This window comes from Amblyomma mixtum, chromosome 2 (assembly GCF_055824585.1).
Source record: "Amblyomma mixtum isolate Tamu chromosome 2, ASM5582458v1, whole genome shotgun sequence".
NCBI classification, from domain to species: domain Eukaryota; kingdom Metazoa; phylum Arthropoda; class Arachnida; order Ixodida; family Ixodidae; genus Amblyomma; species Amblyomma mixtum.
This window is the reverse complement of record NC_143013.1, coordinates 12,516,212-12,660,390: the sequence shown is the minus strand read 5'-3', so window position 1 is coordinate 12,660,390 and position 144,179 is coordinate 12,516,212. Positions and strand designations below refer to the sequence as shown.

Genomic DNA, 144,179 nt, shown 5'->3' with positions numbered 1-144,179 from the left:
CATTCCAGCTTCCATTTTTTTGTTTATGCCATGACATAGAAGTTTTAACTGAAACTTCTGAAAAGGAACCTGAAGAAAGGTGCTGATTGGTTGGCCAGCAGTGACGTCTCTAGTGACGTCACCAGAGCGGAGCAATTCATTGGCTGTAGGGTCGCGACATCACAGACCAAAAGTGACGTCACAAGACCGGAGAATGTGCATTGACCGTAGGGAAGATACCGGTGATGAAGTCACCTGAGCAGGCTCGTCTTTGTGAAGCCTTCACTTGCCAACCGTGGCAGCTAGGTTATCAGGTGGTGGTCGGGAAGGGCAATCTGGTTCTCACAAGCCCATCTGTAGCTGTGTCACTGCGCCGGCAGTAGTATGAAGACCCGCCGCCGGCCTTTCAGTGTCACCGATTTCGCTTAGTTTCTTAGTCGGAATTGGAATAGAATAAGAATAGGAATAGTCTGTTGAGTGAAAGACAATGTACTCAGAATTAGAATAGAATAAGAAGTGGAATAGACTGGCGAGTGAAAAAAAGAATTCTATTGCATTTCCTCAGCATCAATTCCATTTGATCGCCCATAAATTTTTTGTATTGCTACAACACGCCACTCCCGCTATAAAACCCGGAAGGAACGCCAGAGAGTGGCATCCCATTATAACTGAACGACAGGTAATTAAGGGCCAAAACACTAGATGGCTTGTACGAGACGCCACACTTTCTTGAGGCCAAATTGACCTCAAGAAATAGCCATATCGAAGCGGACCCTCCGATCGGCTATGGTCGAAGAGCTGTGACCCATATGCGCAATGACATAAGCCGAACATCGTTATAACGACACGGTTTATAACGAAATAATGAATATAACGAAGGAATCATACTAGGGGTGTGCGAATATTCGAAATTTTCGAATATATTTCGAATACTATATTTTTAGTATTCGTATTCGATTCGAAATCCAAGTATTCGTGTTCTTTCGAATATTAGAACCGACGCGAATATTCGTATCTAGCCGAATATTCATTGTGAGCACCGGCGTTCATTTCGGTCCGCAATCCCTATCGACCGAGACATAACAACATGGCGGCGCCCAGAGCAATGCGCATGGATGAAGGAAAATTTTTCCTTAGAATTTTTCCTTCCTCCAAGGGCCATGCCGTAGCTGACTGCGATGCTGAGCTTTTTTGCGGCTACACCTGCGAAGCTGCTATAGTCAGAGCTGTGCACGAAGTATCTTGCAATACGTGCTAGGTCAGTGCCAAGTGAGAGGGCATTTTCTGTGGCTGGAGGCGTCGTTCCAGCTAGAAGGGACTGCTTCTGCCTGACCATCATGTGGAGCAGCGGGTTTTCCTTCACGACAAACTTTTATGTTCATCCCAGCAACGCGCTTTTGTGCTGATGGCAAGGTAGCCTTAATCAATGCTGTGTACTAGCCATCCTTTCTGATATTTCCACTCTTCTAAGAATAATGTTCGAGACTTTGATACTTTTTGTGCAGCCACACATACCTTTTGTGTTCATTTAATCATCGATAGTTGAACTGTGATGTTCTTGGGTGCTCAAATAACTGTTTTGTAGTGGTTAAATGCGTCTTTCCTTGATAATTCGATATTCGATTCGATATTCGGAATCGAGTATTCGTATTCGATTCGTATTCGAAAAATTTGATATTCGCACACCCCTAAATCATACCCTACAATTCTGCACAAAAGCATTGTTGAACAAGAACCAGCTTATGAACGCAATTTTTATATATATTATAAGACTTCACTATAACAATCAATATCTACGCAGATATCCCGTCGGCAGGCTACTTCTTTTTTTCTATTAACGTTTTTGCTATCGTCAAAAGCGTTCCTCATTGGACTTCTGTGGCAGTCCTAAGTGCTCTATGCGAGCGATAGAAACACTGTAAAATAAAGATTTTGTTACACATCCAAAGCCTGTACCATTACCTTCAATATTTCCATAACTGTACCTTACAATTTCTCAATATTCAAAATTTTTGTCCGAGAATGCTGGACATGGACGATTCCCCTTGGAAGCTTTGTCAACACGGGCTATAACGAGTAATCGCCGGGCGCCTTCAGCTGTTCGAAATATAAGCAAGTGTATGTATATATATATCGGGAGCTTCAAGAAGACGCGTAATACGAGACGCGAAACGTGCGACGCTGCAGGACGGCAGCGTTCATGGAGATACCTGTGCGCAGCCCCGCAGGTCTTGCTGGAGCGAGGCCTTCCGGATAAATTAAGGGGCGGCCTGTTCGCTGGAGGATGGCGACGCAGAGAGGAAAACACAAGTTGCTGGGACCCGGAGGAGCGTAAATCACGCGAGGAGCCTTCGGGCCCGGCACGGAGCGCAAAAAAGCGCTAATTGTTCGCCGCTCAAGCGGCAATTCATTAGCGAAACACCGTGTGGTACGCAGGATAAGGGAGGAAGAAAAATGGAGAGAGGCAAGGTAACGGTGAGGAACGTTCATCTTGAAAATCGAACTCAATTCGGCCTCTTGCACGCTCGAACAGCGCGAGCGCGCGGATCTCACAGTTTCGGCGCTTAACGCTAACGAACGAAGCTCGCGGATGCGTGCTGAGCCTGAGCTGAAAAGCTTGATAAACTTAACTGAAGAAAGAGCAAAGGCAGTTTTTCTACGGAAATCGAAATTCTGATTGAGATTGTTGAGCAGTATGGATAATTTACTGGAACACAACATTCCGTAACTTCTAGGTTCAGCGCACAAGGGACGATGGTTTGGTTTGGTTTATGGGGTTTAACGTCCCAAAGCGACTAAGGCTATGAGAGACACCGTAGTAGAGATCTCCGGCAATTTCGACCACCTGGGGTTCTTTAACGTGCACTGAATCGCACAGTACACGGGCCTCTAGAATTTCTCCTCCAAAGAAATTCAACCTCCGCGGCCGGGATCGAACCCGCGTCTTTCGGGTCAGCAGCCGAGCACCATAACCACTGATCCACCGCGGCGAGAACACAGAGAAGAAGCGACAAGTGTCCTCGTCCTTTGTGCGCTGTTAAGTCCTGCCATGCACAAATTAGCTCAACTCTCCGTACTTCTACTTCTAGGTTCATCGAGGAGTTTTAAAGCTAGCCCACTTACGTCATATAAAAGCTCTACCATATTTCTAACCCCTCTAACTGATTATTTCAATGTCAACAAAGGACTTATAGAGATACTCGAAGCACGGTACAAAGCATCACGATGACTACGATTACACTCGATGAATTTCTGGAAAGCTTGATGTACACGTCTGTGCCGCATAGTCGTCTGAGTTTACAGGCGTTCACGACAGTGAGGTGCTTCCACTAGTCTCAACAAGGCGAGCAAGCGGACTTTTACAAAAACATGTACGCTGGCCCAAACATTCTAGCTGCTCTTAAGAGCCATTATCGGCGCCGTTTAGCCTAGGTAAGAGTGTTAGAGATTGCGGCAGATTTGCAAGTCAAAGAAGTTTCGTCGCTTTGCCAATGATGCGGCATCAAATGTGTTATCCGCGACTACGCTGTCTGCACCGTTATGCAGTTACGTTCTCCCATCGCTCCGGCAACGGGCCGACCTCAAACACACCGCCACGTGCAGCTGCAGAGTCAAGTGCTGCGATAACAAACCTGACCGTCCTCAAGTCGCTTATCGCAAACACCAATGCAGCAGCTTTTCTGTCGCTAGGAAAGGATAAAACGAAGAGGAAAGGAAGAGCGCGAGAAAGAAAGAGGGGAAAAAGGAAGGAAGCCATGAAAGAATGAATGAAAGAAAGAACAAGCTAACAGCGCTGGAAAATGTCGATGTCAGTACAGTGGAGCAATCTCGGACGACTTCTTTCTAGGCTGTATAGGTGCTAAAAATGCTCAGAATTGAAACGTTCAACGGAGTCCGACAGGTGTATTACGACGTCTTCGTGACGGATACCTTGTCGTTGCTGGTATTCATTCGCTGCGGACTGAGGGGTCGTTACAGAGTGCATAAATGCAGCCCTATTTTTTGTTATTGATGAACTAAACTGATATATAAGCTCATGACGCGGCTATAGTTTTGGGGTAGGCGGCTCTATCTTGCCATTTTCCCAGAGTTCGTCAATCTGGCTTCAACGCATTGCTTGAGCTCAGAACCGATGAGCTGCAGGTCAACGCAACCCGGCTTCGATGTGTGAAGCACATATGTGCGGCGCTCCTCCCTCTAAATCTCCAGTTCCCTTTCTTGTTTTCTAGTTGTGGGTCCCCTCTCCCTCTACTGATCTTTCTTGGCTCCAGAGTCGGGCTCACACGCGGACCAAACAAAACCCCCTTTATGTATGTTTCTCTGAAATATTATCATCTATATCATGACACCGTTTATCGTCTTTTTTGAGCGTCGCCACTATATTGTAACTACGTGGTAGGCTCTAGAACGCAATAAAGCACAAATCCACAATACAATACAATAGGGTATAATATAATATAATATAATATAATATAATATAATATAATATAATATAATATAATATAATATAATATAATATAATATAATATAATATAATAAACACAAACCCAGCGCGACAACATAATACAGTGCACATCATTCCGAATGTTTTATAGAGCCCAATTAACGTATTTATGGAAAACACTTCCTCGTAAGGTGTTTTACTAGTTTATAAAATGATAAGGCCACAAGTAGAAAACTAGAATTATGTGGGACTTCAGACCTCCTCTTCCATTCACTACAATCTCCATGGCTCTCTCTCTAACTCGCGACCGTATGAGGCTGCCTGGTTTCGGCTCTCGCAAGTGTTGTTACTTGGCTTTCAAACTGTCCCCCATTCAGCATAGAATAGAAAACGCTTGCAAAATGCAGCTGGCTATAGAGCGCGATATTAATTTGAAGTGTGAAGTTTATTTTTCTTCAGTCCCAGAAAGAGGAAGCCGAGACGAAATTCCAATTGGCCTGACGAGGTCCCGGCATCCAATATCGGTATACACAACAGATGTGAAAAGTGATTAGAAAGATACCTCATCCGGGAACTTTTCCCGACTCCCTTATATCATCCCCCGTCCTATATCTACGATTTAGCATCTCACCATTCAGGCATTTTTGTTACCCTCTCCCATCAAAAAAAAAAAAAAATCATTGGTCGAAGCCGGGCAAAATCCTTTTGCAACACATTGAATATTTGTCGCCCTCGATATAACTTGGAATGCGTCCGGAGTGGACCGGCTGCGGATTCCGCTTTATAGTAAAATGGTGCGTCTTTATACAGATCACCCAAGTTGCAAGAAAATTGCGCATACATTGTTCTTCGCATCAACGGAGAAGCGCACAAATTTCCAGCAGCGCTGGATCGGCAGTGGTTCAAGAAGTGAACTCCGGTCGCAGCTCTGAATTGTGTTGCAGCCACGGTGTAAGAGTACCGTGGTTGCAGCTCATATTGAGCGCGATGCAGCTGACGCGAAGGAGCTCTTTTTTATAGGTGAGACGGAAGCAAGATGAAGAACTAGAAACTGACACTGCGTAAACAGCAGCTGCAATAAATCTTTGAAAGAAAGAGGGAGCGCATAAAGAACAGGCAGGTAAGTCACCCGGCCCTAAAGGCGCGGTTATACTCCGACGTGGCGCGCGCGCGGGCGAGAGCCGGTTGTGGTCGGATACGTCAGATCGGCGACGGTACGCCAGGCTCAGTTCGGGAGCTCTACACTCAAGCCGCTCCGACGCGAGGCAGCGCATGCGCAGAACGTTCTTCGTTTGAAAACCGGCTGGGAGAGGAGGCGAGTGGCGAAGGGGGTAGAAGGGAGGAGTTGCGTGGGAGGCGCGCGCGGTGCATTCTGGGTGGGCGGCTTCGGCGCGTTCTCGGCGCGGCCCGCGCGAAATGCAGCCGGTTGCATTCCGCGCCGGGCGCGGTCAGACCGCGCCGGAAGCCGCCGAACACGCCGGCGATCGGGCGCCGCTGGAGTATAGAGGGTCGCGTTTCGCCGACGTGACGTCGCCGTGCCGCGCGCGCACGCGCGCGCGCGCTACGTCGGAGTATAACCGCGCCTTAACTGAGGTGTGTCATCGCGAAGGGAAAAATGGACAAAAAGACAAAAAGAGGAGGGAAAGGATGGAATGAATACAAGAAGTGTTGACAAGGCAGGACTGAAGCGGAGCGCGAGACAACGCCGTTTCTGTACTCTGAACCGATCGTGGTGTTGGGTGCCGCACACTTCGGACACACACTACAAGAGGTACCTTTGAACTGCAGCGGAGATCGCGTAAATATGATTATCAGGAATAGCGTGTGTTGGGGTGGTCCGGTGAAAATGCCGCCAATATTGAAATCCTAAGTAATCTAGGGAACAAAGGTACTGGAAGAGAAAAAGATGGTTCCTTGAAATGGGTGGCGGCAAGAAAAAACTCGCCCCCCCCCCCCCCCCTCTTAGGTTTTTTTTTCTTTTGTTCCTTTATCTTTCCTTCGGGATCACCGAATATGCAGAGCACCGGAAAGAAAGGGAAAACTTGAGGCCCTGCATACGGGAGCGTGCCGTCTTTAATCTCGGTGATTGATCAGTGCTCCGAGTACAGTGGGTACCAATTCATCCCGGCGCCGGCGTCATCTGCGGACAAGGTGCGCTCATATCTTTGCCTGAGCACGTACTTGGAACGCACTGCCTCAGCAAACACGTGAAGCTCGGCCTCGACAGCTGCATCGACAACTTGAGAAAAAGAGCACGTCCTGTGTATTTTTCACGGTCCAGTTCCCAGGAGAGATACCCCTCGTTTTCCCTTCCTTACTTGCACACCTACCGTGGTCTCCCCCTGTCCTGACCATGTTCCCTGCGCACGTATCAAGCAGCCATATCGATCCTTCAATCCAAGCACGCATGAACTAGAGTCCGCTAGTCGGTTGACTGATGGTCCGAGACTTACGAGAGATCATGCGTCGAACGGCGACATGATGTGCGCTCAGCTGAACGAGAGACTCGTCGTCATCCTGATGTAGATACATGGTGGTACGTTGTACTTGCATCGGCACATGGACAGGCGAAAGAAAAGCGACTCATCAGACCTTTGTTGGACATGCAATCTAGAGAAGAAAAACAAAACAGTTAATGCGCGCCCAGCTTTCTTGGACGTCAACAACCAGCGCCGTCTGTCGGCCGTCAGTAGCGAACACCGGGTAACTACGGGTTGCGAGCACCAAATAAATTATCTAACTTGTAGTTATAGAAGATTAGAAAGAGCCGAGAGATTCCGCTCGAACATATCATTTCATCGCTGCAAAATCTTACCTATGAGGTTCTAAATAAATAAATAAATACACCAACTATATCAGACAGCAATATAAAAGTAATGGGATGTACCAAAAATTCAGAATTCCCATGCGGCACGCGGTGGCAGCCGTGAAAATTAGAAAGGTTTGTCCAGATCTCCTGGGCTTGTTTGACTAAACGAAACTTAAGTCAGTTTCACGGGACGAAAAAAGGGATACCACATGACAGGCGCTCGTGTCGGGTTCTTTTCTTCGTCCCTTTAAACTGCGCTTTGCTTTTATAGTTTAAAATGCACCATTCAACCTGACAACCCACGGTTCTTAACTTTATTTTTATCGTGTTGGTCTTACCTCTGGCGGGACAGGAGACGTTCAAATGTTCTGAAGGTGAGCACAGAAGATGACCTACCATTCAAAAGAGCTTGGAAAGAAACGGCAGCGCATTGGTTGGGTTTATACGGAGCACGGTCGAGTCCAGCATCCCGTCATGACCAGGATCTGAACACAAGAACCGTATGTTGATTTCTCTACTATTCTGTAAGGGATACGCTGCAACCAAAGGCAAATAATGATTTATAAACCAGTAGCACAATGACGTTCTGAACTGTCGCCCCTGCTCAAGGGTAGTTTGAAGAAACGCTGTAGCGCTGAATGCAGCCGACAACAGTGGATAAAATTCAGAGCGCTGTGTCCGAAAACCTTATCGCCATGTGCAGGTTAGAGGATAGATACATGCACGGCTGGATGCTTTCAGAGGCTCCCTTTTGAAAGTGATGGTTTAAAGGCGCCACCATGGATCAGTATTCTGAATTTTTTTTACAACCCTAACTGGTATGCTGTCCTCTAAATTATGCTTGTTTCGTTATAAATTTTAATTATTCAGGTAGTAACTTATACGGTTTATACTGTCACTTTACGTTTCATCCCTGCTCCCGAGTCACCAATCCTGCAACTATCTTTCCTGCTGAAATGTGACAGAAGCCAACAGCCACAGAAACCAAGGGGCACAGGGGATTTTTTTAATTAATCTATTTTGTGGTGTTGATCAATTTAGAATATTACTGAATATGTCATCGCTTAAAGCTTCTAATCAATCAGCTTTAAGCGATGACATATTCAGTAATATTCTAAATTGATCAACACCACAAAATAGATTAATTAATAAAAAAAAAATCCCCTGTGCCCCTTGGTTTCTGTGGCTGTTGGCTTCTGTCATATTTACAACGAGCCCCTCATTCCCCTTCCTTGTTTGCTTTCCTGCTGAAAGCGCATCTTGCGCTACACACACGCCAACTGGGAACGCTAGAGTGTCCCTTAGCAAGCATTTTTAAATGCGACGACACCCTATTCATTGAACTAGCTGCAGCATGCACAGATGCGTCCCCCCACCCATACAGTGTAGTAGGAACAGCAGCAGCCAGTTCGGCCGCGCGTGTTCACCCCGTGCGCCCCCCCGTCGACGGGTCTTCCTCGGGCGGTCGTCGTTCGTGTCTGGGCGCAATCGATGCGAGGCTCCTTTAATTGTCGGGTCCGCCGCGACGCCAGCCGGGGCCGCTGCAGTGCCGGTCGGGGGGGAAAACATCAAAGGAGCCAGCCAGCAGCAGCAGCCACGGCGAGAACGCAAAGGGTGTACTACTATAGTGGAAGTGAGGGAGAGAGTGCGAAGGAAGATGAGAGGGAGGAAGAGAGAGAGGAGGGCGGTCGAAGAAAACAGAAAGAGGAGGCGAACCGCTCGTTAATTTCGCCGGACGCGATTTATTATCGCGCTCGCGATCTCGCCAAAGGGTTTGCCTGTCTCGCGCTCGGGCCCTGGGCGGTGGCGGCGGTTTTTTGTACGCGCTGCAGGCACGCGAGGCTCCGGAGGAAAAGTCGTGGGCGGCACGACACGCTTCACGCACACGCCGCTGGGGCCTGCACACGCACGCAGCGGCGGCGAGGCGATGGCCCGTCGCTGCGCCGGGCTTGGGCGCCGCGTCGCGCTGGGCGCTCGCTGTGCGTGCGTGCGTGCGTGCGTGAGGAGCTTCGCTGGCGAGCCGCGCGGGCCTTGTATCGCTGCGGCGGGCAGAGGGAGCGCTGGCTGGCTGTACGCAGTTCGTGTGACCTTATCTCGCCCCTGGCGTTGGTTTGGACGTTCAACTATATGACCGAGAGGCGCTATCTTTGTTTTCTTGTGAGACACGTATTTTTGGTGGGGATGGCGCTTTTGTTATTTCAGGAGAGGAATTCTCTCAGGGATGGGTCAGGAAACAGATTTGGCGCCGTGTCCGTTACAAAGAAACAAAGTGAACGGCACCCGCTGTAGGTGTCAGTGGTTCGGAAATGGCAGCTCACCGCATTTGAAAACAAATGGCGCTTGGGGTACGTGGCAGATGATTGATTAGAGAGGTGGTTAGTACAGCTGAATGGAGCCTTCTCGAGTAGGCCTCTGTTCCCTGCAACTTTAGCTTCGTATGCGGCGCCTATTAGATACATGTATACCGGTGAATGAACAATTCAGCATTAAAAGCGGACAGTGTGCTGACCTGCCTTCGTGGCATCTTCATGAGAAACCAAGGCAATAGCGTAGAAAGGTATTCGTGTCATGCGTAATTTTTAAATTCTACGTCGGTTTCACGGCTGTGACGGTTGCCGAAGGATTCGAGTTTCGATTCTGCGTTAAGATCGACCTTCTTCCGGCTTATTTTCGCATTTACTTCGGAGATGTTTGCTTTGGTTTAGCTTAGTAGGTTACGCTGATTACTAACCCTTGGGGACCGCCCTTATCCGCGGTGAGGAGATCGAGGTCCTGACTCGTCCCTCCAGATGCGAGGAGTAAACACTGAATGACTTTTGCACGCCATTGCTCAAGCGTTCCAAGATGCTTTCTCTGATCCGGAAGAAGTTTGAGTAGGCCTGGAGATTAAAACGAAAGGGGTTCACTTAGCGTGTCCGCAAAATTTCCCTTTTCGAGTTATATCGGCCTAGTAATCAGTCCCTTAAATTTATGCTTGAGAGCGCTGCACTCTTCTGCGATCTAGAGTTACCGTTTAGTACCAGGGTTGCGTGTTTGTACGCCGTATTGCTCTCCCAAGCATCCAAGTTACGAAGGAAAGCCGCAACTTTTGCATGCAGGAAGCGGAGTGCTTGGTGGAGCGGTTAGAACGAGTGCAGGCTCAATCTGCTCTGCCAAACTTACTTTATTCTAAGCATATTTCTGTTGCACTGAATGACACAGCTTGCTAGTAATGCATCAGCTGTGCCAAGGCCTATCTCAATTGGTAACGAAAATACTCGCCATGTTGTGCATGGGTGGCGCCATCTGTTGTAAACACCGCAAATCACAAGCGTCTTCTTTTCAACAATCGGCGAACACTTGTGATAAAATTGCGTGTTATTGATTAGAAAAAATTGTTTTCACTTAACACGTGCACCTAGGGCAAGGAAAAAAATGCCGCACAGCACGAGAACAGCAGGTGTACGAAAGGACTGGCAGCAACGGTCTAGTGCTTGATGATGCAAAGGACTTGGCCTCTCCGTAATGCATGGATGCTTTGAAACTAGGTGATCGCGTTTAGCCAATAGAGGCGCAGAGGCACATGGAAGACAAACGAGCAACTCTAGGTATTATACAGTAACTCTACTGCGATCCGGCGGCCCGAAAAAGAAAAAAAACAAACAGAGTCGCATTTTCATCCATGGCGACACTCTGCAGTTAAACCTAGTTATATCAAGGTTAACACAGACCTCAAGAATTCCTCGCTAGCCTGTAAGTAATGTTATAAAGACTATTATTGGCATGGAGTACGATCTTTCTGCTATGATCATTGCAGACTTATTTTTTATTTGCGATACCCTCAGGGTCAGTAAAGGCGTTAAATTATACGAGGACACTCTTGAGTTGTCAATTTTCTTAAAAAAATTACAATTTTTTTTAAAGAATTATGACTATCTCATAATTCGCGGAGCTGACGAAAGGCCATACTGCGCATGCGCGAGGAGAAGTGACGTCACACGGCGCACAGCTGGCGCGCCGCCGCCGCTGCGCGGGTGACTCAGAAGTGCCGCCGCCGCGCTCGCCAGTTGCACATACGCAATAGCGGCGCATAGCTAGCGTGCCGGGGCCGCCGCCGCTGCCGCGCGCTCTCCATCGCCTCTCTCTCTCTCCTCGTTGCTTTCGCAATCCTCCAGGTTTAACCAGAGCTAAACCACTGCCCATTTTTCAGTTTATTCCATTACTTCATGTCTCACTTGTGAAAATATTCCTACAGAAACATACTCTCAAGGGGGTGCGTGGCTCCCGGAGGTCTAGACTCATATGGCCTAACAAAGGTTGGCGTAATTTTATGGGCATGAAAGCAATAAATCCGGCCCGCAGAGTCTTTCATGGCACTCGGCACTCAAGATAGCTAAAGACATATGGCTCAAAACGAAATACAAGCGCGGCATTCTTTGTAGCAACTACGAAACTGTAAAACTTCAAGCGTTACAACCGTCGGCAAGTGGCGCCGCAGGGCCAGACACAGGCAGACTGCCTCGAGCCCGGATGTGGGGTCTATCACGGGTGTTTGCTACAGGCGACTGCGATCTGCGTTGCATGCCTGTGGCACAAAGGCCCGCTAACGAGGCACTTCTCAAAGGACGGATAAAAAATACAAGCTGTCGTGGTTTAGTGACTTACACCTGTCTCCCAGAAACAGTCGAGCCATAAACGCGTCTGGCGCCAGCAGCGAGAGTAATTTTGTGTCACCCTGCAGACCTCATCCAGCTCACGGCAAAGCGTGAAAGCCTTTTAGACAACTGAACTCATCGGTATATAATGAACTTACGTAACCCTGCTAGCAACGGTGCTAACAGTTTATGAATGGCGTAGATAGTTACTAACATACTGGAAAGAATTTTGGCCGCTTGGCTTACTGTTTACTCTCTGTTCGGAAGATCAAACCGAGCCGACTGCACCGGAGGCGGCATCTACCGGCAGAATATAGAACTCAAATTTCAAGAAAATTTTTTCTTTATCCTGCAGTTACGCCTGTCTAGTGATGCAAAACTATCGATAGTACTATCGATACTATCGATAGTTGAGTCACTATCGAACTATCGATGGTAAAAAAGACTATCGATAGTACAATCGGTAGTTAGTACTTTCGATAGTAGTATCGATAGTACTATCGATAGTACTTTCGATAGTTCTATGATAGTACTACAGATAGCTGCATCTGTACTACTTGTTATATATAGTACTATCGATTCTATAAAGTCAACCACGAGTACCCACTGCACCCTAAACTTGGTTTCCCGAGTGTGTGGTATGGAGCTGATGGTATGAGCACGGCCGCTCAATAGTGCGCCTCCATTGAGCGGCCGTGGTATGAGTAGCTCACAGGACCCGCTCGTTTTCGCGGCCTACGCGTCACCGAGCTCTGCAGACGTTCCCTACGAAAAGTTGCTGGGTAAAATGTTAGCGTGCGAATGTTCTAGTTGCGAAGCGTGTGTGCGAAAAGCATTTCTGCAGCGGTTACGTCAGCGAGACTACGTCTGCAGTGCACGATAGTGTCGTGTAAGCCAGCACAACTTTTGCTCTTTGTTCTTTCATCCGATGCAGTCCCAGCTATTTTTCCGAACTGTTCCAGTGCTTGTTCTTTCATCGGACGCAGTTTCAGGTATTTTTTCGAAGTGTTAAAGAACCACAGCTGGTCGAAATTTACCCGGAGACCTCCACTACGGCATCCTGAGTCTCTTTGGGACGTTGACAACGTGAAACCAATCAGATATTGCAAATGTTTTGGGTATATCGCTGGTCAACAAATGCATAGTATCAATATTGTTACTATAATTAGTCTTACCATCGACAGTTTCACTATCGATAGTCTTGCTATCGATAATAATACTATCGATTCTACTATCGATTGTATTACTATCGATAGAAAAGTCGATAGTATTACTATCGATGGTAGACTATCGATAATACCATCGATAGTAGCACAATCGATAGTTTTTTTTACACTATCGATATTTTCAAAAAAAAAAAAACTATCGATACTATCGATAGTCAATTTTCCGATAGTTTTGCATCACTGCTGTCGTCCCCACTCCAAGAGAGTATACTATCCAAATAAATAATCATATCTACACATATACAAGACACGTTGGTTGACTTCTTCTCATCTGTCTCCGCTTAAACCTTTTCCCACCCTCTACCTTTCATTATGCTCTTTCTTCGCACTGAAAAACGAAGGGGCGTAATTTTCATCTTCGGTGCATTAACAGAGCGGAGCGTTTCTCAAGAAATGTTCGGAAAGACAGCACTCAGACGCGCTCTGTACATAAGGGCCCTCAGAAGCACGAGGACAGGGTCCTCAAGCAAAAATACTGTAGAGCGACACGATAGCGGAAGATTATTCAGAAGGGGAATAATAATAAAAAAAGAAACACGAGATGGAGGAAAGAACAGAATTAAACCTCCACACCGGGAAAACACGGGACGCAGTTCCGATGATTTCTCTCGGCGGACGGACGGATGGGCGGACAATTGCCACGAAGTGCGGGGCAGGAGTGGGAGAGCGGGGGAAAAAAGGAATAGAAGGGGAGGAATGGCGACAAAGGCCGTCATTCCGTCGCTTGGGAGCGCTGCTGCTGCTGCTGCTGCTGCTGCAACGTCTCCGTTATATGCGCGGGAGCACAAGCCTTCGGTGCGCCTGAATACGACGGTGTTCGAAAAGGAACCGTGGGAGCCGCGAATGGCGACCAGAGTATAAGCTCACGCCTTTCCCTTCCCTCCCCTTTTCCTCACTACCCCCCGCTCCTCCGTTTCCCTCTCCCTTTAATTTTCAGCCGTCTTAATTAAAAAGCCGGCGATGGGCGAAGAGAAAAGCCCGCGAGAGGAGGGAGAGAGTGAGTCTATATGCACTCGTTACATACACACAACTCCCGCACGCGCATGCGCACTAGATGGCGCCACGTGCCATGTCCCTCTAGAGCCCGCAGATTCATTATAACCGTCGGGAATTTATCGAGAGCAAGAGAGAATAGGAGGAAAAAAAAGAGCTGTTGCGTTTGTTCTGAGATCCATTTGCTGCGAAGGATATACAGGGTGGTGCCCACACGTGTGCTCTGCCCGCTATTGGGCAGTGGATGTGCGTTAGTGCGTTTGTGCTCGATCGAGTGTAGAAGAGCGTTTCTGCCGCAACGCTGACTGAAGCGCGCTTAGACGGCCGCCGCTACACTATTGCCGCCGCCGTGGGCAGAAGCAAATGCCGAATAATAAAGACGGCCGACAGGAAGCGCTGATTGGAGAGAGCACGGCGGGATGCTCATCATCAACGTCATCGACATTCGTAGCGCTGCTTATGTACGCTTTGGGCAAAACGAGCGCGAGCAGCAGCCGCACGAGGAGTTTTTCCATATCCTTAATGAGCGACGGCCCCAAATTTAGCAGATTTCGCTCTACGGGCGGTTTCGGATGCGCGTGCTCTTGTTGTGCCATGTGCAGAGTTTTTTGTTTCCCCTTTTTAGGCGAAAAATTAAATAACGGTTGGACGGATTTTGTCAGAAACAGTGCGTTTTCACCGGATTGTATAATCGGGAAACAATGCCAGTTCGGGCTTTTCCAGCAAGGTGGAAGATTTCGCTGCTTTTGAGTGTTTTCGCTGCCTTGGCTACTTTGAAAACCGCGTTGCCAATGAGCTCGATTCACCACCTTATTGACCCCGTTATGCTCATCGAATCTAGTCTGATGCACACTATAAAGTGTGGGTTTTGATTTATGCTGGTAGATGTATACGAAATGCTCACAATACTACACAAACCACTTTTCTCACACATTTTTACAAAGCGAAATTATACTGCCAGGCTTCAGAGATTCAGGGGACATGCTGGAATGTAACTTACACAAAACTTAACCCGTAACGGCAATGCAGCCTGGAATTTCTCTGCGCACTGCGCAGCACTGACAGATGATGCGTTTTGCTATTGATTTATTCTACACGCCGCAGTGTTCAAGCTCAGCTTTATCGTTCTTAGAGACATTCAGAAATAATCTCAAGTCAATCGTTTATATTAAGCAGTATTAATATATTTTCATTAACTTGACAACTTTTCTGCATTCCTGTAATCTGGGATCACTAGTGACGAAATACTCAAAGTTACGGACTGAACACGCGTCGAAGCAAGCACATAGCAGAAAGGAGGAACTGCTGGGGCTACTTGCCGGCGGTAATTACGTTCTCCGCGAAGTTGCAGTATCGCACGCACAAAGATTTGGTGCGGTGGCGTTTATAGTGAGTGAACTCCCGCAGAGTGCGCAGCAGCTATCAGTTAAATAAACCCGGATCGGCCGTGAAACCTATGAATTTTTCTGACGGGTGGGTTGGTACCCGGCTTTCCCATTGCTGTACTAGGCTTGCCCTGCCTGGTAAGTATATTGAAAAGCGAACGGCTCAGGCATGGGAAAGACTTGTCCTAAGACGTTAATGATATCTGAGTCCTCGCAAGAGGCGGCTTGCTTTATTGGGTCTACATACACCGCGTGTTTCAAATTATTCAATGCGGATTTCTCTTCTAAAAGTTACGAAAGATTCGCCGGTGCAGCATATGTGGACTTTACGGCAAGTAGGGCGTTATTTATTTGATAGAGTGAAAATAAAACATATTAAATTAGTGGTAGTTAGGTAATCAACATTTTAAGTATTGGTTTTATGGCCCAAGGTTATAAAGCGAAGTTAAAAGCCGTAAACAGCAAAAGTGATTCCGTTTTTTAAAAATTTCCTAATCGGCAACGCGGTGCGAGATATAGAATGTGAAACGGATGTCTTGGAACGCTCTGTAAAGGGACCCTGAGAATTAATAGAAGTTGGCCCGTTTCGATAGGGTACTGCGTTCTGATGACAAATAAAAAAATAGCGCCAAAAAAAGAGTATTTATTAGTTTTAATGTACCTACAAACAGAATACAGGTGACGCCGAGACTGGCTGACTTCGCAACTAAAATCGGAGATTTCGGAGGCTACGCTACACGGCCATTTAGTTCAAAACAGTGGCAACCTGATTTTTTTTTTTTTCGGTAAGGACTTCATGAGTAAGTCCACTGGAAGGATATATTTAAACCAAATTTTGCCAATAAATGCATGTCTTGCTATCGTTCAAAAGTGACACACCAAGAAGGAGACAGATAATCAATTTTTACTGTGAGCAATAATTGGGTGGAGTTGACACCGGTGTCGTTCAATCCCTTTAAGCTGGCTTTCCTAAGTTGCTGCAAGTGGTGTCGTCACGGAAAAAGCATCAGCATCTTCTACGTCATAAAACACATGAGAAGCATCAAACATTTAAATGACGCTGGTTGACTAACGTGGGACGTGGGAAAGCCAGCCCAACCAGTTTTAAAAAGCGTGTTTATCACGTTCGGTACCCGAATCTGCAACGAAGATTCCGTAATTTTAGAAAATGATCTTTTTCTGGATTTGACGACCTTCAACTTGGCAATATTTCCTTGATAGCGAAAGCAATAAAAAGTATAAGTTTATTAGTTAACTACAGTAAATAATCGTATTTTAGCTGCACTTTATCATGTGAATAATGTCAGCGTTGCTGCACACTTTACGTGTACAGGCCACCTTTTAGTATCCTTCACAATTCTTCAAAGAAAAGTCTGTATCAAATAATTTGAAACACCCAATACCGTACTCTGTACAACAGGTTGATGATTCAAATGACCTTGATTGATGCCTGAATTTCTCTTTATTTTTAAAAAAACGGAGCCGTGTCTATAACGGACTACAGGAACAGTTTCGCACAGACTAAGCAATGTCACTACCGGCCTATAGGTTACTCATTAACGTTCACGGATAACCGCAAAAGCACGCAATCAACGAAACTGCCCTATTGATCTCTCCTGACATCCAAGCATCCTCCGGGCACACAACTTCTCGGCAACTCCACGTGGGAGCGACATGCAGAGGCTCCTCAAAAGTTAGCCGGATCGCCATCGCACCCCTCTTTCCACTTCACTTGCTCCACAAGACAACCATCAGGGAGTTGTGAGCACGGTTACGTCTGGCTGAAAAAGCGCCGGTGCACTTTGCCAACAACATCATGCAGCGGCGCCGAGTGCCTGCTGCACCTGCGGGGTGCGAGAAGAGGGGGGGGCTAAAACAGAGGGAGGCTGGTTGGCAGCAGCCACACTCTGTCCTCTACCCCCCCCCCCCCCCCCCCCCCCCCCCCCCCTTCCTTCCCCGGACGCTGATCGGCTCCGGCGCCGCCCCGCTCCGACGCTTGACATTGATGAATGGTGGCCGGGAGGGGAAAGCGCCGCGAGTAGCTGGCACGCGGGGACCGCCGCCGGCAGGGAAGCGGTCCGCGTTGGCTCTCCCGGGATTCCCCTGGATCCTTCCGCTCCAGGGGACAGCTCCTGCCTCCCCCTCTTCTTTGCCCGATAGCTGCCTGCCAGTCTGTCTCCCGACCCCCTCCCCCTCCCCTCAGCCAGCCCTCCCTGCTCCTCTCTGCACCTTGCTGCGAGTTATGGTCGCAAACTAGTGCATATGGCACGCGGCAGCAGCTCGCTAGCTTCCCGGGCTTCTCTGACCTATTCCCGGCTTCGATCCCGGCACCCATCCGAACCGTCTATCGGTGGGACGGACAGGCAAGGAACAGAGGCCCAGCGTGGGCACTGCGAACTTGGTCGTATGACGCAGAACAACGGAATGACGGGTTCGTTTCCGAAGGTCCGCTGCTTCGAATAAGCGCACCGAGAAGCAATGGACAGAGATGCGGACTGAGCATATGCGATTCTTCAGTAAGCAACTGCAGTTTGTGTTTACGCGCACTGACGCGCAAATCTTCCTCGATAGGTGTGCAGTGGTTTCACAGACAATGTGATGGAACGAAATTTCTCAATTGTGCCTCTTTCATATATTTTATCGGTTTATCGGTTTATTGGGGTTTAACGTCCCGAAGCAACTCACGACATGAGGGACGCCGTAGTGAACGGCTCCGGAAAGTTCGACCACCTGGGGTTCTTTTACCGTTCACTGACATCGCACAGCACACGGGCCTCTAGAATTTCGCCTTCATCGAAATTCAGCCGCCGCGACCGGGATCGAACCCGCGTCTTTCGGGTCACCAGCCGAGCGCCGTAACTGAGCCACTGCGGCGGTGCCAAATATTTTATTCATTCATCTTTAGGGAAATCAGTGATATCACCTGCTTATCGCCTCTCAAGCCGTATTAATCACCATAAGGCCGTCTACGCCCCCACCGCAGGAACTACCGCTCATTCTCGATCTTTTTTCGTCACGTCATCCCGAGACTGGAATGATCTACCACAGGACGCCGTGCATCATATCAACGCCACCAATTTTAATAACGCTATCAAGACCATTGCTGTTTAACTGCCATGTCAATCCCTCATGTAATGCACCATGCATGGGCCTTTGAGGTATATAAAAAAAATGTTTGCTTGACGTAAGTTCCTATTAATTTCAAGACTCCGGAGACTAGGACGTTTTAGTGTGGATGCGAAACCCGCAAAAACAATAAAAAATAAATCTGATCGCTGACTACCTAACTGCGTGCTGCCGAACAATTTCTGTTGGCCGCTTTTGGGTAGTTTCTCCCTTCGTTGCGAACGCGTAACTCTTCTGGATCTCAATGAATACACACCTACATATACATATCAGATGTTTCAGGGAAGGTGATCACTAATTTTTAAAAACAGGGGCCTTGAGGTAAAGGGCAGCTTTTTCACTACTTCCGACAGGCGCGTGATTGCAATTAGAGATTTGTGGCCGGCTGTTAGCAATAGCCACATCAGTTTTTAGAATTTCGAAAACGCGATTACCCTCGGCCCTGCGGCTCGGCAAAATTTGGCTATTTTGACAAGTTACGTGCACTGGAAGGGTTCCTTTGCATGCATGCTTTTCGAAAGCGCATGAATTTTCGCACGATGTAGCCATGTTTTGTCGAGCCACAGCGTTTTCCAAATTCCATTAACTGACACGGCTGTTACTTCTAATTGCTAATTTATAATTGCTATCAGGTGCCTATCGGCAATAGTTGAAAAGTTAACTATTGGAATTTAGTTAATCACTCAAGTAGTTAAGATGATTCACCTGCTTTTTGACGTGCGCCAACACTGGCATTATTACGTCGCAAAAAGCTTCTCTTTACCTCAACAACACTATATTTAAAAATTAGTGATCATCTTTCCTTGTATATAGGCCTGGTATATACAAGCATCGAGCAACAATGTGCCCCGGTTTAGGGCTCTGGGACGCCACGTGTTCGCGCACCACCGTCAACTGGTCATATAAACCGAAAAAAAAAAAAGGAAGCCGTGTTGGGACCGTTAGGGGTGCTTGGCAGTAAAGCACGTACACTACAAGGACCACGGAACGAAGGTTGCTGTCGCACACTTATCATGTCTTTTCAATCTCCTCTCCTAATGAAGGGCTCTTCCGGGCGCTTTCGGCGGTCGCTCGATCTTTTCCTTGTTAACCAAATAGAAAGGACACACGCGCAGGGGAACCGACTACTCTGAGCCGATTACTCATTCTGATATAGTACGGTCTACCTGCGGGAACCCAAGTACTAACTGACTACTAACTACTAAGTACTAACCACTAAGTACTACTAAGTACTACTAAGTACTAACTACTAAGTACTAACTACTAAGTACTAACTACATGGGAGTGAAAAGGGAGTAAGTTATCCTCCTAAGGCCCGTCTATGGAAATTTGTCCAGTATATTGGACATTAGTTATTAAGCCAGTACTCCTACACCAAAGCATTCATCTTCATGAAACCCGGTTGTCCAATACAGTGGACAACTGGTGGCGCCATCTGTAAGTCGTTTTTGAAATTAAATTCTTTACTTTACCGCCAAAACACTTCGACAATGGCAACGTTCAGCGACGCGGCGTTCTATGCCACCTGCCGAGAACTAAGTATTGTTTCCGCCATTTTTGCAATTATCAGGGCGTAAATTTGGTCTTATATGAACAAAAATAGACTAGGAAACAAGCAGATATCAGAATTTTAACTCTACACGCCTTCACTTTTCTCTGCTTTTAATTTGATTTCGCGTGTCCAATACGTTGGACGCTGAGATTCAACGCGGTTATTTTGACCATGCTTTTGAGATGGCATTGGTTATAACTGTAAACAAATACTCCTGATATTTAACGGCTCGGGACGAAATCATGTCTTTTTTTTTTTTTCTAGTTGGCAGGCCTCGCGTTTAGGATGAGACTGCCGAACAGTTTTGCGAAGAATTGCACAAGGCAAGAATTCTGCCAATGGCCTATCGGATAGCGACGATGACACTATTGTCGATCCGAACTTCAGTGTAATACTTGAGGATAAATGCACGGACGAAATCGGCGATGACGACAGCCCCTCAATGGTGACCTCCAAATTTATGTGGGCCACCCCCGAAATTTGGCCCACCGGGCCTTCAAAGCTTCTCTTCATCCGAATTTCACCAAAATAGGTGTCCAACCTAATTTGAGTACGGCGAACTCAATGATGATCTAAAAAATTAGGTGGGGCCACCCCCGAAATTTGGCCCATTGAACCCCCGAAATTTGACTTCGGCCGAATTTGCCAAAAATTACTTTCCAACCTGAGTATGGCCAACTCGATGGTGACCTCCAAATTTAGGTGGGCCACTCCCAAAATTTGGCTTCGAACAAATATGATAAAAATTGTTGTCCAGCCTACTTTGAGTACGGCCAACTCAATGGTGACCTCCATACTTAGTCGCGCAAGTTTCACAGCTATATCTCAAGTAATTTGTGGCATGCCCACTGGGTGCAAAAAAAAAAAAACTGCTAAAGTCCTGGTGTCCAATATACTGGACATCGTGCAGAGCTGAAACTATCAGTGCTGTTGAAAAAATATCTCTCACTTTTCACCTTTGTATTCCTACAAGCTTTATTCTGAAAGCCTACATAACATGTATGAACTCAAATGCATAGCGGGTCTCAGGAGGCTAGAGGAGAGCTCACTTTCGATATTGTTCGCATTTACACCGACTCCCCTGCCGCCCTTATTAAGGCTGTCCGGCGCACATTCCAAGTTACACAGTCCATTCACCAACTTTGCACAAAATACCCCTGTCCTGTGCGTATACACTGGATTTGCGGCCATGCCCAGGATCCCCATAATATTCATGTGGATGAAATGACACACCTTGACACATCAGACAACCCGCCACCTTCCCCTCTTCCCCCAGATCCATTCCTGTCCCATATGTTTCCGAGAAACACGCTTTGCGTCAGCGAACACGCGCTCTAATTCCTCCGTGTTCGTACCCTCTCCCCCGGAGTCTCACTCGGGAGGAGGAGGTATCTGTGCGCCGGATTCGGGCAGGAGCGGCTCTGACTCCTTCTGTGCGTCATCGGTGGCGTGACAAACGCTCAGAAAATATGTGAATATGACATGCTGACGGCGCGAAGCTCGGGTAGTAATTCAGGTTGCTACGCAACGGCACAAGATCTAAAAAACGTACGTACGTACGATGACATGATTCTTGGTCGGTGTTGGTGAGCGTATGGGTGTTTTCGCACTAATAATAAAATAAAGTTTATTGGCAGTTCGGCAGAATTTCGCGCAGTTATCTTCGAGGTTGTGACGAACTAGCCTATCTGCATTTAGCCTAAAATGCTACGCAGAACTTTGACACCATGTCACCAGTTTTCTTATGAACTAATTAAGATGATGACAAAACTACTCATCTTCTGGAGCCATGGATCTAACGGGCGTACAGCTTAAGGTGATGGCGCATTTTTTTTTTAAAGTGATTGATTCTCAGCGGGGGAAGTAGAATAGACTCTAAGCTGTGTAGAACCACTCCAACCGCTATTATTTGCTAGCTAACGTACTTAATCACCTTCAGCTGTAGGGAATGTCCCTGTGTACTTTGTACAAGCCTTATGTGTTTCTTGGTTTGACCCAGTTTTCTCGCAAGTATGTACCTTTGAAGCCATCTAACGTCATCCAGACCATATAGGTACGGGGATCGTGAAACCGTGTGACATCAAGCTGGCGTTCAGTGCACTGTGCGTTCCCGTATGGAGAGGGTAAGTACTGCTTCCAATAGAAGAGGGTATACGTACCGCTCTCAATAGGAAACTGCACGTGTCAAGCTCTGCTTTCGGGAACTCGTCTACTCACAAGCGCGATCGACGAACCGTTCTCGGTCGCGTTATAACTCTGCGAGCGAGCGGGACTGTTCCTAGCAATCAGCGTCCACCCGCTGACGACATAATGACGGCGCACTGTGGACCAGAACGAGGAAAGTGAGTTCCCCGAGCTGCCGCGTTTTCCGCGCACTGTAGTTCAAGATCTCAACTCTACAGCGACGTTTCAGCGTCCCCACGCGTGGACAGCTAGCGACGCGTATTCAGCAGGAATATGCATTCAGTAATTAATGTCAAGGTATAGAGAGCACCAGTGACAACTCGGAATGTTTGAAGAATGCCAGGGTACCCGCGCTGATTGATGTCGCGGGACTGCAAGCGCTCTGGTGCAGAAATATTTTTTGAGCACAAAAAAAAAAAGGAATTTGAAAATGACACGTGGGCCAGGCCATGAACATAAGAAACAAATAGAAACACAAGCAGCAAAAAGCTGTGCCGAGATATACATCGACCTAGAAATTCGCGTTGAAGGTAGGACGTGTGCAAGAAGTTCACTGTCATTTGATGCTATTAAGCCAATATTTGCTCATTAGCGTCCTCACGTGCGCAAGCGTATGGCCACAGAAACAGAAAAAGTCTGCGCAGCTTCCTCAGAAACTTCGCAGTTGAAAAAAAATTCATCCTTGGCCCGGGCCATATAGATGCGTTCAGGTGGATGTTAACGAGTAATAACCTCTTTGAGATAGTCTACGTCTTGGAGTTTCTCTAGATACATTGTGTCTCTCATATCATCTACGAAAGCTTGCTAATCGCCAACCTTTCAACGCTTATCACTGCAGCAGCGATCACATACTCCGAGGTAAAAAAACTGAAGGGGACACTTAAGATCCGCCGTAACTATAAGACGCGAGAGCCTTAACGGGTTAATGCCCATATATGCGGAATTAGTCAATCTCTAACTAACATTCACAGATCGCTGGGAGTCGTTTTCATACCACTCCTTGCGCAGTGGTGCAGCGGATGCGCCACTGCCCCAGAAGGTGGCTGTTGCAGACGAAGCCACAGGTGGGGCCATACCCATGTTGCTCTTCCCGAATAGCCTCTCGCGTCCAGTCATTAATTAAGTGCAACTAGCGACGACGGGCAGGTTCTGATGACGTCACGAGGTCACGTGACCTAGATTAGGGTGGGCCAGCTGCGTTGTCTGTCACAACGCCGCCGCCGGCGACGACGTCAGATTTTCAGTGAGAACGGAAGCCTTAAAAGGGCTCTGAAACACCTTCCGAGGATAGTACATAAACTAGCTCAATGACTACATTCTCTCGTCATGAGTGACGAAGCCAAATAATACATTTCTACACGCAGCAGAGAAGCCACAATCGCTCGCGAGAGTTGGCGACTCCTTAAAGTCCTGATATATTTGTCGATGCTAGAAGCGTGTCCCACCAGGCATCGGATCCAGGAGCACCGCCGCAATGCCGAAGGAGGAAGGAAACGTGGGCCGGAGACGGGGAGTAGGGGAAGTGAAGGAAAAAACTGTATTCACATATTTACATTATTTACATAGAGCGGGACTGAGAATGGCTCTCAGTGGAAGGGCAACGTCTTCGTCAACCGTAGTCGACTGGAGCTAGCAGGCTTCTCGGCCACACTCACGGCCGAGTTAAATATCGTCCGGTTTCCCCAGATCCCTGGCTGGGGAATAATGGTCGACGAGCACTGTCCAATCCGATGGACCGAAGGGGACGTTCTTGTCACCACCCACGGCTGGGCAGGTGCGAGCTTTTCCACTCTCCCACAGCTGGGCCGATGAGAGGGGGAGAATGCTGACTCATCCAGCACTGCGGGAAAGGAATCTCCCGAAGTCCTCCAGCAGGGGAATGAACTTGCCTCCCCGCCGATTGCCCAGAACGCGAGTCGGGGACACAGAATTCTTCAATTATCCGCCAGCGTGACCGGCGCCGCCAGGTCGCCTCCGCATTCACGGTGGTTGCTCGGACAATAGCTCCTGGGCCTCGCCTGCCTTCGTCGCCGCTGCACTCTGCTCAAGGAATTTCGCTGGGATTACTGCTGACAATGGCCTTTGACATTCTTGCTACACTAATCCGCTGAGGCTCGGAGGGGCATTCCAAACATCCCACTTCCCATGGTCGTCGCGGGGTTGTCGACCTTGGTGATTGTTCACGGTAGCTGTTTGATCGGGCCACGTGGTCCGAAGTACGGCTACAACAGCAGGCCTCGATGAATGTTCACGATAGCGGCTTGATCGGGCCCACGTGGTCCGAATTACGGTTACAACAGCAGGCCTCGATGAATGTTCACGGTAGCGGCTTGATCGGGCCCACGTGGTCCGAAGTACGGTTACAACAGCACGTCCGCCTCCCGAAGAGGTCTCGTAGTGGTTGCAGCCAACGCTGCTGCGCGCAGAGACCTGGAGTTGTGTCCGTTCGGCTTTTGGTCACAGCTGGGCCCAAAGGTTCTTCCTGCTTCGTTGACAGCTGTAACGAGCTCAACCAGCAAGGTACACAGCCCAACCAGCAGAAAGCGCCAAACCGACTTTAAGAACTGCCAAGCTGTTTTCGGTCGACAAAGTCTGTTTAGAAAAAATGAGCTGTCGCGTGAAATTTACGTCCTCCTCCGAAAGTTTCCAAGTTTGACCAAACCAGAATACACAGAGCTTGATTAGTCAAAAGGGAAAAATTTTCTAAAATTTTGGGGAGGTGCCGTAGCACGGTGTATGTCACAGAAAGCCACCGCCCGTGAGAGCACAAAGGGAAGGTGGAGCTGCTGAACACACATACAAACAGACAAAAATGATTCTCGCTAAAGCAAAAGAACAATACAAATTTGCATAGCGGAATAACGTCTGGGGAGTCATGAAAGGGCATTACACGGGAAAGCTTCGGCTGAGGCCATCAGCGTTTCCATTACCTCGCACTTTACTGCAACGCATGTAAACTGAGTCCCGCAATGCCAAGCTCCAAAATTTCACTCTCATTTCGCATAGGAGAGTGTAATGAACAAAAGACAAAAACAAGCATTAAACTCAATATGAGATTATGCGTCATATCCGCCCCTTGCGCGGCCGTGGTCCGACAGCTGCTTTAGCAGATAAGACATTACATAATGCTAGGAATTTCAGCTTGCATTTCTGTACAGGAGAGTTAAATGAACAAAAGAAACAAGCATTCAACTCAAGACGGGATTATTCCTTGAATCCGTCTGCAAACGGCGTTGCGATCAGAGGAATTTACTGCTTCCTATTCTTCAGCCGCCCCCTGCGCGGCCGCGGTCCGATAGCTGCTCTAGCAGGTGCAACAGGACACAAGGCTAGGAATTTCAGCTTGGGACCCTTAACTGTTCCTCGTCCAAGTCTCGCGGTTCTGAAGTTTGGCTGACGCTCAGAAAGCAGAATGCGAGAAGGGAACGAACGGGTGCGAATGCCTTGCCAGCGTATCCGTCTCTCTCGGATTGGGTTCGCGCGTTGCGTCCCCTTAGCTTGTGTTCCCTTCAAGCGGCGCGTGCGAACTCTTGAGCGCTGAGGTGCCAAATTGGGGCGGGTAACCGGTTGTCCGGTTTTCTGTGCAGCAGTCAACATGAGGCGCACTTTCCCCTTCATTAACATTCCCCGTTTGGCCACCTCTATACGCCGCCGCTCTGTGGAAACCCTCGCTGTTGGTTTGCGGGGCGCGTCACTAGCCATCGCGGAACCGTCACAGGTTAAGTCGTCGGCGTTCGCCTCATTGTCAGTTTGTGATCCAGCCTGCTCTGGCTCACTACCGTTAGAGTTTATAAGGCTTACAGGGCCACGTTTGCCCTCTTCACCCGCGTGCTCTGCTGGCTCTGCGAATTCTGGAGCCTTCGAACTGGTAAGGACCTGCGCAGCATTATTTCCAAAACAAAGGCCTTTTTCTTTGGGCAGCATATCCAAGCGATTTGATAAAATCGAGGGATACTGCATAGGCAGGTTTTGGGAGACGGATGCCTTGGTCAGACGCAGCTCGAGCGGGCTCTCGTTCGCGACGCGGGCAGTAAGTTGGTCGTATTGGATACCTTTCCTATCCTTATACTGGCGGTACAGCAGGCCAGAACGGAGCTGGAAAGGTATGTTCTTCCGTGACACACCTATGTCACTTTGGTGACTCAAGTAATGTAGAGTCTGGTCTTTCTCTTGCTCAGCGGTGAACGTTTCTCTGTCCACACGAAGGAGTTCGAGAAAGCCATCTGAGTGGGGCAACATTTGATTCGTTTTCAGTTTCTCACCTAGCCCCAGCTCATCACTTGCGCCTGCTTCGGAAGACTCACTATAGCCTGCACTACTGTCGGTACTCTTTACCCCTGTGCTACCAGTGAGTAAGTCCTGGGCTGGCTCGTCATTAGGTAGCGCGGAGCCGTCACAGCTTAAATCGCCGGCGTTCGTCTCATCGTCTGTTGGTAACAAAGCCTGCTCTAGCTCATCACCGTGAGAATTTACAGGCTTCGGGCTTACAGGTTGAGGTTTGCCCTCTTCAACCACGTGCTCTGCTGGCGCCGTGACCTCACGAGCCTTCGAAATGGTGAGGACCTGCTCAGCGTTATCTCCAAAACAAAGGCCTTTTTCTTGGGGCAGCATATCCAAGCGATTAGAGAAAATCGAGGGATGCTGCTTAGGCAGGTTTTGGGAGACGGCTGCACCGGTCAGACGCACCTCGAGCGGGCTCTCGATCGCGACGCTGGCAATGGGCAAAGACACGCTGGTTTCAGTGGAGCATAACTCATTTTCGGGTGTTTGGTCGCGAGCGGCTGTCGTTCCCTGATCGTTGAGCTGATCATTGTTTCGAGGCAGCGCTGAGGCGCATTCCTCGCTTACAATAGAACTTGCAGTTGCCACTTTCAGCGCGAGACTGCTTTCTGGAGGACTACCTTTTTGCGCTGCGCCTACGCCTATCTGGGTTGCAAGGAAAATCTGCGCGGCATCGCGCTTTTCATCTAACGCCGCGCTCTGGCTTGGAGCGCCACAGTCGCTGTCAGGTGGCAGACAACGACGCTCTGTGCCGCAGATTATCACATCAATTTCCCGACTGCCACTGTTCTTCTGAGCAACTACATTGTGCGTAGCTGACCAAGCGAGGCTCTTTGGCTGGTCACTGACGCACTGACGGGAGCGCGGCCCGCTGCTATCACTTCGGCTTTTAGACTCGGTCTGTACGCGAATTCCGAAGTATCGGAAGAGGGCACTTTTGGCTTTGTCGTAGTTTCTGGCATCCTCATCGGACAGTCGCGCTAATACGGCGCTGACATCGCAAGGAAGGATGGCCAGCAACATCATTGACCATTCGCCCTGATCTAGTTCCTCCTCCGCACATACCTGTTCAAAATTCGCGAGGAACGTTCTGAAGCTCTCGCCTCTCTGAAAAGTCCGCAACCGATCTCGGGCCCTTCGCTGTCTGAGAAACTGAGTAGTACGTATGAGCTCCTGCTGTTCTCGTTTTCGTAGTTCCTCGAGCTCAGCGAGTCTATTACGGCATTGCTCCTGCCATTCTTTTTCAACCCTGTCGGCCTCCTTTTTAGCGGCTTCCTTGCGGTAAAGGCGTTCTTTTTCAATCCTGTCGGCCTCCTCCTTGCGTTCCCTTTCAACCCTGTCGGCCTCCTCCTTAGCGTTCCTGATTCCCTCCTGAATGACTTCCCAGGTCTCCAAAATTTTGTCTCCCTCCTCCTTAGCACCACATTCCTTAATAGCCTCAATAAGCTGCGGCTTTCTGTGACTCTTCCTGGCCTCAATACCCAGCTTTTCACACAGCAACATCAACTCTGGCTTCTTTAGCTTGCTCAAATCCATGGCAATTCCCGAACGAGGACTTTCAAAAAATAAGCTGCTACGTGAAATGCTTAAGCGAGCACGTGCAGAAAAACAATCTACAGGTAGTGATAAATTTCCAGAGTTATCAAGCCTGGCAGATTCTTAAAGAAAGTCAAGCGCTCACCACTGCCGAAGCCAGGACCAAGCGTGGAAGATCCCGCCGCTGCCAACCAGTTGATATATTTGTCGATGCTAGAAGCGTGTCCCACCAGGCATCGGATCCAGGATCACCGCCGCATTGCCGAAGGAGGAAGGAAACGTGGGCCGGAGACGGGGAGTAGGGGAAGTCAAGGAAAAACTGTATTCACATATTTACATTATTTACATAGAGCGGGACTGAGAATGGCTCTCAGTGGAAGGGAAACGTCTTCGTCAACCGTAGTCGACTGGAGCTAGCAGGCTTCTCTCGGCCACACTCACGGCCGAGTTAAATATCGTCCGGTTTCCCCAGATCCCTGGCTGGGGAAAAATGGTCGACGAGCACGGTCCAATCGGATGGACCGAAGGGGACCTTCTTGTTACCGCCCACGGCTGGGCAGGTGCGAGCTTGTCCACTCTGTCGCAGCTGGGCCGATGAGAGGGGGAGAATGCTGACTCATCCAGCACTGCGGGAAAGGAATCTCCCGAAGTCCTCCAGCAGGGGAATGAACTTGCCTCCCCGCCGATTGCCCAGAACGCGAGTCGGGGACACAGAATTCTTCAATTATCCGCCAGCGTGACCGGCGCCGCCAGGTCGCCTCCGCATTCACGGTGGTTGCTCGGACAATAGCTCCTGGGCCTCGCCTGCCTTTGTCGCCGCTGCACTCTGCTCAAGGAATTTCGCTGGGATTACTGCTGACAATGGCCTTTGACATTCTTGCTACACTAATCCGCTGAGGCTCGGAGGGGCATTCCAAACATCCCACTTCCCATGGTCGTCGCGGGGTTGTCGACCTTGGTGATTGTTCACGGTAGCTGTTTGATCGGGCCACGTGGTCCGAAGTACGGCTACAACAGCAGGCCTCGATGAATGTTCACGATAGCGGCTTGATCGGGCCCACGTGGTCCGAATTACGGTTACAACAGCAGGCCTCGATGAATGTTCACGGTAGCGGCTTGATCGGGCCCACGTGGTCCGAAGTACGGTTACAACAGTCCGGAGACTTCTTCATGGCCGAACCCTCCTCCGTAACACGCTCCTGCGTAATTCTGTTCACAGGTGGCTATTGGTAAGATTCTTTCAGGCGTCACACAGCTACCACGGCCGTGGCCAGGCAGCAGCGTCGCTCTGGCAGGTCGGGAAGCTCCCCCCCCCCCCCCCCCCCCCCCGGGGAATCCCCGCACACGTCGGCGGTGGAGCAAGCGGAGGACCGCCGACATTTGAGCGGGAAAAAAGTGACGACAGGAGGAGGAAAGGCGCAAAAAGGCACTGAAATTCAAATTTTCACTACAGATAACTCAGCGTCTACAAAACGCATTAAAAAATTTTAGCTGGAGGATATTTGTGAATCATTGTCCTTTAACACCCCAGGAATACCGCATCTTTATTGAAAGTTCCTTTCAGAGCTCCTTTAATTTGCAAAATCCTCGTCAGTTGGTTTCCAGCTTCAGTGATTATACCCTTTTCCAGTAGTTTTCTTTAGTAGCTGTCGCCAGGCGCCCGTTGGAATCCTATCCTTCTGCAGAAACACCCGAGTGCACAGGCATCCTTTGCAGAGATTTAAAAAGTCAAGCTGATTTAGTCGTGGCGAAGAGGTAGCACCTGCGGCTTTTTCTTCGGCCCCAGTCTCTAAATGGCGAACATGGAACTGGAATTTGCCAGCCTCTCCATCCAGATTCATGGCCGAGTGCGTTCCCTACTCACACAGCTATTCCCAGCGTCCGCGTGACGAAACTCTTGGCGTGTGCTGGTGCAGGTATGCGAGTCGTTATATCCGCTCCGACCCCTCCGTACAGCGACGTCAGGTCGGTAATAAATAACAGCGGACAGGGTAGGTAGGGAAAGTCGCAACGTGCCACGCACGACGAACGCGAGCTGGACGGCGACGAGCGGCGGCCCGCATTTCTGCGCGCGAAGCCAAGCCAAAGTGAGCCGAAGCCAAAGCAGCTGCTGGCTCGATGGCTCTCTCTGCATGCGGGCTGACACTGCTTTTCCATTAGGCAACGCGGCGTCCCGAGTTTCCCAACGGGCTGCGAGAGCGGCATGATGTCTCTCTTTTTTCAGCTGCCTTCGACCTCACTCCCTTCTCTTTCGGCGTCAATTAGCACCGTGCCTGTTGAAGAAAAACCAACACTTTGGATCCGGTCGCCGAATCGACGACTGCTGCTGCTGCTGCCGCCGCTGCTTGGCTTTAGTAGTTAGGCTTCGCCTCAGCACTGAAGTGCACTGCGGAGAAAGCTCTCAGCTCTCGTACGTCCAAGAACAAGAAGTGGAAAAAAAGAAGCTTTGCCGGATAATAAGCATAAAATTTTCAGAGATCCCATGTCTAAGGTCTTTGTACCGTATTTGCAGACCTTGTGCAGGTTGCACTGTTAGCTTTTTTCGTGTTGGCCGAAAAATAAGCTGGTCTAAAAATCACAGAGGAGGCAACTTCCTAAAATGTTGTGCCAGTCAGCCGCCGTTGTTGCAACGCGACTTGTAGGTCAAAGTTATATTTTTTTGGCTTTCATCGTCAGTAAATTTGGCTGCGATAGTCATTACAGTTGTAAAGTCGGAGTCAGTCTGACCCCCAGATGTTATAGAGGCAACACTAGGTAAATGTTTATTGCTGCGGCACGCACACCTTCTGGTAGCCTATACGAAGTCCTGTGCGGAAATATCGATAATAAAATTGGACTTACAATTTCCTTAAGATCTCATTACGATACTCAAAATTCCGCTGGACATTCACGGCACTAAAGATTAGAAAAAATCTTAAGAGGATATAAGTGCAAAGATCATGCTAGTTTTCAACGAGAATAAGAGGCCACATTTGTCAACCTACACAGGTGTGACATCGAGAGTACTGAACGCGTGGGGTGCAGAACAAGCAAATGTTGAAGGTAATTACGCATAACAGTTTTTTAGGCACCTATCTTGGAACTCCACCAAGGACTGGTCATACGCATGTATTCAAATACAACTACCAGTCACTTATTTAAAATGTTTACGTAATGGACTATTAAAGTTCAGGCTTCTCCTCAGAGCAACGGACAAGTGCGGTGAAACTCGGTGCTCACTTGCTGAGGGTAAATTTTCAAATTTCCTTTGTCTTCGCTCGTACCCTTCCGTGCGTCGTCAAATGCCGCCAAACAGCCCTCCGCGAGTTTGCCTTCGGTGGTGCTGGTATTCTTCCTCAAAGAAAGTGTTTCTGTTTTAGTAATGTAAGGACAGTGAAGATGACGTCATCATTGTCACCCCCCCCCCCCCTCCTTGGCGTTGTGCGCTGGGGAGGAGCCTGAAAGCGTTTTAATAAGTGATTACGTCACTTTTTCAAATCCTAGACCGAAAAAGGCCTTCCCTTCTGGCGAATAAGTAGTCTACCGAACAGCAGTTAATATTACAAAGAACTCAATAATAGTACAGGGTATGCAAACTACCGGGCGTTCATTTTTTGTTTTTGCTCTCTCCATACCCGCAAGGAAGACAGCAAGTCCAGCTCAGTTTCCCATACATGCCTGTGTTCCCGCGCTCAGCTTCACAGCGACGGGCTACACGATTCTATATGGCACAAAAACAAGTCTCTTTTTCCGAGGAGGCACGTGTTCAGCCCGCTCCAGGCGACAGATCCGAGTCGGGTCGTGGAAAGGGGAAAGAAACACGCGACCGGAACGATTCGAATCCCAAGAACCCGCTGCCGGGACGTGTCTCGATTAATGAGTTCTCAGGGGGAAAAGTTCCTTAAAAGCGAATACGTGTTCCCTCGCGCGGCGCCTTGGCGCACTTTTTCTCCGTTCGCACGCGCGCAAGCCCTTCAAATGAACGAAGGAGCAGTGAAAAACAACACAAATGCAGAAATAGCAAGGAGTGCCAAGATGACGGCAATGTCTTTTGTCTCGGTGTGATTTCCGAGCCCCGAGAGAGAGCGGAACCGCGCGCAGGCCCGAAACTCCGAACTTCTCAGTGCGAGTAGAGAGGCAGACGTGGGGAGAAGACCTCGGTGGAACGGCCCAGCAAATGTCTATGCGGGCATCAAAGGGAAGAGACAAAAGCCGGCATTAAACAAGGGCTTTTTCTCGTATTTCTAACTTGCGGCGACACCTGCATACTTTTCTCTAACTATGGCGGAGAAGGCGTCACTACAAGAGCTCCTGGTTCTTGAGGACTCCAGCTGTGATGCTCAAAAAAGGCCAGCATTAAACTGGTTCACCTTCATAAGGGCTCGGTGTCATCATCATCATCAGCGCACTACAGCCACTACCATCTTTCACCATCACCCCAATAATAATCATCTCGAACCAGGTTGTTGCCAGCGAACATCCCCTAATCTTATCTCCTTGCATGACTCCATGCTCTCTCTGGCGCCGTTTCCTTTGACTAGGAATAAGCTCTGTTTCCTTACAGCAGACAGTTCCTTATCTGTGCACTGCATTATAAGTCGGGCCCGAGTACATTCCGCCCTCGTAATGTCCGCTAGCATTGCATTAGAAAGTTATAGCATAGCGTGATCTGCTACCGTGATGCGCATCCGCGCGCCGCCAGTGCGCACGTGCTGAATGGTGCCGACGCGGCAGGCGAGCGCGCAGCTCACTGACCGCTACCGCCATCTGGCGCCCTTAGGGCGATCTGCGCATGCACGGTGACGCCCCGCGGAAGGTGTTCACGATAGCAGTTTACGCTATGCTAAAACTCTCGTGCGCCAATCCACGCTGCTATCATTTGTCTCTCTACTTCGCACCTATTATTACCTTTTCATAGCTCGTCTCTTCTCTTAATGCCTCAAAATTTAGGCCCCTTTGCTCGGTGCTTTCAGGGATACCGAAAAGCTGTTGTTCTTAATTCCAGAGTGCCCTCCAAGTGCACTTTAACCCTTTCGAATTCTCCTGCTAACTTTTCTCACGTGGTCTGAATCTGACGCCACTTACGTGGCCGAGTTAGATTGACTCCCTCAATGCATCCAGTGTACCTCTGCTTATGTTATCTTTGGTTTCCTTCTCATACTGGTACTTTTTTTAAGGTCAATTTTTAAACCTGTCATTGCATTATACATTTAGAGATCCTCAAACACGCGCTGCAATTCAACCTGTTACGTACTTAAAATGACAATGTCCCCAGCAAGCCGGAGATCCTGAGGCGTTCTCTAACGACTTGTATTCCTAATTGTTACCGATCGCATTCACTCAACAACTCTCACAAATATGCAGCGAATAGCAGCGGAAAGAAATGGCGTCTGCCTGGCTTCCACCCTTTAACGGGCATTGTAATGCTCCTTATTTGGAGCACTACACGGTATGCTGGCAGTCCATTTAGATACCATTGTATTATGTGGGACCAGTGGAGCTCTATCCCATCTACCTCTGCATCTCGCAGAACGGCGAAACGTGCGGGAGTTAGAAACAAAGGTTTTCTTGAAGAATATGACGTGTGTTTATGCTGTCATTGTGAACGGACCTATAATAACTGAGAACTGTACGCGCACGGGTATCTCCATTGCTTACTTTTGTTCGTGCGTTCGCACACCAGCGAGATATCACAAACAGCCCACCTCTGAATGATCAATCACTTGGGATAATTCAAGCCCTTTGTGAGGGCTGACTGGCTCAGATAGCCCTTTGTTGACAGCTTTGTTGACAAGACAACAAAGGAAGAAGGAGGAGTTCCGAAGGTCTCACGCAGAGCTCTTTAGCGCCTCTTCCGTTTGTTTTTTCTTCCCTTGGTGCACTGTATTGCCTACAGTCATCTCACACTAAATGCGGTCGATTCTAACAATATATATCGGACGCGCGCGCTTGTTTTCTGCAAATAAATGAGAATTGTCGGTTGCCGCTGTTTTCTAAGTCAATATCTCGGATCATCTGGTCAACAGCCTTGGTTAAAACTTGGCTAAAACTTCTTGGAGTTCGCGAACAGTGTGGAGGCTTTTCTCACTTACTTATATAAGGTCGTGAGTTCGAATCGAGGCTTATGTGGCCGCATTACGCTGGAGTAACACGCAAAAACTCTTATGTGTTGTGGTGTCTTATTCACCACATTCAGCTTCAAGCGTTAAAATCCGCACCACACCACACCGCACCACACCGCACCACACCGCACCACACCGCACCACACCACACCACACCACACCACACCACACCACACCACACCACACCACACCACACCACACCACACCACACCACACCACACCACACCACACCACACCACACCACACCACACCACACCACACCACACCACACCACACCACACCACACCACACCACACCACACCACACCACACCGCACCGCACCACACCACACCACACCACACCACACCACACCACACCAAACCACACCACACCACACCACACCACACCACACCACACCACACCACACCGCACCGCACCGCACCGCACCGCACCGCACCGCACCGCGCCGCACCGCACCTCGAATTTCTCCTCCAAAGAAATTCAGCCGCCACGGTTCGATCCCGGCCGCGGCGGCTGAATTTTTTTGGAGGAGAAATTCGAGGCCCGTGTACTGTGCGATGTCAGTGCACGTTAAAGAACCCCAGGTGGTCGAAATTTCCGGAGCCCTCCACTACGGCGTCTCTCATAGCCTTAGTCGCTTTGGGACGTTAAACCCCATAAACCATAAACCACACCACACCACATCGTACCATACCATACCATACCATACCATACCATACCATACCATACCATACCATACCATACCATACCATACCATACCATACCATACCATACCATACCATTCCATACCATGCAATGCTATGCCATGCAACGCTATGCCACACCACGGCACAACACACTACACTACACAATTCCGTATACCGTGCCAGATTATTGTAGAAGTGAAAAAACTGTCTCGTGTCAGTAGATTCAAGCCCCATATTACCGGTTTAACAAACAACTCTGATTTTAAATCGGCACACAGAACTGCTACCTCCCCTCGTGTCACACGTACTCGCGAAATCTGAAGCAGTACCCGTCAGACGGCGCAGTGAAACACGCCGTACATCGTCGCAAAGATGTCAGTACGTTCTTTCACATTCAATAATGACAAAAAATAAGACGCCGCCAGCCATGTTGCGCCAACGGCGACGGTAGACAGTCGCTGGAGCGGAGGCACTGCAGGTGCAGTCCGCAGCCAAGGGAGTTCGATCGACCAAAAAGAAAATTCCGACGGAGCCGCACGCTCGCATGCATATGTAGCAATCAATGTGCAGCAGCAGCCCGTCGCCCGCACTACGGAGGAGGTAAAAAGATGGGACACAGAGGACGAGAGGGCGACGGGTAAGAAGAGACGGGGGAGAGAGGAAGTGAGGGGGAGGAGCGAATTAATGGCGACCGGGGAATTAGTGGATCCTGGCGCGCTCGCGCGCTCTCTCGCTGCAAGCCCCAAGAGCCACGGCGGCGGCGGGCTCGTATTTGCGCGGCCCAAAATTTATAAAGTGCGTTTCATTTCGTAATGAACGAAGCAGTCTGCAGCAGAATAGCGGAGGCGGCGGTCGCGGCGGCAGCAGCAGCAAAGCGCGTGGGATGTGCAGCTAATGCACTAATGGACGCGCCCGGACCAGGTGCCCGAGTCAGCCCTCGGCTCAGCTGCCAGCTATGGCCGATGGCAGTGGCGCCGAGACGAAAACAAGAGCACTGTCCTCCTCCCCACCCTTCCCTCCCCCTTCTTTGCTTTAGACGCCCCGGCTGAGAGACCTGCAACATCGGCGGATGGATGCATGGTGGCTCTCGCTTATCTGGCCGCCGCGCGCGCGTGGACAAGAGGCAAAATGAAAGGAGATATCATCTGGGGAGTCTGGCGGCGGCGCAGTGCGCGGGATTTTTATTTCTATACAGCTTGTGTTGCAAGTGACCTCGTGTGTTGCCTCGAGAAACGAACACGTGCCGCGCATGTGATGCACCTGTCTCTCCAGGGACGTGCTTTTGCTCATGGTGTCAGCGGCAAGCTGGTGCGTGGAAGGTGTTCTAGAGAACTTGTTTCTACAGAAGGGTAGACATCTAGAGGAGTAGGGTCTGTTTCATTTTGATGCTCAAAACAGCGCAGGGATCGAAAGACAATTGCGTACTGATTTCAGATTAAAGGCTGAAGATAAGTAGCTTATCTTCAGCATATCTATAGACATTCGTGCGCCTTTAAAGCACGGTACAGTCACGTACAAGTTGCGTACATTTCCTGTCCCTGCCTGCCTTGGGCCTTCCTGGGTGCGGTTTCCTGGGTGTTTACATTGTTTACATCTGTCTAAAGGGCTTGACACTCATTCTCATACACAGAAAACGATTCAATGCGCGCAATGTTATGTATTAAACTGTTTCAGTAATAGAAAAGCATATGTAGTTAATTATTTAGTTTAGAGAGATAATCATACACAAAATTTAGTTTCGGTTTCATTTAACAGTGATCAAATTAACAATGGGATGCTCTGTAAGTCCCGTTTAAATTGCTCGCAAAATAAAGATACTACTGATCTCTATTTGGCTCTTAGTGCACAAAAACTACAAGGCCAGGTTTGGGGGCTATGGTAATGGGGCGGTTGAAATTTCGTCAGAGGAGGAGGGAGGCAAGCAGGGTCTCCAAGGAGATGTGATGCTACGAGGGGGAAGTGGTGTTAGTGGGGGGGGGGGGGGGGGGAGGGGGGTTACACCCTCCCTACTAAGCTTAGCGGTCAAGAAGTTTCTGCTGAACGTAGCCGGTAACTTTTACCAAAATAAATTTCCGCGATATTACTGCATAAATCTCTCTGCATTCCATAAAAGAAAACGTAAAACTTCTTCATAATCGTCCGCTATCTTCAACAGCCACCAGAACCACTCTTTCACATGAAGATTCCCGGCCACTGGCCGCGGCGATCGTCGGCGACGAAGGCCTCCCAGGCACTGCTCCGCTTCTTGAGAACTTCTGGCCTGCACGATAGGCTGTGAATTTACCGAAGGCTTGCTGACTTTGCACACTGACTTAATTTAATTTTCCTGCTATTCTCTTTTCTCCTTCATCATTTTATCCCCTCACTTACTTCCCCCGTGCAGGGCAGCAGACCGGTTTATGCTTCTGGTTTACCTCCCTGCCTTTCCTCTTCCTCCCCCTCGTCCTTTCACATAGCGTGTAATGTGTAAAGTTGGCTCGCAATCCTGAAGGCATTTCGTTCGCATATGTGGAACTTGAGTCTGCTCGTCGATCTGTGTTCCTCCTGCCTTCTGCTGTGCTCCGCTTCCTTCTGCTTGTCTGTCATCACTTGCGCTGCACTCGCGCTGTTTTATGCATCAATATGACTGAACGCCTCTTCTAACTGGCCGCAATAGTGATCAAGCGACTGCGGGAAGAACGAGGTCTTGGCTTCGTGCCAGCAACACAACAGCCGCATTTGAGTGGAGTAGAAACGCGATGGCTCAGTGGTTGTGGGGCTTAGCTGCTGACCCGAAAGGCACGGGTTCGATCCCGGTCCCGGCGGCCGCATTTTGGTGGAAGCGAAATGCCAGAGGCCAGGGTACTGTGCGATGTCAGTGAACGTTCGAGAACACCATGTGGTCGAAATTATCCGGAGCCCTCCACTACGGCGTCCCTCATAGCCTGAGTTGCTTTGGGACGTTAAACCCCATAAGCCAATCAAAAAATCACCGCGTGCTGAAATCTGGGCATCACTTAAAACCCTGCATGTAGTTAAACAATTCGAAGCCCTCCGTCAAACAGCGCGCCCCTCGTGCCATGCAGATACTAATTATTAAATTTCTCTCGAAATATTAACACGTGGATAAAGGCAGGCCTACGCGACAGAGAGTCCGGAAACGCAGCAAAACGATATCTTGAGTGAACTGACAGCATGCAGCAGCTCGAGATAACAGGAACGAGGATGGCAACTCAGCTAGTCGACGCTTGAATAAACGCGAAATGACGCAGTCCTTGTCACGGCAGTATAAGCTACTGGCTGCCTAGGTCGAGCAACTACAGGTGGGGACACGTGTGACAAGATAAGGGGATTGTGAAGTGCGCTATGCTGTAGGTTTCCACTGCCACCCATAGTCAGGAACGCTTGCTGGATGACACAGAGCAAGGGGCTGGTGTTGTTGCTTGTCCCACTTAGATCATCGTTTCTTTTCGTGGAAGAGAAGCAGTAAGATCACGTGTCCAGGGATAAAAACTGCTGCCCACCGCTGAGCCTTCGACAGCCACCGCTTGAAGGTCTGGGTATATGCTTGCAGAAGCTGACCTGCAAAGTCCCTATAGACCTCGCTTGGCGCTTCGTTAGTGCGTTGGTGATGGTTGGTCGGTTTGGTTGTTTTATGGGGTTTAATGTCCCAAAGCGACTCAGGCTATGAGGGACGCCGTAGTGAAGGGCTCCGGAAATTTCGACCACCTGGGGTTCTTTAACGTGCACTGACATCGCACAGTACACGGGCCCCTAGAATTTCGCCTCCATCGAAATTCGACCGCCGCTGCCCGGATCGAACCTGCGTCTTTCGGGTCAGCAGCCGAGCACCATAACCACTCAGCCGGCGGCATTAGTGCGTTGATGAACATTTAGTTCACGAGCGAAGTGTTCTTGAGAAGTGTGTTCTTATATCCTACCCGTAATTTCTGACGTAAATGGGAGAAAGGGACTGCATTCCGCCATTGTGGTTTTTAAGTATGTCAGCGATGGCGTAATCAGGAGAACAAGAGCTTTTCGTGACTGGTGATCTGCGACGTCTTTTATACAGATACCCTGCTAAATACCCTCATGGATGAATTTTCAGTCGTACTTGTATTGTGATTGAAGCCGTCTGCTTGGCTGTCCTTGTTAAAATAGCCTTATCTTATTGCGTGACCTTAGCGGTTGAGACTGCGATGTCGTGTCAAGGTCACAAAATACAATACGGTTAGTCAACACGTCGCACACCACAGTATACCGCGCGAACGCTGACGCAGGGGCCACTGCTCTTATCTATTTTTTAGCTCCCGGAAAAAAAAAAAACAGTGATAAAGGCAAGTGATTGCAATAGAAAGATATAGCAGTTACCTATATTCAGCAGATTATACAACAACAACAAAAAAAATTCACTTTAGTGTGCCTTGGTTTCCTTTTGCATTATGCAGGTGTAGCATATTGAATGTTCCTACCCGATTTGCTGCCAGCCAACTTCCCGAAGCTTCTCATGACTAGGGTGAAGCCACGAGTCCAGACGGATGCCTCGAGCAAAATGCACCTAAGGGCTCTCAATAAATAACGTTTTCAATTCAATTTCCAGCACTGAATTTTGAAACACTTCATCACCTCTAGAGCGTGTACAGCTAACTCCCACATGAAAGGGAGCACGTTATCCACATTCAGGCAATAATTACTTATAAGTCTGGCTGAAAAATCATTGTGTTTACTTTGGTCTAAATAGTTTTACTCTGAACGGACAATGCTCACGAAAGATTTTTAACTTCAATGTAGAAGCAACAACATAATTCGTTCTTTTTTGTTTAAACTGGCTATTCCTTTTCATCTTGGAGCTGCATGTACTATCGTGATAAAAAGTGAGAGATCTCCCACTCCATGTTCCGACCCGTGCCACTCACTCTGAACCGATACATACAAATTGATCATTATTCAAAACTACTGGAACAACAAGCTTTCTTCATCTGAAGCTGTAGTTGTGTGAAGGGCTTGTCTTTGACGATATACAGGATGCTTCACCTAAGAATTGAGAATTTTTTTTAAAAATAGGCTTTTTAAATTAGAAGAGCGTCTTTTTAGGCATAGCATTGTCGACGGTTTAGTACACCAGAATACAGCTAAGAAGTGCTAACTAGCAGGCTGGTTAACTAATGTTGAATAGTAAACTTTTAACTATTACTGTAAACGAATGTAAGATATAAGTAAGATACGGATATTAATATCCATATCAGTTGTTAGAATTTCGAAAACGCGGTTACCTTCGGCGCTGTGGCCAAAATATTTTGGCTATTTCAACGAGTTACGTAACCTGGAGGTTGTTTTGCCTGCAAGTTTCTCAAAAGCGCATGAATGATTTCGGCAAGATGTAGCCAATACTTGTTGGGCAACAGCGCCGGGGATGACCGCGTTTTCGGAATTCTAAAAACTGATATGGATATAATTTACGGTGGTGTACACGACCCAATAATCAAGGAACCTAGCAGTACAGTTAAAGGTTAGCTATTCAATATTAGTTAATCAGCTTGCTAGTTAGCACTTCTTAGCTGTATTCTGGTGCACTTACTATACACCGTTGACATTGTTTAAACACATTGTTTGTTTAAACACATTGTTTGTTTAAACACATTGTTTAAACGGCGTAAACCCATGGTACTTTGTTTTCAAATGTGTGCCTGGTTTGCAGCCGTAAGGAAATCGATCAAGAGTTTGTAATGCGACTTGAACAACTTAAGCTTAGTCAGAGGATACATAGCACCTTCGTTTTCCTCGAAGTCAGGCAGGAATTTAGCAAATAGCCACTGTGACGTGTTTGTAGCCTACACAGAATCGAAGCCGAAGCCAGAAAAAGGTATCTACTTCGAATTGAAAACTTCTCGATTTGTTGAAAAATCAATGGTTTGTTTGTCAAGCGAAAGCCTTAAACGAGAGCTGGAGCCCCTCTAAGCAGCCGCATCGAACACATTCCCATTAACAAAACGCAGTGTATGGCGTTGGAGAAAATTTCTGGCCGCCGTATGCATTGCGACTGCCAAGCAGCGGCCAGTGTTGTCCGCTCCTTTGTGATACAGAAAAAAAAAAAATTTGGTGTTATTATCACACAGTGGATGGACGACCAATAAGGTTGAAACTCCTTCCTGTTCCTTGCAGCGTAGAAATGAAACTGCGGGAAGGGTTCACTCCATGCATAATAAAATGCCAAGCTCGGGTTATGCTATATTTCACGTCGTAGTGCACGCAGTTGTAAGAAGGACCATTTGCCACCTCTCTCTTCCTCTCCCATTCTTTCTTCTTGATACACCTGCATCACTTAAGCGTTTGAATATAAATTCAGGGCTTGACAAAGCCATTTATTATCTGAGACAAACATTATCTGAAACATCGTTAGCCTAACGATGTCACTGGTAAGTGAATCTTAGGTGAAAAAGAAGAAAATATATTATAATGAACAACTGCCCCTAACAAGACCTTTTGTCATTAGAATCTGCGCTGTTTAGCACGGAAAGAAACAAACATTTTGGTCAAAAAGTGAGGTGTCTGTTTCGAACTTATCTCACCGTTATAGCAAGCGTGCAAACTTCATCTCAAAGTGATACAGCTTAGAATTTCCCGCGCTGAACCCGTCTATGCGGTCAGTGAAAGGGCTTATCACATATGCCGTGGCGCCATCCCAAGGAAGTTTTTCCAAGCGCTATGCGAAATTATTGTTCGTAGTGCCATCTATACGCGGAAAGGGCCACTAAAGGACCCACAAGGCTGCGGTGAGGAGTTTTGCGGTATGCCATGCTGGGAGCGGACGTACTTTCACGCGCACATTTTTAAGGAAGGGACAGTATACTTTTAAGTGCCGTTTGTTTTCGATTTTTTAGCGCTACTGAAGCTTGCCATCTAAACTATTCGATCCGGCTGTAATGATGCAAAGCATTCTGAAAAACTTTTCTATGAGTGGATGCCCTTTTTATGTACCCCCTTGCTGGAAACAACGCTAACTGAGCATGGTCGACAGCGGTGGGATGCCGAGAAAAATTAAGGAACGTAAAAAAAACGTGGCGCCATGAGTCGCATCATGTGTTTTAAATATATGTGCACTTTCAGCATTAATGCATGTTAAAACTCAGATGTACCTCGCGTTAAGAAGAAAACACAGCATAAGATTATTTAGTTAACACCTGTATATAGTGGTCTTGGTTTGGTTTATGGGGTTTAACGTCCCAAAGCGACTCAGGCTATGAAAGACGCCATAGTGAAGGGCTCCGGAAATTTCGATCGGTTCTTTAGCGTGCACCGATATCGCACGGGCCTCTAGAATTTCGCCTGCATCGAAATTTATACAGCCTTAATACCGAAGTATCAGTGTTAAATGTGGCTTACATTCCAGCTTCATGTTGCTTTATGCGGTTTCTTGTGCTCAATTAAAAATGCAATTCCTTGTATAGCCAGTAATAATATGCTTGAATTTTGCCGGTATCAGGTGACATCGCTTCATTACTACCATAATGTGAACTCGTGCGCCAATGTCAACATGAACAAAAAATAAAATAAATAGGCATTGATTTATGCAGCCTTATTAAAGCCTGTATCATGAAATAAACTCAAACGTTTCTAAAAAAAAAGCACTTCCTTAAATAAAGATGGGTAAAGCTTAAAATCTTAGGTATGTTTTCGCAACCCTGAGTTGCTGGTAGAACTTGTACACCTGATTCCATTTAACGAGTGTAGTGATGATTGCATTGCTAAAGAAAAGGAAAAACACATTTGTTCTCAGATTTGTTCTGTTTGTACATGAGCACCAATCCTGCGCAAAAATTTTGAAAATTGAAAAATTGTAAGATACTATTATTGAAATACTGAAGGAAATGGTCTATTCTTCTGATATGTAGGAAAATTTTTCTTTTAAATAGTTTCCATCAAACGCATCGAACAGTTAAGACTGCCATACAAATCTCATGGGGAACTCTTTTGAATAGAGCAAAAACGCTAATAGAAAAAAATGCAAGACTGCCGTCGGGTGATCTACGGATATATTGATTGTTAGAGTGAAATCTCACATTATATGAAAAAAATGCGTTCATAAACGGTTTTCCGCTCAAAAAGGCTTTCTGTCCAGAACCGTTGGGTATGAAAAAGATATTGAAGCAGTCAAAGAGTAGAAATATGTCAGATTTATCATCTCTTCTCATTTGAAGTGGGAGATACATGCACAATATTTATCGTCAAAACACTTTCCGCGCTTTTTTTTCCTGAAGCCATCGATTGCGGTTGTCTCTCCCGACAGCAAAATGCTCGCATACTGATCTCTTGTCCGTTCTGTATTTGAGTACAACTTCTGTGTTGTGTCCGTACTCACAGCAATGCATAAATAAGTTGGAAAGCGTTCAGCGGAAAACATCCAGGTTTATTTTTAACAAATATTATCGTAATGAGTCGGAAAACGATCCCTTAAACAAACAAAGTCTCTTCACTGTTAGTAAACGCGCCCGGACCTCGCTCCTCAAGTTCGTCTTTCTCCTCATAAACGGTGCACTAAATATAGATTCCGGGCTTTACTTAGTTCCTTCATCTAAAGGAAATACCGGAACATGTTTTCATATCACTTGAAACTGAGTCTGTATATATATAAAGAGATGACAACAGATTCTGCGGCGTTTTGTAATCTGTACCTTGATAGAGATACCGGTTATTCATTGCGCCGTACTACCTTACTGACAGAAAGGCCAAGAGCAAATTATGGTACACAAACTATCGAACATCAAATTACAAAGTTCTGTAATTCCTATCCTGGTATAATCACTATTGCAAAAAATGTTACATCTGTATATCAGTCTAGGCAAAGAACACGCGCCCTATTGTGTCATTGATGTTCTTGTTTGTTTTTATTGTTAAATATTCCAATGTTTCTTCATGTCGCTATTAAGCAAAGTGCCATTTATGTCTCGCAACTTGTGCATATGTATATTGCATGTAGGAGTATATAATCATCTGATCCGGTCGTGATTAGGATGTATGCTTAAGGTGGTATGTTATGTACTACTGCCTCTGCTGCGCCCGGCGAGGCCAAGACCTAGCCAGGAGACCAACAGTCTCCTTTTGTCTTGCCTCGTGAGCAATACTTGTATTGCCTAAAAAAGAATTAAAAAAAAACATTCAAGCCCTTAGTAAGGTATAAGTTTTATGCCGCCGCGTTTTTCATGTATTTCTCCCTCAAGGGGTCAAAAAATAGGATATCTTTTGAGCAGTTTTATTTCTAAGCTGTCATAATTTTTTATTTGAACCATTATACTATGGCACTGCATGTACCACTTGTTATGGAATCTTATTTTTCATACAGTACACATTTCGTGTAATATAATATTACACCATCTCTTTTGAGAATGCCGCAGTGATTATTGATCTTTCTACGTTCGTATTTCCTTGTGTGAGCTTCCTTTTTGCGGATGTACCCAATCCTGCAAAGACCTCGAAATAGACAAGCTGTATGTTCATAAATAAATAAATAAATAAATAAATAAATAAATAAATAAATAAATAAATAAATAAATAAATAAATAAATAAATAAATGATTGAATGAATCAATTAATAAATAAATAATGCTGTTCTGACCTGTGCATGAGTGAGTGTCAAACGCTGTTCGCCCTTGCGTGGCGTGTCCTCGTCAGCCAGTTTCCTTGCTTTCATTCACGTCCCTCAAGACAATAGCTATCTGTTATAGTCCTGTATTAATATAAAATATATAAAAAAACTCACAGGACTGTTACCAAGGTATAGAGCAAGATTCAGGGACAGTTGTTGAGGACTTACTCTCCCTTCTCCTTCCACGGTAACCGCTCTCCGGGGATCATACTTCGGTCGGTTCCCGTGGCGACCCATCTCTGGTAGATCATTCTTCCGGTCTCGCCATATTCTCCTCCTTCAACGGTTACCGCCCACCATCAGGTTGCGCTTTCGTCACACTCGCCACATCTTCCTGTTCCGACGGCAACCCTCATCCTCCTTCCACGGGATGGTTCCGATGGTAACTACCTTCAGGTTACATCCCTCCGTTCTCGTCATGCCCCCCTCTTTCCACGGTAACCGCCCTTCAAATGGTTCCCGTGGTAACACCCTCCGGTTAAGCATTTTTACGTTCTCGTCATGATTTATTCCTTCAAAGGTAACCACCCTCCCTGTGGTTCTCACGGCACTTACCCACCGATTACGCCGACTACTACTACTCCTACTTACTACTGCTACCAATACTACCACTTAGTACTACTACTACTGCTTATAACTACAACCGCTACACTTCTACCTCTACCAATACTACTACTGCTACCACTTCACCACTACTACCACTCCACTACTACTACCACTACCACAACCAACACTACTACTACTGCCGCTACTACTATTAGTACTACTACTACTCCGAATTAGTAATACTACTACTTGGTACTACTACTACTACTACTACTACCACTACCACTACTACTACTACTACTATTACCACCACTACCACTACTACCACCACTACCACCACTACCACAACCCCTGCTACCACCAATACCACAACCACAACCACCACCACCACCACCACCACCACCACCACCACCACCACCACCACCACCACCACTACCACCACCACTACCACAGCCACCACCACCACCACTACCACAGCCACCACCACTACCGCTACCACTACCACTACCGCTACCGCTACCGCTGCTACCACCACTACCACCACTACCACCGCTACCACCGCTACCACCACTACCACCGCTACTACCACTGCTACTACTACTGCTACTACTACTACTACTACTACTACTACTACTACTACTACTACCACTACTACTACGCCCACGAGAAACCCAGGAACGGGCCCTCTACAGCGGTCGGGGTATGAAAGCAGTAACGAGTATATGTAACAGGTCGTCTGTATCATCCAAGGGTCAGTGATTTCGTAATTGAGTGAGTATAGCTCCGGTATAGGCAACTTAGTCTGCACAATAGTGGAGAAAGCTGTACGTCTCTTCCAGTTGGGGGCCAGAAAGGGGATCCACGCTGGTGAACACGCTTAGCAACAGTTACGAGTATCAGCTTTTTACGGCATCTAATTCATAAACGGAACAAGAGTTTGCCAAGATTATGCCAAGTGAGATCTTGCCAACACTGCATACAGCATTGTGCTGCTGCACCTAAGTTTCGAGAGCCTGTAGTGGCCCCATTACCGCGCAAAGTCGAGATTTCCTTCTTTCCTGACATTCAGGGCACACGTACACCGCATAAAGATAAGTCTTTCGCTTCAAATGCCATTCATTATGCTCGAGTTACGCTCGATTGCTTGACATTTCGCTCACGTCTCCTGTCCTTAATTCTTGCTTGGTTATCTTTAGTAGCACGGACACCGAGACATTGATACTTGCGCCGCAGATTAACTTACAGGGATGTATCCATCGTTATTCTTTATCTCAAGCTATATCCGCGCTAACTGCCCAAAAGGGTGCCTTAGTCCGGCTGCTAGGCTATTGACAAACGCTATGGTAAAAGTCTATTGATAGTAGCGGCGTATGCATGTATGTACGGCTCAGAGTGCTGGTAAGTGCGAAGCAGTCTCTAGTTCCATGTTTCCCCTTCGTAGTAAGATACGTGCAATTTAAGGAGCCCTATCTTTGTGGTCGTTGCTTACGTTCTTTATCTCAAGCTATATCCGCGCAAACTGCCCAAAAGGGTGCCTCAGTCCGGCTGCTAGGTTGTCGACAAACGTACGCAACGACCACAAAGATAGGGCTCCTTAAATTGCACCTATCTTATTACGAAGGGGAAACATGGAACTAGAGACTGCTTCGCACTTACCAGCAGTCTGAGCCGTACATACATGCATACGCCGCTACTATCAATAGACTTTTACCACAGCGGCGATGCATAGCGTAGACGGCCATCGGTTTACCGGACTCCAGCTGTGCAAATGCAATGGCCCTGCCTGGTCCTGCCCAGGCCACTGATCTTGCGCAGGTAAACCGATAAACGTCTACGCTAACACGTCTCCACTAATAAGTCTTCGCTATGCTAAAGGTCCCTAACAGAGGTGTTGAACATAGCGGGGACGTACTAGCGTAGACGTATACCGCAAGTATACCGGAGACGTATACGCCTCTTGCGCATGTGCAGTGTCAGGGGCGGGACTAGGCGGGACACGGCGCGTGCGCAGTCGATGCCTGGCAAGTCCGTATGCGTCTACGCTAATGCGTCGCCGCTACGCTAAACGCCTCTAAAATCTCTGCTGCGAACTGTTTAAAGGGAAGCTATTCTAAGTCAAATTCGATTGTTTGGATTTTCGTGAGTTCTGTGTACGTGCGTTCAGCAGCAACACAAGTATTCATTGGTGAGAACTTCTGAGTTGAAAATGGAGCATTTTTTCTCGATACTTCACTCAGACAAGTGACGTCGATGATGCATCGCTTAGACTAGTAAGGAGTCCTTGATCGCCGACTTCATTTTTTGGACTTTAATAACAATAATCTTTATACTCTCTATTATAATCTCAGCCTAATAGAAGTTGTTTTCAGTGAAGTAGTCCCATTTGTCATCTTGGTAATCCATGGATACAGACTAACTTAAATGTCTCCTCGGCGTTCCCCAAAGCGTTCGGATCCCACAGGATTTACCTTGCTTACTTACAGATTTAACTTACCGGCGCAAAATCATTCTGTAGACACTAGCTTCAAGTAGTGAGCCGACTCTGCGCAGAGATCTGTATTCATATGCCACTTTCTTGCATTTTTGCGCACATCTCTAGCTATTTTCAAAGACGCACTCCCCTGAGGTGGAAGATTACTTCTAATAGCGCGAAAAACGACTCAGGAAAGCAACGTGAACAACGTTGAGCGAAGGCGGTTTGGGCCTGCACGGACGTTTGCTTTTCTAGACTTATCTCTATCTCTATTGACGTTGAGAAAAGTACCTCTAAATGGCGATTTACGTCACTTCCTGATAGCATGCTGCGCAGGGCAGGTATGCTGGAGGTCAGAAGTTTCCAACGCCCTTCCTTACTTTTTTTTTTTTTTTTTGCGGCACGCAAGAAATCCTCTTCTTCAGATTACTCGAACACCTTTCTCGATCGACTTCGGCCGCGAATAAAGCTTTGCACCCCTGCCGTGGCCTACAACTGATTTAGCCTTGCTGGAAGCCGTTCGTTAATGGTGAGCCTTACAAACGGCCCGTATAAGGCTGATAAGTGACTCCGGCATAAATCAGCACCACAGAAAACGGGCGCTCTGGCGCAAAAAAACAAAAACAAAACAGTAACAGCAAGCTACCAGGATCGGAGGGGAAAAGAAACATTTCCTCCAAGACGTCGGGGGCACCGTATAAAACCTCGCCAACAACGGCGGTGGTCCGCAGACCACGCACAGCTAGCCACAGTCGCCCTTTCTATAATACGAACCAGGCTCCGCAAGCCGGGTTCCCTCACCCTCGGAACGAGCGGGAACCGTAAAAACGTTTACGAGCCCGGCTTTAATCGCCCCCCCCCCCCCCCCCCCCCCCCCCTAGAGCTTTGGGCCTGCAAAGGGGGGAAGGTTTACGCAACTGCGTGGCTCTGCTCTCTTGCTACTCGAAATGTGACTTAAAATTGGGACGCTCACAACCCGCCCAGAAAGAGAAAGAGACTCTGTGTCCCGCAACATCCCTCGCCGAGCGAGCGAGCGACCGTGGCTGCTTCGCGCCGAAAACGACATGGGCGACGCTCGGCGGGGATGGTGAGCACTATAACGTACTCCCACCTCGGGGCCACCCCTGACCGCAGCAGGCGCCCTCACCGGGCAAGCGGCGCGGTCAAAGGAGAGACCGCAGATGTGCTGCGAGCGGAACAGTGTCCTACGCTGTATGGAGACGCCGAGCCGTTTATGGCGTCGCGCCAGTGCTTGCATGCGCCCTTCGGGGTTATGGGGCCGTGGCTTCGAGTTGCAGCTTTCTTCTCCTCCGCGAGGTTTAGAGCGGGCACGCCGCCGACGGTGGCGTTGTTTAACTCTGCAAGCGAGCGAGGTTGTGTCGCTGAGTTCGTAACCACGCTGCGCGGGAGGGGGTCCACTTTTTATAATCTTTGCCCGGGGCTTTCGGTGCCCTTGTATGCATCACGCACACCACCACGTGCGTCCCCTGCAAATGGCACAATGGCCGAGTGACACTCCGCTTTCGCTGCGACGTTGCGGTCCATGTCTCGCTCGTCCTCCGGTGTGCGACAGAGTCGTTAAAGGAGAGGCAGACTGAACTTTGATCGGGTGGCCCGCGGTCGCACGTGCACTGTCCAAAGGGAGAGCAAAATAAGGAGAGTTGCCTTCGCGAACTCCGTGACTACACGTGCAGCACCGTGGGCGGGCTATATGTGGGCCATGTAGTTTCAAGGAAGCGGTGTATACCACTGACCTTGAAGACCCCTGCTGAGTTTTTCGTCACATAATTTCCCACAGCTGCGGTACGCTTGTCAAAATGAGTGACTTTATTGCAAATGAAACAAGAACACAAACAATTACATGCTGATGATGAGCGTTACACCTGATCTCCCTTGCGCGTTTGAAATTGTCGCATTTGGTTTGAATGCTACTCTCAGCCATGAATGTGTGATGATTGTGTTTGTGCTTTGTATGGCTCACTACGAGTGTTTCATGATGTGAGAAATGTGTTATTACAAAGCATAAGCATCTTGTGGTGCAACGGGTTTGCGCAGGTACGCAGGATGTCGCGCCATGCAGTCGTCTCGCGGTAACTGTCGTCATCAGATAAGACGTAGCCCGATGGGCAAGACAGGGACTATGTGCACGGGGTGGTCACGTGAGTGCGCCTGACCATACCAAGCGGTCACAAGTGACCACGTGACCACGTCGTAGTGATCACACGGACGCGTAGTAGTGGTAGTCACCGTCGTGACCATCCGGCATCCGCAGGATGGTCGCGATGACGACAACTACACACAATACGCGAAGGCCACGAACCTTCGCTTTAACAGCTAGCGATCCTAAAGACAGACAGAAATCTTTTCCTTCTACAGGTTAGCCGTATAGTACATGACACTATAGAAAAGGCAGTGAAGAATCTGTTCCAGTTGCCCCGGACTTGTGAGCCTGCTGACTTCAATTTTAATGATTTGTGTTGCCCTATGAGATTCATTGCTGTGTGAAGTGTAGTGCGAACCCATAATTATTAGCCTAGAACAATAATGAATCATTATGATCATTAGGAGAGCTTGTTTTGCACCACCCAAGGTTACCCATTCTCCTCTCCGTAAAATTCTTTACCACACGGGCTGCAACACTTGGCTATGTTTCCCTTCCTAAGGCACCCTCTGTGTTGATCTTTGGATAACCGCTTATCTCCTGCGCGTATAACATGCTCCAGCTCGAGTTCATTTCCCGCTTCTCAACTTCAGCATGTGTATAGGGATTGTATAAGATATTGCGCGGGGTTTCGGACTGACGTAGCATGTATTCCAGGCGCATTTCTTGGGCCGCATTCCACGCCAGTTGGAGGAAAATCTGTGGTGCTTTTATGCACATACCAAACTTTCTCCAGGGCCTCTGCCATTTCCATCGAAGAATGAACTGGCTCTCGGAACGCCGCGCCCTATACCTCTTACCTCACATTTCACGCAAGCGGACCTTTCTGTTCGGGCCTCTGCCACCCTTAGAAAACGCGAGAACGAACAGGAATTCACGAATCAAAGGACCTGACAATGTTGGCGCGGGCAAATTTATCGAGAAGGTGGAAAGAGAACTTTCGTACGGCAGGTGCTTTACGCCAAGTTCTCACGCAAAGCTTCGCCCGAAGACCATGTACACATTGAAGCACGCCCGTTCCTTTTGACGTGCCCCTTGACTTGGAACGCTGTGAGGGACGGGAAAAACGAATGGTTTTACCGAGTAGACAACTTTCGGGCTCTAAGTGGATTGCGTGCGGACACGCGGGACTCTTTCACCCGTTCGCCTGGCTCGGGCGCTTCTGTTCGATCGCATGATTACGTGAGGCAGTCAGGCTTGAAAGGAATGGGGCGACGGCACGCACGCCCGTATTCCCAACGCGCAGGCAATCACTTCAACGTTGACTTAACACGGCACTCTGTGGCGCGAACTGAGTGCCGGGCTCTTTATGCTGTTTTGTTTTCAAATCCTCAGGGGAATAACTTGGTAGTTTCTCTACATGCGAAGTAACTGCGTTGTAAGTACAGTATATTTCTTTTAAATAGGAAACCAAACAACACAGATGTACACATCGAAGACTATGTTATACATAGAGGTTGGAGTTATCGGCTTAAATCGAAAAAAAAAAAACCGATACGCATACACTGAATTCATTTCTAGAAACTTTGTTTTAACCGAAAAAGGTCAGTATCTTTCAGGTGCACGCCGCTGCTTGTTGCCTGTTGAATAACAAGGTAAAATCAGTCAAGCCAGGATGGGGGTGAGGCAACGGAATCGTTGGATGGAGAAGTGCATTTGTTCCTTTCCGGGCATATTGCTTCCTTATTTTAGACAAACGCTGGGCGCAGACCGAGACGAACTAATACATTGTCACTACTTCGTCTACTATCGTAGCACCATCTGCTAACAGACTGTCATCACGTTATGAGAACCTTTACTAGGTTAAAGATTTTTCGCGAGGCCTGAAAAGGACACTGCCAACGTTTGTAACTGTAACAAGCCAGCGGACTATGTGATCATCATGCAGATTACGTATTCGGAGGCCCTCTGCCTCCTTCTGAATTCCGACCATGGTCAGTTTCCTTCAAGTTCGAGACTTACTTGGCAAGCTTTCGTTTTCTGCTTTCGCTATTGGCTGTGTGACTCAAGGACTGAGCAGCGCGTTATACAAGCAAAGTATGCACTTGCTGTTATCATCACCAAAGAAAGCTATTCCGAAATACAGATAACCAGAAAGGAAGCATGGACTCCACAGCAAGGCAATGTATGCAACTCTCATGGGGCTATCGCTTGCATTTTTTTCTTTTTTTTTTGCGCAGTTCGGCTGCCTGCGTTTAAGAAATAATCTTATATTGATGGGTTTTCGTTCCATGCTCTTACTTTTTTGTTACGGCGGTAGTCATATTGCAACCACGTACTACTCTAAACGCGAAGGTTTGTGCATTATTACTTGAATATATATAACTATTGTTAAAAATTAAGCCAAGATAAACTATACGGGACCATTGAGAGTTGCCTCTAGAGTCAAAAATAAAAGTTGATTAGTTAATTTTAATTAATTCAGCACCTAATTATTGAGCCCAATCTCATACGTTACGTTCGTCTTGCTGTACAGTCCATCTGAACAGACCCCATCGATGTATCTTTGACAGTTTCCAAAATAAAAACCGATAAACATTTAAAAAATCACCCTGATTATACGCCTGTAAATGGTGAAACAAAGCAGTATAAAAGGAAACTGAAAAAAATTGAGGTCAGACACGAACATAGGCCGCAGGCCTACCTTCCTGCCCCTCAACGGAGGTAAGGATAAAGGGTGTATAAAACTTATGCAAGTACATTTGCTTTGCGAGCGGGGCCCGATGACGATATTTTTGTTACCGCCAAATGCAAGTACAGACAATAAAAAAAACCTGATACCCAAACTCATATTCTCTGACGTCATTCGCGCATGCTCGAAAGCAGGTGTCAGGGAAGTGGTAGCAACAGGGCTCAACGCCCGAGCAGCCTCCGGGATGAATAGAAAGCACAGAAAAAAAAAAGCGATCCATGAGAACTGCATCAAAAACAAAACAACGTAGTAGAAGAGCTAGGTTCCTATGCTTTCCTACGCCTGACGAAAGGGGAAGAAAAGATAAAACTAACCCGGTCAACAAAGAGCTCATCATCCCACTCATGGCTATGGCTTTTTTTTCCCGTGACTTCAAGCAGAGAAGCGCACAGAGCACGGTGTCGGATGTCGGGCCGACCTTACCCAGGCTGGATATTGGCTCAATTCGCACATTCACACTCCTACGCTTCCGCGGTGCGTGTGGGCGAAATGCACGTGCTCCAAGCCCTGTAGGAGCCCCGAACCATAGACGCAAAGTCTGTAGGGAGTCAGGTCGTTTAAAGCGTCGAGAACGACGCCTCGAAAGAAAGGCCTGTTCAACTCAAAAGAACAACGCCTCGCTTTATTTCCGTCCTAGTTTTTTTCCTGCCTCTAACTCTCTTTCCTGTCCTTTACCGCGGGGCGGATGTCATTAGCGTCAGTTCAAATCGTGCTGCCTGCCGGTCGCGAAGCCTCCTTTTCACAGCACCTAAGCTTGCTCCCTCAGCGCCATTTTACCACATCCTCCGAGTAAAAGAAGACAGACACCTTTTTCTTCGTCCCACGTGGTTTCGCACCTGCTTTTTTGCCACGCCTGTCGAAAGGCGCCAAATTATCTGCCCTCGCACGGTCTTTGACCCGGCTCTCGAATTTTATTCTCGACGCATCCCGCCGCCCAGTTCCACTACCTGCAGGCCTAGCGGCAGTCAGTGTAGAGATACCACTCTTGTGAGCAGGCCGCCTTCCAAATGGTATTTGAGCACCTATGCTTTCATTCAGTAAAAGAAAAAAAGCTACAAAATCCTTCCGAAATAGTACCCCAGCCGTCTCTGTAACACTGTCCCAACACGATTTGGTGCTAGGGTTGGGATGGGGTGGGGGTCATTGCATTCCGATCAATTCTTGCCGTGGGCAGACACACTTATAGAATGCGTTTTCGTTATAACTATACGCGTATAACTACAGCGCAGCAGGAGCAGTTTTGTGGTTATGTGTTCTAATAGTAAGGAGACGCGGCTTTCATGGCTTCGGACTACTAAGCATGAGGTTGCGCGATCGGATGGCCACATTTCGATAGTTACGAAATACGAAAAGCGTCCGCGTGCTTTCAGGCGCCAGTACACGCGAAAGAACCGCCAGAGGTTGAAATTAAGCGTAGCCCAGAGCGGCGGTGTTTCTATCGCTATGTATCTTTTACAGTTTGCTTTCATTCCGTTCCTCTCGACATCGTTCAGGCCCCCAAATAAAGTGGGGCTTTGGGTTCCCGATGAAATATTTCTGTTTCTATTTTGCATTTCGATCACTTCCCTCGTGCTGACACACACTTTCAATTAGGTTACACGCAACATAAATACCCTTGAAAGCAGAAGATTGAACAGCCGCCGTAACTCAGTTGGTAGAGCACAAGGCGTAAAATTCGGAGGTTGTAAGTTTGGTTTGGTATGTTGGGTATTAACGTCCTAAAGCGGCTCAGACGCCGTAGTGAAGTGCTCCGAAAATTTCGACCACCTGGGGTTCTTTAACGTGCACTGACATCACACAGTACACGGGGAGGTTGTGGGTTCAGATCCCATCATCGACATGTGGTTGTTTTTTATTCTGCTTTCTAATCAGTTATCTTTCAATGACAGGAAATTACACTATTAATCTCCCACTCATCAACACCACAAATTAAAAAAAAACTATTCCCCTATGCGCCTCCGTTTCGTTGATTGTTGGCTTCCTTCACGTATGTCCTAACATGCCCTTCATTTCCCTTCTCTTGTCTGCTCAAGCGTTTATTGTGCAGTCTCATTCAAAAGCGACAAGATACTGTCACATAAGCAGGAGCGCTCTTCAGAGTGTTCTTTTTATTGAGTGCCTTTTCTCAGTAACTTCTAGAAGGCAGGGCCACACCTTGAAAAACACTTTGCACGACGAAATACGCTGCCGAAAGCAAGGCGGGTTACATGGCCGAAACAAAAAAGATAATATCAAGCGCTAAGCACCTCTCGACGCTTCTTTCAGTGACTGAAGGTTTCTTTAATGCTGCTAAACTGTCTCATTTCCACTGCTTGGAACTGATTTTGATTTTGGTTGCCCTTTTGAACCGATCATACACTCGGAATAACGTGGCGGCACTGGCGATGCATTCTTTTCTTCCGCATCATGGCGTCCGGCAGAAATCTACGACATCAGTGATGCTTCAGCATCGTCCAGCGTGAGCAGATTTGCGTTCATTCTGCGCATGCCGCTTATTTTCCGGGGGAAATGACACCAAGCGCATGGCAACAGTCGAAAGGATCGATAGAACAAGTCCTGGCAGGATTTTCAATTCATTAACTTTAGGAGGGCCGTGAAGGCCAAAACTGTCCGAGCCATCTCCCCTCACCCCTGCAAATGGAAGAAATCTTACTCTCCGCTTGTATAAATATTATAGTAGGGAGGAGAGAGAGCCTGGGCTATGAATGACAGAGCAAAAATGAAAATGACTAGGAATGGCTACGGATGAATCCAATCGACTGCTCCTAATTTTTTTTCTTCGAACTGTTGCTTACATATGCAACATGTTCTACTCCGCGACGGTTCGGCTTCTCTAGGTGAAGATGTGTGGTGCGCCAGCATGTGCACCGTCTTTCGCTTCTGCTGTCGTCACACTTTTGGTGCCACTAGCCAAGCTTGCCACCCTGATGCCCTGTATTTTGTCATTGCAGGGGATGAGGGGGGTGAGTGTTCGAATCACCTGTTTTGCTCCGCGAGGACTATAGGAACTTGAAAAGTGCAGTTTAGAATGCGATATGGGCACTGAGCTCATATGAGCGGAAATGCCTCTAACAGGACCGGAATCTCTTGTAACGCATCAAATGAAAGGGAAGACGGATCAGAGTTTTAATCTTGTACTACACTTACGCTATTCTGTATAAGTCCGCTGTTTTTGAATTTGCTTTTACATATTTTGTGTACTTGGACCCGAACTAGCCGTTGGCTATGGGTCCAATTCTGTAAAAGAGATTCGAAATAAATTGAATTGAATTTAAGTTCAAGAGTCCATTGATAAATTAAATGATGGGTACAGCAACAAATCGATGACTCACTGCGCGGCAGCACAGCTTGTATGGTAGAGCTGTATATTGAAACTGAAAATCTGTGCGCAGTCGCATCCAAGTAACAAATTTTGAATAAAATTATCTACCTTGATTTAAAGGACAATAGTTTTCCACTGAAACATCGGTGACACCTAAGTTGGGTGCTAAATCAGATGAATAGTTCATTTATAAAAACAAGCAACCACAACTAAAAGGTGCAAAGGAGCTTTAATCCCAAATGCGAGTCCAGGCGTCCACGACAGCCTCATGTACCATAGTCACTCAATGAACAGCAAGCATGCCAGTCCGACCACTGTTCAGTTTTCACGGAGTTCTCTATCACACCATATAGTAAGGCTACAAGTATTATGAAGGATTCCAAGAAGGTATTACGTGCAACCGCAGCAATGTGTTTTCGAAGGTCCCGCACATGGTTCGTTCTCGGGGGTAGTCAAATCCAACTGCTTTTGTTCAAGAAAAAGCAGAATCGAAGTGAGGTTCCGCTATACGCAATCTCTTACAGAAACACAAGGTACTTCCAACAGCTGCGGCAGCAGAGAAGACGCACACATATGTCGGTACATAGCTGAAGAGCCCTGGCAGAGCGGACGTGGACCTTTGCTATCTCCGGTACACCTTCGTGCAACTCCGTTGGACGTTCTGCGCGTGCAGATAAGGTCTCCATCGTATACACACACATACTAAGCTGCGGCTCAAGTGTATGCGCACTCAACGAGGCGGCACCGCCTTTAAAAGGCGCTATAGGAAAATATTGGGTTCGCCGCCGACGCCGCCGCCGTGCAAAGCTGTCCGCTGAGTGTTCGCACTCGAGTGTACCCTGCACGGCGGGGCCCACAATGGCGAGCCTTTGTGTTTCACCTGTGGCCCAATTGGCGCCGCCTTTGGGAGAGCACCGCGCCGCCATCTCCCGACACGTACGGGGGAGAGGTTGCGGCACACGCGCAGGTGTTGGACGGGACTTCCATTAGCGGCCGCCGTGCGTCCGAGACAGATGAGATGAACAGAGAGAGGGCGCTGCAGACGGCCGAGGCGGGGGCTTTACGAAGGCGGCTGAATGCAGCGCCGCTCATCGGTGTGCGTGCGTACTTGTATGCACGTGTATGTGCACGTGTGTATTCGTGAGTGTGTGCGTGTTTGTGTGCCGGCGGACACAGCAAACTCAGTTATCTCAGTGCGGCTCTAATAGGCCTAATGACGAACGCTGGACGCAGCGCACTGTTGTATAGGGTGGACTTCATCTCGAATCCTGGCGGCTTATAAGGTAGACGGGGAAGTATAAAGGTGGTGCGGCGTCTTAGGGTGGGTGCCGATGCTCCTGAGAAATGGCTTCTTTAGTGTCGCGAGGCGTAATTAGCAGCTGCTGCCCGAGTAGAGAAGAGAGTCGTGGATCTACCCCCCCCCCCCCCCCCCCCCCCCCCTTGTTTTACCACTAGAAGGAACGCGCTGTTCCAGCCAACATGCGGTTGTGGTGGCCCCGTTACCATCCCATCGTGCGTTGCTCATTGGTCGACCAGGAAGCGTTGTAAAGCTGGCAGCGAAACTGTAGCTAGCGCACAGCAGAAAAAACAAAAACAAGTCTGAACTGTTACCCCGGCGCTGTATAGGGCAAGAGAATTCCGCGCCGCAAAAACAAAAATGTCCAAGGGGGATAACTTTCCATTCTCTTGTGGTCGCACCAATAAAAAAATTCTCCCAGGGAATAAAATCAAGAATACGGTCAAATGAACAGAGTTCGGTTAAGTTCTTCGTGATCTTAACAAAACAATGTTATGGGATGAAACGCTAGAGTGCTGCGGAATTGCTGTGATACTAAAAAGCTGGAGTGTTCCAGAAGCATCCAAGTGCTTCTAGGGCACCAGTTCTGCGGATATGGTATTCTGAGGTGCTGGAGAGGACTGAGAATTCTACCGTCTTATGACGTGACCTTTTGGGGTTCGTAGGTGTTGCATAATTATGGCGGCGGATATGACAAGCTCTCTAAGTGGAGTGGGAAGTTCTAGGTGAAGCTTGTCGCCCACTCTGTCAAAGAAGGCAGGCAGAGGTGAGTTTCGAGGTTGTGGTATGTATAAAGGCGTTGTTGTGTTGTGTTGGGTTTAATGGCACATGGGCAGCTAAGGTCATCGTGCGCCAAGCACGAGATATAGAAAATTTTTCTGTAGAATTTTATAAAAATGAAGTGACCATTGGTGTAGAGGGCCTAGGAGGAGGAGGATATAGAAGAGGAAAGGCAGGGAGGTTAACCGAAAGAATAATCGGTTTGCTACCCTACACGGGGGGGGGGGAAAGGAGTGAGGGGATAAAAAAAGAAAGAGAAAGGAGAGTAACAGAAAATTGAAGTCACTCTAAAACGTCACTGTTCGTTAAAGTCACAGCCTATCGTGCAGGCCAGAAGTTCTGAAGAAGCGGAGCAGTGCCTTGCAGGCCTTCTCCGCCGACGACCGCCGCGGCCAGTGGCCGAGAATCTTCATTTCCGTGAAAGGGCGTGCATCTAGGCGCTCCAGCGCACGGCTGAGAGACTGCCTTTCGGTGGTGTAGGCAGGGCAGTCACAAAGAATGTGGGCTATGGTCTCATCATGCCCGCAGATGGAACATGCAGGACTATCAGCCATACCGATTAAGAATGAGTAGGGGTTGGTGAAAGCTACACCAAGCCAGAGGCGACACAGCAAAGTTTCTTCTCGTCGTGGTAGGCTTGATGGTAGCCGGAGCTTCAGATCTGGGTCCAAGGATTGTAAACGGGAATTGCAAAATTGGCCGGAATTCCACGCGGCAAGCGTGATGTCCCGCGCAAGTGCGCGAAGCCTGCTCGCTGCGTCCGATCTCGAAATGGGGATCGACACAAAATCGCCGTCGTCGTGAGCAGTTCGCGCGACCTCATCCGCGCGGTGATTGCCTGCTATGACCCTATGCCCCGGTAGTCACTGGTAGATAATGCCATGTCCTTTGTTGATGGCAGAGTGATGTAGTTGTCGAATTTCTACGACCAGTTGTTCGTGGGCTCCACGGCGAAGAGCAGCTTGTAAGCCTTGGAGGGCAGCTTTCGAATCGGTGAAAATAGACCACCGCTGAGGGCGCTGCTGATTGATGTATTCAATGGCGACACGAAGAGCGGTGAGTTCTGCACCCGTCGAAGAAGTGCGGTGACCTGTCCTAACTCTAATTTCTGTAGTGCTTGCGGGTATGACGACGGAGCCAGAAGAAGTGATAGGGTTTACTGAGCCGTCGGTGTAAACGTGCACCCGGTTTGCATGGTGCTCATGTAAATATTCAAGGGTGACTTGTTGTAGTTCTGTCGGCGATAAGTCTATCTTTTTCCTGATGCCAGGTATCGAAAGAAGCACACGGGGATTGTGCAGGCTCCAAAGTGGCGAGGACGGTCTAGAGGCGCGTGTAAACTGGGACGGCAGAATGGCGGGATGTGCGTCATGATGTCTGTAAACGATGTGCGCGGCCTGGTAATAGGAAGAGAGGGCCTAAAACGTTATTTCCTCTACCAGGTGATGCCAACAGAAACATATTTTAAAAACAGCCACTAGTAAAAGCTTTAAAGAAAGTCGGGTAACCTCTGCAACCTGCCTTAGCTGGGCAAGGATGTCGAGGTTCCCAACAAATCGAGTAAAGACCTCAGCCTTCTTCTCAGGACGAGAGAGTGGCTGAGGTGTGGCTCAAAAAATCTGCTAGGTGTAAAAAACTGACCATATTTTATTACATCTACAATTTGTTTAAAACACCTGCTATGTTTAAAAACTTAAAAACCTGTCAAATGTCAACAAGTGCATGTTCACCTAAGAGCAAAGATGGATGGAATTGCATGTGTTCATTATAAAAAAAAAGCTGTAAAATGCTCCTTCCTCAGTGTTTCGAGTTTTCTGCACGAAAATAAAACATGGTTTATTGTTAGCACGCAGATAGAAAAGTGAGAATACCACTCCATACATTAAGGTCTACGCAGATGACTTCCTGTAATAAGCGGTCGCTAAGTGTGCGTTCTGTCCGCCTGAAGTGAACGAGAGCGAGTGAAGTGTTTGCACAACTCAACGCTGCTTTAACTGCCCTTTAACACAGGAAATGGTGAAGGCCAAAACAATTATAAGGCATACACTGGAGCACTTACGAACAAGCGCTGCTGTGAACAGTATTTGCTAAACTTTATGTGAACTTCTTTCTTGTCGTCATCGTAAAGTACACACGCACACACACACACGCCCCCGTGGCATGATTACATATGTGCTATTTCGACTGTTCACTTGCCATGAACCACTAGTACGTATCTGCAATCCGTCTGGTAACAGACAGTGAATGCAGCTTTCAACACAGCACAAGCTGAAGATTTTTTTTTTTCGTAGCTTTTCATGCAGTACGGCAAATGACAAGGCGCATCCACTGGGCACCTTGGCAATGTAAAACATGAAACCATAAGAAAAAAGGCAGGCACAAAAAAACTGCCTTTTGATGAAAAGTGTTTTGTACTTACAACACACAGGGATGACAGCATATGGTTGAGGGCAATCGAGAATTTCTTTTCATCAGTGTTCATGTTAAAGCGACAAATATACATGGTCCCCAATCAGCCTTGTACATTTTCGCGCTGTCTATTGTACGGAGAGCGAGCTTCCATTTAACGAAGCTTAGATACACTGAAAATGTTTCGACCCCAGATCGAGCCGTCGATATTAACATGGGTTATCTTGACAAGACGCGACTGTACACTTGTCTCGCGTATGCGAGTGGAGCAAGACTTTTTTTTTTTAGTTGCCTTCATGTTGGTGTAACCTTATCTGCTCGTGATAAATGCATGTGTATTTCTTTCTTGAGGCGCCGTGCTGACTCCTTCACTCGCGTAAAGAATTATGAAAGCACTTCACAAAAGGAAGTTTTGGATCGGAAATAAGAAAATAGGGACCGCAGCAGGAATCCAGAAGTCACAGGTCCGTCACATAGTCCGCATGGTAAACCAACACATTAGTGAGAACATGACACTTTTATGTAACGCTTGCCCATGGTTTCAAGTTTGCGATGGATTTTCACGCTTACTAACGTTGTCAAACTCCTTAACCGAGTTATGGATCAGGTAGGGTAATGACAGTTTGGGAAATCTGATAGAGGAAACTTGACGAAGCGGTGGAGCCTGTCGGTCTGCATCTGGTGCGTCTATAATAGCAGTTCAATTAAACTAATTTCAATTTATTCACCATGTTTGAAAACCTATAACCTGACTGGTTAATACAATGATCCCGTTATCTCAGCGCGCTCCTGGGTTCTACACTTCGTTAGCTCTATCACAATGGGTACTGAAATTCGCTTGGACGTCATGGGGACATTTGGGACGTCCTGCGGACATGCATTGCAGTTTCAGTGCCCATTGGGATCTTGTGACTGATCGTAACTCATACTCAATAGCCAGCATGCTGTGGCATCCATCTCAATAAATACTGCCATTTTACAGTTTTATTTCAAAAAATTAATTCGGCCTACTTTAATGGTATTTTTTGTTTTAAGCCGAGAATACCAACTCATGTTTACAATCAACTTGCGAATTAGGGTAGACGCCTTTTAGGTATTGTAGGATGTATTTTTAATTACAAGACGGCTAATTAGAAGTAAATGGTAGGGCTGTTTGCTAGACTGTGGATATAATCCGGCTGGTTCAGTTCGATGCAAAAAAAAGGCTCATAGAATTCGACTTTCGCTTGTGCGAGGAAGTGACAATGATATAGCTGAGCTTCAACACAGCTCCCGGCCCCCTCCCCTCTTCCACCCTTTCATCATTTCCCTTTCCTCCTCCGCCGTTTACTGCAGAGATAGCCCCTCACACATCTACTGCGGGGAAAACGAGCTTGGCCGCGTAGACCGCAGGCATTCATTTAGACCGGCTGCAGCGACATGTGCGACAGACCGGTTCGAGGTGTTCGAGGTGCTCCTCCTTTGTAAGAAAGGAAAATAAACTTGAACTTGAGGTGAGGGCTCAGCTCCCTCTCTGAACCAGTGACTATTCCGACCACGCGAACGTCTATGACAGAGGGTTTTCATGAATGCATAAATGCTGCTACACATTGAACAGAAAATAGTGAAGAATGAGTAAGCTGTCCTCCAGCCCGAGAGGACAACTTACTTCCTTTTAACTCCCATATAGGCGTATTTGTGTTCAGAGTGTCCCTTACAACAAAAGTTTTAGACAGTCTATAGAGTGTCTATAGACTTCTGTCTATAAAGTCTATAGACTGTCTATAGACAATTCCTAGAGAACAGTCTACAGGCAACACAAATTCCATGGACAGTCCATAGACTCTATAGATTTATGACCATACACTTTTAGTAGACTTTTGTCTATAGACAGTCTATAGACTATGAATAGACAAAATGCGATACCTATAGAAACTCAATAGAGTCAATAAGAAGTCTATAGACTTTCTATAGACCATTTTTATAAGGGGTACGAGAGCACGAGCAGAGAACATATAGCGAGCGGACGAGGTACTTGATGGAGGCCATGAAATTTAAGAAATGAACGAAACGAAAGCCTTTTGTTCCTCTAAATATCATGTCTGATGGAGTTGCCGCGTACCAGCGTTTTATCGATGGCTTTTCTTTTTTTTTTTCGCTTAAGTCTTGGGTTCAAATGCACAAATACCGTCCATGAGCGCATCGTTTCACGGTATATCGCTGGTTCTTTCCCGGATTCTTATACGCTATTAACATCCTTGTATAGCCGTCTAACCACTACGAGCTTTGGGGAAGTTGCATCATATCGAGGTAGCATAACAAGAGGTGATCAAAGCTCATTCAAGCTGACTTCATCGTGCCGAAATTCTCTAAACACCTCTCTAAACAACGAAGCTTGAGGGCTTCGTTTCTTTGGTCCGGTAATAGGCACAAACGAAACGAGAGTACTTCCGCGCAGAATAAAAACAGGGAAACAAAAAGAAAAAAATATATAGACCTGAGTTCTGAGACGGCCTGGGCAAGCGCCTTGTCGCGCACCAAAGGCGAGTGAACGCTAATTTGGACGTGAACTTGAGAGAGAGGCCTAGCAGGAGGAACGCAGCTCAGACGGAAAGAAGGGGAGAGGAGCGAGAGAGAGAGAGAGAGAGAGAGCTGAGGCAGCAGCGGCGGTTCGCTTTGAGCGCCATCGGGCCAATAAGATAACGCCAGCGGTCGCCGTCAGATGACGCTCACGAAGCCAGCCTAAATCATCCGGCCTGGCCTGTACGCTTCTGATAGGCGTCTGCTGTCAGGGGCTGTGTAAACAAATGAGCAGATGCATAAATGCCAGCAGCGAGCGAGCGATGGCTGCCAACCGACGGGGCGAAGCTCGAAAAGCATTTGACAAAGACGGCAGAAGTGGTTGGTATACAATATCCCGCCAAGAAAGCTGCTTTTGCCGGAGCTTACGCCGCAATTAACTGGTAAGTAGGTGCTCGGGAAGAAGCAGAGTACAGAAAAAAACTTTAGATGACAAGCAGGAGGCAGCGTGTTTTGGAACTCGATTAAGAAATGGTTCCTGCTATATTTATACTACAAGAGAAAAGCAGCTAGAAAAAAGTGGGCTATGCAAGTCCTCGGCATCGCCGACTACACAAGTAGTTAGGTTTCCTTGCAGTGCCGTTTAATGAAATTACTTCAGCATTTCAGCCTTGTATTGCCCCCGTTTCCCTCGATAAATAATCTTGCAAAATAGAGAAATAAATGTGTACAAACGCATATGAGAGGCAAGCATGAGAAACACGGCATAACTTTTGCAGCGAATGTGTTAGACAGACCTGCCGTCTCAGCTTCAAGAGAATTTTCTCCGCAACCTACAATGTTGCTGTTGTTTGTTGCCCTCAACATATTAATTGAGGAGCTAAATTGCTGCGCAATAGCGAAAATTCAACAGCGCTGTCCTGCGAACGCAAATGCAGCTAAGAACGACAGGAGTCTCTTCTCTCTGCTGCCTGGTTACCACAACCCACAACGCAAACTAATAAAATAATGTAGCATGTCTCCATAGTGTTATCTGGAAACAATACTTTTTTAACAGGCATTTCTCCAGGGTGCAAGATGGCGTAAGCTCCCAGAGGAGAGTTCCCGAGACGCCTGAAACGCACATCACCTGAACGCGCTTAAGAATGAATGAATGAATGAATGAATGAATGAAGTTGTTAAGAACGAGATGGACTGGATGGCGAAGGGGGAAGAAACAAACAGAAGCATTTAATGAGGCCTGGGATCATTCACACGTATTTTTCATTTCTTTTAGCGTGTTTGCAGGTCAGCTGGAAACGTTTCCTAAGAAAAGGTGGCGACGTCAAATTTATTGCGAATGGTTGGTCGAACACAACCCTTGTCAGGTTATTGTTATGTTCGATCCCGTTAGCAATCCTTTATAGAAAGGTTGATCAGAACATTCAAGACGTGCGTGTTAATATTGTCTTGCTTGGGCAACTAGTTTTTTTAACTTCTTCCAGTTAATTACAATACCCTATTGTATTAGCGAAAACATCACCTGATATTTATAATCGACAATTGTGCATTTGCCGCGTTCTGCTCTTACACTGCGTTACGAAATGTTCTTGACTATTTTGGGAATGATGCCACATGCTTACGTTCACAGAACATCTGTTCTTGGCAGTGGGGAGGAACGAATTAATCTCAGTACCCTTCCCAGTGGCTGAACTGAAACACACATAGAACGTCCTGCCGAGCATTTCACGGGTTTTACACCTGGCCACCGTGACAGCGTTTCACTTGAGGGGAAAAGTTAAAATACTCGTACAAAGAGATTTCAGTTGGCGTCAAAGAAATTCAATGCTATAAATTAAACCGGAGTCCTCCGCTGCGGCATGCCTTGGACACTATGTGCATCTGAGGCACGTAAACACGCATTAGATTAAAACCCTTTTTGGCAACAACTGTTTCTCAGGAGCTTCAACGCTTAGTGAGCAGCGGAACATCAGTTACGCTGGGTAACACAAAACCAAACAGTAAAATGAAGATCGTTTTTTTTCTTAAAAATTCCTTTACCTGACTTTTAGTTCCTTCACTGAGAAAACGGCACGTGATCAAGGTGTAACAACCTCTGTACAGGACGCGGTTTTTTCACGTCTCTCGCATCCAACGCGAAGTCAAAAGTCGGCACATTTATTCAATAGAATGAAATGGGTGCTGCGATAGGAGGAGGGGAAGGGTTGAACACCTAAGCGTAAATTGCATTTTGCGAACGTTTTCGGACGTCCTGTTTAATACATTATATATGACCAGTACGCAGTTTCTCAAATCAGACACATTGAAAAAACTCAATGACAGATTCCACCGCGTTTCTGACCCTTTCTGATGCATGTCTTGTTTTTTTTTGTTTTTTTTTTTAAGTACTGGAACGGGTAAACACGATCTGCGCCAAGATATTGTAGATACACCTAACAACGTGCAAATGCAAAAAGAAAAAAAAAAGCTAACTCGCTTACTGCTGAGGACTTTCTGGCATACCAGCAACAACCTAACACACCGTCGCCCGTTAAAACCACGCCATGCGCGTCGGACTGCTGCCGGCACACGCACCTTCGCGCGTCCCAGCCAATGGGGAGTGACGCGAGGCGCGACGTCAGCGGCCGCGCGAGCGCTGATTGATCAGCCGCGTCCCGGGGAGAGGGCGGCCGCTATGAATGAGGGAACGGGGGTCCCACCACCACCACCGCCGCCGCCGCTACCACCACAGCGGCGGTCCCGCGCTATTTTTCCTCGAGTAGCCGGACTGGCTGCCGACGCTTGCTCCCGGGCCGAGAAGTTTCGGCGCTCTTGCCAACTCGTCGCCGCCGTCTTCGCGCGTCGTGCTTGTTCACCGTGGTCGACAACTCTACGGCTTCTTCTCCGTCACGTCAGCGGACTTGTTTCGCCGTGTCCAGAAGCTGTCGTTGGACGACTGTGCCTGCTTCTTTCCAGCTGTTGAGAGCGCACGTCTTCGGGCTTGTCCTGCGAAGTACTACTCCCTCCTCCGCTGATACTCGGCAGTCCTTACTGCTGCTGCTGCTGCTTCTTCAGCGTGTCATACATCGCCGGGGGTTCCTTCCAGACGTGTAGAGAGAGAGGTGCCGCGATGAAACGAAAACCGACAGCCCGCCGAGGGGGCAGGTTACCTGTCTGCCTGGAATTCGAGGAGCGGCGGCGCTGGTGGTGCTGTCCCTGAGCCGTTCGACGTTTCGGAATTGACGAGTGTGCGCCGCTGCGCTCGTGTGTGTATGTGTGTTTGTGAGTTTTTTGTGCCGCGTCTGTGGGCCGCGCACGTGAGAGTGCCTGGAAGACGATGACGCCGCAACCCTCGTCGTCTCTGACACGTTGACGTGCTGTGCCTCCCGAGTCTGACCGTTATTCTTCTGACGACGTTTGCGGCTGAGAGCGTTTGGTTGTGCTGGCGTTTAGGACGGACCGTTGCTGTCGTCGTCGCTGTCAATCGCAACCAGTGGGCGGGAAGGAATAGACCCAGGCCAAAGGGCGATACTTCATGGTTCGGGGTGAGTGCGTAAAGTGTCACTGCACTGCGCTTGGAAACTTTGAGTGATTGGAGACTTAACTCGTGTCATCCTCGAAGATGAGCGGATTCTCGGAAAACGTATGCCGAAATCGCCTACTGAGTTGTGGCGCTGTCATAAGCTCGTTGAGTAAAGTAAAGTACCTTTAATTTACCAGGAAAACCACTATCCAGAACGAAAACTAAGTATTTTTGACAAAAATGGCACTTTGATTTGACTGCAATATGGCGTCATTATTAAAGATGGTTCATAGTGCTGAACCTGTATACCAAAGCGGGCGCGAACCTGTTTCTTTTCGCTTTGTGAGACTGCAAAAACTCAGCGGGTTCCAGCCTTTTAGTAAAGGCATCACAGGCACGCTGTGCATATGCATAAGAAAAAAAAAGAAAAAACGAAAGCGCTGACCGCGGTTCCCACTATACTTGCTATGATTTCTTTTGAGCCGGAGCAAGAAATCTTTGATACTGCCACTATTAAAAAATTTCATTAGTAAATAAAAAAAAGTCACCACTTCCTAATTACGAACACTTGCCGCGAACACCAACTGGTCGGGTCTTTTCGAACCAAAGCCAATTCCCCCACTGAGCCTCGCGCATTTCATACAGCGAAGGCGAATAGAAACAGGTCGACACGCCTGGCCATGAGCACCGCGAGCTTTCACTTCGAAGATGCATACGAGTTGTCAAAGCTGTAAGGTCGTCCGGCGCAGATAAGCTGCGAGATCTCGGTTTCAGCACAGTGCACTATTATGAAACTGGATTTTCTGGATACCGGGCCAGTGCGGTCGCGGGTGCTCCAAAGTGATCAGGAACGAGAGCACTCATCGTTTATACATAGAAACGGCATTGATTCTCAAGCAGCTAGCTGCGGCCGCCATTCATCACAGTATAGCCACAGCGGACGGCTGTTTGTTTCATATTGAAATTGAAGTACGCGAGCAATCCGGACTCGCTCGTAGCCCAGTTTATTTTTTAATATTTGTTCTTGCGCTTTCCATGGGCTTGCTTTTGTTCAGTAATGCGATCAGCGGGGCGACCTGTTTTCTGAGCGAGAGATAAATATCTGATTTTATTAATGACGCTGAGCGACTGCGTCTCTTGTTTGAATTTAGAGGCCACGACGTAATAGTTGTCACGAGTCGGGTGCGAGGAAAATGCGGCGAATTGTGCCAATGGTCTCACTGAGGTAGCCATTAAGTGGAGATGGTGCTGCATACTAAATTATTTGCCTTACCTGTGAGAAAACAGAGCAAGCGAGACACTCAGAACAAAATTGATTATCACAGCAGAAAACTTTCTGTCAACAGTACTCCGCCCTAATGTTAGCTCTCACAAGCCTTTAATTCTTGCCTAGTCGTGCTGTCTGTCTGGAGCCACCGTCGTGGTTTCTGGGAGTTTCTCCCAACATCGCTCATGGCTGCACACATTGGCGGCCCGGTAGATAATAACAATTTCTACTCTATTTAAAATTAATGGGTAAAGAAAATCCGTGCTTCGGTAACTGCGCCAGCAATAGGACTGCGAGGGTCGCTGTATTTGAAGTTGTTGCCTCCCAGTCCCAGCACATTGCCGACGTAGCACAGTTGGATACGAGTGTAACTAGATCTTACATTGGATTGTAAAACAGAGGTACAGTGCCTCTTCCTTTACCCTAGGTTTCTTTTCTTCGCAGTTATCCCTAATCTAGGGGACAGACTACAATGCTGTCTGTAATTTGAGATCTTTTTTACTCACGCGGGTGTAATGAAAGGTACCCGGCCCTGGAAATGCCACCGGACACTTAGCACCTTAAAACTGGATCTGGCAGCAAACAACGTTGAAAGATTCGCGTTTTGTATTTGGCATTAGAGCCCCTTGATAAACAGACACAGATAACTAAAGTGGGAAAGCCAGTTTAGGCGTAGTCTGGTTACTGCACAGAACGAGTTTTTAAGACGCGGCCGTCTGCGATATCAAAATGTTAATAAGAATGAACCGGAAGACATCTTCAAAAAAAATTATTGTAGGGTGTTGGAGGCAGTGTAATGTACGGTGGAATGAACCACTGATAATTTTAGTGTTCATTAATGACTGCGAGAGATCTTTTTCAAAACCGGAGTCCATTGGCATATTCTGAAATGGGCGAACTATAGATAGGGGAGAATCGGTGATGAGAGCATTCGTTGCTTGTGACTAATGCACATAAGGAAGAAAAAATACAAATTGAGTAAAGTCGAAGATTGAGAGGCTTACACGGTTCACACTATCCCTTACAGTACAACCGTATATCGTTGAAACATTTGTGGTATGTATACAAAACTTAGAGATTTGAAGCAATTTGTTAAGTGCCTTGGATGTTGATCTGTTTCACTGTCTTTTTATTTTAACCTTTAGCATTGTTGCACACATCCCTGTATGTTCCTGCCCAGCTGTTTCCCATTTGACCTTGATGATGACTGTTTAGTTTTCGTAGAGTTCATTGTTGCTACTCCTGCTTGGGCCCGTACAAGGCCTGCAGAATTTATAAATAATAAAAGTACTGCGGTCGGGGCTGATATAGTAAGGTCTATTCGGTTGCTCAAAAGCTTTATTGCGGTACGACGCTTATTGCTGTTCCAATATCAGTTCATAGAATCTTCGGCGTCCTACGAGGTGCGAGCCACTCAGGTGACGGGACAATAGGCGAGTAACTAAAAATTCCAGGGTAAAGACACAGTCAGGCATGGCTGGAGCCGTAGTTAAGTGGATTAAAGTTATTCACTCACTCACCGAGCAGCAAGGTTTCATTCTCACCTCGAATGGCCTATTTGTGCGCCTTGAGTACTTATAAGGTTAAGTCTGTTGATCGCAAAAATTGACGCAAGATTACAATATGGATACTAACGCTTATATTATCTCAAACAAAAAAAAAGAGGAAAGTATGTTGAGTTCAACGTCCCGAAGCACAACACGGGCTATGAGGGATGCCATAGTGGAAATCTTCGGATCAATCTAGACCACCTGGCGCTATTTAACGTACCCTGACTTCGCACAGCACTCCGGCATTTCCGCACTTCGCCTCAATTTAAACGCGGGCGCCGAGGCCGGGATCGAGCCCGCGACCTTCGAATCAGCAGCCGAACGCCACTAAACCACAGCGGCGGGTAAAGAGCGCGAGGCTAAAAAAAGGTGCCATTCTTATTTGCCCACTTTAACCTACGTGTTTTGTGCACATTAAGTACACAAAAAGGTAGAAAAGAAGTGTATAAAACGATAAAATCATCTGAGACCCACAATTCTTGTTATTAATATTTCAAAGTTAAAACACGATATCATTATCGAATAATTTTTTATATAACGCACGAGCTGAAACTAGTTTTCTCGTACCATTTACACCTAGCTTGGATACACAACAAAGACACAGAAATCAGTCCTCTGTAAATTATGCGCGTTATCTAGAGAGCAGGTGAGAGAGGGAACTGCGCAGAAGAGTAAAACTTAATTTATGTGTTGTTATGACGAAATGAGCGGAGCAAGACTGCGCGTTTCTAGCGAACACAGTACACGTTTCAATTGATTTAAATATGTTCCGGAACGCGAAATAAAAACAGAGCCTTGTTGGTCATTTGGTAACCTTTTTTTCTTGCCAAATTATTTCTATACTCTTGCCTTGCGTCCGCATGCCTTGTTTTTTTTTATTATAAAAAAAAAACAAGAATGATTAGGCAACGTGCGCAGATTTTAAAGCCCCGGACGTCTCTGCCAGCGTGGTCGATTTCGATATTTACTTTCTTTACCTCTAATGCCTCCGGCTGTGCAAAAGGAAAAATGTCTCAATGACAGTAATTAAATGATGTGGGGCAAAAAGAAGTTCAATTGAAAAATTTCAAATTTCAAAAGAACAACTCGATTTCGTAACCGAAGCCCTTGAGTTGAATCAATGCTTTTGGTGTTTTTTTTAATGTAGGAAACCGTTTTTGCAGGTCTTTGCACATGACTGCAATAATACAGCCACGACCGATGTGGCAAACAAAAGGCTGGAACAAGCTCTTAGACCGGATCACACATTTTTTTTTGCTGGAGGTATTCATATTATTTCCCCGAGTTGCGCTTTGCGGTCTAGTAGTGACTAAGCTAGTTTCGGTCTCCCGAAAATAGTGTTTTTAGAATTACTCATTCAGATTTGTGTTAACTATGTTCGGAACCCTGCTGAACACCCACATTATAAATCAATCTCAGAATTAGCTCATAAAAACAGAACTAGGCGAGTTGAATAGGGTTCTTGATTATAATGTAGACACTAACTTCACGAAGACGTAAGAGAAAATACAGTGTGCGTCTTTGCGCAACTGATTTATTAGAAACTGGAAATTAAACATTTATGTACTCTACGACATCAGAAACCACTCAAGCTCATAAAACCATGATGGTGTTCTGCAAATCCAATAAGGTGTTAGAATAATATAAATATATTGGTGATTTGTGGCATACTGAATCGCATATATGGGAATGCTCAAGACAAGAGAGGGCTTGTAAGGCGATTCTCGGCAGCATGTTTGAAAATCTTGATTTATAAGCGAGAGGCCGGAACACCGGCAACACTGTATTAAGCGCTACCGACGCCAATGGCGTCCTGCGCCATGGCTCTTGCGTGTTGGAAATGGTTTGGTTTATTGGGGTTTAAAGTCCCGAAGCGACTGGGGCTATGAGGGACGCCGTAGTGGAGGGCTCCGGAAATTTCGACCACCTCGGACTCCTTATAACGTGCACTGACATCGCACAGCACACGGGCCTCTAGAATTTCGCCTTCAAGAAATTCAGCCGCCGCGGCCGGGGTCGAACCCGCGTCTTTCGGGTCAGCAGCCGAGCGCCGTAACCACTGAGCCACCGCGGCGGGGCGCGTTGGAAATGGCTGCTGTGATGTGTTGAATCTGTTCGCTATAGATATACAGATAGTGGAAGTCATGTATTTTACAGACGCGGCAGTGCTGTGTAGGAGATTGGTAACGTAAGTGACGAAATATTTGCAATAGATTAGGAAAAAAGATTGAGTTCGGTAAGTTTTTTTTTTGGTGAAACTAGCTATTTCTATGGCTAATAAAATAATGAGCAAAATAATAGGACATTTTATGTCCAGCAGAATAATGACCCGTTATAGCAAACTGCCGGGGAACGCTAGAAACTGCGCAAAAGGACGATGACAGAAGGCAAAGAAAGGAGTACGACATCACGTCTTAGTCCTACCAGGACCAGGACAGGAGGAGGAGGCAAGAGAACTAAGACGTGACGTCGTACTCGTTTCTTTACCTTCTGTCATCGTACTTTTGCACAGTTTCTAACCTTCCTCTAAAATTAACCAGCTAGCCCGCAATAACGTTCTTACATAGTAAACTGTCGTTTGCTGCAGAAAGTGACCCGAAAAAGCACAAATCACTGAGTTTTCTATTGAATAACGCGATCTGTGCTCGAAATTAGGGCTTAAAATAAAATCGCCCGATTTTTACCTCCTGAATTCTGATAAAATAACATCCGAACGTGAACACACAGGACGGAAGCCAAAAGCCACCGAATCCAAGGAGCATAGGGGATGTATTTTTTGAATTAGCAGTTTTTCATCAGTGGGAAATTAATAACAGCAGTAGAAAAGACAATCACATGCCGTCGGTGGGATCCGAACCCACGACCACCGAATTTCGCGTATCCGACCTTCACTTGTATCAGAAAATAAATGGACCTACACAGTTTAAGTTTGTTATTTGTAGACAAATGGGCACTAAACAATCACGATAGGGAACAGTATTAATGGCTTTGCACTGAGCTTCTCATTGCCTTTTTATACTCCCATGTAATGGGAATCATTGCAGAGCTCTCCAATTATTAATTAAATGTTTTCATACCGAAGCGGGAAACCATACTGGCCGTTCCGATTGTCAGTGATGGCAGACTGCGAATAGATTGCCGCTCGCGCACGCGTACGAATAGAAATGTAGAATCCTGGGAGGCCATATTACTCAACCACGAAGCAGACGAGCACGCGCACAGTCATCGGTCTCGCCCTGACCGCCGCGGAGTACCAAGGGATTCCGGCCGACGGTTAGGGGAATGAATGGGGGTTTAGGCTAGAGCCTTCTCCCCCGTCATTTTCTCTCTCTATGCACAGACCAGTATGAAATGCCTTAAAAACTTAGGTGACATTTTATATTTTGCAAAAGTTGTTTTCTCAATGCCTTCTTTTGCTAATGTTACTAGGCAGCTGTAGCCAGTGACTGACATTGCTTGCTAGTTATACCTGCTATGGCAGCCACAGGTGCGCAACAGGTATAACTCTGTAACAATGTTAAAAAGGCTAGACAGTAAATTCAGGGGAAGTCTTAGTGCAGTTAAGGTTTCAGCGATTCGTTTGCTCTTAGAAATGAGATTTTTCGAAGCTATATGGCAGTTCATAAAAAAAAAAATGTTTCACAGCTCCTTTTGTGATTATTTTCAGCGAAGTCGGTTCCGTGCGTAGAGACGATCGAGCGAGCTTTGAACGCCTGTGTACTGTAAGCAAACACGGTAGTGATCAAGGCGAAAGGCTTTCCGCTGAGCCCGACTTGCTATTTACTGCGCAGCATATCTCAAGGCAAGGTATGAGGGACGAAACTCGCAGCACTCTACTTTATTTCAGAGAAGAGGCTATTGCGCACATTTCAATATAGTATAAATCAGCACAGCGAGGATCGCGGTGGCGAAAGGAAGAGTGACGAACCAAAAAAGAAACCAGAGTGGCAAAAATTTCGGATGGGCAATATTTCGAATAAAAATCCAATATCAACATGTTTATTGTTATTATTAGATTCGAAAGCTTATTGTCTGCGATATATTTCGAATATTCGAAACGATACGAATGTTCGGCACAAATAGAGCGTCCGGAAGGGTTCCAAAAACATTAGCTGTCTCGTTCGTCAACAAGGCTTGCCGATATTTAATAACGGCAGCGACCCAGCAACACCGCGGCTCCGTACAACATCCTGTCAGCAAAATACTTTCCATCAAGTTCTACAGTCGCAGGACGTGATACTTACATGGCAACGCGGGATATTTCACTTTTATTTTTGCTTTGAATACGATTACATCTATTATTACTGCAAAATATTTTTTTTTTAGCACCGCATCAAGGCCTTTTGTAAATATGAAACGATAGTCATTGCGTTTTCAACTCCACGTGTTTTGTTGACTTGTAATCTTAGTGATCCGAACCATGCCTTATGTTAAGGCTTACTGATCCGTTCTTCCACAATGTAGAATTTTGCAGGTATGAAAATGAAACTGCTGTCGGGAAGAAATGCTTCTGCACTTCAATATTAGACATTCGATTTTATATACAAAGCAAACTATTTGCATTTTAACGCGATAGCGTTAAAAGCCCCGTTACCCGGAAAATCCGGTGTCGGTGTAGTTTTCGAAAGATCCCTAGCACGACTCCGGCAGGTGGCGCCCAGAGAGCAACCTGGGAGGCAGGTGGGCCACCTAGGTCACGTGACCATGTGGCGTCATCACAACCTGCCCATCGCATAGTGAGCAAACCAAGACCTACTGAACTACAGACCTGCACATTTGGCACTGCTCCAGCGCGCATGTTCTAGTTCATGCCTTTTGCCGCTAGGGAAAGACACCTACGGGAAGCGTGGCGCTACATTATACCTGTTGAACAAGATGGCCTCCTCCATCATTTTATTTCAAAGAAGGCAGTTTCGTCGTTTGTCCACGTAATCATTAACATCCATTTATCTATGCTAGGCACGGTGGTGCTGACGAAAAGAAAGCGGATAAAAAGAAAGACGTTTTTTGTACTCATCCAGAGCGAAAAAACTCGTTATTGTGGATATTTTTATCGTTGATGTTAAGATAGCAGAAGAAGACGAAACAAATGTATTAAATATCTTGCGCAAATTGGCAAACGATGATGATGATGACAGCAGACGAACAGGTCAACCGAGCGCCCTCAACGGCCAATAAGCTAACGAAAGTTGGCGCACGCTGCTCCATAGGACCCCGCCAAATGTGCAGGTCTGTAGTTCAGTAGGTCTTGGAGCAAACTGTCCACCGTGGCAGGTGGCAGCTGAATGAATGATTGGTCGCTCGGGAAGAGCAACCCGGGCCACACAAGGCCCGCCTCTGGGAGCACCTGCGATCGCAGGGTAGTGGCGCATCGCTTAACCGCTGCACTACTGCGCCAGGGAAGGGTATGAGGACTACCAAGGATCTACGAATGTAAAGCAGAGAATGACATTCTGTATAAATGGGGATTAACCCACTGTGCTATCTCTTCCTACCCTTAAGGCGGGGCTCAAGTGCCCCCTCCTATTTTTGTTGCAATTAAGTTAGACTTTCACACGCGCGCAAAAAAAAAAGTATAAAACGACAATCGAACGAACAAAGAGACGAGACAGCTGTTCACTTCGAACAGCGGTGACCAAAAATAAACAAATAAAACATGACCAAACTAGGAAATGAAACAGGCAAAATCAGGGCAAGCCACGGAGCCGAAAAAAATGCACCCTTTTGTGTCGCACGTCAGCCTGTGTCATTTCTACGCGTTTCTTCGGTATGCTGTTGTAGTAGCGCGTCGTTTCCTCTTCTAATGCGGAAAAAATGTGTTACTGCAGCGTACGCTTGCCAACGACATTCCCATTTGTCACGTACTGTTGCAGATGCCGGATAAAGGATAGCGTGTATAAGGTACACCCTGTCTGAATCGATTCCCAGCAGCTGACTTCGCTCTTTTTTTCACGCTTCACTCGCCACCGGATAACTCTGCACTGGTCTTCTGCTATGCGACACCTCGTTGTGGCGCCTCGCGCTCTGACGCTCGTGATACAAACGTCCTACCCTAATTTCATCACATTTAATCTAATATTACATTTATTATTAACATCTTTATTTGTATATTTAATCTATTGTTGCATCTCCGCTTTCAGGGCCCCTTCGGTGTTAAAAAATGAGCAGGAAATGCAAATAGAAAGAACAAACCCCAGATGGTGAAGAAAGAGCAGTTTAGTTAAATGAGTGGTTATTTGAAGGCCCTGCGTTGACCGTGACACAAAGATGGCTTTAATAGGATTAAACTTTAGTCCAACAGCTTGACAGAAATATCATGGGATGGTCGCTTCGGGGTGAGGTGTAGGATGGCGTGGATAATTTCACGTTAGTCATCAAACGCTTGTGGCGGCACCATCGTCGCACCCTTCGAAGAGATATTGAAGATAAAGTATATTTTAAAAAAGACAAAGAAGGACAAAGACACGCAAGCAGGCACGCAGAAAGTGGTGAAGCCGTGTCTGATCACAACAGCGTTTCACTGCATATAATGCCTGCCCGTATTGATGCCTTCAAACAAGTGCTCACAAAGGAAGCAGATTTCTGTTGTTTTTTTTTAAATTCAGCTGTCAAACGCTAATAGGTGAGGAATAACGAAGTTATTCGCTGATATTTGTAGATTGTCGTGATCCAATTTATTGCCGTTTACAGCATATGGGTCGCATTCCAAAGGATAAGGGATACCACGAAGCCAATCAGTGCAGACTGCGGAGAGGTAGATGTCTACAAGCGTCGGTATTCCTCAGTTTTACATTAGGCAATCAGTAAATCAATGAAAATTTGTTGAAATGCCTGGTCCTAGCTTATATGAAAAATTTTCGTAATAATTGTATTATTTTTTTCTTCCATCCGCAATGTAGAATAGATAAAACTGAAGACAATGTTCCTGTTAATATTCTTTCCTTTCATTTTTCGTTTCTCATTTAAACAAAAACAAACGAAACCGCGTAATCTACACACTCGTTATCGGACGCCACATTCCTTTACAATCGGTCGCATTCGCCACATGTCTTTATCTCCGTGTAAGTGCAACTATTCCCCCGCACCTGGGAGTGTCCACACTCCAGAGGGCGCGCACAAAATAAACAGATATAAATTTGCCCTTTATATGCAGCCGCAAAAATAAGAGGTCTTAGTCTCATTATTCACAACACTTAGAACCCAGTGCTGAAAAAAAAATATGGACCCCTTTCTCGGGACCTATCCGACGACCCATGAAGCTACTACATCTGAAATGTGCTGAGTGACGAAAAGGTGGTGTGGACAAGGAATTAAGTTTTGACTTTAGGTTTTATGGGGTTTAACGTCTCAGAGCGACTCAGGCTATGACAGATACCGAAGTGAAGGACTCCGGATAATGTCGACCACCTGCACTAACATCGCACAGCACATGTGCCTCTAGCATTACGCCTCCATCGAAATGTGACCGCCGCGGCCGGGATCGAACCCGCACCTTCCGGGTCAGCAGCTGAGCGCCATAAACACTGAGCCACACCAGAGGCTGTATTAAGCGTTGGATCAAAGTATACCCTTTTGTTTTTTTCCTGGCCTGTAGCAGGAACGCTAGACATGCTGCTATAGTTATTTTACCACCGAAATTATTATTATTTTTTTTTTGAGCGGCTTGAAGCAGGCCAGGTCGACATGAAGGTGGCATAAAAACGAAGAAAAAGATGAAGCTTTCAGGGAAAGTAGCATAGCGATGATGTCAGATCCTAGTCGAAATCAAGCGGAAGAAATGGGCTTGGGCAGGGCATGTAACGCGAAGGCAAGATAACCGATGGTCCTTAAGGGTAACGCAGTGGATTCCAAGAGAAGGCAAGCGTAGCAGGGGGCGGCAGAAAGGTGGGCGGATGAGATAAAGAATTTAGCGGGGATACGGTTGCCGCAGCTGGCAAAGAGCAGGGTTAATTGGAGAGACATGGGAGATGCCTTTGCACTGCAGTGGGCGTAATCAGGCTGATGATAATGATGATAGTGTCAGTATACCTAGCGAATTATTATAATTTAAGGCAACGTGCTGTTATACTGTAGTTTAATTTTAATAGTCAGAACTGTACTGAAATATCCTCGACTGCATTTTTGAAGAAAAAAGTTGAAAATAATGCCTTGCAGCTCTTGCCGAAACACAAGAGCTCGATATAGTGCCGCAGAAACTGGCATTATGCTTGCTTGATTATTCCCACTTTAGCTTCGTCCTTCATTGCGGCTGCTTCCCTGTGCACTTTGGCTTCCAGAAAACGAGTTCATGAGGTTACTAAAGTCAGTTAAGACATATGCCAAGCCTATTTAACAAGAATTACAGCGAAGAAATGAACATGATTGAACTCGTTGACGTAGTGTTACAGGGCGAATATTTTGTAGGTGATGTCTTGTTCAGGTTTATTACTGAAATGAATTTTTTCTTGCCATCTTGTGAAATAAAACGCGAATTACAGATCGGGGTACTGTAGAAAAAAGCTGTCCTCAGACAGCTTGACGGGTCTTCAATAGGTCTACAATCCCTTGCTAATCGGTTAAGGGGAGGAACTTTTCAGTCAAACAACGTGCTCATTTTTTTATAGAATTATTTTATTTTTGCTTTCGATGGTATATAGGCAACACTACATACCACCCTTCCTTATGTGCCCCTTTTTTCCTCGCTGAGATGAGTGCAGGAACTGTGCGGACGGAAATGAAAGAAATACGGAATGACTAGAGATCGCTTGCAGTTTTCAGGTGCTCACGCTACCTCCGAAAAATTTGTCAAAGACCAATTCCCTTTCCACACTGAAGGACAATTTATAAGCAATGGAAGCCAGTTTTGAGTTTTCTTCAATATCGGCTTCCGGGGTACTTTTTGTTCGGATGAAACCTGATAATGCATTCTGCACTGAACCTGCCAACCAATTTTTTTTTATGAGCTGGCTTCATAAAAACTTCCGCTTATTCTTCATAACGTCAGAAAACTAATTATATAAAGGGCCCTTAAATAATCTACGCCGCCGGCGAAAAATTTCAGCAGGCAGCAACAGCACTTCAAATAATGAAGTAAGTTCAATTCCACACCTGAGTTACACGCACATAACAATGACTCTACAGGCACCTGCTCATCACCAGACTTCAGATCCAGTTTTCTTATCACACAGTCACATCCGTTAGTTGAGCGAACCAATAAAATGTACGCATTTGACGCAGCACCAGAGGCAAAGAGCACACTATTTCTCTTTTCACTCGGAACTTTCCAAACAACCGCGATCGCGTGCAAAAGCCATAAATAATGCCAAGGAATGCAGGCGCGCGTATTGCGCCCGAAGAAACTACGAAAACAGACGTACTATACACTACAGCTACTGCTACTTCAGTCCCCGATACTGCAGATGCTACTGCAGACACGGAATGCAACAGTTCGAAATATACGAACACATACGCGACTCTTAACCAGGACCTTTGAAAGAGGACCTGAACTTAGAGTGTTTTTGAATAACAAAGTCTACCCACATTCTTTCCGTCTTTCCCTCAGTGATGCACAGTTTTTCTCTCGGGAAACAACAAGAGAGGGAAGATGCTCATGCGTAATTTATTGCAGGAGCAAGAACTTTTAGTCCAGTGTACTAGAGTGAGAAAGGGGCAGGAAGATTGGCTGTGCGAGAAGAAAAGACCGCTAATTGTTCCAGGAGAGCCTAATGTTAAAGCGGGTCTTTAACATCTTTCAGAAACTGTGGCGGGGGGAGAAGGGAGGAAAAATATTTGTTTACAAGTATGCATGTTAAAATATAGTCGGATACAATTCAAGAACGGAGCGGCTTTTCCCCGTCAAAGGGCCCCCCCCCCCCCCCCCCCCCCTTCCAGCCAATGGCGTCGGCCAATTCTCATAAACCTGCTAGAGTGATAATGCAGAGAGGAGACTATCCCGACCCTGAAGGGAGGGAACTGCCCCCTGTCATTTGTCCCTCCCAGCATTGTCATGCTAGCAGGGTCATGAGGATCGGCCGACGCCATTGGCTACAAGGGGGTCCTTTGACGGGGAAAAGCCGCTCCGTTCTTGAATTGTATCCGTCTATAGTGCATTCCACCAACGGGGCTGATACGTATAGACAGTAACATCTTGAAAGCATCGAACTTGTAGTCGATCTTAAGCCCACGGTGCCTTACAGTTTACCTTTTATTTTAACCCTGCTTGCAGTGCAGTGCTGACCATTGCTGTTCTCCCTCCCGCAGGATCCTCTCCCGGCCAAGGCGGTTCGGCGCGTGCGAGGCGTGGCGCGGCTGAAGATGTGAGCGACCGCGTCGTTCCGGGCGCCACGGCCGCCGTGGCGTTCGTGCCCGTGGAGACCATGGTACGCGCGGGCCTGGTCCTGTTGCTCGCCCTAGCGGGACTGCCGCCCGCCGCCATGGCCCTGGGGACCTGGATGTGAGTCGGCACTGAGTGCACGCTTTTCTCCGTTGGCCTGGCTCTTGCAAAATTCATTGTAGACAGTTTATAGACTGCCCATAGACTTCTGTCTATAAAGTCTATAGACTCTCTATAGACAAATCCCAGAGAACTGTCTATAGGCACTACAAATGCTATAGATAGTATATAGACAATCTATAAATTTTTGTCCATACACTTTTAGTAGACTTTTGTCTATAGACACCCTATAGACTATCAAAAGACAAAAAAAATATCTATAGGAAGGCAATAGAGTCTATAAGAAGTATATAGACTGTCTATAGAACAATTTTATAGGGGCGCCAACTTTATTCCTTACGCAGGAACGAACAGAAATATGTCACAGCTTCCATAGCTCGTTGAGACGACGACGATGAGGGACACAGCGAAAAGTGAAGAAGGAACCGTTGTATAGAAAGACAGAATGAGTAAGGCTTAGAGATAGAGAGCTTCCTATATATTTATATTTGGTACAGCCGACTGAATGATAATAAAAAAGACCGACCCATGTAGCCCTAGCTGTAGCGCTAAAAACACGAATATAAAGTAGAAGTGCAATCCCGTTGATACCACGTTTATTGGCGATTAAACCAAAAAGATACCCTTATACTTCCTCGATGCCAATAGTAATATGTTCTAACAGCTCCAACGTAACAGCAAGGAACAAGGAAGGCATTAGTCTAGCGTGGTTTGTCAAAACCAATTAAACTTCAGGCTTTAGATAAAACACAAATGAAACGACAACGGAGAACCAAGTCCATTGATAGTGGGAACAAAGCACATATATCAGTAAGCACTGCTAGCAGAAAAAGCATTCCAACTCATTCATGATCCTTAGGTTGTTGTGATCGCTAATACTGAGCTTCTCTTCGTCCTATCCCGTTACTTATAACATCTATCCCGTCTGAAACTTTCATCATCTCAATTACTAAGCCATAGCACCGTCCCAGTATTTTCTTAAAAACGCCGGAGCACAACCAACCCCCAAAATTCCGCATTTAGGCACAGACACTGTACAGTCATGAAGTCCTACGCCATAGACATCTTGCTTGTTTTTTTATTTTTTTATTTTGTGTCGCAGCAAGAGGACTCATCGACGCCGAACATAGCCAACAGTCCATGAGAGCAGTCGATAACGTTACATCAACAAAAGGTCCTCCATGTTTTTTCTTCAAGGACTTGTTCCTAAGACGCTTGACGGCACGTCTTGCGCGGCACCGCGGGGTCTGTCATCACCGACGTCACCGGGCGTGCCGTGGCGCCAGGAAGATGCATGACTTCGCGTAACAAAGGACTTGGGGGAAACGCCGACGTAGCCGGCAGCTGCAGGTACACCACAACGACAAGTTTTTTTCCTTTTCTTTTTTCTTTTACACGCCTGTTTGCCACCGCAAGCAGCGACAGCAGGAGCGGCACAACCCCGGCCTCCACACATACAAAACGCGCGCGGAAGCCGAAAGTCGTTCCGTTTGATGTCTCCGCGGCTCTTAAACAGGAGGAAAGAGAGATTCCGACACGACCTTGCATGTAACGTGCACCGCTCTGCAGTCTAGACTCCGGCGGCTGCATGCGCCACGGAACAGAGGCGGTCGACACGGGCCATCGACGAGACGAAAAAATGGGCAGCTTCGAGGGAGCGAGAAGTTGAGGGGGGGGGGGGGGGGGGGGGGGGGGCATCCATAAAGCAGCGACTCCATTGCCCCGGCTGCCGACAAAAAGGGAGCCTTCGTCACTACCGGTGAGAAGCACCTGAGCGGTCAGGGGGGAAAGAAGAGTGCCAATAGAACGAAGAGGTCCGTGCACAAGGACCGAAAGAAACGAGGAGGAGAAGGCGGCCGGCTTCTCTCTCGTTTTCCATACACTCGTTCCATCAACGTCCGAGCGAGCGGCACCTTCGGGTCGGTCGGTCGGCGTCACTCTTCGCAGTCCCGGCCCCCTTTTTTATTCTTTGTCACTTTGTGATGCTACGTGGCCTCCTGCAAGTAGATCCTGGGGTAGGAGACCAAGGGTGTATAGACGTGCCAGGCCGCGTGCAATGCGACAAGTAAAGCAGGGGACCGCTCGTCCTCGAAGGACGACTCCCCATACGTCGCACCATAGTGCGGTGTGTAGTTTACGAGCTATAGCAGAGCAGCGGCAAGCAGTCTGCGCGCCGATAACCGCCGTCGGCAAGACACACTTACGACTGAATGGCTCCTCAATGGTCGCACCAGCAGGCACTTGACGAGAGAGTGCGGACCACGACAGACCTCCTCCCCGTTCGCTCTCGCGTCTGGATAAGGCTTCCACCCGGTTTATTCGTAGGGGGATTCTCCAGCGGCATGTGGCTGCGGGCTGTAAAATGCTACGTGGAGTGCCCGAATATAGCCGCCGAGCTATGCGCGACGGAGCTGAGAACCTGGGGTTCGCAGACTTTTCGTGTGCCACGAAGATTAACAGTGCTTCGCCCGGACCCCTCAAAATAAACGGCTGCAGCCATGTGCCTTCCACTCGTAAAAGGTCATCCGACGGCTTTCCCGTACAAGTCATTTTTCACTCCGGGTTTATACCACCCCGAAAGCCGGCTACAACGCGCCGTCGGCATGCAGCGCAGTGGCCGAACAAAATATACCTTGCGTTTCTATGTAGTTAACAATGCCTATTGAGCAGCAAATAAGGTTTTGCTTTGTAGCATTTATCCGTGCACAATTGTATCATGGCTTTTTAACTGCGTAGCCGAGGTCACCTAGGATTAGTAGTATAAGATACTATTAAGACTGTAAGGCACTATAAGACATGTCACGTTTTTACAATGTAGCGCATATGCTTGCAGCCATAATGAATGCAGTCATCGCATGTTCATCATCTCAACCCCATGTAGACCACCCGAATTGTTTGTTTCCTGCATTCACAATCAGCATATTGCTTCATTCCCTCCTTTATAACCCCGATCTTTTAATGAGAAGTCTACGTGAAAGAGAGCTGCTATGGACAATACAATGTCCCTTCCCTAACAAGAGTAAATCAGGCCCATTCATCTCGAAGACACTTTGCCAACCCAATACACCGCACCATAAAGATCGCACGTAAACCCCCCTGTAGCCCGCTTTCGAGCTCTTTCTGACGACGACGCGATCCGCGAGGAGCATACAAAATTGATCAGGAGACAAAAGATCGAGCCGCGTGCGTGTCCGCTGAGGCATCACGCTCCTATACCTAAAAACGCACGCACGAACACTTCCTGGTAAAGAAAGCACGGCGCTCACACGCCCTTGCTACAGCAGCAGCAGCGGCGACGTGCGTGGCTGTATGCATGCGAGAGCATCACCACCGCAGACCTCCCTTTTTCAGGCGCCGAGCGGGTCCACACGGCAGAGGCGCGATGACAAATGACGGGTGCAGGCAGGTGGCATGTTGCACGCCATCGCGGACGAACATTAGGGACACCCCTGCTAGCACCAATCGATGCCTCCTGGGCGGCGCTGGGGCACGCGATGCTAGCGCCCCAAACGGGCTTCGACTGCTGCTGCTGCTTCGCCGAAGAGGGGTCATCAGTGCAACGGGCTGGGTGGGGGTCAAGGGTCCACGAGCGGGCACGTACGCTCGTCCAAGTCATGTATAGTATGGACGCCTTCTCGTAACACCCTTTCTCCCTCGCCCACTCTGCACTTCGCACGCGCCTTGCAGTACCCTCCTCCTCCTCCTTCCCACTTACTTTTCTCCTATACGTCTACCCACATGTCGTATTCACGTATGTAGAGCGCTACGCCGGTGTACGGCCCAGAACCCGTCATTATACGGCTGTGTGGCCGGGCAGAGAGGACAGCATCGACCGTTCTCTTTTTATGGTTGTTTCGCACCCAAGTAAGATCCCACGTTTGTTCGCGTGAACCTGCTGGGGGGTCAGTAGTGCGAAGCATTCCGAGGGTTTTGAGTTTTTTTTTTTTTCTAACCTCTTTGCGCTTGACCTCGCGACTGCTATCTGTAAACTATGCACGGCTGCCTTTCATGCCGCTCGTGAATGGTTGGCGGTGTCTAGACTGGGTACTATGTCTCACATAGTTTTTGCGAGGGTTGTTCTACTTTCCTCTTTCATTTGTTTTTGCAGGATGATGTTCAGAGGTAAGCTTGCATCATCATTGATGTTAGCGCCAACTGGCGGTACAATGCTCGGTGAGGGCAGGGCGTTTTACGGTGTTTACAACTTCACATTGTCATATTGACGGCAGTACGTACACGATCCTACTTTTATTTTTGGATGATGATCGTTTAAAGTTGAGCTTTTAAGAAAAAAAAACAGCCCTGAAGCTTTGAAACGCACTCTTTGAATGGCCACGGTTCGTTCTAGATCTATATTCACTCTTTTTCTGGAGCACTTTATCTGTCTTCAAACTTTGCATGTATATTGCCTGTTTGGAAATGGCCGTAATTACTGCTGAAGACAGACGCATTGCTGTACAAAAAGGCAAGGTAACAGCTCCAAATAAGTCAATTCATCCTCTTTTTCATGTCAAGCAAACTATAATATGCGAAAAGTGGCGTAATCGTGATATTATGTCCCACGCCGTAGCATCACATTACATCGCCTAGCATATCCAGCAAAGGTGCATGATTCAGATATAGGTTTGACAAAAGGTCGGAGCATAACCATCTGTACTATCCACGGAAATGGACTTCCAAGTGCTTTAGTGTGCCTTTACTCGTATCTTGTGAACAAAAAGGGTCACATACGCATCCCAGCAAACAGAGGTGATATGATTAAAAGTCCGCCTTTGGAAAACTGTAGCAGAGAAAAATTTAGAGAACGGCCACGAACCACTTTAAGAAATCAATGCAAATATAAATGCCATAAGGCGAGCAAAAGTATTGTCAAATTTACAGAAATGTGTCATAGCGTTCTGAGTGCAATTTTATGAGAGCAGTGTAGAATAAAAGATTCCAAAGGCAGCTCTCAGGATGAGCACGTTGGACCTGCATTTTTGATAGAATGAGAAAAAGGAAAATAATTCCAGTAACAAGATATGCAAAATTTTGCGTGTGACAATTGCATATGATTCACAAAATTTGAATAAAATAAAGTATCCTGCAGAGATACTCATCGATTATACAGCGCGAAAGGCTTAGACACCCACACGCTGGGACGCAAGAGACTCCTGGAGGGAGACATGGCGAGGGTGGGAGGTATATGACATTGCACAGGAAGAATGCCAGGGCCTAACCGTTCAGCTTTCCCTGACATGGAAACGCGCGGGTAACCATAACTAACAACAGGGGTGCACACTGTTTTTTGTTTTTTTGGCCTTTCGGGCCATTCTTCTTGAACCTTGCCCCGACCAGTTCTCCCCTAGCAATACGTTCCCGGCGCACTCTCACTCGGGCACGCAGGGGAGGGGGGAGGGTTCAAGTCGTAATTTTCTCATCGGACAGGATCGGTGATTATAATTAGGGTCCCCAGCGAGGCGGCGGCGGCGGCTTCGCCTGCTGCATCAGGCAGGCTTGGAGAAAAGACAGCATCCATAGCCAAAGCCATCTCCGCAGCCAATGCTGCTGCCTTCGAGGCAAGCGGGCATGCACGCTGGCTGGCGTGGATGCAGGATGGCTCGGCTGGTTGTCGAGGTTCGCGAGCTGCCTTCAGCCGCTTCGGGACTCGCGCGCACGCAAAGTTTGCCGCTCGCGCTCGCATGGAAGCTGCAGGCGTCGCGCTCCGTCCCTCCTCTCTCTTCCACTTTGCCCCCTCGGGCCCTTTTTTGATTTACGACTCGAGGCAGCAATGTTTGTTTCTTCTCGAAGCAGCGGAGGGAGCTGGTGGAGCGGCCATTTGGAAGGACCTGCTTCTTGCCACGAGGGCCGCTGCATGCATGCTGCTTCGCGCGCCACCTTCGGCTGCATTCCGAGGTGCAACGCCATTCAGGCACTACTCCTGCGTCGTCGTCTGCACGCCGTTGCTGGCTTCGCAGACGACAGGGAAAAAAAATACGGAACAAAAAAGGAGAATATTCCGGCGAAATACTCCGGCAAAAAAGGTGTACAGGAAAAACAAGAGAGAAAGCCGCGGGCTAACACTCTTCTCGCACCTTTGTGAGGGACGCATAGAGTGTAACGAACAGGGTGTTTATACGGGCTCTCTTCCATTTCTTCTTTTTACTTTCTCTCTATTCCTTTTTTCTTTCACGCGTTTAAATATGTAGACGCGAGCGCGCGCGACTGGCTGACTGCTTGTACCACCGGCGGTTGCCAACGAAGATGTCGACAGTGGCTAGGCCGGTCGGTGGTGGTGCTGGTATGTGGCGGCCGTATATCAGCGCCGCGTTCGTTTATATATTACGACCGGCGTGCGGGTGAAGAACGGCGCAAATTCAATATTTTTGCGGTGGACGTTTAATGCTTTCCGAGGAAGGAGGAAACATTGGCCGGGGTGCTGTTCCTTTTTAGCGGCTGCACAGTCGACATGGCGGGCGGTGCTTATGTGGTTAAGATTAAAAAAAAAAGAAAAGGAAGAAATGAATCTCCCAAGAGGTCAATGGCACATACATTATAGCTATATAGTATCTGCCTTGACACTGTTCCCGCAGAATTGTGTGAATGATTCGCTCTAGCGCCAACTATTATGCGCAGCTTGCATGGGCCCGCTAGCCACGAATGCTGTGGCTTAGATGGTCCGTGACAAATGCAGGTCAACGAACGAGACTAGTTGCGTGCACTGATGCTGCGTGCTTCTCCAGACCTCGAAACAAAAAGATGCGACAGAAGTCGTGTATTACCCCATGCTGTGTCGGGGACCATAAAACATGGCGTCTTGTTCGCCTCAGGCTGTTCAACTTCAACTTTCCTGAAGGCAAGAAAATCAACAGAAAAGGGGGATGATAATTCAGGGCACGCGCCGTAATTGTTCTGCACTCTAAAGGAGGCCACGGCTGGAGGTTTCTTATTATTTATTTTTATTTCTCGCCGTGTCAACGCGCTTTCAGCAGCAGGATCATCGCTCGCAGCTTTGGGAGACAGCAGTACTATCTGTGCTCTTCATCGCGCATGATCGCAGAAGGTCGATAGCCGAAATTGATAAGCCGAGCAATCGCATTGCCCCAAGGGTCGTCCGACGCGACGGTGTCGGCACAGTTTTACGGGCAGAGGAAGCGTAGCTGGAGACAGAAAGAGCATCGAACCAGACAGCGCGCCTTTCTCGTCGCCAGTTGTACCCGCTGGGGTTGTCTATCGAGGGAAAGGGGAAAACGGGGGCTACGTTTACTCCGTCGACGCTTCGCTGTAAACTGCTGTTCGCCGTTTCTAAAATGACATTTTCACATATCTTTAAGAAGATATTATGTGTGCATCCTTGAGTTTATACACAAAAGCCTTGCCAATTACCCATCGCGAGTGCACTTCATTTCAAGCAAGTTTAACAACAAGCACCTGTGATGAATCGGTTTCTTCTAATGAACCTGAATCCGCATTAGACGCGCGGAGATTAAAGCACAGATTCGACGAATTGATTTTCGATATATTTAATTAAGTCACCTGGCTCGCTTGTAGCTTACGGGACTGCTGATGCTGGGCTCGTCGTCACTGAATCTGCGCTGGGGAGGTGTGGCAAGTGCTCCATGAACACCAGAGCCAAACTCGGGTTTCCTTGCGGCTGCTCTGCCTTCTCCTTCGACGGGTCTTTCTGGCTTAGTTGCCAGACGTGGGACGCGTTGGCGGAGGCCTGTCTCGAAAGACGGCCAGACCTCGGGCACTCAGGTCTTCCGGTGGTCGCGACCATCTTCCCAGTTTCTCTCGTTGGAGTCCCTTTTTAGAATCTTGGTTTCTTCGTGTTCAGCGTGCCCGCCACGTTTTCGTCGTTCCCGACGAGTTCTTGATGAGCCCATTTAACCCGCCGGCGAAAGGAGATGACGGTTGACTCCTAGCCGGGGAAGCGTTCTGCAGGTGGACAACGCTGGGATGGCGCGGACAGTAGTCGCCGGGGAAAGGTCGTTGACCTGGGACTTGTCCCAGCCCAGGTGCACGAACCTACCTATGAGATATAACTATTCAAAATGAGCTACGGTAGCTTGGGTACCTTCTTTACAACCTCAGCAACGTGTTGCAACTATTTCAGGTAAACCGTACTCCGGTGGAGCTGCTAGAAACTGGCATTCGTGAATTCATTCAGCCTAACTCTGTAGAATACATGAAGAGGACTGCTGTACACGGAGCAGTCTTCAGTAAAGTGTGCTGACGCTTGTTCTGGTTACTGACACTGCTGTCCGGAAAATATTTATGCAGTATTATTTTTACGTGCCACAGCCGAAGGAGAGGCTATGAGGCATGGCGTAGTGTAGGGCTTGATATTAATTTCTCTCCGCCCCGGGTTCTTTAACATACGCTGATGTTGTAACTATGCGTAGCTGCCGCTATTCGTTGGCCTAATCATGAATGATCAGACTTGATCCAGTCGATTAAACTTAACTCAGTAAATTTATTTACATATTAAGTACAAAGGATCAGTAGCAAGCAACCGCACATCTCTCGGAGCGTTCGAGCAGTCAGCAGAGCTAGCTGCTCGTCGTTCGGCGTCCGGAGTACACCTGGTTCTCCCCACGCTGTCCAAAGCCCCTTCCAACCGCGGCACCTTTGGGGGGGGGGGGGGGGGGGGGGGGATCGGCTCTCGCGCTCACACAAAGAGCTTCCGCTTTGGGTGAGCCGGCAAGGCTCCTAACTGATTTCGCCCCCCCCCCCCCCCCCCCCCCCCCCTCCAGGCGCTCCCCGGGCCAGAAGGACATGTGGCGGAAAGCGACAAGTGGGAGACCTATTCATGGATGGCAAAAAAAAAAACACACACACAATGGGCGGCAGGGTGAGCCCATCCTTGACCGTCGCGCCGGAAGGTCGCAACACGCCGAAGCCTTAGTGCACGAGCAGTTATACATTCTTACTGTCATAAAAATTCTGTGCCCTTGTTAACACCGCGGCATAGCCCAAAGTTGAATACTCGATCTCGGGTCGTGGTGGTCGAATTTTGACGGAGGCGAATAAGCAAGGACGTTTGCGTCTACTGATGACGTTTGCCTAATTATCAAGGTACTCACGTATCGCTCTATTTTTCTGCGTACGTACAGGTGCTCGTATACCTGTTTATCTGATGCCGCAGTATGCGTGGAATTCTTGTTCACATGTAATGAGGTATGTGTGCTGACAGCTAATTCATCTATCTTCACTTTAAAGACTGGCTCTGCACGAATGGAGACACTGTTTGCTCCGCCCATAGATTGCCTGTCAAGTTGATTACCTCGATCACTCCACACCTTCCCGCTTGTCGGACGGAGTTGGGCAATGGTTCAACTTTCTCCACCTGTAATATCTGACAGAGCTGCGGCCTCGCGAGTTCTGCCCCTCTCAGAATATTTTGCATTAATCGCTCAATATGTTTACCGTGAATACGCTTGCAAGAAAGAAGCTGGACCTTCTTCCAGTGTTGCTCTTTTCCCACGTCGCTAAAGTAAGATGTTTTATGGTCCTGTCCTGTAATCGCATTGATACATTCTGATGTACATTTGAAACAGTAACGGACAAACGACGTGTACTTTGGCTGAAACGAAATGTTTTTGCTAGATGCCCGTACTACATCACGAGTTTCCGCGAGAATCTCTACGTCGCCGTGTTCATGATGGTCGTACTATATACCATTCTGAATTTTCGATGAATCGGTAAGTTCGACGGCATATTGGCTGCATGGAAACTGCGAATGGCGTAACAAAACGGTAGCGTTGTTTAAAACGAAGGCCGAACAGCTGCATCCGACAAGTTGCTTTCAAAAAGTCTTTTTGCGCGGTGTACTGCTGTGCTTTCATATTGTCGAGTTATCAGGCTGCACGATCTCTAATTCAGCAAGGGTCTACATCTGCTCAGTTGCGGAATGATCTGCTGTCGACTGACGTTGGGTGGCACTAATTGATACTCAGGTTCATTTTTTTCCTGACAAGTCCCCAACTGGACGATCGGTAGTACTCTTGTATGGATGCGTTATTCCAACAATTTACCCTGGCTCAAGAGGAATCCCGACAAAGCTTTAAAAAGGGGTTTAATATAGGAGAAACATTTACTTCCTCCACAGGAGTCGCTGGAACTCCGCTCGTTATAGGAGTATTAGTCACAATATAGCCCCATTGCTGTGTCATATTTAGTACAATTTGTGGGTGTTAGCAGCAACTAATTATGCTTGTCCAAGTCCAGAATAAAATACTTTGTTGGGCGAGATGATTTTACTATAAATTAATTTTTTTTTATCAGGGAAAGCTAAACTTGCGACGCCCTCACGGTTTTCGTTTCAAGAGCAAACAGCTGTGAACGTAATAGTTGACTACTATTAACTGCGTCCCACTAAGGAACAATAGCAGCTTAATTTTTATAGATCACAGGGACAAGAACAGACGACAAGACGAGGAAGGAGCGCGTTTACGGACAAAGCCTGCCCGCTCTACATCGCGCCTGTTCACGAGTCATACTTTTGTGAAGACAAATGCGGCGTTGGCACAAGACCCGCATAGTTTACAAACGAAGCGAAACTATGCACATCCACGCATGCGCAGCGTCGCCAACGTTCACAGCGTGCCTCGAGAAGGTCATCAGCACTGGTTGAGAAGAACCGTAACTGTCCACAGGCATCACCGCTGCGCCCCGCCCGTAGAGGCGCGGAGGCCATCCAGGAGCAGATGTCGTCCGCCGTCATCTCTCTCACGTCACGCGGCGGCGTCAGAGTCGACGGCGGTGGCACGTCCGTGCAGAAAGACCGAACAAAAGCGGCAGGGGATCGCGGACGGCGACGACGACGCCTCGTTGCGTGGCACCACAAAACAGCCCTGACACTGGCGAAAGGGGGGGGAGCGGGTAGTGCCGTGATAGACGGAGCCACGGGATTAATACGCCATAGCGCGGGCGTAGTGGCAGCGGTGTTAGCGGTGGCATGCCGTGCGTGTGTACTGGCTTCTTGCCTGCCTGCCTAGCTGCTTGCCTGTCTGTCTCGCGAGTTCATACGGCACAGGGGTCGACGACATCGCGACCAATTTCTCTCTCCTGCAGCGCTGTTCCTCGCAAGCGTGTGTGTCTGTGTGTGTCGCTGCGGCGGCGGAAGCAAGAGCCAGCAACGTCAGTGTTTGCGCGCTGCTGTATACGAGTCACACGCTTGGAGTGGGCGTGCGCTGGTATATATACTGTCTCCGGAAGGCTACAGCGTCCTCTCTCCCTCGTTCCGCCTCTTCGTCGGTAGTGTAAACTGTGCCCCCGAACACGGCCATTACTCTGCGCAGCGTACGTCGACGGAAGAGTTTATGGGCACGCGAAATTTGTCAGCGATCCCCCCTGGCCATCGTGCAGAGGATGTATTGTATCCAGCTGCCTTTGGGGAGGCGAACACGGACGGAAGAGGAACGAGCTCGAAATTATGTAGCCACGAAAATGAGGGTTCGTTCGCGATAATATGTTTAGGAAACACGGTCTAGTTTGTCATTCGTTTAATACAGTGCTTAGAAGGCTTAAGCGTTCAATGGAATTGTCAGTACCGAAAATTTTTCTCTTTTATTTCTCTGTTTCTGTCCTTATCATTCAGTTAAACTGAGTGCCGGATAAATGGAAAGAACTAAATTACACGATGCTGGAGGTGTGGATCGCAGTGTCCACATGCACCTAGGTGTATTCAGGGCAGACACAACGTTGTTTTTTTACGGTGAAAGCAGTGCTACTGTATAGGCCCCGGAAATATGGTGTCTGTTCAAGTCAAGCCTCCAGCCTAAACGAGGAGCCTCCACACTTCAGGAGCATCACCCATCACTAACCTCACCACCGCACCCACCCTTGCTTGAGAGCTATTCACCACCCATCACCATCCTCGATGCACCGCGCCGGCGCGCCCCCTCACACCACCCCGCCGCACCTTCAGGGCAAAGTTTCCTTCAAATAAACTAGAGAACAGGCTGGATTCCTGAAAGAGTATTCAGTAACAGAGAGAGATATATAAAGAGTAAGAGGGAAGGCAGGGATGTTAATAGACTACAGACTACAATAGTCTACAGTAAATCACGAGGCGCTGTGAGGAAGCCCATTCCTTTGACCTCGTAGTGACAGCAGATCCGAACCCTAAAATTCGTTAATCACTGCTAACAGTGCAACAGATTGACAAAAACAGCAAGGAGGTATGCTGGGGCTAGCGTCAACATTGCATTTTTTGTTGCGAAAGCAACACTACTGGACATTACTTTTCGCAGCGCAAGGGACAAAAAACGAGACAAGTTCACAGACACGGCGTTGAACTTAAACTGGTTTTATTGACGTGATTTTCACTTCTTAAATACAATGGCAACCAATCTCACTACAACCAAATACAGTGGCAACCAAATTTGAGTTTGGTTGACAGTGTATTTAAAGGGTCAGTCTACTGAATTTTATCGACCATATTTTCTTTGCGGCAACCGATAGCTCTTTACTCAAATTACCGTTTAGCCAGCTGTGGTGCCAAGAAGTGCGGTAGAACATTTTAAAATAGAATTTATTGATGTGGGAACACATCTGTATGAGATGGTAGTCTCATCTGGCAACCATCTGGATTTCCGCCGCGCGGCGACAAACATGGCGGCGCTCGTCGAAGCCGGACCTCTCGCTTCGGACTGAATTCTCGTTGTTGCTGCCTTTTTCAGTGCGTTCACTGGCCATAAATGGGGCGCCGGTCTTTCGCTTCGTCCGATCTCGCCTATAAGAAAACATATAAAAGATAAATTTGCTTTATTTTAATAATTAGAGTGACGATTCTGCCGCTCCTAGGCATAAGTGGAGAGTCGGTTTGTTTACAGCAATGGTTCCCGTCCTGACAACCAGATGGCGCCACTATGGGCTGAGTTTATTTTTGCGTCTCTGCTAGCATACGCTCAACTAAAAGCGGGAATGTGCCTGCGTTTTAAGTACGTGTAACTATAAATATTCATGTGATTTCCAGAAAAAGCGAGCGGTACACCTTCTACAGTTTACTAGAACAAAACGTGCATTTCTCTGACATTGGGGCATACAAATCGTACGTAGTATATTCACTTATGCTTCTACAAAAAAAGACTACCACCTTCTTGAAAAAAGTAAACGTTTGGGGTCGCCACCATGCATTTTTACGCGACTTTTAACGCCGAAATAAAATATAAATTCCTGCCTAAACCGGGAGCAGATCCCTCGTTATTGATGTTATAGGGTGCCAACTACCAGAATATGCCATTATCTATACACTCATCTCGGTGAGTAGACTGACCCTTTAAGAAGTGAAAATCACCTCAATAAAGCCGTGTCTGTTTCAGCGCCGTGTCTGTGAACAAGTCTCGTCCTTTGTCCCTTGCGTTGCGAAAAATAATGCCACACCAACTTGCACAAGCTTCTACAGTATCAACACTACTGGAGTCGAGCTCGGCTCGTCACGTATGCTCGTGGCGGTGCGGCTACCAAACGACCTTGATTCGCTGTTGCCTAGCAACCGCTTCAGCTGCGCTCCAACAGATGGCGCCGCGCCGCTGCCATCTGCACGAGAGGTTGCTCGGGAATAGCAACGTGGGTAACAAAACCCCAAAATCTGGGTCACAAACCCCAAAAGCACAAAATCTGCAGTGCTATTTTTGGCCAACAATATGGTTGAGTGCGCTACCTTAAAGAGAGCTTCGTTTTAAGCGTGACATGGTTTTAGTTTCCACACTAGAGAAAGTAATGCAAACATCGCCCGGAATCCACGATGAACCTAAAATCGAATAAGCGGATGGACATGGAGCAGAACTTATCAGAAACATTGTGAAATTTCCCTTCCAAATGGTCAACGTTACCCCAGTACAGCACCGCGCGAGATTTGAACCAGCAGTGGAGCAAACAGAACAGCTTCGTTTCGAGATTCCTTCGACTACAGGACTCTTTCCGAAGCCTCAAAGCGCTACGCGTTGTGAATCACCTCTTCGTCAACTCTCATCCGGTCGTTCTGTGCTACGAATGCTTGCTAAGGTTGCTGGTGAGCGGGAAAACGTTATGGAGCGTCAAACAGTGAAAGCAACGCGAGATGCTTAGCCTGCTGCCAAGAACTGAAAACAAAATAATAATAATAATAATAATAATAATAATAATAATAATAATAATAATAATAATAATAATAATAATAATAATAATAATAATAATAATAATAATAATAATAATAATAATAATAATAATAACATCTTTTATTGCACATAGTGAATACAGAATAAAGAAACGGGCCTGTCAAAGCCTCTAGTGGCTTGAGGGACTAGGCACGGCAAAGTCGGCAGGCGGACGTGCAATACAAACATGAAATATGAGCATAATATTAACACAACATATCAAAACAATAACACGAAATGAGTAGTGACCAAGGTGTAACAGTTCAGGTAAGTGACATCAACAAGAGATAAAAATAAACTGCAAGAGCCAAGGTTAACACAATAGTAATTTAACACATCGTGCCTGATCATGAAAATTAAGACAAATAATAACCGTGTTACAGTGACTGAACCATGATTTTTAATGCTTTTTTTGATGTTGCGGAAAGCACCTCCTCTGGCAAATCATTAAAAATTTGGGGAACATAAACACAGCGCCTGGCTTCTCCATACCTTGTTGAGGAGCGCGGTACCTTAAAACGAATGGTACTACGTAGGCTTCGGGAAGCTACATGATGCACTTTGAAATTGCTGTCCCAGAAATGCCGTACCACTACAGTCTGTAGAAAGAGCATTCGAAAGGATGGAAGACCAAGGGCTGTGAAAATGTTATCGGATACAGAAAAGGGGGCGTTATATGCTATATTTGTCAGTATGTTTCGTAATAAAGTGTCAACTCTGTTTTGCCATCTGGCTGAGCAAAAAGTAAAAATAGTAATTCCATATCGGAGAATGCTGTACACCAGAGCATGCGCAATATTTTTTTTGATGCGAAAAGGAACAATTGATTTTATATGGAAAAACAACCAGGCTGCGCTCCTTAGCTTATCGCAGACGTGTGATAGCTGGCTGTGCCAAGACATATCACTGTCGAAGAAGACTCCCAAGTATTTTACCGAATTCACATAGGTGAGCGGCACGCACCGACAGGGAAAACAGTTGTGAATATGTAGAAAAACCGGCGCATCTATAGCTGGTAGTTTTAATGGGGATCTGAAGCAAACGAGTTTTGTTTTTACCGGGTTAACTTCCAAACAGTTATTAGTGAACCAAGTTATTGTTTTGTGTATGTTATTCTGGAGATTAGTAATGGCCGTGTTGTAAGAAAAGTGTTTGGAAAGCAGAACAGTGTCGTCGGCGTATTGAAATATTAGACCTTTGGAAATTACTTCGGATAAGTCATTAACAAACAGATTGAACAGAAGGGGTGATAATATGGAGCCCTGCGGAACTCCGGCCTGCAATGGAAGTTTGCTACTTACATTTGTCATCCCGTCTAACACAACAACCTGTGATCGACCGGAAAGATAATGCTTGAGCACATCGTAAAACGGACCTCTGAAACCCATGGAGTGCAGTTTTTCTAATAAAATGCCGTGATGAACTGTTTCAAAAGCTTTTGAAATGTCTAAAAATAAAGCAACACTGAACAAATTTTGATCGAAAGCTGAGAAAAGTTCATCTGAGAATTCTTCCAGAAGAGCTACAGTACCACGACCGGGAATGAAACCAAACTGACGGGTTGACAAAATAGAAAATTTTTCAACAAAGGATGACATGGATCTCAAAAGAAATTTTTCGATTATGTGGGAAAGTATAGGCAAGATCGAGATGGGTCGATAGTTTTTCATGTCGTCATTTCATGTCGTTATTATAATAATAATAATAATAATAATAATAATAATAATAATAATAATAATAATAATAATAATAATAATAATAATAATAATAATAATAATAATAATAATAATAAAATCAGCTGAACACGATGGAACTTACAGCACCTATAGCAGAAAGGGAAGCCGAGTGCACTCCTTAAGGTACAACAATAAGGGGGACCAAGCGCTGCCTAGCTCGAAGAACAGTGCGGAAAAAGGCATGGCCGCGATCAGCAGCCGACAGATCTGACCGACATCGCCATCCAACAGCCGTCCGAAAAAAAGCTGCGCCTTTCTTCTACACCTAATCTAAACAACGATATAGACGATCAGTTCTTAAATTGACTTTTCGTCTACGACTATTGGTTCGACCTCAGGTGTCAGAAGGCCGTAACAATTTTTTAAGTAGCAATAAGTACAGAAAGCGGAATCGCTATGACTAAGAACTTCCGTGGGAAAATCACACGCACACTCGTTGGTCAGACGCAGAAATGTGTCAAGCGGGCTTAAACGGACTTCGTGCATCGCTAAGAACGTTTCCTCTCTCTCTATCTCTCTTCATTGCGTTTACGTTTACGTTTTTAGAGGCATGTGGCGACAAGTAAAACAGACAATTCTCAAATGTTTACGCTCCGTGAAAGTGTGGTTGGTCTTCAAAAGTTGCTTCGCACGTTCCACACGCTTCACAAAACCAAGCCCGCTCGGAAGCCGTCGACACGAGCACACGACTCTCGCGTCTCAGCAAGCGAACAAGGCCTGCATGCGCGCGCGACGCATAATTGGCCTGTGCCAGACTGGTTAGCTCATCCACGACTGCACGCCGCGGCCGACCGGAGGCGAATGATTAAGGCGACATGCTCATCAAATTATATAAACTAGCCTCCGGAAAGCGAGAGAACAGTGGGAGGCAAGCAGTTGAACATTCTTGGCCGCGCAACAGGAATGACGACGCTGCCTCGCCACCACCTCACCCTCCTCCTCTTAACGAGGCCCGCGCGTAGCGAAAAAAAAACGCGCATCCGCCCACTTGAGGAGGGGACGGCAAAAGCCAATCTCGTGTGTAACACTTGCACGCGGCGTGACCTCTATATCTGCGTCGGGTCCTTCTCACGCGTGCCTCAAACGAGCCGCGCGCGAGACGCCCGAGAGGAAGACCTCCTCTTAACCTCTCGCGTCTTCCACGAGAGGCGGCACTCTCGAGTGAATCTTCTTCTGCCTCCTTTGTCTTTTGCCGCGTGCCGGGCGGCAGCGGACGTCCTGTCCCCTTATCTGGAAGAAGCGCCTCGAGAAGTGCGAACACATGCGTTTTGAAACGGCCGCTGCAGTGTCTTTGAAATCATGATGAATGCAGTGTGGGGAGTGCTGACAGATGGCGCTGTTGGGAGTGTTTCGTTGTAGAGTTACTGTATAAGTACCTTAAAGTGGCGCGTAGGTCTGCCGAGTTGTCGCAGAAAGCATCCAAGTTATGCGGCAAAGCCGCAGAGCTAGACAAACTTTCCGAGTCTTTTACTCGGTATAATTATACAAATCAGCAGTGTCCACGGTAGAATATGGGGAATGTGTTCGCCGAAGTCAATCATTCAATGATTTCTCCGTACAAGTTGCACCGTATAGCGTCTCCTCTAAACGCGAAGTGCGGCTTTGCCACATACCTTGGATGCTTTCTGCGGCAACTCTGCAGGCCCGCGCGCAACTCTTGGTACTTATGCAGTCAGTAACCATGCCATAGCAGGACAGGGTGGTCAAGGTGGCATCTGCCCGTATGTTCATGAGGTGGTAAAGAAAATAGTTCGTAAGCTTTCCTTCAGGTCTCGTGAGTTCAGTTCTTTATATCCTATAGTTGCCGTTTGTAATGTTCCCCAGGATCAAGGTAGTAAAAGCAAATGTGTTGTGGTACTGCAATGGTATTCTTCTGAGTGTCTGTTGTACTCTTAACGTATACATGGATCTCAGAGTGAGCACAACATCTACGAGGGCAATTTGCATTTGTAAGCTCTGAGCAGGCAGTCATGTGGCATTTCGACGCCAGCCAATTCGCTACAGGTTAGTCAACTAACAGCCGTGTGCGGCTTTCCAATCTACGCTAGTTATTGAGGCTACAGAGGACTGTAATTACTCGTTTTCTTGCTTACAAATCATGCACGCATACAAGTAGCCGGGGGGGGGGGGGGGGGGGGGGGGTGCAAGATAGCTTTTTCCCCGCTCCGAAATTAAGCTCACTTGCCCCTCCCTCTCTTTATTACAAGACATTACCATGGGCACCTCCTGAAACAATCCAGGCTACGAGCTTGAGCTTGTTACATATAATTTGCATCAACTTCTTCGAAGGGCCTCCCGAGCACAATGTAAAGAAGTGCAAGAAGAATAGAAGTCTGCGTGTGTTGTCTTCAGTACAGTCCTTCACACTTCGTGCACGCAAATGCTTGATATCCTTCATGGCCCAGCTCGTTTCAAAACCGCGTGCCTTTTCATTGCAGAGCAGCATTTTATCCATCGATGTCAGACGCACTGACTGCATACTGCGCTGCCGCTCTAAGGCGTTCATCTGATTCCAGCCAAACATGTTGACAACAAACCAGTGAAAGCTTCCAGAGATATAGAAACAAGTGGTTGTCGAACGCTAACGCCGTTGGCAATAACGGGCTTTTCTGGAGAACCCGGATAACCCTGGACAACCATCCTGACACACACACACACACACACACGCGCGCACACGCGCACAAGCGCGCACAAGCGCGCACACACGCGCACACACACGCGCACACACACGCGCACACACACGCGCGCACACACGCGCGCACACGCACACGCACACGCACACGCACAAACACACACACACGCGCGCACGCACGCACGCACGCACGCTAATGACCTCAAGTCGAAAGCTTATCAATTAGACTTTCATTGCAGCGCTGTACAACTTCCTTTCGAATGCCTGAGGAACAAAGACGCCAAATTAACGATAGCGAGACGAGACTAATCAGAACACATGGCGCCATAAAACTCTCGTTTAATTCAGACTGGTGCGCGTATTATATCTTTCACATTATCACAACTCCAACATTCTTGGACATCACTTTCAACTGTGATGTAACTATGAAATATTCTAAGATACTGTTATTAGCATATTGATTTGGAATCATCTAACCTTCCGATGCGCAGAAAAATACTGCTTTGAATAGTTCGTCCTGCGCTCGCACCGAGTAGTTAACACTGTCATATAAAATCATTATTGCGCATTTTTCACACAAAAAAAAAAAAAATAGGAGAACAAAACTACAATCGTCCCAGGAGGTACCTGCGGATATATTGATTGTTATGGTGCAATCCTACGGTACGCGAAGAAAAAAAAATGCTTTCATAAGCAACTTCGCGTCGATAAAATGCGCTTGTCGTTAATCTGTGGGCATGGTGCACAGTGCACATCAAGCGGTACACGATGCGTCCGGAAAGAAGAAACGCTTTCGCGAAAAGCTACAAACCCAGGACAGGCATACGTGTATGGAGGGTCCTGTGGCTCCGCTGCTTGATCCCCTGTCAGTTTCCATCCTCCGCAGCGCTCCATCAAACTCGGGGGCCTCTGCAGGTACGAGCGCTGAAGTAAAGTGGCGCACTGCCCCCTGCCGAGAGAAGCGTGTGAAGTCGCGCGTCGGCCTTGACACCCGCGATCAGACACCTGCGTTACGCCACTGCTGTCGTTTCGTTCGATTTTAAATGCTATGGCATTTCTGCAAGCATACGTCCCCCTGTTTTCTACGTTGCTGGCTCTCAGCGCGTTCCGGCTCCCGACGTTGCAAAGAGTACCGCGCATGCGCGGAATTGATACAGTGGCCATGATGCATCTGCTTATCTATTTCTGGGTGGTGTTCTTCAAAGCGGTTACACCACACTATGCTCTCGCCAATTTTCTCCTAACAAAAAAAAAAAAATGCCATCAATGTCACGTGGCTTCATTCGCTTAGAGCAAAAGAAATATGGTCCACTGAGTTCCTTAGCTAGAATTTCAATATTTTTGAACAAATCCGAAACTGGCAACGAAGTATTGTCTATTGTTAGCCTGTTCACATCTCTGTCCTCCTATTTTAGAACATTGAATCCACTGGGAACCCGCTAAGAACTTCAGTTACGGGCAATGTCTGCAGCAGCGGGGGCACCGCTAATGTTGAAGCTACATCGGTGTATTATAGATAACTAGATGACGCCACGCAATAGTCATAGTTACACACACGGCATTAACTTGCTAGTTCACATAAGCATCCGTTCCAAATTCAGTTGTCGCACTGCTGCCGGAGTCAATCGTCTGGAGAAGAAACAGACGCAGATACACAGAAAATGACAGGTCATCGGCTATACTTCGACTAAATTTTACTGAACGCGCACGTGACAAATATACATTTCATTGAGCACTCACAGGAGCCTCGTCATTGACCATAGGTCTCACTTTTCATCCCCCCCCCCCCCCCCCCCTTCCTGCGCAGATAATCAATCGCTTTTATTGCCAAAGCCAAAGACGGGGATGTGACACACATATCACAGGCCGGGAGACATAAGTGTGTCAGCACTCCGCGTCTGACGTTGGCGCTGAAAGGGATTGATTATCTGCGCAGGCGCATGCCACTAACGCAAGGGGGATGGAGGGAGATGCGAGACCTGTGTCAATCACGACGGTCCTGTGAGTGCTCACTGAAGTGTATACATAAAATGTGCGCGTCCAGTAAAATTTAGTCGAAGTGAAGCCGGTGTCCCGTCTTTTTCTGTGTACTGTCTGCGTCTGCAAGCTACCTACAGAAGGTTATAATTTAGGGGAGCACGTCCTTAATACTGCGACTCTGCAGGCCGATCAGCCTTATACTCACCACTGTTCCGCTTGATCATGCAACTGCTACCCTGAAAACGCATAGCTTGTAGGCAGTGACGAAGCTGCAACCCTCGGCGTCGTTTTGAACAACAAAAAAAAAACAAATAAAGGAAGCCGGAAATATAGCTGGGGCCTATAGACAGCTCGACGGCAACACGAACAATGGCCCGCCTTGATTGATGAAGCCATCGCCCCGTTATTCGCACCTGTCTTCGACACGCTGCACGCTATAGACAGCTCAAGGCGTGAATGTTGCGTAGTAGGCGGCGGAGCAGGAATGAGACTATAGCAGTTGTTCGTGGACACTTCGCTTTATGGTGGAAGACGTATAATCAAGCGCTATAGGTGGCCTCGAGACCGACTTTCGCACGTTTTCCTGCGCTGTCCTTGGAACGGGGCAGGCCGTAACAATGGCACCTACACCTCCGAGTGTCAGTTATATATGCACCACACTCGCGCAGGTGTTCACGTATCGGTGACGCAATCAGATTTTCCTGGCGGTGGCTTTCTCGGTTTCTGCCGAACTGGGCGGGCAGGATACATGTCAGTTCTGATCATTTTGGCCACCCGTAGACAGAAACAGATGTCTGTTTTCAGTGTTTTATGGAAACTTTTTCTCGCTTCTTTGCTTTTATGTTTGCATTATGTACTGTAATATCTCTCCTGCACGGGCCAAAATGGTCGCTTGCCGTATCCCTAAATAAATTAATAAACAAACGAAACAGATACATTTGAGTATGTCTCGAGTAGCGCTTACCGGCGGTGTGGTGCACCCTTGCAAACCAACTTCGACTGGCTTGGCGTTGAAGGGGAAGAAGAACAGCGACGTCTGGTCGCCCAGGCGGTCGACATGCTCGGCCTGTAAATTATGGTCGAATAGAGGTCTTTTGCTACTACTATCAAGAAAAATGAAACTCTTCGCCAAATAACTAGCCTGATCCATTTTTCTCGGATAGACAAAACATAAATGTTTTTTTTTTTTTCACACGATAGAAAACTTTCTACTTTGAGGAAAAATTCTTAGTGTCACGGGCCTCTGGACTTTATCTACCGACCCTTTAGGCTTGTCGCTGCATTGTTTAAGACAAAAAATGGACGGCACAATAGCATTTTCTGTCAGACGTCACGGAGTCAAATGACACACAGTCTCGAAACAACCACATAGGCAAAGTGACAAATGAATTGGCAAATGATTTGACCTGTTACTAAAGCCAACAAAACTTCAGCTATGGAGGCAGCCGGTCGAGTGTCAACCTTTCTCAGTACAAGAGTTGGCTGTGGATCTTTTGCGTTGGTTGACCGTGGTCGTCAAAGCACAGTTCTCGTCGTCTCAAGTTCCTTACTCAGTGTGACCAGCCTATCAGAGGTGATACAACTCCCCCGGTTGATTCCCATGTTAAATGTTTGCATTGACAGTTTAAACAGGGCGCTTCACGCAACCAGGAATGAGCGTTTTAGATTTCGACGAAGTGCACTCGCGGTTGCACCAAGTGGATATCGATTGTCGAAACATTCACGGCGGTGTTCCAATGCTAACGTTTTTGCCATTGGACCCCTCTGTAGATGTGCATGCATATGTATCCTTGAAAGGCGCCTCTTAGTCAGCCGTGTTTTGAAATTTCGTGTTCGTTCTGGTGTGCACGGCTTGCCATCTAACCCACCCCGGAATATGGAGTTTCTGCCAGTTTCGAGACTTCGACACAGCTTTGGGCAGGCGCCCCTTTTCGCGCACTAACCGAGGCCTAAAGCAACCACACGGAAAGCTAGAATTGGTTCTTTTTTGCTATTCTCTATTTCGCGCCCTAGCGAATGACCTTCTGCGTGACCTTGGCAAGGCCACGGCACCGCCCATGCTGCTGCGCGTCCGGGGCGCCATAGAGTTGGAAGAACTGTTTTTCCCCGGAACCCGAGGAAGGGGACTGCCGCCTTCGAGTAGCACTGCAAACGACTTCTAGAGACAGAGAGAGAGAGGGAAAGAGAGAAAATAAACGTCTAGGGGCGTGGCTTCTCTCTTCGCAGCGGCGTTGATCATCGCCTGCCCGCCCTCCAGAGCTAGCGCAGGGTGCCACTTACGGTATAGTGCCGGCGGCGGCGGCGGGACAATCGGACGGTGCCTTTGGCTGGGCTGCCGACCGCGCACTAAGCAGGCGCGTACAGAGAGGGACGCACCACTGTGCGCCCTTCCCACGCTTCCCACCACTGCGTCGTTTCTTCAGCCTCCGCTGACGTTGTTGGCCGTCGCTTCCAGCGTGCCGGCGTCCTTACAGAGCTATTATGGTCATTGCGATGGACAAAAACATAGAATCGGCACCGTTGGACCGGATGCGCGGGCTGTGTCGTTTTGAGGGCAAGCAATACAGCTCATTAAGCCGTTTGTAGAAACTGACACGCGCCTCTTCTACTGGTTTCGTGCTTAGCTTCCTTGAGGCATCTGTACTAAGCGAGCGCTGCTGTTCTTGTCACTTGTGAGGTAACTGATTGGAAGGAATGGTTAGTTGATGAATTCCCGGCTATGGCACTAGGGGGGTGTAAAATGCATTTAAAGGAATAAATTTAGATTACACTTTAAGAATTATATGGCAAAAAAAAAAAAGCTTTAGTTCTGGGGCGAGTTTTACTAAGTGGAATGCATGGGCGTGTAGTTGAAATCTCTATGTAGAGCTGTCTGATGAATGTTTCGTAATGACGGAACTTGGGACAACACGTATTTTTTCAGACATGCTGTTTAAGAAAAACCGACGGGCTTCTTAACACTTCAGTGGCAAGGGATGATCATATCGCCCATGCCCTTCCCTTGTCTGTTGGTGGCTTGCAAGAAGGTCACAATTGGACACTACGAGTGAAGTAAGGGATCATGTCCGTGCTTTCCTTCTATCAAAATCCAATAAAATCGGACACCGGCATTTTAACTGCTCAGACCTTAATTGTGAAAAAAGCCGGTCCTATATGCTGCGCTGAACATAATCAGTCATTTCACTCAGAAAGGGTGGCTATTTCCAACAGCACGTTCTCCGGGAACACATTAAACGTTCTTTGCACCACTTCCACTGTCATTGGCCCCTTCGGCTCTGCCGTGAACATCGATGCTCCTGTGGCCTTAGAACGGGGTTCTTATGTTCTGAATGTTATTTCAACTCAGTTCAGTATGGCACAAAGCAGCCTTCGAAAAGCGATACGTCCCGTGGAATGCGGATGAATTGAACAGTGACACTTACGGCGGGCTCTCTGCGGCTGCTTCTACATCACAGTCAGAAAAAGAAAAGAAGCACAGCTCGAAAGAAATCCATTTGCTTAAACTGGCATTTAACAGGCGTCGTTTGACAGGGAAGGGGGAAGATGAAGAGAGACCGACGCGGTACTTGAACTCCGTTCCGAAGCCGCCACACCAACAGCGCCGCGTAACGGCGGGCCCGGAGAACATCTGCTCAACACGGAAGGTAACAACAGCCCGCGGCGCCCCTACTGTTCGTTTTCTCCCGCTGAAGGAGAGCATGGGAGAGTGAAGGAGAGGGAGGGAAGGGGGGAGAGACCCTTCAGAACAGCATGTAAATGCGGCCATCGACTTCTAAAGGTGCCGACCTCATAAAGACCGGCCAACCTCAGAGAGCTGTACACGGGTGTTTCTCGCTGGAGTTCGTTTATTCTTTTGTTTCTTATACCGCGCTGGAGCAGGAAGTTCACCGGGCGTTTTTTTTTCATCTATTTTATATAGGACAATTTTATTTAGTTTATTTTTCTTATTCGCTCTTTTGCTGTTTCTCAGAAAGCTCCCGCGAGAGCTCAGCGTGCGGTGGGGGCTGATATTCAGGCACCGATATGCCCCTCGGCGGAAAGCGGCCGGTGAGAAGCTCAGGAACTGACAGTGTATGCGTGTGTATGGGGGGATGGGGGAGGAGGTCGGGAGCGGTCGTCGCTTGAGTTGCAGCCTCGCGGTCGCTGTGGTCACCCTCGAGTGGGCACGCTGAAAAGAGGCGCGCTGCCGAACAGCCCGGCCCGAATTAGGCCTGTCTTCCCATTCTTCGCATCTTCCCTGGGCTAACCGCAGATGGTGACCTCCGAACCGTGAACCCGAACGCCCCGCGATCACGAGCGACAATGGTGGCCAGGGAGCGCGTGAAGGCCATCCCTTTCCCCCTCCCCATGTCCACCGGCACGGTGCTAAATACCGCAGCCTCAAAATACGAGCGTGTGGTGGTCGGGGCTGTATATTCCATCCGACCTCCTGGTACAGTGCTTCTGCTATGCTGGGATAGCCAGAGCCTGGTGTTATACGAAGCAGTGGGAGCCGCAACTCGAGCCCAAAAATAAGAAGAAAGCGCACTTGGGGTAGCGATGTGCTACTGCGCCCTCTCCGTAGCTGGGTAGCCCAGACGCCTTCACATCATGTCTAGCGGATAAAATTTCAGAAGCATAGTGTTTCCTACACGAGGAGCATTCAAAGACAGACCCCAAATGTTCACGTTTCCCCACATGTGTCTGGTGTACGTACCTCTTGTACGCATTTCTGCGTGTTCACCATTCGAAACCAGTACAAAGTCATTGGCACTCAGCCACCACTTTATCCCGCTGTATAGACTCATGAAACAGCAGGACTTCTTTTCGGTGTCGGTCGTGGCGCTCGCGTTAAGTATATAAGTTGGGCTGTACACGCAGAACGAAGGGACTCAGTTTCCGTACAAGGAACGATTACCGCACACACTGTGTTAAATAAATAACCTCGCGCAGGAACTGGGCATTTTGACGAACGCACCTCTTAGTTGTACAGCGACTAATGTGGCACTTAATTTTGTCGGAGGTTTTCTCTGCGCGTGATGTGCAGCTTTGAGCACAGTGACGGAGCGGTTCTTTCGAAGACATCGCGCGATCAGTTCAGGACCTTCCCTTCCGTTCCTCGCACTCTGTCGGTCCGCAGCGGCGGCATCGGCAGCATCAACGGGAAGGCAACCAGCGACTGCTAGAGGGAGGTATACAGGACGCCCTGCCGAGCGCCCTTCTCGTCGTCGGCACTTCCATTGAGAGAGTCATGATTTTCAGAAACTTGTTGCCACAATGGGCCTTCGTCGTCGGCTGCAGCGAGGGGCTCTCAGGCGCCCTTTTGTGAGTCTCGTCGTCTTCAGTGGCCGCCCATAAACGACGAATCCTCCCGCACGCCGCCGCCCGGGGTTCTCTCCCGCTATGGCGGTCTCTGGAGCTCCGCTTCTCCTCCCTTTTTTGCTGTCGTTGCTTCTGCCTCTCGCTTGACTGCTGCCGCTGTTGCTTCTTCACTAGGCCGCTTCACGTGGGGACACGCTGGGACGTCTATATATTGGGAGGACCGCTTTCTCTTCTTTCTTCCAGAGCGGGGACTGTACGTGTTGAATGCGGTTGAACCGGGGCGAAAAAACGGAGAAAGAACTTGAATATAGGACGCGCCTCGACACCGCGGCGATATGCAGCTTCATAGAGGGAGAAAGAGAGAGAGGAAGAGAGGCCTAATTTATCGGTCGCACGCAGCGCTCGCCTGGGACAGGGCCGAGGGCAGCGTCGCTGCGGCGGTGAGCCTTTGTCCGGTCGTCTGTCTTTTTGTCGTCACCCGTGTCCCTGGGCCCTGACTCACGTGGGGGACCGTGGAGGCGACGCTGCGCGAACACGCGCGAGCCATAAATTCACACCTCTCGGAAACGCTGAGCGGCGTTTCTTTGGCGCTTCACAATGATCGCTGTTGAAACCCATAAAATGCTCAGCTGGACTGGCAAGTTCGAAGCTTGAGATAGGGAGGAAGACAGGGACAACTTACTTTACGAGGAACCGGTGTGGTCGCTTTGTTGTCCTCGAAACAATGGACACGAAAGAGCCGGTAGAAGACACTGAGACTATTTTGATTCAAATAATCTATAAGATACAGACTGTTCAAAAGGAGAAAAGCGAATACCGTTGTGGATTAAAATAGAAAGAGTGTTGATTCGAACCAATTAACAAAGTGACCATGGTGCTTGCACATAAGGGACCAGTAAATGGGCAAGTATGCGGACCTCCATCTGAACTGCGACGGTCAAAAATGCTCTCAGAATGCATTCGTACGAAGACATCGATGACTAAAATAAACTCTGATTGTTTCGTCACTCTCCCCAGCATTGCAATAGCAAGACCGGCGGAAACACGCTTCAATGGAACTACATTTTTAACGCCCTCTTAAGCTCTGGCATAGTAACCAAGAAAGCCGATGTATGAACTAGCGCCTTATTTCAGCCACTCAGCTTTTTCGTCCGGAACAGTCGACTGGTTCCTGAACACGAGGCCGACATTCGCGCTTGTTATGTACCTTTAAGGATGCCCCAACCATATACCAACTGCTTCAACCATATACAACATCTCTTGTAGACTTTCCCCCAAGGCACTCCACACAGCCAGCCACTCTGTCAGGGCCGGCGCATACGTAAGCACACATCCACCACACCACCACCGCGGCGCAGGGTCCATCTCCCGCCGCGGTTGCGGGTATTTGCCAACGGGGCGAGGTCAACGGGCAGGTAGACTCGGCGGACGGCGCGGATGACAGAAGACCCTTCTTAGGTCCTCCACTACGACAGCCGCTGCCGCCGACCGATGCGACACGGCGTCGTATTCAAACACCGCGCAGCCCTGTCTCTTCGCTAGCGGACGAGTGAGAACTGGGGGGAGGGCAGCCCATCGAGCGAGCTCGACAAACGACGGATGAGAAGCCGTCAAAGCTGTTTGCCCAGGCGCGCGCGAGCACTCTGCCATCGGCTTTCTTTACGGCCGGCGAACTCCGCGTAGCATGCCAGCCATGCATAGACTATGATGCGCTGAGGTTCACGAACCCCCGGCCGCCAGTCGGCTAGAAGCGGTACTACTAAAAGAGGTACGGACGCGATGCGTGCGGCTGTCCGCGCTCGCGTCGCGTTCGGGTGGCCACCGCCAGGGGGTGCCAGCAGACATGAGTGAAGACAAACATACCAAACGTATTTTGCATCGTGAATGATGAGGCATGTTTGGAGAGGGGCCTTAGCGGGAGATGAGTTATGTCTTAGCTGTCACTTGCGGTTATTAAGGGCCGTTATAGACACTGTCTTCATGAATATCCGGGTGAAGTGTACTACCGTGGATCGCGATAAGACAATGTGACTGCTTCCGGATACAGCCAAATTTGAGTACACGTGTGTCAGAGGTGATTCATATCCTATTATGATTTTTTTCTTTCTATTATATTCATTCATAAGCCAATATGTACTTCGACTCTCGCATAACAAAGTATACATGTCAAGACAAAACGAGAAGAACAGATGCCAAACGAAAGAACTCACGACAGCATTGTTCAGGAGCTGCGATGACCGCTTCATCTTCCTGTGTGTCCTGCTCGCTGCTCTCAATTCTGTCGAAATGTACCTAAAGAGAAAAAAATTAAATCAGTTAAAAAAAATGAAGTTTTTGTCAAATTTGATAACTCCGCGTGGTTGCTCCAATAAAGTGACATCTGCGCCAAGAGAAAGAGGGTATATAGTCAAGGAATAATAATCATGTGTTGGGCATTGCAAATAACGCAGTTCGCTGAAGCAGGCCCGTCGCTTGTTAGATTAGATACAAACCGTGGCTTGATTCATCATCATCATCATCAGCCTGGCTACGCCCACTGCAGGGCAAAGGCCTCTCCCATGTCTCTCCAATTAACCCTGTCCTTCGCCAGCTGCGGCCACTGTATCCCCGGAGACTTCTTAATCTCATAAACTCTGTCCTATCACACTTCAGTACATCGCAGGGTAATCTTTCTTTATTCTTTTGCTTCCTTGGCAGTTCATGATACTGTCATCCGGGCAGGACCAAAGGAGACGATGATATTTACCAGACCGCGAAAACACCAATATTAATGCATAAGGTGATATAATGCAATTTGCAAACACATACGTAGTTTCACATATTAGTCTATCCGGTGGTGAAGCGCCTATACACACCAGAAAACCTCGAGTTCTTTGTGAATAAATACACTGCATCTGTCTGGCAGGCATGCAACAGAAAGAGAGGAAGCGTCAAAGAAAGGAAGGGAGAGATAAGAATATAAATGTTTCTTTGGGTTTTATATGCCGGAAGGGGATGCGTTTGAATTGTTTTTTTTTACTTCCTTTTTTGGTGGTACTTTCTTGTCGCTGTTCTTCTCTGAATGTTTGTCTATTATTAACTTATTCTTTTAAGGATTTGTTGTTTGCGCGCTGTGGGCCCTGATAAGACTCGAAGACAAACTTATTGCTCTGCTTTGCCAACACTGGAAGAATAATAGCTTAAATTAAACTGGAATATTCGTTATTCCTAACTTCCTAACATGTCGTTATTGCTAACATTCAACTTTCGGTTTATGAGAACTAAGAATGGGTTACTTACAATGTGATTCATGTGCATCGTGAGCGGCTTCGCATCTTTCGCCATTTCATCCTTAGCTAATGCTTTTTGGGGCCTTTGAGGTGCACGTTAAAGATCCCCAGGTGGTCGAAAGTATTCCGGAGACCTCCACTACGGCATCTCTTTCTTCTTTCACTCCTACCTTCCTCCCTTCCCTTACGGCGCGGTTCTGGTGTCCGCCGAGATATGTGAGACAGATACTGCGCATTTCCTTTCCTCAAAAACCAATTTCATTCTTCTTTGAGATATTCATAATAATGATAATGATGACAATGGTCGTAAGTTCCGGATAGCAATTGTTTGGAAATGATATGGTTCTTACTATTTGGATTGAATTCAGGTTTATTCTTGTCCTCGACCTTAATTTAACATCGTTTATTATTGCTTTCGCTGATTTATTTGAACCGATGAGGGATTATTTCGTTATTATGCGAATTTATGTCGGGTGATTGTTTTTTTATTTTTTAAATAATGCCATTTCGTTGAAAACATTGTTCGCAGAGCCAAAAGTTATTTCGTCTGGAGAATGTATTTCTCGCATTAGCTAACGTTCTTGTTCAGGTGCAATCAGTTTGTAAAAGTGCAATTTTACGCGCTTTATTTTGCCACGGCAGACCATAACTGATACCTCACATTCGATCAAGCATTCGTACATTGCGTGTATAATCTATCATATATCGCTGCTTCGCTGCTCAAGATTCAAGGCAATTAGATTCACGGCTGGACTGGAGAAGAGCGCGTTGCACTGCCGTCGCCTCCAGGCCGGTCGTACACAAGCACGGCCGGTCTGGACGCGACGGCAGTGCACCAGCCCGGCCTTACACGAGCAGTTTTGAATCCCCAACTTTCCGCTAGGTGGAGCGTCAGCGTACAAAGCGCTGCGTTAATCCCACGCTTGCATTCAAATCCAGATAAAGTAAGGCAAACATAAGTGGCACCCCTGCTTATATGGTTAACAGAGGCGGCGGGGGACGAGTCATGCTCCCACGTAGTCGATACGGGGTGAATTTTGGATCGTCGCTCGCACTCGCTGTTCTGACGGCAGTGGACCGCGGGCTCTTGTAGAGCCATTGTACCGAGAGTGCTCGAGGGACGACGTGCCCTCTCGAGGCATTCCCTCACCCCCGCCCCTCTCTCCAGTCAAGCGTCCTGCGGCAGAAGTGCCTTGTTAGTTGGGAGGGTCTGGCATCGAGGGCCATTCAACTGCTCCTGTATACTACACGCGATCAGCAGCGTTCGCTCTACAGAGCAAGCCAATCGTTGACAGTAGCACTGGACGTTTGTATTTTTGCTACTTGATGGCCTTCATTTTTGGGGAAAGGTTCGTGTGTTGGTGGCTGAAAACTGTAATTCGTGAAAGATATCTAAATAGTGAATAGCACTCTCAGTATAGGCTTTATGAACTCTACTATGTGAATTGCCAGAGCACTTTTGGATTTCAGGACAGTGTTTCATTCATTAATAGTAGTTGCACTTGAACATGATCGTTTGAACATTTCTTTTTTACGCAGATAGTTGCTTCAAGTCACCATTTTTTCTCATGCTCTCTGCAGTCTATAAACAAGACGTGAGGCCAAACGATCTGTCACTTTTTTTCCCACACGTCACGCAACACAGCACGTTGTTGGTTACTCAGCTGACGTGTATGAAACGTGTTGCCACCGCCTCAAATGCTCTGAGGCGCATTATTGGCATTTTCGCTCCAAAACGAGTAACCAGGTGGACACCAACGCGCTCTCTACAATTCTTTTACTTTGTCTTCGGTTCCTTTGTTAACAGGACCACACTCTTATCCAGGGAAGTCAGAAATACTACTCATTTATAAACTCAAATTCCTGTGCACATCCACGTGTCTGACATCCGTAGGATAACAGATCGCAACAATTCTCAGAACGGATACAAGCTTTCACCTGGCCCGGTGCTTGGCTTATTTAGGGTAAAATGCTTGGGGAAATGGGTCCATTACCCCACGTTGTGCAAAGCCAAAACACCTTGTGCCTTGGAACTTTTTGCCCAAGCTGTAATTGCAACATTAAAATTCATCACCATCATAATCAATTCTGAGGGTGATAAAATATCCTTTGCCGATCAGGTCCCAAACACAGAGGCTAGCGTAAGGCAGGCAGGGGGAAGCGCTCACAACCTTCTATGGATGTTTTGAAGACAGGTCGTCATCGCCGACCACAACAGCACCCAGCGTCACTCACCCCAATATGTCGTCAGCCTGTCGCAGAGAGCGAACGACAAGAGTCTAGACAAGAGGCTCATAGCGGAGCGTCAAGGAGAGGCGGGGCTTCTCTGCTGCCTTTGTGTACAGCGGCGGTCTCGATGACCGGCCGAGATAAGGCGCCTCGCCAGACGTCTCCGCGACGGCCGCGAAGTGCGATGATGGAGCGGCGGCGCCACCGGCCGCCCCGCTGCCGCTCTTGTAGCGTTTGCGCGTACTTACCTGCGCCGAGCAGGAGCGGAGCCAACACCTGGCGCGTAATTGCCCGCTCTTAATGGGTCGCCTCGGAAGCGACTCGCCTCATTAATTAGCTCGCCTTGTCTCGGACGCTTGCCCGAGCATCGCAGTCGACCGAGTAGGCTTCTGCCGGGCGCGAATTCCTCGCGCCGCGATCTTCAGCTGAGCGTACCGGCGCACATGCGCCGCGTTCTCCGGGTAGTGGTGCGCGGAGAATGCGAAATCACTTTTCACACCGTGGTGTGGCGGTGTTCTCCGGCTCTGCGGCCTGCTGCGCTGTGTCGCGTTCTTCTCTCTAGTAGCTAGAGCGCTTCCGGTTGACCGAAATGTGGGAAACGAAGCGAGGAGCTGTGCAGGTCGGAACGTTCTGCTCCTTTCGCGGTTGGTTTTGTTTTATTTTTTATGGGGGTATAACGTCCCAAAGCGACTCAGGCTATGAGGGACGCCGTAGTGGAGGGTTACGGAAATTTCGACCACCTGGGGTTCTTTAACGTGCACTGATGTGGCACAGTACATGGGCCTCTAGAATTTCGCAACTCGGCCCAAGAGGTAGACAAATGGTATTGAGCGAATATCGCCCTCTTTATACGCATAAAAGATAGGTGGGCCGAGCAAGACGTGTAGCAAGCGTAGACGAGATTCAATGCTAACTGAGGAACAAGGGTTACCAGGAATATACTACCATTCGCACGTGTGTGCAAGAGGTAACGGCGTGAAAACACTACGCCACCATAGTGTACAGCAACCACATGTAGCGTGTGAAGGAGGAGGATACGAAGCCTACATAGCGGTTCATAACAACAGCTCAGCGAACGAGGCATCCTGGTGGAAAGAGAGGGCCGAGTGTTTGGGTCTTGTTGACTTCGCATGCAAAATGCTTACGAATGCTCATCATCCTTGTCGCATTTAAGACCCGGTTTCAAATTAGTGTCCAGTGATAACGACAGGCTGCAGCCCATAAAAGCCGTCAGCAGTGTGACTCGCCTAAAATTTGCGAACTCAGAGTCCTGCTCCTGTTTTCCGCGTAGTATAACAGACACAGACACATAGACACTACATCTCCGACAACCACACAAGGGACACCCGTAGATGACATGTCTGTGTTTTTAAACCACTAAGAAAATGATTCCAGTAAGCAAGTACCGACGAGACCAACTTAATGTTTTAACGAAGTTCCGCATAGCAGAATGCTCGATGGTTACTGTAAATCCCGAAACACGTTCCAGTCACCGCTTTCCATGCATCTTTTTTTTTTTTTTTTTTTTTGAAAGAGGCACAGACAGGCAGCGTCGGGGAACCGTTCCAGCCTGTGCGTAACTGTGGTCACATTGTCGGCTATAAATCCAAGTCGAGCACCCTATTCGCACGGCCATCTTTATACTCTGATCGCGAAGCGACGGCAGCGTCACTGGTGGAAGGCATGCTAATTACACTTGGGAGTAATATTTGCCACAGCGGCCGTTCGCACTACTTTATATGTCGTTGTCGCGCCTTGAATACACTTTTCCGAGCCCATAGTTGGCTCACAGGGGTTGACCATGCATGGCTTCCCCTGGTCGGAGCAGGTGACGAGCCAGTTATATAAACGCGGAGCTTCTTGCAGTGCTCCTCATCACCAACATGACGGCCATTGTGACGTCAAGGCAGGAACTCTAAAGGGCTTTGGGGCTCATAGCGCTCCAATGTGGTCTCGATAAGTACTGAGTAATACAAAAAAGGGTCTGGATTCTGGAACAACTCTAAGCGCTCCTTCCGCACACCCTGCCACTCGCCTAACTTTTATCTTTTCTTTTTCCCCCTCGCAGAAACATGGGCCTGCAGGGTATCGACGTGCTGCAAAACCCGCAGATGTACGTGCTGGGCGCGCAGCTGCTCTGCGGTCAGCTGCAGCTGGGCCTCTCCCGGGGCCAGACCAAGCTGTGCCACCTCTACGAGGACCACATGCCGCACGTGGGCCGAGGGGCGCGCATGGGCATCGGCGAGTGCCAGCACCAGTTCAGGCACCGGCGGTGGAACTGCTCCACGGTGGCAGACACCAGCGTCTTCGGGCCGGTGCTCAACATACGTGAGTCCGCTACACGCTTCCCTTGGTCGAGTTGCACTCGTCGCTGCAGCATCGATGGCTGAAATGTAGGGCTTCCAAGGCAACAAAGGTTCACAAACATTCGGCTCGATGTAAACAACAATGTTTGGAGGGTATTTGTATGCTGAAGGCTGCTGCGTGGAAATGAGCTGAATTATATGAAACGTTTAGCAAAACGAAGGCGTTTGCGTGGGATAGCCAGATGCATGAGAACACACAGTACGAACACCCCGCTCTGAGTTTGGTCTTTAGAAAGAAATCGACCTATTTAAACGGCAATTTGAATTTTCAACAACAACACCGAGCTACACTCAGCTCCCCCTATTCTCTCTTCACTCGAACTGCCGATGCACGGAGCCACCGCAATCCTGCACGCTATACGAGCCTCTGGAACGGGGATACCCAGACTGCGAACATGTTTCGGGAGCACACCCGAGCACACTGCATGCGTGATTAGCGTGAGGAAGGATCGTGAAGCGTGAGCTTTATTCGCCCGATCAGCGCTTCGCTTCGTGATGGCGTGCTTGCCCGCAAATAGTGAGGAGGGACGGTGGGGTGAGAGAGTGGAGGCAGGGGAAAACAGCGCTGACGTGGTCAGCGCTATTACCTGGCAGACCGGAAGGTGGTCGCCATTACGGCCGATCACGCGCATTAGGCTCCCATCCACCCCGCGCGCACACACACACACACACACCCGCTGTTGCACGCTCCAACCTTTTACCTGTACTGCAGTGCGACGAACCGGGAGGGAGGGGCTATATATATATAGCCCGTACGTGTGGCGTGCATCGCTGCACGAATCGCCGGGGCTCGAAATGTGCGGTTTATGCGGTTCACGCAACGTGCCCGGGCACGATCGGCGAGGCGCCCCGTCACTGTGTTCGCACATGCATGGCTGCCGTGCCGTGCACATGCATGGCTGCCGTGGGGCTCGTTAATTACGCACGCATTAAGCGGGCCTCACAGTTTAAAAAAAAAAAGTTAGGTAATAGTAACTAATAGAACACTCGGAAACCGTGTTCCAGCTGTCGACTGGTGGAACTGTGAGAATTTCTCGCTCATTACATGCATATCGATAAAAGGTTCCGCGCTTTAGAGCAAGGAGGGCGCACTCCTGCTGAAAAGACTGCGGAGAGCAATCTCGCGCGTATAGAGGGAATCTTTTTGAGCATGCATAGTTAAAGTGGTTGCACTGTTTCGCAACGATCGATTTATAGGTAAGTGTTTGGATGCTCGGCAGAGTTGTGCAGGTGAGAATGTTGCCCACCAATTAGGCAACAAAAAATATCGAATTGTGGTTTTAACGGACATGGTCATCAGCGACGGAAAAGTAAACGGCGAGGATGCCGTGCTTCGACAGATACTGAAAAATAAGTCCTTAATTATACAAGGTTGGTTAATGAAATTGCATGTGCACTAAAATACGCACAACTGTCAGATACGCCTGTGTTGGTCCTTACCGCAGCTGTGTCCTTACCGTGCTCACACTTTTCATCTGTGGATACCCGCATGGGCACCGCAGTAGTGCTATCATGAGAAAAAAAGACTGCAAGCAAAGCCCTGATGTTAAAACTGGATCCGCACAAGGGCTTGTATTGATGTCTACGTCACGAATCGCGCGTCGTGTGCCTAATGGACTGCAAACTGCGCCATCCCCACTCCTTTCACTGACCTTGTGTTTTCGGCGTCCTGCATCTGCTCTGTTTTATCTGCGCATTGCGTATACTTCGACTGAGCTACATGGTCGTCATCCCGCTGCACTGAAGGGGTCATTACTTTCACGTTTGGCAGATTTAACGCTTAAAAAAAAATTCATCGGAGGATACAGGTCACGCCACACCGCAGCTCTGGCACATTATGGAGATGGAGTGAGTAGAACCATCGCACAACTCCGTCCGCCCTTTGGAGAAATGCATAGTATATTCACTTCCCTTAAGGAGTGAACACGCAACCTATCTCCACGGAAAAGTTACACGGTGTAAACACTATGCCGGAGGTTGAATATGAGCAACCTGTTTATTAGGTCCTGTTACCTGCAGTTTTTAGGACGATGTTCATTGTGTTTCTCCAAGCTAGAAGTTCGTCATCATCATCACCACCACCCTGACTACGCCAAGCGGCAGGGAAAAATCTTCTTTCATATCTCTCCAATAATTAAACCTGCCTTAGTTAGAAGTTACTGCTGATGAATGCGAACTGCGCCTCATGGCATGCAGTCGATAAAATTCTCCGCGATAGTGGAATTGTGCCATGCAGCATCACCACAGTTTGAGCGAGCTCGCAACTATGATAACATCGTTGAAGTCGCTGATACGATGCGGCTAAGACTAGGGCAAAAAAAAAAAAATTAAGAGAAATACTCGTTATCACTTTCGATATCGTTCAAGCAGGTCAATCAGCTACAGGCCGTTTGTTTTTCTATTAATTCTAGATTCTTGGAGAAACAAACAAGCTACGTATGAGGGCAAGAATAACGAGTAAGGGACGAGGAATTCGCCCACTCCCGCTTTCTTAGCGTGTGAGTGTACAAGTACTATCAGCAAGAAATGAAACGCGAACAAGAGAACTGAGCCAAGGACAGGAAAATAAAAAGCTCTTAGCCACGGGAAGCTCGATACAAGCTCAGGTTATTTGAATTTCGAAAGCGCTAACAGTCTTCTTAAGAAATGTTAATCAACCTCGCTTGTAGTTCCTTTCTAAGAGCTAATATGTTGGTGTTTTTGTGTTGCCACCTCAGTTTTCTTGTTCGCGTTTCATTCGTTGCTGATAGTACGTAATAGTGCCAAGCATGGAAGCCCCAGCCTGACCAGCTTTCGCTCCTCGGGACACCCGCAGAGCTGTCTTTGCTTACTTTCTTCATTTTCTTTTTCTTTTGGGCACAGCGAACACGGTCGCCACATACAGAAGAGGAATCGCCTATGCCGATTACTTCGAGAACGAAGCCCACTCAAGTTCTGGCAGAACCACACAGCAGCACCACCTGTAGGCGAGAGTCGGGAGCCGGCGCAAATTAGGGGCGATTAACGCCGACGCGAGAGCAGCAAACTAAAGACCCGAGCAGCAATAACAGGCTCGGCCGCACTTTCCGTGTCGCAACGAGAAATTCTTCTCCGTCTTTGCGAGCCTTCTCGCGCAACAAGGCGACCAACGCCTGCGGATTCCACACCTGGAAGTAGTTTCAGGAGAGGGGGGCAGCCTCGCCTTGAAGCCTATTTGATTACCTCCTCGAGCAGAGCCAAGCCAAGCATTAAAAACTCCGCAAGACAGCAGAACGGCGACGGTCCACTCGTTAAACGAACTGCCCTCTGTGCCCGCATGGGAGCGCGCGCGTTGGCTATAGAGGAATCTCGCGCCCACGGTTACCGCCGAGCCAGTGTTAGTACGTTCGTGACGATTTGACTAATTACCCGCGCTCCGAGCGAAACCGGTTTTAGTCAGGCTGTGTGCTTGCGGATGACTCGCCACGCCTGCTTCGCGCCCCCCACTGCAGCGGCCGCTGTTATTGAAACAATCCCATCAAAATTCTTCTCGGAACGAATTCATCACCGGCGGGCGCGCGTAGGAACGCCTCCAAATTGGTTAGGCGGAGCGTTGCGATGCGCTCATTCTCGGCCCTGTTTTGCTTACTGCACTCAGGGTTCCGCGCACTTTCAGTGTACTGCGCCTTTCCGCGGGCAGCGCTGCGCGCAACGATTGATGGGTTACTTGAACCTAACCCCCTGGCGTGCACTGCACAACCGTTGAGTTTGTGTTCCTGTAACTTGAGATCAAGACTATGTGTTGAAATGTGCCTGCATTGTAACTATTGAGTGTGTTCCTGCAGCTTGAGACGGAGAGAGCATTTCAAAAGCGCGTGCGCTGCACTGTGCTCGAAAAGTGCCGAAAAAGAAAACGTAGACAAAGAAGGGCTCACGTAAGACACGGACAAGCTCTTTTCTTCTCTTCACCTTTTTATTTTCTTGGCTTGCGTGGTTAGGACTCAGTACGGCAAGGGACGAAATAAGAGGGAAGTCTCGTTGAAACGTGCATTGTTAACATGGCGTTTGTACTGCTGTAACCTGAGAGCTAGCAAACGTCTTGTGCGTGGCAGGCCTCTTTCATTTCGTCCAGGCTGAGCAATGCCAGACTTTCTCAGGGGGACGCCATGGGGTACTGGCATGTACTGATTTTCCAAACTTTACAGGCTATTGTATTTGTTTCTAGACTATGCAATGCGACTTGTACAACACTGATAAATATTCACAACTTTTGAGAGTAAGAACTTTCCTTTTCACTTCTACAGAGCACTAAAGTGATGGGGATACTGTCAGAACTTCTCAGTTGGCCGAACACGGTGGCCTAGGAGCATATCAAACATCAATGATTATTTTTTTGTTTTGTTTTGTATCGGGAAAACGTAGCGGTTTTTCAATAAACTTTATACGTAAGGAGGCTAAGGTAAAGCGAGTGAGACTACGGCAGAAAAACATCTCTCGAGGAAGCACTAATATCCATTGAAGCGAGTTTAGTCGCCATAATCATCATAATATTAATAATCATATTTTCCCGCGAATAACAAACAAACATGTAGGAAGCGATTTCAGGACAAGAGCCGCTAGGGGGGAAAAGGTGCGGATTTCAGGAGAACAAAAACTGAGAGTAATCAAACTCGTTTCATGGCTACAGAAAGAGGCCCAGTGACAGGGCACATGGAAAAGCAAAAACGTTTGGTTTAGTTTGGTTTATTGGTGTTTAACGTCCCGGAGCAACTCAGGCTATGAGGGACGCCGTAGTGGAGGGCTCCGGAAATTTCGACCACCTGGGGTTCTTTAACGTGCACTGACATCGCACAGCACACGGGCCTCTAGAATTTCGCCTGCATCGAAATTCGGCCGCCGCGGCCGGGATTGAACCCGCGTCTTTCGGGTCAGCAGCCGAGCGCCGTAACCACTGAGCCCCCGCGAAAAGCAAAAAGCAAAAAAGTAGCAGGCGCAGAAAAAAAAACAAAAGAGACGCAAGGGTTCCACGAAATAAACAGAGAGGAAGAGAGTCCGATTCCAAGCAGCAAAGTCCATGCCTCAGCACCGACTTGAGACAGGGACCCGGAGCTGGGTCGCACGTTGAAAGTTCTCTCTCTCCATTCCTATGTCTCGGTACACCTATAACTATTGCAGTGCTCTATTATGGCTGAAATGTGGTACGAAAGTCCACCAAGAGGTGATTGTTGCGCACATGAACTCCCTTTACGGCCTGGGGTAGTAAATAACGTTATAAAAAAGCACTAAGTACCAGGAATCTACAGTTAAAAGCAATGGGTTGGTAACTCGTCGTGTCATGCCTACTATATAAAAGTACTATCGATAGGAGAAAATTGGAGTCTGCACAAGTGCATATTCCCGCACCCTCTTTCCGTTTCTATATATAAATGATAGGGGAGGGTTCTACTTAGGTTTTCCGAAGGTTTTCATTTCATTTTTCTCCTTGCGCATGATAGCCTTAGCCGCTTATGCGTCATTTAACCCAACACTCATTTTTCTCCTTCGACCATGAACACCGCAATAGTGAATGGGTGTTAATATCGATATTTGTGGCGTAGGATGTACATGTGCACTGAATGTAGAGGCTACATGCAACCAAGAGCCCCTATGCCTTATAGACATTCTATGAAATAAACAAAAATTTAATAAAGACGCCCAAATTTTATCTTTAAATCCCTTGAGACAAACGTAATGTAAGATGTGAGCGGCACAAGACGAAAATTAATTTCATAAAACCAGAAAAACTGAGCAACGCTCTATACTTTCGCGCCGGAAAGCGAGAAAAAAAAAAAGGTGACCGTGATATAACGAACGGAGAGAGCCAAATCACAGAATAGAAACGGGAATGGAATTGGAAACATTCCATTCATGCCGACTGGCTTTCTACCTATACACGAGGGCCATCTTTGCCTCTAAGCTATAACAGGAAGTTCTACGGGCCTCTGTGAACAGGTACTCAAACTTTAATAAGCGCAACGATTTTGAGAACACCGACAGAGAAGTGGAGTCCTGAGGGGTGTTGTCAGAGCACTGAAGTTGTACGCCTGTGCAGCTGTTATGTATACTCTGCGGTGGTGAAACATAAGGATTGCTTGTGAAACATTGTAACTTCTTGAAAATTTCTCGTCCTTCACTCCACACAGAACCGCTCAAGCACTATAAATTCCACTCCTGTACACATCAAAAAGCGCAGTTTTTATTGAAATAAACTATTATAACATACACATGCACAGCACACATACACATAAAGAGTAGAAGCAACGATAGTCACTCGTGAGGAAAACGGGAAGTAGGCATAGTTTAAATTTTTAAATACGCAAAAGAGCTCTGAAGTATATAAAAACAAATAATTCAATAGAGCGGAAAGCTCTCGGCGAATTTAGCTATAGGTGAACTGATGCGGTGTTTGAAAAACCAGCGCAATCATTACGTGCATTTCCCTTCTCTTTTCCTGTCTGTGTTACGTTTGATCAAGTACCTCGACGCTCTCTGCGTGCTCCGTCCGAGCGTCATGCGTGGACAGGGAGGACAAGGACAGTCTCTCGGCGTGCACGACGAAGTCGGTCCGACCGGCGGAGTCAGCGGCGGAATGTGGACGTGGGAAGAAGCCTCGGTCGTGTCCGGCGAGATGCATGCTCTCCCCCACCCTCTTTCCCCGATACAGAGGCTTCGTGATCGATGCGGTCGGGTGCCCACAGCGAGGCTGGACCGCTCACGCCTCGGAGGCGCCGAGCGGCGGCCGCGGGACACGCCGCTTAATCACGGGCCCGCCGCCGTCACTGCTGCCGGCGCGTTGTAGTATACATGCCCCCGCCATCGCCTATGCTGCTGCTGCTACTCCCGCTCTTTTTCTGGCTCTGTGAGCCCGTACTGGCCTCCCCGGCGAGCCATTGTGAAGCATCTCCCTTCCCAGTACCCGCCGCTTTTCATGTTAGTACTTTATTTAATAAGTGTCTGGCCAGCAGGAACACGGGTCCCCCGCGCGAGATGCAAACCTGCCGGCATTCGGGCGCGGACAACGTCTCTGTCAGATGTGGCGCATTGGAAAGGAGGAGGTCGCGTCGCTGGGACGCCCCCTGGGATTCAATTTTCATACTTTTTTTAGGGGAAAAACCCGGCTGTACACGTCTGCTGGCCCTTCAGTGCTATCCCGTAGAATAATTTAGAGGTTCTTGGGCCCAATCAAGATGTTCCTAGCAGCTTTATAGCCCTTGAACCTCTTCAGGATGTGTCCTTTTCTCTGGCAAAATAAAGTGAATTGAATTGAACTGAATTTGTCCAAGGGAAAGCTTTTTGAGGGGAACCCAAGCTCACCGCTGTCTTCTCAATGCGTAAAGCTGCAGCGACAGTTGAAGGGAAAACAACGGAAACGAGAATCTACTCAAAACTTTTAGATTAGCGTTCGAAAACATGACCAACATATTTTACTGCGCGAGAAGATGACTGCGTTTCAGAGAAAATTTCTAATGAAATCCCAATTTCTTCCCCCCTTTACACGCTCCACGAAACGTCGCTGCTGTCATTTTACTGCGTTTAGTGGAAGTATTTCCCAAAACGCAGTTTCCAAACAACGAGGTAACGCTGACCATCTCATGCAAAAGCGAAAAGGCTGAAGCTAAATGCAAAACTACCTGCTAGCGAAGATTTACCGCATCCCATTGCATAATTGCCTGTCAGTGCTTTCGTTTCCTCCTTTTTTTAAGATGTCATCGCTCAGGCAAATTAGACAAAACGGCGAACATACTCCGGCCAATCAAAGCGAAAGAAAACGAAATCGCTTTTCCCGTAGACCGCGTGGGCCTTTGTTATGATGTTCAATATACAGGGCCACTGTTAGCCGTAAAATTTAGTCTTAAAAGAGTTTGTGCCTGTGTAGCTTAGGCTTGAGCTTCTCAAGTTGCTGCGCACGGCAGCTTCACGCAGGCCAGCTCGGCGGTATACAAGCGACCCCAGTGATGCTTGGTATTCTCGTTATCACAAGAGTACTCTCCGCACTGCTTCTCTATTTCGACGATACTTCCTTTCCTCGTCGGAATAGTCTTGAACGTGCAAGCGAAGAGCCAATCCCGGCTTGGCGCAGTTTTAAGATTTATATAGGGGCGTTGCTGTATCCTTTTGCTTTTAAGCAATTTACGGAATTACCCGCGCTCTGTTTTCTATTGAAATGACATTGCAATAGCGGGACACAAATCTATGAATCTGTAGTTGAACTGAGTGCTCTCTTTAGCGTTCCGTTGAACAAAATGCTCTGCGTATGTCCCTGTGTATGTGCCCGCCACCGCACCCTTGAAGAGTTGCTCATTACGCCCTTGTCGGCTGGAGAACTGTGCTCTCTTCGGTGCTGTCGCTTACAATGAACAAATAGGGCCTACCGTATATGAGTATTACCATAGTATTACGAATGCAAGGCGAACAAAATCGTCCATTATCTATGTCCACTACCTTTCGAACATTTAGATGCTTAGCTATTCAGAGGAACGCAGCCGGTTCGTCGTAGTCTGGAACACGCAGAAAAGAAAGCTCCAGGAGAAACGATACGCTCCACTGGTCTAAGTGCCGGCGGCATACTCTTCTCCCCAAGAGACAGCTGAACGCGCGCTCTCCGGCGCACACGACTGAGCGTATATTCCGGCCACATATTCGGATGTCGCAATAGACCGCCCTCCCGTCGTCGGTGTTTATACTGTGTATACAAAAAAAGGCCCGTGCTTTCCTCGTGCTGGCGCACCGCGGGTCGTGCGTGCGTATTTATACGCCTGCACCCAGAGCAAGGACGAGCTGCCATCCGCTGCCGCTTGCGAAGGGTTCTTCGTCAAGCTCCGCGGGGATTAGGCGGCGACGTCCATGCGCCGGGCCCAAGCAGTGGGAGCCGCCGCAGCGCGAGAACGGGCCGGCATCCACGGTTGACTTCTCGCGCCGCCGCGAGTGTTCGCGTGTAATCCGACGTCACGAGCGGTTGGCCACGCCGGTTTGCCAGCTCCAAGGGCAGACACTGCATCGCAGGCGCGCCTTTCCACCTGGACGGCGCATCCGTGCGGAGCGGATCACGATGTGCATCGGCTGTCCTTTTCGATTGGCGAGCAGGGAAAGCGTGCGAGAAGGGATGGAGGGGGAGAAACGACTGGCCTGCCCCCCCCCCCCCCCCCCCCCCCCCCCCCCCTCCGCCCCTCCCTGTACCTTCTATTCGCACCCTCCTTTCGCTCTCCACCACATGAGGTCTCTCGGCCCCGTGGGCAATCACGAGTTCATCGATGGCAATCACCGTGGCGTAGCTGGAGGGACAGAAACTTCTTAATGAATTCTGCGAAGCTTTCCTGGCTAGAGTTTGCCATGCTAACTCGGGAGACCAGGATGAAACAACAGGAGCATGAACCCACTCGCATGCATAGGAACTCATGCAAACGAACACGCATGCTCTAGGTTATTTGCAAGGTCTAGTCCGTTCTGAATGTTCTGGACTAAATCACTAGGGGCGTTCTGCGTGGACGCGACAATAAGGGTGTACTTTGCTTGCAACAAAAAGCCTTCTACACACATCTGGGAATTTCTTTAAATTTACCGACACTGAAGTGCCCAGTGTCCAGAAAGCGACTACTCCCGTGCACTCATGTGTTCCTACCTTAGTGACACGGAGGCCACGCAACATGCGTTCAAGTAGGGATAAGAAGGTACAGGCGCGATCACCATTAAAGGAGACACTCGTCTCAAGATAAGAAAGAACAAATGTCTTTTCACATCCCTATAGAACTCGAAAAGGCCATTCAACACTTTAGGGAGCGCACCAGATGAGGAATACCAATCGCTCTGCTGCATTTCGCACACCTTTCATCGCTTTCACACGTCTAGTTCTGTCCTCAACGTCTTTCCAGCCTGCGATCACTGTGATAGCAAAGGCGCGCAAACGTCCTGCCATTTTCCTTGCCGTTTCTTACCGATCCTTCCGTGCTGTGTTGATATGTTCATTTTTTTTTGCGATGATACATGTTCATATACGGTTTTTCGGGGGTTGAGGCCCCGTCCCTGCATGATGTGACGTCATCAAGTGACGCGACGATCCACTAGAAGATGGTGAACGTGGAAATAGTGCGCGCTTTGAGTCGCAGCACTAACACCAACGACCAGCTATGAACCGTTGACGAGGCGCTTGCTCTAAACATTTCTGCTTGGTCGTGGGGATAAAACAATTGTAAAAGGAGGGCATCTGAGTGCGTGTATTCTTGCGTGGGGAAGAAACCCGTCGTTGTGCCATTCTTCGCAAGATGAGAAAGAACGTTGCGATGTTGTTTTTTTTTTTTTTCTCTAACAGTGTATACACTCTCGAAATCAAGAGGAAGAAATGGGCTTGGGCAGGGCATCTAATGCGAAGGCAGGATAACCGCTGGTCCTTAAGGGTAACGGAGTGTATTCCAAGAGAAGGCAAGCGTAGCAGGGGGCGGCAGAAAGTTAGGTGGGCAGATGAGATTAAGAAGTTTGCGGGGATACGTTGGCTGCAGCTGGCAAAGGACAGGGTTAATTGGAGAGACATGGGAGAGGCCTTTGCCCTGCAGTGGGCGTGGTCAGGCTGATGATGATGATGACTGTCTCAAGATCTCTCAATCTCGCTACTTCCTTTCATCTGCGCAGCGAGCCGCGAGGCGGCGTTCGCGCACGCCGTGGCGGCTGCCGGCGTGGTGCACGCTGTGTCCCGGGCCTGCCGAGACGGCCAGCTGGGCAGCTGCGGCTGCTCGAGCGAGCTACGGCCCGACAACCTGCACCGCGACTGGATCTGGGGCGGCTGCGGCGACAACGTGGCCTACGGCTACCGCTTCACCGAGGGCTTCGTGGACGTTCGCGAGCGAGAGCAGAACCATCCACGAGGATCCCTCTCCCAGGGCCGCAAACTCATGAACCTGCACAACAACGAGGCCGGACGCAGGGTGCGTATACGATGCTCTGAATAGAGAGATATATACACTCTCCGGTGCTGATGTAGGTGCGAATGATGAAGGATGGGGTACGGCACAAGCGCAATACCCACAGACGCAGGCTGAAGTTTCTCCTCTTGGGTAAAGACTAGTTCTGCGTCCTTCTCATGTCTTCGAGCAAAAATGGCAGTGGCTTCGTCATCTGGAAAGCAAACACAGAGCTCTCCTGAGGTCTAACAGTATCTTCCAGGCTGAGACACGAGTCGGCATGTAGTTTCATAGCCCCGTAGAAATCATGAACTGCCATGATGATCAAGCAGAGGATTTACCCAAGGTCTCTCGCATACAGCGTGTCCTCGAACTCCTCAATTCGTCACTTCAATAAACAGATATAAGCCGGATTGAAGCGTACACGGTGCAAACACGATCACAACTGCTAGGCGGCCCTGCCTATGCGAGTCAGGTTCGCTGTAGGGGGTGTTTGGCAATGGATAAGGGATGACGTCGTCTTTTCTATTTTGGTGGTTCACTTGGTCCCTATAGCTAGGGGAAAAGTGTGTCAAGGCATAAAAGCTCGACAAAGCAAAGGATTAGCGAGCAGAGCACAAGCACTCGTCCTTAATTTGTGTTTCTCGTTTTGTCCGCGAACCCCTGAAAACTAGGTCTGCTGCACTTACCATAACACGCAGGCAGTCATCAAAAGTATCACACTTTCGCAATCAGCGAACTGTTGCCAACCGTAAGCGAAGCACTGGGGGTAAAATAGCCTTCGGCAGTAATCCGAAAGCGTCGGTAAATATTGGAATAAATCAATCAGGAGTAATGTAATGGAGATTTAATGAACTTGCTTTCATATAATTTTTTTAGAAATTTCAGGACTTGCGATGCTTCAATATGACTGCGCCATCAAAAACACCACAGAAGTAACTTTGCGTCGCAATCATCTTCGGCTCGCAATACGCAACTCTTTTCAGGTGTGAAGCCAATATGCTACTATCACCTATAAGAATGTGCTTAGAACGCATACGGTGATAGCCTATGAGCGCAGTTATGCACATTCTCGGCGTCTCCAAGCTGCTAGGTAGTGTGTAAAACTTCGAATTATGAAAGATATTGATCACGTCTTTTTATTCGTACCGCAACTCCATGTGTCGTACAGTTCCTTCTTCATTTTAGTTTCTGGTCAATCCTCAAGGAGGGCGTTAAGTTCGTCTTCTCGTATGTGTGTAAGAGAAGAATATAACGGCTTATCGGCGATGGCATGTCCATAGGTAAGGCAAGACCCGTCTTAAGCTGCGTACAAGCCAGGTGGCTTCGATGTAGGGGAGCAAAGTGTGCGAGTATCAAACTTGCTTTTGAGTATATACACTTGGTCGGAGAGGCCGTGCCGGTCTCGTCGAAGGTGCTACAGAGTGAACGGTTAGTGCCGAGAGAGGGGGACGGCAAAATGTATACAGAAGCAACACTTAGCGCGCTTTCACGGTTTGCAGCCGGCCCCGCTTAAGAGAAGTGTGCGGCGTATATATAACCAAGTCTCGAGCCGACGACGTCTGCCGTTGTATGTGTGTGTACAGGCGGAGACAGAGCCATCAATCAGCCAAGCCGGATCGGCCAATCAACGTCGACCCAGAGGCGACAAAGAAGGCGTTTAAACGCCTCTGCGGCGTGAATCTTCGCGAGTTGGAAAAGAAACAAAGAAAGAGGAAGGCCCTGGGGCGCTCCTCGTGGATGCATGCATGCATACTATGCATACGGGAGAGGGATCTGCTCTCTCTCTCCTCTCCTCCCATACGCCGAGAGCAGGTGACAGACCGAAGGGTATACGAGGTCTTCTAGTCCAGGAGCTCGGCCGTGCACCGTTTCTTCTTTACTGCAAATGCCTGGTGAGTTCAACGACTTCCACTGAGGCCGCCTCGACGTTACTTCGCGCTCTCGCTTGCACGGCGGCTGGCGCTTGAGAGAGAGAGAGGGGGAAGAGAGAGAGAGACTGCGAGGCAGGGCCTGAAGCGAGAGGATTGCCGCGGGACACGCGGCGCCGTCCGTGATTCATAGTGGGACAAAAATGACGCTTCGAAGGCATGCGTTAGCTCTCCCCCCCTCCACCCACCCGTCCGCTTCGCCTTACTCCACGCCGGTGCTCCGAAGTGGCTCTGTTTTCAGCTCTTTTACTTATTTCCTCTCAACTCCAGCGGTGGTGTATATGTGTGTGTATATATATAACCCTGTGGCCCGCATATCTGCATAACAACGCCTGCGGCCTAGCCTGTCCTGGAGACATTGAGGTTTCTTTCTGCTTTTATTTTAGCCCCTTCTTTTTCTCTGCAGTTTTCCGCTGTCGGCATTTCTAGTCGCGTCGGCTAGACACTCTCCTTCGGCGACGACAGTGTGTAAAACTGAAATACGACGATCTCCGCCTTGTCGTGGATTTGTATTAGATGGATATACGGACGGGCCTCATGAATACGCGGCCATTGTCGTAATGGGCTGACCTGTACGGATGTTTCGGGCCGCGGTTTGGAGAGACCGCCGAGGTCTGAGAATGTCTATAGCGCGAGGCCTCGAACTTCGCGTCCTTTCACTCGTTGGTGGTGATGTTAACGAATGGCTTCCGCGAGCGTTAAGGAGTAGGGCCCGGCACTCGTTGACACTTCCTTCCTGAGAAAGGACGAGATTGCTGCTTTTGCGACGGAACCCGGAACCGGAAGTGGTGTGCCCCTCCCGAGATCGGCGCTCTGTTTTGTTGTTTTTTTTTCAATTTTTTTGCAACTCATTTTTTGCTGCTTCGCTGTGCATGCACTTAAGATAAAAAAAAAATTGTTTCGTTGCCTTATGTTAAAGGAACCCCCTCCCCCACCCCCCCCAAAAAATAAATAAAAATAAAAAGGCGGAATAAATAACAAGCAGAAATGTCTTCCGAAAGTTTTAGATCATCCTGGACGGAGAAATTGGCGGCTTGAACGGTACTTTCCTGCGAAACGGCGAACCGTGATATCATTGGCGGGCAGGTGATCGCGGTCTCCGGAAGTGTTGATGTCACTTAGCTTTACGGAGGGCTTACAATGACGCCCATAAAGGCCGGAAGAGCTCACTAATGTGACTGTCGCTGTGGAGAAAAAAAGGAAAAGATAAAGACACCTGCATACTTTCTCGAAGTCACAGTGAACGACTTAGATCCGCGTGCATGGCGTTTGTTCGTTATGTGGTCATTTCCAACACTGTTGTCTTTAGCCTGTAAATGTTCTTTTAGAGGCTCCGCAATTTCCTCCAACTACGCTAGTTTCTCAATATACAAACGGGTTCATCCCCACAATGTACAAGGCCGTCTCTCATTGGCAATAAAATACTCAATTCAATAAAACGAGAACGATAATGTCGGAATGCTTTACGGAAGGCACAACTGCATTCAGCATAAATTTGATGAATGCATATTATCAAAACACATTCTTCTTGATTAGTGATTGAACGGCCGTGATGGCTCGGTGGTTAAGGCTTTCGGCCGCTGATTCCAAGACCACGGGACTGAATCCTGATCGACCGCGGCAGCTGCATTTCAGTGGAGGGGAAATGCGAGAATGATTGTGCAGTGCAAGCGCACCTGAAATATCCCAAGTGGTCGAAATTACTCAGATACGTTCTACAACAGCGCATCACATATGCTGCTTGCAGCTTCGGGACGCTAAACCATGCATGTCATATGCAGCATAGCGTACTTTGTTTTTAGTGCGCAAACAATTACCGTGGCCATTCCTCGCAACTAGCCGTTGTGCGTTTGCTTGTCTGAAGTCTGGCCTCACAGTGAAACCAAGTATAACCAAGTGGGACCAGAGGTAAGCAAGTATGACCAGTGGCAACCTGGGGTGGTATCCGGTGGTAACCATATGGTGGTAACTACGCGGTAACAAGGGGTGGTAGCTGGTGGTGGTGGTACTGGTTGCGAGAGGTTGCTTGGGAAAAGCAGCCTGGATCTCACAATCCCCACCTGATGGCAGCACGTGCCATCTCAGGATAGCGGCGCATCGCTCAACCGCTGCACCACTGCGTCAGGAGTGAGTGGTATGAGGACTCCGAGCGACCTGTGAATTTAAAGTAGAGAATGATAACTTCCGCATATATGGTCATTAACCATATATTAACCGCCACAACCAGAAGTGTCGGGTAGTCGGCGTGTACTGCTGCTGCTTTGTAGGGGACGAGGACTTGTCAAGCTGCTATCGCAGCTTTTTGCCTCGCCTCCCCCATCTTTGATGGAAAATAAATGGAATAAAAAAAAAACCATTAACGCCATCCCGTCATACCATTCCGAGCTTGGTTCGATTTTGCCGATCTTTGAAGTCAGCTTGACCTTGAAAAGCGAGCCGCGAACTGAAACCTATGTGCTAGCGTACCTAATTTGCATTTGGCCTCACCACGCTCAATTGGTCGCCATTTTTTAACTGCTTTACACTGATTTATGTTCTTGAACCTATCATAGGGTCAAGTACCGGAATAAGTAATAATTGCATACAATTAAAACGTGTATTATCAAATAATTTATAATTACGGTACCCGTGCATTTGCTTCATATCATTTGTGTAAGTTTGTGCCACACTTTTTTACTTGTTTTTTTTTTAGATAAACACTTTCAGTTTACTACAACCTAGCTTTCGTTTAATTTATTCAGAAACATCCGCTTCTGATTCCGCCAGGTAGCTTGCCTGCTTAACACTCCACCCTAGTTCATCAGGCTGCGCTGCCAGCGTCTTCTCTATAACCGTCGTATCCCAGCACTTCGCTCTCACGTAGAGAAAGGCACGCCCACATTGCTCGGAAATCACCACCGCCGATGCGATGGCGGCGTGATCACCTCTCGCAAATCGTTTTCGTCTTCTGCCATTTATCCTTTTTTTTCTGCCTTTTTTTCCCCCACCTTCCTGCTTGTATATTCCACACTCGAGCACGGAAATCTCGACAGACGTGCAGATCTGTATAAAGTGGACCTCTCCTGACCGACCCCACTCATCTATATACATACTCGAGCACACACCAACGATGCCAATTGCACTCTTCCAAACTCACTGGCCGTCACGAACCCCTCCAGCAAACGCTGCCTCGTTCGCACGGGCGCGCATTTGCATAGCGTCGAGCACGCACTAACGCACGCACTTCGAATGTATCACGAAAAAACGCAGCATCGAGGAAGTACCAGCACATTGGAGAGCGGGCGCTCTAGACAAGTCGCCCTTGGGGCCTCTTATATGCATATACGTATTTCCGCCCTATAAAAACGAAGGGACGGGACAAAGAAAGAAAGAAGAAACAAAAAAGCGAGGGCACTCTGGCGCATGTCGGGTCCTCCACACGGGCACGCCGAGCACACGGCTCAGAAGGCCCTCGATCCGTGCTTGGCACGCTAATGAACCGTTGTCAGCGGGCCGTCGTGTATAGCAGGGGCCCGGCTCGGACGGAGCGCGACTCCGAGCTGCGGGAGCGACGGGCGTTGTTGCTCAGGTGAAAGGGCCCGACCGACCGGCTTTGCCGTCGCGTAACCCCTCGATACGCGGGGCTGACCAGGCGTGCTGGATGCGGGTGGGGTTCCCGAAACACGTGATGCAACCGAGAAGATCGGAGGCGCTCAGTCGTGCGCTCAGCCATCCCTCTATCTCGGGGCGCGCTGAGTGGCAGGCGGCGGCGGTAAGAGCCGCTGCTGTACGCTGCCGAGACGCGCGGAAGGGTACCTCACTATTTCTTCTTCATGACTTCTTGTGTTGTGACTCGGTTGTGCCTTAGTCTTCGGCCGTTGCTACTTCTTTTGTGTTGCTACTTCTTTTGTGTTGAGTGCTCACACTATCAGTACGGAGAACAGTGAAGGCAAATGTCCACCGTCGAAAAGTGCGCATTGAGCGCGGCAGTTTTGTCATTACTGTGTGACGTTATTAGATTAGTTATGGTAAGCGCTGCGTGCGATGGCCTCTTTTGTGCACAACTCGGCAAACACAATCGCGAAATACAATCGCTCTCATTCTCGTCTGGATAACCTTGAAAGATTACGCCATCAAGAATTGATTGCTCGGGAATTACAGCCATGCAGGCAGCGATAAAAAGGAACACATTTGCGCAAAGTGTTGACGAAGCAAACTTCGCGTCAGCCAGGCTGCCTCGGCAGCAATGCAGTAAGCCTGGATTCTCTGTCATTTCAACTTAATGCCGTCGGACATGGAAGGTCGTGTACTACTGGGAAGTAATGAAACATGAACAAGAGAACTTACAAGCTCCTCAGGAGCAAATACAAGTGAGGTTGATTAACACTTCTAAAGGACAAGCTTGACATTTCCGAAAGAACTTTAGCCTGCACTAATATTACCCCCACCCACCTGTGATCACATCATTTTCCTCTTCATGTTTCAACTGTATTGTTTTCCTTTCATTTTTTGCTGATAGTATAGTCTGCGGAAGTAACAGATGACCACATCCTCTGTGTGGCGATTACTTGCATGGCCGAGATTAACGTTTGGTGAGCTCAACTTGCTTAACGCAGTCAGCAAAGAAACGTTTCCACGCAGCAGTGCTTCGTTAATAAAAGAGCCGCATCGCAGATCGGAAGTCTTCGCGCAGTAGCTGAGCCGAAAAGTAGGAAAGTCCTGAAATGTTTTTTTGTCGCACCTTTGTGTCACGCCTACATACGCTATTTTATATGTTGGCAGGCCATCGCTGCTGACAGTAGGTGCTATAGGATGGCGCCTGTAGTCAGGATGATATAGTTCAATGCAAAATCCGTCACGGTCGCAGCCAAACAAAAAAAAATCCCTACAAATGCGACCGACAGCGTTTTTCCTTTTTTTTCAGTTAATTATAGGCCCATACAGGTTAAGAAGAAAGCGGCTTTAACCCGTCAAAGGACCCCTTTCCAGCCAATGGCGTCGGCTGGTTCTCACGAACATGAACATGACAATGCAGGGAGTTGCCCAACCAATGCAGGGAGGTGACTATCTCCGACAATGCAGGCAGGGTACTGTCCCCTTTCATCTGCCGCTCCCTGCATTGCCACTCTAGCACGTTCATGAGAATCGGCTGATGCCTTTGGCTGGAATGGCCTGGGTCCTTCGAAGCACGAAAAGCCGCTTTTTTCTTGACTTGTATTCGACTATAGTTTGTAAAGGAATATGCGCGGGATATGTCAGATTGAAGTTTTATCGTGATGCTCACTGTTACGAAATCGCCACACTTCTGTCACTTCGTGCGAACGTATCGTTCATGAAGTTCGTACAGAAACAACAATTGTGTGGAAGGTAGCGAAAAACTAAAAAAAAAAGTCCTATCACGGCACATTTTGTTCATGCAGAGATCAACATCAAGTGGTATCTTCCCCAGCGCACCATACCCGTTCCCTCTATCTTGCATGTACTAAATTTTAGGTATTGTTTGTCGATTCCAAACTAACGGGAGCGTCAGAGCGGCTCGTTCCGCATACACAGAAAGGAGGCCCCAATACACGTAATGTTGCTGCTGTTGTTCAATGCTACTTTATTGTATAAGTGAATTCCATCATAAATTAAACGCAAATATATGTACAAACCGAGCATATCTGTCGTCAGAAAGGTTTGTTTAGTTTTTACCCGCCCTTGCATCGAAGATACTTCGGCACTGCTTCCTTTTGCGAATCAAAAACGATTTCTCAGTTAACAGACATTTCGCAACACACACAACTACGCACGCTTGCTCTGCCGTAGTTCGCGGGCTGTTTCTCTGACCCCGCACCCTCCTCAATGCAACGCTCCGATGTTAGTCGGCGATAATCGACTGCCCCGTTTGCGTTCCGCCGCCATCCATCACGTGCGCCGCGCGGCGGCGGAGGGCGGCGACGCACGCAGAAGCGCCTCGGCTGCCGTGAGGTGAAGCGTCCGGCGAAGAGGCGCCGTAAATGGACTCGTCGGGAGCACGCCATTACGGCAGGTCCGCGCGCCGTGCTCCGCTCCCGATGGGCTCTGCACGAACTGGCGAACGAACAATGCTCAGCGTGTGTGTACGGCCGATCTGTCACGTGGACAGGTGTCTTCTAGCGCCTCTTTGTCGGCTTTTTTTCGCGCGCCCCGTTTAACAAAGGGAGAAGACACGTACGGGATGTGCTGCTCTTGATGGCTTCCCCCTGCGAAGCTGAAGAAGCGGCGAATATGATGTCATTCTCCGTCGAGGTTGAACGCTTGCGTTTGCATGGGTGTCTCTTTTTGCGAGAATGAGAGAGGCCTGTAATAAATCGTAGATGTTGACAAATCCGTACAAATTACGATGTACAACTACGCAGCCTACAATAAAAGAAGATTCCTGAGTGAAACTCCTGTCACGATAGCTCCTGACTCAGGTGCTTGTTTCAAGAGCTTCGATATAGCATCTGGGCGCACCTTCTATTACATATATGCGTTCCCTGACGCTGCCATTATGGTATGATTAAGGTCCTAAGTTTTCCGTGATTGCTTGAAGAAATCACGGGCTTCAGATTTGTTTTATGAGGGTTTAACGTCAAAAAGTGATTCAGAATATCAGGGACGCCGTAGTGAAGGGCTCCCGAAATTTCGACCACCTGGAGTTCTTTAACGTGCACTGGCATCGTACAGTACACGGGCCTCTAGAATTTCGCCTCCATCGAAATTCGAGCACCGAGGCCGGGATCGAGCCTGCGTCTTTTCGGTCAGCAGACGAGCGCCATGACCATTGAGTCATCGCGGCGTCACGGACTTCAGTCTTTTTTCGCTCAAATGTGTGTTAGGAGCCACAATTTTTGATGAGATTCTCTTTGTGGTCACCGGGATGAATCATAGATTGATGGGAATGCCGTTGAATTTTGTTTAAAGGCAAAATCTGGTAACAAAAGAAGTTCTGCTAATACATTCACATAGTTGCTCCCTTTCCATTCAAGCAAGCTACAACAGCACGTCAAGAGCTACGACTACGGCAAGAACGCGCCCGCATGTTTCTATCGGATTAGTCACGATGCTGGCGGTTGTTGAAAGCAGTACTCCTGTTTCTGCACGAATATGGCGCGAGTTAATGGTTTAAGTCATGTGCTTCAGAACGCATCTCGCGTTATACATGAAACCCAGAACAAAGGCAGCGCGATTCATTTCTGCCCTTTGAGGTAGCAGCAGCTCGCTCGCTCACTAGGCTTGTCAGTTGTGCAGAAAAGCCAACTTCTTGATGACCTTGGCTCATCGAGGCGAAGCGCGCGGCATGCACTGGCGAGAAAGAGTTGCCTCAAATGTAGGATCAAAACAGCGCGGGCCGCTGAAAAAGAACAGAAGGCATTGAAACAGCTTCAGTAGTAGGGACGCTGAAAAAGGGCTGACGGGCACAAAACTGTGCAGAACGAAAGCCGAAGTAGCGAGGCAAGAATGGGCGGCACAGCGGCCACTGCAGCGATAGAGGAGGCCCACGGAATATTGCATATATTGGTTCTATTAATACCATATCGTTAGAGTTGTTGACACACCAGAATCCCGCCGATGTCCAAGACGAGATTACCTAATTGGGCGAGAGTGGTCACGTGGCCTCGTGACGTTATCACAACCTGGCCACCGGAGTGTGAGCAAACTTCCCACCGTAGCAGGCGGCAGGCAAATTAATGATTGGTCGAGGGAGGTCATGTGACCTTATGAAGTCATCATAACCTGCTCACCGGGCTAGAACACTGCTGCGTAGGGACTGTTACTGCAGACAGCAGTTCGAATACGGCGGTAACAGAAGCTGCGACAAATGTGAAACCTAATGCAATCGCTCCACTCTTACGGTGACTGAAGCGTCCCCATAGTTTTTAAGGCGAAAGCCTTTAATAACCCGCCGCGGTGGCTCAGTGGTTAAGGCGCTCGTCTACCGAGCCGCATTACCCGGGTTCGAACCCGACCGCGGCGGCCGCGTTTCGATGGAGGCGGAACGCAAGAGGCGCCCATGTGCTGTGCGATGTCAGTGCACGTTAAAGATCCCCAGGTGGTCGAAATTATTCCGGAGACCTTCACTACGGCACCTCCTTCTCTCTCTTCTTTCACTCCCACCTTCCTCCCTTCCCTTACGGCGCGGTTCAGGTGTCCGCCGAGATATGTGAGACAGATACTGAGCCATTTCCTTTCCTCAAAAACCAACCAACCATTTTAAAGCCTTTAATGGTTCATGCTCGCAGTGTCCGTCCGTGCGCTAAAATCGTGCCAACTGTGGCCTCTCCTCCGCGCAGTAGCGCAACCTCCTCCCTTCCTTAGCAGTCGACGCGCCGGTGGGGGGGGGGGGGGGGGGGCGCAGCCGCGCACAGCAACCGTGACGTCACACAGTAGCGGTAGAACGAGCGCGCGCGCGTCCGCGGTGGCAGCTGCACCGCCGCTCCTTCGCCAGACGTCTCTTTGCAGTCGAGTGAGTGAGACGCATAGCTCCGAAGCGGCCCAGTGATTCCGCGCTAAGCGGTTCGGGGAAGCGGCAGTGGGTTGACCACAAGGGTTTCGCCAAGCACACTTTAGAATTTCCCAAGTGTCTTCGGTAATTTTGTCAGTACGCGGAATTTAAAATTTTCCACCACAGAAAATCGATGGCCTTGGGTGTGGTAATCCGTCTGTTCAATTAAGGCTAGAAAGTAGCAGAACAACTTTACTATTCGCAAGTGTGAGGACCGGAATCACGGGATGTTTGGAATAAAGTTCATAGTGGCTATCCTGCAGACTGTAGGACTATAGAAACTGGAAATCTCCGCCAATAGCTGGGCCTGTCGACGGCGCTATTGTTGCTGTTGAGCTCTATCGGGCGTCATTGGGCGCTATTGACGCTAGCTATGCCTTTTAGCCTATTTTGAATCCTATCCAACTCGAGGTGGCCTGGTGACGCTCACGTGAGGCTCACGGTTCCCCGCTCTCTCTCCCACCGGTGCCAGGCGGTGATCCGGAAGATGCGGCTCACGTGCAAGTGCCACGGCGTGTCCGGCTCGTGCTCGCTGGTGACCTGCTGGAAGCAGCTGGCCCCCTTCCGCGAGGTGGGCGACCACCTCAAGGACAAGTACGACAGCGCCACCGAGGTCAAGCTCAACCGGCGCGGAAAGCTGCAGGTGCGCCACCGGCGCTTCAACGTGCCCACGCTCGAGGACCTCGTCTACCTGCACGAGTCGCCCGACTACTGCGTCTACAACGAGACGCTCGGTGAGAACTCCCCCATTAAGAGACGGAGGAAGGAAAATGGACGTGGACTATCGCTATTATACTGCATATGAATCTCATTACATTCATTAACCCAATAAGGAAATCTGCGTGTCATGTATCTTGAGATTCCCTTGTCTATTACCTTTATTTGGTACACGCCTTGATGTGCTTTAGAAAAAAAAAAGAATCTCGACAAAAATCGACTATTTCAACTCTCACTACGATGCAGTTAAACCTCGTTGTAACGAAGTTGAAGGGGCCTGGCGATTACTTCGTTGTAGCCGGAGCTTCTTATAGCCCGTGTTGACCGAGCTTGCAAGATGAATCGTCATACCTTCGCTATATCTATTATTTGATTATGAACTGGTTCTGTATAAGGAGGTTCGACAAATTTTTACCTCATACCTCCTACCTGGGAAATTTTTGTTCAGTACTCAAACAAGCTTAATAATCATTTTTCAGAAGCAGCAAGCACATTTATCTTCTGAGAGGAACCTGAGAACCAGCAGAAACCAAGCCTAACCAAAAGGGTGCCTTTGTTCGATCTGTTATATTAAGGTTTATTTCAATTTGTGGTTGAGCTTCGCAGCGAATATAAGTTGTGCTGGGGTGAACTATAGGTAGTTGTGCTCTCTTTGGACGTAGTTGTGGGCTACGACGAGAATAGTACATGCGATTGTATGATAAAAATTATTCACTGTGCTCTCGTGCACGAAATCCATTCTGAAAGTGTTTTTTTTTTTAATTTATTTCCAATCATAGTCGTACCAACTGAAGAATTTGTTGCAGCAGACTAATTACTGTTACATTTTTACCTCTTCAACTTTTTTCTAAATATTTTACCCCGCGTAATGAGCGCACCTTCCTCAAATTTTGCGACATTTTTTGGGGGGGAAAAAGTGAATTCATTAGTCGAGTAAATACGGTATTAAGGACAAGAGGCACAGTAAGTAGGCAAAGGTTATTCTGCAATAAGAAACGCAATTTCTAACTGCTGTTTAACTATCATCCATACATGGATGACAGGCTTGACCGAGATAACACATCCATGACTGACGAAAAAAAGAAAACGACAGGTTTAGCAACAACAGAAAAAAAAATGACAACTGCAGCAACATCAATAACTAGGGCTACTCCTTTATTTCGCCGCTTCAGTTTTATCTAGCAGTGTTACACTTGCTTTCTACAGCACGCGTAATGCTGCAGTTTTTGACTCCAAAGGAAAAAATTATGTTTACGCAGGGTCCCTGGGCACCGTTGGGCGGCGCTGCAACAAGACCTCGTCGTTCACGGACGGCTGCGGGCTCATGTGCTGCGGCCGAGGCTACAACAGCCACAAGCTGAAGCTGCGCGAGCGCTGCAAGTGCAAGTTCCACTGGTGCTGCTACGTCGAGTGCAAGACGTGCGTCAGCGTCATCGACGCGCAGACCTGCAAATAGAGGCCCACCCTCAGCGACTCTCCCGTGGTTTCGCGCCAACAAAGCTGAACTCGTGCCGAACAACGTGACAGCTTCCGTGTGCTTCTCGAAAAGGAGTACAAGGTCAACAAACAACACCGGCACATAGAGACCAAAGTGGCGTGCCTGAGAATCTTCTTGGGGTTGTGCTGATGCTCCTTTGATTCAGCGGAAGGACTGCCTCATTCACGGCAAAAACAAACGAAGCCAAGGCAATGGGTCACAAACTGATCATACCTGTGTCAACACAGGCTATACTTGTGACCACTAGCACGAGCTAGGATTTCTCACGAGAAGTGATTGGTGCCGGTGAACTGGCTCATATCTGACTTTGCACCAGCGGATTACGACGTCGACAAGTACTGAGGTGGCGAACTCAATGCACCGCGATGCGATATTATTGCATGCATGTCGTAGTTGTGAAGTTATCCCTGTCCTGTGTCCGTCTGCCCAACTGCAGCCTATCGACGGAGCGTGTACGAAGCTCGCAAAGAAGAAAGGAAGCAACCGTTAGTAGATGTCCTAGTACCATTTCCGTTTTTTTTTTTTCGAGATAGGCAAGTCTTCTAGGATGCCTTGTTCAAGATTATGACGTCACGTAAATGCTTCGGCTGACATACTGTCACGTGCATCTATTCAGTGCGCTCGTGTCAGAAATCGACGTGCTTTTGTTTATCATTGTTGAAAACATAATGTGCATCACCTGGTTTTTATCTCGCATATTATTTATTCGTTTCTACGCTTTTTCTCATGCTATACTCTTTGTGGTCACAGCCGCGAGCTGTCGTTCTGTGCTTTTGAATTAATGTGCTCCGTGTGCAGCCAGCTATTTTGTATAGGCACGTGTTTGAAAAACACTTCATTTATTCCTAAATGTATTTGCTTATTGCACAGGAGAATGGACAGTCGTCTGACTGATTTGCACTTTGGTAGTTTCTAGAGAATGATAGCTGCAGGGGAAAATCCATCTCTTTAGCGTATTAGCATTCGCCAGAAATAAAAATATACAGGCGGCCTGCTAGTCAGTATGAATAGCTGTTGCCACTGACATGTGCCGAAGTTCGTAGACAGCGGCTGGCAGCCAGAATTACACTTGAGGCTTCATGACTGTAGCGGAATTACAAAGAGGGCTCTAAGTTGAACAATTTAAACAAAGGTGGACACGGGCTCAAAGCTGAGTGACCGTTTGATTACTCTTTGGGTAATCTAAGTGACGTGGCCTTGATTCGCAAACGGACTAGCTTCTAAATAGCACGCTTGAGTATTTCAAAAGTCGCTTGTTTCTTAGGCCGAAGTGTGTTCGCGCGGTGTCATGTCTTTAGGGCACAAGATAGCTGAAGCAACAAACAAAAAAAAAATGGAAAGAATTCCCAGAGACTGTTTCCCTTACCCTGCTGGTCAGGTCAGTAGCGGTAGTTGTAATATCCCCAGTTCTTATGTGTCGAATTTCTGGGCAGAAACTTGCCGCACTTGTTTAGCTCACCGGCCGCAAGCTCTGGCAACCTAACTTTCATCTGAGCTTGACCGATACCTCCAGACCATTGACACCGTGCCGGTGAGACAACATACAACCAACGTTTCTCAGAACTTAGGTGTTGTCATCTTTTGGTACATCCTCCCCCACGGTTATGCCTGTTGGCGATATGGGTGAATAACTAAATATGACCCCAACAGACCACCGTACCAAGCACCCTGGCCCTGTATCGAAGTTTCTAGACTGACTGGATCGATCGCTGAACGTTGCACCTCCGAGCACAGCGGTGACATGTCACGCAGAACACCTCCTTGTTCTCACAAGGTTGACGTTGAAGTCATCGGCGAAGGCCCGGGCAAGCGGAACATTGTCGGGACACATTGCGCAGACGTTGTGGTGCAGTAACTTCTTAACATCGAACAAAGAGGAATAAATGCGAACAGGCGCCATAACGTTCACCATGAAAGCTCCTGACGACATAGGGTTTTCTGCGTGGCATATCTCAGGTACTGGAGTAAGAGTGTGGAGAAGACGGGAAGGAGGAGGAGTAGGGTGCGTCCATAAACGGCGAATCCGACCGTCCTGTGCTTGGATTGTTTGGCGGCGAGGGTACGTATACTTGTTGCGAGCACACGTCGACTGGAAAACGCCATGGATTCATAAAGCTGAGAACCGAGTTCGCTGGTGACGTTGCACGTGCCTATAGTTTCGTGTTGAACTGACGCCATCATGAAAGCGGCTGAAAACTCCCTATACCAGCTTCCATTGCAAAAGAAGGTGCACTCAGTCTTCGTGAAAAGAATGTACGCATGGGAGCATCTTGTGATCTTTATATGAACTCATTAAGGTGACATTCTTGTGTATGAAAACATGCAATTTTACAATGGACTGTGTACTCAAAGCTTGACCTGTCAGTGGGCGATAACTGCTTGTAGTTGCACACAGAGACACTAAAATTAAATAAAACGCACCCTTAATCTTCCCTCTATTCAGGATTGATTTCATTACTAGAATAAATTTCTTCGTTGTAAGGACCCACACACCCTCACGATTTGTAGCGAATGCAGTTCAGTTTTAGAAACCGTTACCCATGAATCCGTTGCAGTATATGCCTGCACGATGCAATTCCCAAAGAGAAGCATAGCCGCCAGTCTTAGAATTTAATGCAGTATCTTAGTGGCTGTGCTGGTTGCTTGCACGCATTGAACTCGGTTTCGTGAGGCGTCATGCATACGTGGACAAGCGCATGCTGAACAATGGCCAGGCCACGAAACGAACGCTTCCACATCCCTGACCGCGATTTTCCCAGCCACAAGGCTTCCTTTTTATCTCGTGTACATTGCCTATGGAATGATTTGCGCTATACTGTATTTTGTAAATAAAGTTCATGTGGATATATACGACACCGTGCTCATCTCTTGGGTAGCATTTTCTTTCTTCTGTTCCTGTAAAATGCAGGGGCATTTATTTGTGTCCTGAAGGTCTTGAACCTACTGGCCTACCATATCTTCCCACAGCACCAATCCCCCCATGTCCGTAGGTGTGTGTCACATGTGAAACACTCCTCTCTTTAGGTGATGCACATGTTAGTCAAAAGCATGTGCGGTAGAACCTCGGCGTAACTTATGCTGATATTACGAATTATTGGCTATATCGAAGTCTTCCTAAATATTTTTGAATGAATGAATGACTTGAAAGGGGATGGACCTCAGATGGAAAGCTACAAGTATACATATTGTAGAAGAAGGACGTCGGGCTAAAATAGTCAGCTCACGAGCAGCGAAACGACACTTCTTCAAGTTGAGCTGCAGACCGGCATTCGCAAGACATGTCAAGACCTGCTTCAGGCGAGAGAGGTGGGTCGCAAAATCCGGCGAGAACACCACGATGTCGTCAAGGTAACACAGGCACGTCTTCCACTTCAGTTCACGCAGAATAGTGTCCATCATACGCTCGAATGTAGCAGGAGCATTACACAGACCGAAAGGCATGACGGTAAATTCAAAGAGGTCATCGGGGGTGACAAATGCGGTTTTAGGGCGATCTTCCGCAGCCATGGGTACCTGCCAGTAACCGGAGCGTAAATCGAGCGAAGAAAAGAGTTCAGCGCCTTGTAAACAGTCCAATGCATCATCTATACGAGGTAGAGGGTACACATCTTTCCGCGTGATTTTATTTAGGCGACGGTAGTCAACGAAGAAGCGAATAGAACCGTCTTTCTTCCTCACCAGGACTACAGGAGAGGCCCACGGACTGCTAGAAGGCTCGATCACGCCATTCTGAAGCATAGTATCAACTTGGTCTTCAATAACTCGGCGCTCGGTGGCAGAGACACGATAGGGGCGCTGACGCAGAGGAGCATGAGAACCGGTGTCAATGTGGTGGGCAACAGTTGATGTGCGGCTCAAAGCAGGCTGATGAAAGTCGAATGAAGAACGGAACTGATGAAGCAGTGCGACAAGTTCAGTGCGTTGAGGACCAGGAAGATTGGCGTCGATGGAGCGGAGGAAAACGTCAGGAGACGACTGGTCCGGCGCAAGAACAGGTGGTGTGAGTGCAGCCAAGTCACCAGGCTGCGAAGCGGTGGTTGCGTCAGCGGTGAGAATGGAATCAATGAGCTGTACGGTGCCGAGGCATTCGCCACGACGCAGGGAGACGGGAAAGGAGAACGGATTAGAAATCCAGAGCGCGGTGAGGCCAGCTGATATAGAAAGTACGGCATAAGGCAGGGGAAGACTTTTGCGGTTTAGAAAGATGGGCGAGGGTGTGAAAAGGACATCGGTACTGTGGGGAAAATCACAAGCGGTGGGCACAAGGACGAAAGAGCACGCAGGGAGGTCAATATCTTCGGCAACGACGACTTTCGGAGAAGGAACGTTCGGCAACGGTACGTCAAGCGCAAAAAACTCCAGTTCGGCACGAGCACAGTTGATCACCGCATTATTTCGCGACAGAAAATCCCAGCCCAAGATAAGATCATGAGAGCATGAAGGCAAAACGACGAACTCTATTGCGTACACAACTTCCTGAATGACGACTCGTGCTGTGCACACCGCTATAGGGTTGACAGGCTGGGCACTTGCCGTGCAAAGTGAGAACTGAAATAGGTGTCGTTACTTTGCGCAATGAACGACAAAGACTTGCAACCATGGCAGAAACAGCAGCGCCGGTGTCGACCAGAGCCAGTACTATAACGCCCTCAACAGAAACTTCAAGTAGATTCGCGGGAGATACGTGAGGCCTTTGACAGTTCGCTCGTTGCGCAGTTCTCGCCTCAGGAACTGCGGCAATCAGTTTTCCTCTTGCGCAAGATTGGGACGCCGTCGCAGAGGAGATAGGGAGCGGCGACGCGGCGAGGTTGAGCGGCGAGGAGAAAAGGAGCCACGGTCATTCGCGACGGAACTTGCAGATGGATCGGCGGCTGCGTACTGATTTCGGGGCGGCTGCCAGGTAGCTGACATTCGGCGCGGTACAAAATCGTCGTGGGCGCGATTTCTGCAGTACCGGGCAACATGGCCAGCAAACCCACAGGAATAACAGATGGGACGGTTGTGACTTGTTCGCCATGGATTGCGGCGCTGCGGAGGAGGTGGAATAAAAGGCTGTGGCGCCGGAAGAAATTCCTGTACAGGTCCTGGAGGCGTAGCGTAGACCAAAGGGTAGCTAGCTGGCCGTGGTCTGGCAGCGACGGCAGCGTACGTCAGCGGTGCGACAGGAGCGGGCGTCATTGGTGAAGCGGCAGGGACGTCGGCGTATGCGAGGGGCTCAAAGGCTGGTGCGGGCTGAGGCATGGGAGCTGGTGGAGCGACAGAGGGAAGGGCCTCTGCCACGCGGTCCGCAATGACCTGTCGAAGGGGCGCCAAATTTTGGGACAGCTCGCAGTTCGTCGGAAGTAAAGATATCTGGCGAGCAACTTCCTCCCGGATGAAGTCTTTGAGCTGCTGCAGCAACGTGGAGCTCCCAGATGTAGAGGAGAGACCAGAAAGTGGTTCCACAGGCCCGGAAGGTGGTGGAGTGATGAGGCGCTGCTTGCGCAACTCATCGTAGCTCTGGCAAAGGTTGACAACTTGGGAAACAGTAGTCAAATCCCGGGACGTTAACATTTGAAAGGCGTCATGTTCGATGCCCTTCAGGATGTGCTTGATCTTGTCTTTTTCGGACATCTGTGCGTTGATGCGACTGCAGAGGTGGACCACATCTTCAATATAACTTGTGAATGTTTCGCCGAGCCGCTGTGATCGATCGTGCAGGCGTTGTTCGGCGCGGAGCTTGCGTACTGCGGGACGACCAAACACGGTGATAAGGTTAGCCTTGAATGTGTCCCATGTCGTGATATCGAGTTCGTGGTTACGATACCACAAGTTGGCAACTCCGGTCAAATAAAAGATGACATTTGTTAGCTTAGTGACGTCGTCCCACTTATTGTAGGAACTCACTCGCTCGTATGAAGCAAGCCAGTCATCGCAGTCTGTGTCGTCGGTGCCGTTAAAGAGCGCAGGGTCGCGCTGGCGTAAGGAGCCAGAGCAGACAACCGGCTGGGGCATCGGGGCGGCCGGTGGGTTTTCGTCCTCAGCCATACGAGCTCGTCTTGCCATACGTGAGGTAAGGAGATCAGGCAGCACCTCCACCAAATGTAGAAGAAGGACATGGGGGACGGCGTCGAGGTCGGCGATGGAGCGGGGCGACCAAGACCAACACAATCAGCGCGATGGCAATCCCACAACCGCTTCTTCTTCATCGGCGTCCAGCGAAGGGGTCCATCTTCTTCACAATATAAGTAAGTATACAGTACAAATAAATTCAATTCAATATATAGCTTCAAAGTGTCTGTGACCCAGTATGGAAGCAACGCAAATAATAAGGTGGCGTACATGGTAGCTCGCAAAGAAGACAAACAATTTACAAGGCAACAAATATATATCAAAAGAAAACATACAGAAAAAACAACGATATTGGAGTACCGTCAAACACGAGTAGACCAACACTCAGAGCTGCTCAGTTCTACTAACAAAATGTAAATTTAATGCCTTGAGAGGTAAAAACATCATTATCATCATTATGTCTTGAGGTAAATTTGTTCAACAAATGAGGCAAAGAGAACTGTAGCGCCTGTCTTTCATAATTTGTTCGTATGCGTGGCAGAACCCATTTATCAGGGCATCGAGTGAAGGCATATTTCTCTTGGTTTTAATTTAGCGAATGGCATTAGAAAAGCAGCTGTTGTGGGGAGAAAAGAGCCTGGGATAATATACTAGCCGATGTTCAAAGATGACATTTATTTATTTATTTATTTTTATTTATTCATACTGTTAACCCTCTGTATGAGGGTCATTACAGGGAGGGAAACATATACAGATACAAGTGCAATTCTCTTCGCTAAAAAGCACTCAAATACACAGAATTACAGATTTGCACAACAATCTTCCAGGAACGTGTTCACACCTATCACAAATTTGTCTACATCTGGTCCACAACGTCACTTGGTAGTTGATTCCAAATTTCTACAGCATCGGGAAAAAAGGAGTAGCGATAGACATCAGTACGTGTAATAATAGGCTGTAATACCTTACTGTGATTTTTCCATGGGAAACGCTTCAGGGGAGGTGTAAAATAGTGTTGTTTATTAACTTTGACTTTATCATTCATTATCAGAAAAAAAAGTTTCAATTTCTGCTTTGTTCTTCTTATTTCTAGTGATTCTAACTGACACTGTTTTAGCATTGCTGTGACTGAATCAGTGCGGCGGTATTTAGAGCATATAAAACGTGCTGACATCCTTTGCAATCTTTCAAGTTTTCGTTTTAAACCCTTTTGATGAGGACTCCACATTGCACTTGCGTAATCTATGATTGGCCGCACGAACGTCTTGTACGCAATCAATTTAATTTCTCTAGTCGCATTCGGCAACTTCCTCCTCAGGAAACAGAGCTTCTGGAGCTTCCTTGTTACTTGCATGTAATTAGATTTTTGGTAGTTTATTTCCATACCCCATTTCAGGCACCACGAGTTTAACGACTGAAGACACCTATTTATGTTCATCTGATCTTCCGGGGAAGCTACAGGAGAGTAAATTAAACAATCA

General features: G+C 48.1%; 1 protein-coding gene across 1 annotated transcript; it reads left to right on the top strand.

The window, feature by feature from the left end:
• The first annotated feature begins 65,473 nt into the window (after nucleotides 1-65,473).
• On the top strand, nucleotides 65,474-139,500 carry LOC149358454 (protein Wnt-5b-like). Its single transcript, XM_089570524.1, has 6 exons — nucleotides 65,474-66,261; nucleotides 79,296-79,488; nucleotides 112,827-113,086; nucleotides 123,745-124,037; nucleotides 134,905-135,166; nucleotides 136,409-139,500. Exons 1-6 carry the CDS (start codon nucleotides 66,252-66,254, stop codon nucleotides 136,603-136,605), a joined length of 1,215 nt encoding a protein of 404 aa, XP_089426650.1. The 5' UTR covers nucleotides 65,474-66,251; the 3' UTR covers nucleotides 136,606-139,500.
• Nucleotides 139,501-144,179: the final 4,679 nt, after the last annotated feature.

What these genes read in the sequence shown, in the direction of transcription:
- LOC149358454 (XM_089570524.1), top strand. An exon ending in ATGGCCCTGGGGACCTGGAT is followed by an intron (nt 79,489 to 112,826) that starts GTGAGTCGGCAC and finishes TCCCCCTCGCAG; the next exon opens with AAACATGGGCCTGCAGGGTA. An exon ending in CGTCTACAACGAGACGCTCG is followed by an intron (nt 135,167 to 136,408) that starts GTGAGAACTCCC and finishes ATGTTTACGCAG; the next exon opens with GGTCCCTGGGCACCGTTGGG.